The 144,179-nt window shown below is 37.2% G+C and overlaps 1 long non-coding RNA gene across 1 annotated transcript; it reads left to right on the plus strand.

Moving 5' to 3' along the window:
- Nucleotides 1-14,921: 14,921 nt before the first annotated feature.
- Nucleotides 14,922-91,471, plus strand: LOC136294612 (uncharacterized). Its single transcript, XR_010722461.1, has 5 exons — nucleotides 14,922-15,028; nucleotides 81,141-81,218; nucleotides 85,834-85,883; nucleotides 90,835-90,870; nucleotides 91,332-91,471. It is a non-coding gene; the product is annotated as an uncharacterized lncRNA (long non-coding RNA).
- Nucleotides 91,472-144,179: the final 52,708 nt, after the last annotated feature.

Consider the following 144,179-nt stretch of genomic DNA (forward strand, 5'->3'; position numbering starts at 1 on the left):
AGCTACTTTTGACTTTATGGTAGCAGTAATAGACTAAAATAACTGTCTTTTTGTGGAGTCTTTATTACGGAATAATTTTTTCCCTGCTGACCATATTATTGCATGTTTTTAGTTCCCTCTAGGGAAGAATGTTTCTGAGAGACTTTGGTTGATCCCAATTGTTTGCCCTTCTGCATCTCCCAAGGAGGTTGAAAACCAACTATAAGTGACAGTCTGAGATCTTTTTTATGCTTCCAGAATAACTGCTTAACTGTAAAAGTCAGAAGTTAAATAGGCAGTATAACTCTCAAGCCAGTATTCCTAGGCACCTGTGAGATCAGACCAGCTGAGAGTCACTTTTTCAGAAAGGTTTTAGAAGCTCAGCTCACATAAGCATCAAATTACCAAGATATTTCTCTCAATTTCATTGATTTTGTGAAACTGTAAATTGAAAACTCAGTCACATCAGTAGGCTTGAGAATCTATCCTTTTTGTCTTTAGAATTATTTTTTTCACCAGAATAAGGCAGGGTAAGAAACTGTAAAATTCTTCTGTAAAATAGTTGAAATATTAATTAAATGCACAAATCTTCTATTGATCTCATTAAAGGGGTTAGTATTTTGTTTTATCATACTTTTGTTTATCTTTAATATTTTAAAATATGTCATATAGTTTAGGAGCACAATGGCAGGATTTTTATTTTCTTTTTGGAGACATTAATAAAGGTTCTTAATTTTAAAATAACAACAGTTTAGAAAATGCTTTTCTAATTCAAGATCCAGTTAGATGTCTTTAAACTTTCAGTGAGATTTCTTTACCGTCATTGATGGGGTATGGAGAAAATATTTTCCTAGTTTTAGGTTGCTTTAAGAGACAGAAGACATCTGTGGTGAGTCATGGAGGAGTTTAGCTGTGATATGTTACTAAAATGCATTTTGGCAGCAAATGGAGAAGTAACTACTCAATCTGTTGTGAAACGAGAGTCTTTCAACCCATTTTTCAAAGTGCTCACAGTTCCCATTTGAAGGCAAGTCAAACAATAAAAGTAGTGAGCAAAGAAAATTAATGTGTATCTGGAATGCTTTAATTAAAAGTAATAATTATAATGGACCCATGGTGCTCACGAGCTCCTATTCTCTTCTTATTGTTGATTGATTCTGCTAAATTTACCCTCAGCAAATTATGTTGCTGTTCTGTTACATTTCATATTTGATTACTGAGAGATAGTGAAGCAATTTAAATGGGACTTTTAGGAAAAAATTAGACTCTGGTTTTGAATTGAAACAGTATCCGTTAAAATAAAGTTGTTTTAGTACAGTGATTATTTATAATAAAAGATTTTGCAATAAAGATCCCAAGTAAGAATTAAGTACAAGAATTAAATAGTCGGAAGACTCTCTTGAAAGCATGAAGCATATGGTAACGTCCAGGAAATTAAAATGCAGCCTTGGTAACGACAGATTTTAAATAGGGTGATTATGGGAAACAATGAAATTATTTCTCATACAGGCTTTGCTTCTAACTGTAAGTTCTTTATTTTATTCTTTATCCTGGAATGCTGAGTTTCTTCTGAGTGTGCTGTCAGCTCTACCGCAAGAATCCTCTTTCTGTTAGTAGCATAAGCTGGTTGTGCACAAGGTGTCTCAGTCTGGGAGCCCGTTCTTCATGTTCTGCCCATGAAGTTAAATTGCACATAGTTTTGTTACTTGATGCACATCCTTTAGGACAGAGCAGATCTTTCTTCTCTGAATCTGTAACTTTAGAACAAACTGTAATTTTACCTTAATTTGCAGTGATTCATATATTTCACACTATAGTCTAGAATGATTTAGGTATTGTGGCAGGAAGAGGGGAATGACTGTCAAACCGTCTTTACCATGAAACCTTAAAGGTAAAGTATGACACTGCAGATATTGAGGTGTATGGGAGTGACAGAGTTTGCCATCAGAACAGCAGTCTTTAAAAGAATTCTGTGGTTTGATTGTCACAGCTTACTGAAAACAAAAGTAAAACACTAGTTTATTTAAGAACACTGTGTTTTGTTATGTGCTCAGTAAGACAGAGAAAGTGACTCAAAGCAAATCTGGTCTAATTCTGAATCTTTTCCTCCAAACTTGAAGGGAATCCCATAAAGTGATGGGCTTCAAGTAATATGATCCTGTTTACTTTTTTGTGGGGTTTTTTTTTCTAACTTCCCTGTACAAGAAATGGTGGAAAGTTGTTAATGAGAGTGAATATTGTCAGAAACTTAAAAAGTCCATACTGAAAAAATGCATTGACATATCTCAACTTAGTAGTTGATTCATGATATTCAGCTGGTTTAGTTATGGCGTAGAGTAAGAGTGGAAAATGATCTGGTTTTGCATACTTGAGAAAAACGGAAAGAATCACAGGCTTCTGTGGGGAATAGGCGTAGCTGTGGTGTTCCACTGATACATCTGTGAGCAAAATGCATCCACTTCCACCAGAGGCTGGCAAAATGGGAAGAACAAAAGCAACACTACATTAGAACATAAGGTGAAACATTCAGAACATTCAGAAGTGGATTCAGCTTCTGAAGAAGAGAGAAACAGAAAATAAGTCTTAAACCACAGGAAATATACTGAATGGAAAGTTTTCATGATTACACATGGTTTATCCAATATATTATTTTGTAGCTTTCAAATGTATGTTACCTTATGAGAAACTCAATCTGTTCTCAGTGCATTTTCCGACTTCCTTGTTTTCTGACCAAAACAGACTTCATGGAGTCTGACTGTAATATTTTGAATACGAGATCTAACTACAATTTGGTTGAAAGAACATGTACATAATAGTCACAGAATCAAACACGCAATATTCAAGAAATAGCTGTATCTATCTTGCAGTTTCTCCTTTTGTTTTGCCTGAAACAAAGGCAGTATGCACATATTTAATTGTGTTCAAATGCTGTAATAATTCAGACCACATAAGAAAAATGGCCCATCAGATATGGAGAAAGAACATAGGAAAAGTGGTTTTTTTACTCTGATTATGTTTTTTTAAAATAAACTGTTAGAAGAAAAAAGTTATTAAGAAACTTTTATAGTTATTTAGAACTCCAAATAGACTTTAATTCATTTGATTTTTATAGACTAGTAGTCTTTAATCTCCATGCAGAATCTGAAGTGTACCTGTTACATACTGGTAAATTAGTTGTCAATCCCTTGGGCAGTATATTTTAATATCAGTATTATATGGTAGATGATATAAATCTTGTATATGGTATTATTAGCTTAGGCAGCTGCTGACTTAAAAAGGCCAGTTTAACAAGTCACCACTGTATTATGTTTAATTAGGTACAGTTTATATAATGAGGTGTTCAGTTCTAATGGAAAGACATGCTGTGAGCAGCACATCTGCAGGAATAACTATTACAATCAGCATTGCAGAGACCCATGGAACTGCAAATTAGACTTACTTATCTAGAAATAAATTACATCCCAATGCCTTCATAAAGCTCATTAATTAATTCCACTGGCATAAAGGTCTTTTTCTTAATTTCATGTTCCATTAGCATAATAAACACAATTTGAGTTACAACAGTATGATCAGTTTAATGGATGCTATTTATTTTAGTTTTTTATTTAAAGTCCCGGTAACATAGAATTAACATCAATATGCTGTTTGGTCCTTTATTAAAAATTCCCATAGGATAACCAGCACAGATGTTCAATACAGCATCATATATTTGCTGCATTTTATGACTTTACTAATTGGCCATATGGAAAGGTGTTGCTTGGATTTCTTTTTTTAATTTATTTTATTATTTTTTTTAATCTGATAAATTATATGGATTGTAATAGTCACAATTGGTTACTATGTGAAATTGGACAAGTTAATATACACTGCATGCTGGGAGCAAAACAAGAGTAAGCAAAGTTTTTATGTGTTGGGATTCATAGTAAATAGTAACAATGTACTTCCTGGTGTATTACAATCAGCTTCATTTATATGTAGTTCCTGACATAATTGTAATTTTTAATTTATGCAGACCCTGTCTAATCAGAATGAAATGCTGCCAGCTATTTGTTTAGTCACAGTTACCTTATAGACAACTTAGTTGTTCCATTCAGCCTTTCTTGAGTCCCACTTTCCACGATAAACTGTGCTGTTAGCAACATTTATGATAAGATGTCGGATGTTATTGGAACAATGGGTTTCATTATTCATCTATCTAATACTGGTTATTTTGGATGAAATTCATATCTATGATTTTGTTAATTTGTTGTAGACTAGAAAAATGTCTTAAAAAATTTAGTTTTACCTTATATTGCCCATTTTATGCTAAAGCCTAACTGTAATATAACCAAGCTAACTTTGTCATCAGCTTGGTGGAAATGTTTTCTAAGGGTTGTTTCTTATATTGTTTTTGCATTTCCTGATTTTATTTCTCCTCTCTGCATTTAGTGTCAGTGACTATCTCTGCAAATATCTTCTCCTTCAGCCTTTAATGCAGCCCCCTTCAAAAGTTACAGAGCGACTGGGTAGTACTCATGCATCATGTAAACCCATCATCTGATTTTTCACATAAAAACTGATTTCTGTCTTTACACTGTAATTCACCTTTCTATTTCTCCCATGCTTTCCAAAATCATCTGAACCTGAGTGATTTATTTTTGCTAGTGTGATTTCCTTCTATTACATGACCTCAATTATGTTATCAGAAAGAGTTGCACCAGAGTAGATGAGGGCAGGTTGCCCTAATAGCAGTTTATATGTCTGTATGGGCATACACATACACAGATATATAGTTCTCAAGGATCAATGGAAGAATTTTGCTTTAAAAAATGCTCTGTAGCTCACTGTTTTTTTTAATACCCCCAACCCGGCACATGCCCATACCCTTGGGATTTCTGGTTTGAGCTTGCTTTTTTTTAACAATTCCTTCTCATATATTTAATGACTGGATTTTTTTAGGCATTTAAACATGGATACAATCTTAAGAATAAAATTTTACCTTGAAATGTAGGTTTTTATTGTAACTGGAATTTGTCTAGCAACATGCAGAAAAAGAACTAGCCTTTAGTATCATCCCTTGTGGGTGACTGAGCTGTAGGAAACATAAAGCAATGAAGCTGTATGATCAGGATAATGTGTCTTTCTTTGTAAATTCTGTTTAGTGCAGATGTTCAAATGAAATTTTTAAAATGAATCACAGTTTTCAGATGTTTAAGTGTTATGGGTCCTAAGACACACGTCAGCAAAAAATGATTTTGCACTGAAGGACAAAGCTAACATTATTACACAGCTGCATTGTCTGTGAATAAAATAAAGTCTTTTCATGCACTATGTAGTTGCACTCTGTGAAGATAAAAGAGAGATGACCATAGGGGATTGATTCTGTCCCGCATTTAAGAAACAGTGACTTAAAAAGCTTGTACATTTTCAAGTTCTTACATAGATATTTATTATATGGTTCAACCTAGAAATACATGTTACAGGTTTTTGACAACAACGAAAACAAGCTGGACAAATAGTGCCAAGTTGTGGCCTTTTCCAGGTGACTGGGCTGGTTGTAGTTAGACAATCATGTACAGTCTTTAGCTGTGTAAAATGAACACTGTTCCAATTACATAGGTAAGTATAAGCTAAGCCTTGCTCAGGTGGCAGCAAACTGCTGGAGGGGATGGCCTGAATGCATTGGAACAGAGGGAGAGGCAGATAGTACTTTTGGAAAACAGGGTATCAGAATGATTCAGGTGATGGTAGCTCTTAATACATTGCTATAAAGTGGGAGTGGAATAGGAAGCTAAGCAGTAAGAATTCGTGGGGACTCTGCAGCCACCTATAGAGCTTTATGTTGGTTCCTTTTTGCTTTCTATGCCTTGCTGTGAGGGCTTAAACTTATCTCTTGCTGTTAGGCTGTGTTATTAGCTTGTGTTACAAGGGCAAACATATTCTGGAAAATTTTATCCTCAGGAAGAAGGTAAAACCGCATTGCTTCACATCTCGTTGTAGAGGGCTGTTTCTATATTTTATTTGGATATCTGAATCTGTAATTCCAATTCACCTACAAAATTATATTCATAATGACAAGTAACTGGCATAGAAGATTTTGGAGAATCTTCTACCTGCCATTTCCCTGATCTCAGAGGACCTGAGGTATCAGCCTATATGAGGTTGAGCATTTTAATTTGTCTGGCAGTGCATTGGGCAACTTGGGTTTTTTTTCCTCAGCTGTCTTTTTGTCACCGATACCACTATCCTATCTCCACTTCTACCACCAGCTTTGTACTTTGTGGCTGGACAGACAGTAGTTGGCTTTGTAGGGTTGAATGCCTGAAATGCACACAGCAATTTTCTTTGATCTGTTGGATTCAGATTTACAGACAAGTCTTTGCGATCAGAGAGAACAGGTTTCTCATGTTGATATGTACTCATCTGATCTCATACTCAATTGCGTCCCAGTGATGACTGGGTAGATGGGTAGTGAAATCTGAGTAGATGGAGAAAGAAAGGATAATACTCAGGGAATAAGTTTTAAACACACATTAGAAGGAGATGATTCTTTATTGAAGGGCAAAGCTATCTTTATACTGCTGCTTTGCATATAACCCTCTGCAAGGAGGAGTTCTGATGAAGGGCTCAGAAAGAATAAGGAGAAAGTCTAGCGCAACACAGAAGTTTCTACATATAGGTTTAGTCTTCTGAAATAAGGCATCTTTTGAATATTGCTTGCTGTCTGATAAAGAGAGAGAAGTAGCAGAGAATCAAAATTAAATTGGCTTCTCACAGTGCCTGAGGCTTAGGATAGAACTTTGTGTCACTGAGGAATATAGAAAAGCATAGCTGCAAGTATCATTTTACAGACATAGCTGATCCTGGGAAAATTTGGCTAGGGAAGAGGCAAATTACCGTTAACTTTCACCAGACCGAATACAGTTGAGTCAGAATAAAATACCTTTGCCACATAGACGTAAATGTCATGTGAATACAAATGGAACTGTCTTGTACTGTGTTGTCTGTTAAGCGAAGCTCTGACAAGAATATTTTTACGGAAGTTGAGAGCTTCTTCAATCTCTCAGCAATACCTAGAGACTTCTTATCTCATTAGTGTCCCAATAACAAGTGATGGGAGATTTCTTATTTATTTAAAACAGTATGGTGAATAAAAATGCAATTGAAATGCTTTGTAATGTAGCCTTAATACATACATTGACCAGATGCCATGTTGGTACAACAAAGTAAACTGTTAATACAGTCAGACTTGTTTCTTAAAGCCATTCAATGCATGTTATTTCCACAGGATGTTACAGGTGATTTATTTGCATCTTGGTGATAAATATTTAAGGAGCAGAAACATTATTTAAAAAGCTTGTGGGACTACAGGTGTCACTTTTCAGAATAGAATCTATTCCCCTGTAGTAGTTTATGTCAGTGATCCTGTAAGTACCTGTGGAAATGTATGTATTCCTTTCTGCTTAGGAGTGCTCTCTGTAGTCTGTCCTTTGCGTGGTCTCCAGGAGGCAATATCAAGTACCATGCTCAGGCCTTAGACTTCAGACCACAAGCTGTAGGCTTCTGGTTGTTGATTTTTTTCCACAGTTCTTGCCTAAAAAAAGGTAGAGAACTTTTAGGGAAAAAATCAGGAATACGTAGAGAAACTGAACAGTAACACTAATGTTGAATCCACAAGCCTTCTAACCTGTTTCATTTGTTTAAGCAGCCGCTTTTAATTCTAATAGGTACTGCTGCACCCAGGTAAACATTATACTTGATGGTATACTTGAAAAGTGCACCTAATAAGTGAAGGATTTGTAGAAATTCAGTACATATAGCTGAACTCCTTTGAGAAGCTGCTTTGTTCTTGTCATAGTGCTTGAAGTTAATGGACAACTGAAATAGAATGGCTGTATGTGTCATACATTGAGTGAAGAGGATTGACTTAAAGCCATTAGCGTCCAGAAAAGAAAGACAAAGGCAGAAATTATATTGCTTCCAGATGAATCCTAACTGTTCCCCAAATTCTACGTTAGCATGACAGGCTATAGGAAGGCCATTAATTGAAGGTCAGATAGCGCAATTTTAGTCAGATTTTCTTGATTGAAAAAGCACCAGGAAACTCTCTAGAATGTTACAGAATCTACAAAATACGTTTTAAAAACTGGTTTAATGGCTTGATGGCCTAAGTGACAATTCTACCTGTCATACTAAAAGGGAAAGTTAGCTTTCAACACTGTCTATGGTAGAAGTGCTAGAAGAGCTGAGTTATGCTGCAGTTTGAAAAAAGCCAGTTAATTATTTTTTTGTTTCTTCAGAATTCTTTAATGCAATTAAGGCATAAACCTTAAAACTCTCTTCCATTGCTGCTGTTCTTGAATTGATTTAATGTCAGCTCTCAGTAGCTTCTTTGCTTCTGAAGAAGTATTTTGGTAATAGATCTTTATCAGCATTTTCTCTTTAACAGTTTTAAAAAAATAATAATTTGATAGTTAACTCCCCTACATTCTAATATAGATTTTTTAATAAGCCTCATCAGTCATACTTACTGTAATATAATTAAGGTGCATTTCAAAACAGTCCACTCTTGACATCAAATACTAAATACAAAACAAGTACTTGAATATATGCAACATAGAAAACTCCAGTGTAGGTCATTTGTGTGTTCCTGTGAAAAACATGTCTCAAACCCTTCTCTTTGATTAGCAGATGTGTCAGCTAGAGCTTTTAGTGCTGAAATCTGTACACAACCTCTTGTTTTTTGACTGTTGATTCCTCCCACTTCTCAAGTCATTTTAACAGTCTGTGTGTTTTTTGGGCATCTTTATAAAGTTGGTTAGGTAGGAGGCATGGCTGTCTACTTCAGTTTGCCAGTCTTGAAATTCTGAAGTTAGACTACTGCTGAAATAAGGATGGAGAGAGAAGGAAAATCTTAAAATCCTCTTTTTGTTAACCAATAAAAGTTGCTCAGCCAAAAAACTGATATTTGTGGCCTCATGATTAACATAAAGTATCATTTGCTCTTAGGCCTTTTGTCAGCTTTGTTGTCCTGTCACTACTTTTCATTCTTTACTTTCCATCTGTCAGTAAATCCACATGAACAATAATGGAAAGATCATTCTGTTAGTATAATTAATACTGTAATGCATCATTGCTTGAGCTGACTTATCTGCTGCTTGAAGCTTAAAAGAATGTCCACAAGTTGCAGTAAATCTGTTTCTCTGCCATGGAACAAACCCCAAATACTGCATAGCAAGAATCATTGAGTTAGAGTCACGACAGCTCTAATTCTTGTATCCTTGGGCTCTCAGTACATGTTGGATACCACTTGCAGTTTTGGATGAGAAATTGGACAGGCTACAATAATAAGTGGTCTAGTTAGCGCTGGCTGCAGAATAACTACTTGTACCAAACAAATGGTGTTTTGCTGTAAGAGGGGGAAATGCTACTGTTTTAGATTATAACCTTTCATTTTCCCTTTTTGGTTGCAGACATTTTTCTGTACACTATGGAAGTACAGTTCTGAGGAAGGTGGAGCAGATGTTCATTCAGGAAGTGGTATTTTGTCATTTGACTTAGTACAAGGAGAACTAGGTGACATTTCAAAGTTTGTATTATGTAAGAGGTCAAAGTCATCTAATGATGCCTATTAGCCTTGAAAATTAATTGACCTGTAGTATGGGGTTTTTAATGGATAAGCTTTCTGAAACTTCCTTTCCATTTCATTGTATTTGAATGTAAACAGTCTTCATTAGTAATAGTTAATTAGTCTGGTTTGTAGAGATTCCAATGTGTTCAGGCCCAAAATAAAATGCTGATGTAATTTTTACAGAAGTACTCCTGCTAAATTTTCTTACATATAGTGATGTCATGCATTTGCATGAATTGTGTTCAAGGGAAACTACCCTATATGCCACTCCTAAATAACCTAGCTATTTTTCTAACTTTGTCTTAAATACTTGTGACTTCACTGTTCATATAGGTTATCATGAAAAATATCAGTGTCAACTGTGCCCTTTATGCCTAGATATTATACAATTGTCAAAGAAAAAAATTGCATTCTTCCTTTCCCTTAATATTTACCAACTTAAGAGATTTTGTTGTCTGTTGAGCCATCTCAGAAGGAAATAAATGACTACATAGGGTGGAACTTCCAACTAGAAGACTCATTGTCTTCCTTTTTATTTTGTAGGCTGTTTTCCATCAGTGCAGTGAAATGAAGTGCTAGTGCCTGATGTGTTGGAAACTACACTGCTTTTCACTTCAGTTTTGCTTTTTACCTTTTGCTCTTAATTTATCCTAAATAAAATTATGACTTGTCCTGAAGCATTTATCGGTTAAATGTGGCATTGTAATCAATTTTATGAGTTTTTAAGCCAACATGAATATCGAATTGCAGCTAAGGGCTCTCAGCACCATACAGGGTGGGGCCCATAGCGAAAGCTGGTGTTTGAGGAATATTGCATAATAGTTTTAAAGAATTGTTTTGATATTTCATTGTGAAGTTTTGTTTAAACTGGTGGAAAATTGTCATGGATGGAATCATGCACTTCGCTCTCAAGAAAGAAGAAACAATGCATTTTGTTTTTATCGGGCAGTGTGTTAACAAAGTTCTATGGTAAATGTGACTGCTTTAACAAAAATCCATGGCAAGGTACGTTTGAGTATTTACTGCCTGTGAACAGGGTCAGAAAGAACTGACTGAGACCCTCCTGTTTAGTCATGAGGTTCAGAAGGGACCCCCCTTTCATTCTAAACTCCTCAGAGGGGAGTTTAGATGCAGCTGGATCCAGATTTAGTCCCAGACTTGGTGAATGATTTTTGTCTAAACGATTATAAATGCACATCCTTTTCTCTATATCCCTTAGATAAGATTTCAACGTTTTAGTGTGCTTATTCCCAATTCACTTACCAAGTATTTGATACAATAAGGATTATTTTAGCATTCCTACTCAGGGACTTATCCTAATGTGCAGCATTGCCGTTCAGGAGAGCTCTATGGGCCTTGGGCTGTACATAAGTATATGGAGTAAGATGATTGAGTTGTAATCATATTTGTACACTGGCTACCAATGTTGGCTTCATCCAGATTTGGCTTGAGCAGGGCATTGACCAGCACTGTGGTTTGCAGTGTGCCTGCTCAAATTAGCCTTTGACTATTGTGTTACTATGTCTCCCCTGAATCCACTTCAAGCCGGATGCAACCATCATTACCAAACCATCCATTAGGACCACCGCTGATGGGTATCACTTGGTTTTACAGGAAATAGAGGCCAGGTTGAGACAGAGAAGGAGAAACACACTGTCACAAAAAGCGTGGCAACTTGGTTTTACAGGAAATAGAGGCCAGGTTGAGACAGAGAAGGAGAAACACACTGTCACAAAAAGCGTGGCAACTTGGTTTTACAGGAAATAGAGGCCAGGTTGAGACAGAGAAGGAGAAACACACTGTCACAAAAAGCGTGGCAACAGGACAAGATGTACATAAGGATGTATCCTATTTTCATACGATAACTGCCCTGGGCAAATGTTATACTGCCAGATGTATGTCCTGATTTTAGATAATGCTTTAATGAGAGTTTATACTTTGGAAAGCACTCCAAGCCCATATATATTGCATCCAGAAAACAAGCCTGCAGGTTTTCTTGTGTTTTTCATTTTTACTCTCACGTGACTGCTTAACTTGTTACTACTTGATTATAATTAGGTACTTGATTTTCATCAACAATAATTTCTAAGTGGAGTACTTTATGTCTTTTTAAAGCAGGCTTTGCTTAATATTATGTGATTTCAGTCAAGAACATGAATTCCTCTTCCTCGGTTTATGTTTTCATACTATGAGTAATTTACCTAACTCAAATGTAATATTCAGCATAAAAAATTTCTATGTAACATTTTAAGCTTCTGCTGATGTTAGGAGTAAATTGAACTTATGCCCTATTCTATGTTACTAGCATAGCATGCATCTGTTTTAATTTCGTTGAACAGTTCTAATTTCAAAGTCACATGTTTGTTGAGTTTTTAACCCTGAAGAGCTACCCAGGATTAAACGAACCATAGTCTGCGTAGAGAGTCTTTTGATTCCCTTTCTTTTCCTGTCTTTAACAGGACATTGCCTGTGTAAGCAAAATCGGTGTTAAATGCTTAGAAATGTTGGGAAGTTAACATAAAAGGTTCTGGCACCCAAATGAGGGTCCTGCAGAAACTGGAAAACTGCTTACATTTATTTCAAGTTTTTCTTAGCATGCTGCAGTCTGACAACGAAGTTCTGGCAGCACCCAGATGTGTGCACATAGGACTGAGTTTCATTAAACCATTTTCCATGCAAATTAAGGGTGGTCAAAAGAAACTCATCAGTAAAGTCTTACTGGAAAATTATTATTGAAAAATTGCTTGAATACTTTGTGTGTGTAAAATATATGAATCCTGATTGGTTTCAATTTATGTGTTAGAGACTGTTTGAGGTTCTTGTAAGGACACCAGTGGGAAAATGGCTCAGAGTTACAAAGAAAAAAAATTATAGAAACCATTTTTTAAAGGATGTTTTAGTGAGGGAAAGGTATGAGGAGGGAAATCATTGTGGAGCCGGCCATAGGCAGGCAATGATTTGGAGAGGAAAAGGAAAAAAAAAGCATTTCAAAAAATGAATGTGGACTCTTAGTGAAAAAATGATGGCTACTCAAAAGTGTGTATCTGAAAGAGAACTGACCCATGAGGCCTCAACTCAGAAAGAGGTTCAGGAAAGAGAAATGGCTGTGGACTATTCTGCTAACCCAGAAGCTGTATGTGGAAATCCTTTAAAAACCTCTGTTTGCTGGCTTTGCTATTACGTGTATATGACTAACTTACAAACTGGGGAAGGCATGGATGTATGGCAAGTCAGTACATATCCTGGCGGCAAATCTGGTAGTCTAACATGGGTCTTGATAATGAGAGCAGAATCACACAGAATGTGCTGAGTTGGAAGGGACCCATGAAGATCACCAAGTCCAGCTCCTGGCCCTGCACAGCACCATCCCCACACATGTGCCCAAGAGCATTGTCCAGGCACTTGAACTCTGTCAGGCTGGTACTGTGACCACTGCCCTAGGGAGCTGTTCATTGCCCAGCCACTGTCGGGATGAAGAACATTTTCCTGATATACAACCTAAACCACCCCTAACACAACTTCAGGCCATTCCCTTGGGTGTCTTGGCCACCAGAGAGAAATCAGTGCCTATCGCTCCTCTTCTCCTCAAGAGGAAGTTGTGATTGCTGTGAGGTCTCTCCTCAGTCTCCTCCAGGCCCTCAGCCACTCCCTACACAGTTTCCCCTCAAGGCCCTTCACCATCTCTGTTGCCCTCCTTTGGACACTCTCTAATAGTTTAATGTCTTTCTTATATTGTCCTGCCCCCAGCACTCGAGGTGAGGCTGCCCCAGTGCAGGGCAGAGGGGGCAATCCCCTCCCCTGCCCGGCTGGTGACGCTGGGCCTGATGTCCCCAGGACACGGTTGGGCCTTCCTGGCTCTCAGGGCACTGCTGACTCATATTCAACTTTCTGTTGACCAGGTCACTTTCCCCTATTCAGCAGTGCTCTCCAGCATCTTGTTTTCCAGTCTTTATGTACAGCTAGGATTGCCCCATTGCTATTCTCAGAAGCTTGTTTGGAAAAGGACAGAGAGATGGAGACTGCCTGAGAAGTGCGACACAGTACAGAAGAGGGACAGAGAGTCGCCCTTTTACCAGAAATTAGTATCCTGAAATGCAAACCATAGCAAAACAATCAAGGGATTGTTTGGCAAGTAGAGCTCTACATACTTCTAGGTATTATGAGTTTTGAAAGAGTTGAAAGGTTGAAAGATTTCCCTTAAGTGGTCATTAGATACTGGTTGCCTGGCATATGGGGTGTTTTTAAGCCGCATTTTCCGTGAGGTATTCTAATTGGGCAATGGGTTCATTCTCTAACAATAACATCTTGTCTATTTGGCTTTTTTGTATTTTTCACAGAAGTGCCTTCCTGTTGTACAGCATTTTCCTTTTCCCAGAAACCCTTGTGATATACTTATGTAGAATTTTGTCGTTTCTGTTTCAGACAGCTGAGCCTGAATCCCAGCATGGAGAACAGCTTTTTTTATTCCATAAGACAAGTCAGTGGGCAATCATCATAGGAACTTTATTCTAAACATTCTGTCCTACCCCAGCAGCAGTGCTGGAACCCATGAAGTAATTTCTTAGCTTAATCAGCACTGTATCTGTTTTATAAACAGACATATTCTTTTGGGTTAATGAAAGGTTACATTGCAAGTTGTGGAAATGTGAACAATGTTACAGAACAGATATGTATGTAAGTTTCAAATATGTACTTTCTGAAATGTACGGTTACAAAGTTTGCTGGATTATGCAAAAAAGTTACAGAAATAAATTTGTGTGCTGTTCTTCATGGATTTTTTTTTTCTTTCCCGAATGAGACAAATTCATATGGTAGAAATCACATGAGTAGTTAAAGTCTTCATTTCATTTGTTGTGTCTGTCCATGCATTCATATATGTGTTTTGGGAGAAAGACCAAAAAGGCAAGAAACATTTGTACATGTGTACTTGATTATAGTACGAATTGAGCAGTGACCAAGGTGGCAAAGTTTTAAGCTCAGATTTCTAAAATTGTTTGAGGTTTATCTGCCTCTGATGCTGAAACCTGTTATCAGATCACATTGCCTTCAGGAAGAATAGAATTAAATTAATACCGAAAGTTTTTGAAAATTAGAAAAAAGTCATTGCTGAACTTGAATTGAATATCCTAAGCTGGTTCTAATATGCTATTCTTGAAAATTTAAGGTAAGCACAAGCTTGTTAATATTCAAAACTCGTCTAACACTTGACTATTCTTTTGTCTTCTTTTGAAAATCCTGCTGCCTGCCAGTGAGAATCTGAACCTGCTTGTGCTCCTTAGGATGAGATGATTCCAGTAGTGTGCTTGTCTTATTGGAATGACTCTGGGAAAGAGCCAAACTGCCACAGAAGATGCTCAACTGCCATGCTACTGAATTGCTCTCTTGGATATATTTCTTAAAAATCTCTGCCAGCATCTCAGAAGTGAAGAATTTTAAGAGGTATAAATTACAGTTACTATGTAATAAATTATTCTGTTATATCAATAGCTTGCTCTGCAAAGTAAGCTACTTTAGAGAAATGAACTAGAGTAGTGTTTTGCTCAAGCTACGTATTCAAAGGAGAGTTATTCATACTGCCCTTGTTTTGCCAGATTCAAACAGCTACTCAAGAATCATAGATGTTTAAACAGCCTGAATAATTTTTTTTTTCAAACCTATACAATGACATTTGCCCTTTTCCTCCGTGGCTTTCTTGAGACTCTTCTTATTTAGAAATATCGAAGACTTCTAATTATAATATAATAATCTAGATTATTTATTAGTTTGAATGTAAAGCAGAGAAAGGTGACTGGGTAACAAAAACATCCACTTCTTGGGCTGACCAGTTGATTTCAGCAGTGCTGGTTTCAGAAGTTATCAGTAAATTCTGCCAGAATTAAAATGCTATATTTTCTTCAGCTAAGACATGTCTCTGGTGAATTGCTCAGACTGAAGTTTCAGGGCCTTTTATACTAAATTTAGGGTTCATCTTGTTTGGCTGCTTTTAGAACAGGTTAAAAATACTGTAATAAAAGTGAAAAGCATGAACTCATAGATCTTGGTTTAGGAAAAAGCTCTCCCTTAATCCAGAAAAGTACATGAGGATTGATAACATCAGTGCATCTTATCTTATCCGAGACCTGAATCTTGCCCACTCTTATGTACCCTCATAAAATGATCATATTCCTATTGACATTGGAAAGTAGGTGTCTCTTTGTAGGATCTAGACCTTATTGTAGCTGTGGAAGTTGCCCTTCTCTGGATTAAATATTCCATTTGGTTTTTTATGGCTGGCAGACTTTCAACCTAGCTGTTTACAGGCAGAAGTTACATGAAGTGTTTATTTACCTTTAAAATACTGTTTTGTGGGTTTAAAACTTTATCTTTGTAATTTTTCCTTGGTATAGTTAAGGATGTTTGTTATGTGGAAGAGTACCTAGTAGTACTTAGTATAAAAACATGTGAATTCATAGAGGAAGTGACATCCACTCTTATTTACTGCAGCTTTAATTTGGAAAGACCTAATATTTACAGACACATTTGTCAGAAATTGCTTCACAAGTATATTTTTTTCCTCTGCTGTGCTAGAGTCCTTTTTTTTTTAGATGTAAATGAAATAGGATTTTCACTCACAATTAAAGGTTCAAATCTGTGATCAGTGTTATGTTCTGCAGTAAAGTTCTCTAGCTGTGTTATTGAAGTTTTTGAGGTAATCATGAGTGCTCTGCCTGAGCTGACCTGAAACTGGATAAACTATGGCTGAGTTTACACGGTTCTGTGTTGTGTGTTTTTGCTGGATTGTTTGGGCTGGATTTGGGATTCCTGTATTGCAATGTTGCAAACTTTTCTCCTCCTCATCAAAACTTCATTTTCTGTTTCATAGTGTCTGTCGTTTTGCTTAATCAGGGTTACTTGTTTCCTTGGATAATAAAGGGATGAGCTGGATAATAAGCTAGTATTTTCAGTATTGTCCCCGGTTCCTTTCTCAGCATAGCAGGATACCTTACTTGCTTTTGTGGTCACTGACAAACAGATTGCTGAGCAACCCACAGTGCTGCAGCTGTGTTCCATCTCTACTCCTGGGGCTTTTAGACCCTGCAGTGTGCAGGCTGAATTGGTTCTTCCAGTTCATGATCCTTCACTCATTCCTGTAGTATTTTAAGTGATTCAGTACTGTATTGGAGGTTCAATAAGTATACTTAAATCCTTCCATCAGTTACTCAGAAGCATCTTATAATGTGACAGGTACAGGTGCAAATGTCTTCACTCATATATAATTCCACTTACAGATCAATAACTATCTTACGTATTAGAGCTATGATAGACCTCCTTGGAAAATTGCATTCACCGGTGAGGTGCAGTGGGGAGTGTAGAAGGATATGAAGTGGGTGGATTTTAATACAGAATTTTCTTTTAATAGAGAAATGATCTGTTGTTTAATTCTGTAATGAGATGGGTAGGCAAACAATTTACTGCATCCATAAAGCAAAAATATGAACTAGCAGCACCACGCTGCAAACTGCAGGCTTGATTGCTCTTAACTTTAGGTAAATATAAGATAACATATTCCTCAGTAATGTGGTAACAATGGAGGAATTAGCACAAAGAAGCTGTAGTGTGTAATAAGATTCTCCAACTTACTGAATCCATGTGTTTACTTGTCCATATTGTAATTGTTCTCTCTACCTGAATTTTTTTCCTTTAGTTTGTGATTAGGTAATTTCTCTAATGGCTCCTTGTTATTGTGGAAGAGCTGTGCAACAGCCTTTGTATTTCACTCTGCTTCTGAAGAAGTGTGTTCACATCACATTCTTTTTCTAGGCAAATAAATAATGTTTATTAACAGTGTAATCACAGTGACTGCTGTGGTGAGCTTATTGTGGGCAAGGCTTTAGGTAGAGGTTTAAGGGAACCCAGAGGGTGGTTAGGCACTGCAACAGGCTCCCGAGGGCAGTGGTCACAGCACCAGCCTGACAGAGTTCAAGAAGTGTTTGGGCAGTTCTCTCAGGCACAGGGTCTGACTCTTGGGGGTGGTGCTGTGCAGGGCCAGGAGTTGGTTTGATGATTCTCATGGGTCCCTTACAACTCAGCATATTCCACGATTGTGTGATGCTGTGACTATTCTGCTCTGCACGTGTGTTGGAACATGTGTGATCACACATAGGACAGGGAGTCTCTTTTTCTTCCCCCATCCAGATTGTATCTAGATGGGGCCAGATTTCTGTTTCAACTTCTTTCATGGAAGATGTGTATTCTTATTCACAGTGCCTTTATGCCCACAAGGGAGATGGTTTTCCCTTGGTTTTTGAACTAGACTTTGAATTTGGGATAGAAGCATGAGGAAGCTTAGATGTTGTTTTTAAGTTAAAGATCACTAGTCTAATGTGGGTTAAGTCCTGTAATTATGTATTGACGTAGAGAGGGAGGGACAGATTCCGTTCTGCTTCTGAACTTTGCATGTATTTTTGTCTGGGCTTTCTATTCTATACTCTAAAAATATACAGACTTCCCCACTTTGGATTCTAGCCCCAAATTATTCTGGGCATTTTTCAAGTCCAGAGTTATGGGCATACACATGCAACATGTGAGATTTTGTTAAAAGTTGTTCATAAAACTTAGGCAGTATTGCATATGTATATGTAAATTGTATAGATTTTGAATCCAAGTGATACACAAATTGTCAGTGAATGGGTTGCAGAACCTCCTGTCATTTATTTTTATAGCTAATGGCTTTTTTTATATTCCATTTTCTACAAGTTTTCATTAAGCAGTGCATGTAAAGTGCTTCAACTTGACTTTGATGCGCATTCAGTATCAGAAGGAAAGATCAGGCCTTTTATCTCTAAACTACAGATCAATTACCTTTCTAAACACTTACCTCATAATTTTCCTTTAAATAAAAAAGGAAAAAAAAGGTACTACAATCAACTGTATTAAAGAGAAGAAAAATGAAAGTGGTTGGAAAAATGGCAGTATCACCAAAGATAAGATATAAGTGACTATGGACCTGCCATTATAGTATTAGATACTGGTGCACAATGTTCCCATAGAGCGTAAAAGAAAAAATAGTACCTTAACATTTGGAAGTAAAAAATTCCATAATTTCTTGAAGCAAGAAGTTAGCTGGCTTGCTAATGAATTAAGTATATGACAGCTTTTAAGTGAAGCACAGCTGCTGAGTTGTCAGAGCAGGTGACTTTATCATCAGCAGATTTTGATGGTATTATGCTTAGGATGAAATAACCACTTGTTTCAAAAAACAGTCTCTAATATCCTATCTGAAGGTCAGTCTCATAGATTTCATTCCTTAATATTCTAGCTGACATTCCCATTTTCTGAAGTATGAGTCTTTAGGTACATAAGTCTTGGATATTGTAGTATCAAAAAGGCTACTATGTGCAGCATTGCAATTAGGTAGAGAAAATCCTCTTACTGTTACATCTGTGACCTGTAAACCAAGAGTTCCAATTTTTGTTGTTTATACATTTTTACTGGGGCTCTCATAATAGTACAGTCAGGTTCTAAGTAGGGGTGCTTTTTGATTCAGCACTATAAGACTTTAAAAAAATAATTCAATAGAAATAGTGTTGGAGTTTAGTGTAGGTAAAATACTAACATCCTCTTACATAGCCCTTGGCCGTGTAGGTTTCAGCTTAGGAGGTGTTTTTGTTTTGAAGTGACATGACATTGAGTTATTATTTCAGAAAGGCAGAAAAGAGACTGTTATTTTATTCATTTATATTCCAACTATATTAAACATGCTAGTTTAAAACACAAGACTCCCTTTCTTTGAAACTAACAAAATAGTCAAATGCAGGAGAAGCTATTCAAAATTGTCTTTTAATAAAAGTTTAAAGTCTTCAAAATATATTTGCCCCTGGAGCAAACTTTTTTCATTTAATATTGTGTCTGTTAATTAGTGCTTCAAATTTGCAAATTCTTTATTGGTTTATATCAATGTAATACCCAAAGCTCATCTCATTGCCAGCTTTGAATGAAATATGATCCTGTTTATTCTATTAAAACGAAGCCTTGAAATTGTTACCCAAATGCCACAGGAATTCTTGCCATTTTCTCATCAAATTCCTCATCAGATTTTTTGTTAAAGTCACATTGTTTTAGATTTTGAGCCTTGGCATTTAAATGAAATTCAATGTTCCCCACTGGAGAAAACATCTGCAGGGACATATTATGTACAATATCCATTCCAATCAAGCAGGAGTGCACTGTGTGACTGAATGAGAAGCTTATTCTTACTCCACTTAGGTTTACCCTGATGTGGCTATTGAGTCGGTCTGTGACAAGAAATGTTTAGAAAATTAAACTAGCAGAACAGCAATGTTTTCTTTTTGATACTCAGAGCAAATACTTCCAGTTGCACAATATTAATTTAATACTGACATATTTAAAAAGAACCTGAAGGAGTTTGGTGCCAAATTCCCTCAGAAATTCAATGGAACTTGGGAATTGGAGCCTTCAGGTTGCCTTGGTGTATCAATCTGAGTGATTATTATTAAGGGTTTTCTTTGAATATAAAATCGTGATCTACTGAAACTGAAGGGAACAGAGCAGTGTTGGGGGGAAATGAAAAGGAAAAAGAAATCTGTTCTGTAATGCAATAAAATATATTAAAAAAGTTGCAGGAATTCTTTTAGCATGAGGTTAACAATCAGTACAGAAGGCCTGGAGCAGGCCCATTTTTTGGAGCAGCTGGTTTACACACTAAGAGTGTCCCCTTCAGTTGGTGGGCAGAAAAAGGCAATGTGGAGGAGCAAGACCTTCTACAGAAGATGTGGGTGTTTGTGGAACTTGCTCCTTTTTCCAGTGTAGAATTCTGACCAAAAAATAACTAAGTCTCTATAAAATGTATTCATGGTGACAAACACCTCTGCCATCCTTTGAAAGACTTGTTTAACAGCCAGGGCACCTGCCTGTAACATCTCTTCTGCTGCAGACCTGTGAATTATGGGCTTTTCAGCTGCTTTTTAAAAACTAAAAGAGATGTGGCAGTGGAGGCAAGGGGATCACTCCAGAGAATTACTAGAATTTATTTGTCTTTAGCACGACAGGCCATGAGGACCACATTAGGAATACCAGGTCCAATTTTTGTGCCCTCCAATACAGGAAGGACATTGATAAACAGGGACAAGTACAGCAGAGTTCTAGCAGGATGGAGCCAGGCTGTTGACAGGAGGGCGTGGTGAGAGAGGGAGAAACAATGGGCTTAAATTGGAGAAAAAAAAATTAGAATTTCTAGCTGGATGTAAGGGAATACTGTTTCCTCTTGAGGACAGACAGGCATTGGAATAGATGATGCGGAAAGGCTGGGCAGCCTTCATCTATGGAAGTTTTTAATGTCGAGTTAGATGAAGCCCTGTTTAACTTGATCTGACTTCAAAGCTGTCTCTGTTGGGAGCTTAAGTCTGGGCTAGAGACATTCTGAGGTCTCTTTCAACCTGAATTTTCCTATGATACAATTGGATTTGGAGAGGAGGTTTCATGTTTCTATTTAAAACCTTCCTCACTCCTTTCTTGTCCTTATTCTACCTCAGTTTATTTCAGTTTATTATTTAGAGTTATGTCAATGGATCTTTCAGTGGTGTATAGTTCCTTTCAAGAGCCCTTCTGGAAGAACTGATTAGTAATGAAACAAAAAAACCAAACCGAAACAAACCAAAAACTAGCAAACCCAAAACAAACAAAAAACCAAACAAAAACTCCAAAAAACAACCCACCAACAAAAATCACAACGAATCAGAAAATAGAGTCAGCAAAAGTTATCCAATATGGTTATCATATAGAGGGAATTCAATCAGTAAGGTACAGAGAAAAAAGAAAAAGAAGTATAATGGTAACGAAACATTAAATTTATGGTAGAGTTCCAATTCTGTGTGTGACTTTGTTTACAAAATGTGCCTATTTGATAAAAGCAGGCACATTAAAGCTTATAAACATATGATTAACCCAAGGAGTGCAGTTCTAAACTTGTCATGTTCACGACTGCTTCCTTCAAGTTTGATGAGACAAGAGAGTTGCAGACTGAACTGGAAATCAGGAAAGCTGTATACCAAACAGAAAAGGTGTTACTGAAAATATTCTCCTTGAAATCTCTTGCATTTGATACTCAGAAAATATTAATGTAATGTTACAGCTGATCCTAGCTGTCAGAGGAGCCGTGCAGTAAACAAACACTTCCTTAGAAATTAGGTAGATCAGATAGGAATTGGGTAGATCAAAGCCCATTACAATGAGTAGTCTGTTCTAGTAAAAAATAACTGTGGGGCATCTTATGGCTAACTGCATGAAAAGGATAATTTTAAGCATGAATTGCAACATATGGTCTTAAGAAGTATTCTTCAAATTCTTTTTTTTTCTGATTTGAAAGGATTTGCACTCTTAACTGCTTTCACCCTATTGTGCAGGTGAGGTGTTTTTACTAACTACAGCTCTCTTGCTTTCATGATTTGCATACAGTTACATTGAGTAGAAATGGATGATGAAAAGGACGTGTGAGTTATTCTAGCACCTGACAAGTAAAACAAGTTGTTTGGGGCTTTTTGGTACTCAGGAAAGCATTGAAAAAGCTGATCAGAAGTGATGTTCCATACTTGTTCTCCATGACCATTAAGGGAAAGTTGTGCTCCTCGGAGGGTGCACTGTTAGTAGTTTTTAAAGAGAAATGTGAAGTATAGTCAAGTAGCTCTGTAAATATTTTGTTCGTAGTGGGACAAAAAGGAGAAGAAGCATGAATTAAAACATCACCATGCTGGTTCAACAATTCAGTTCACATCTGCTGGCAAGAAAGGATGTTGGCTGATGATATGGTAAGTAAGTACATGCAGCAAGGCCAGATTATTTCTTTTTTCATAATTTTTCAGCCTTTGCTGTATTCTTCAATTGTACTGGAAAAAATGTAATGCTAAAATAGGAGCAGATTCTTTGTTTTTTTCTTTCTGTGATTCCCCATTACATTTGCAGAGATGACATGTCAAAGACAAATTTCTGAACTGCTTCTTCAGCAATCTCAAATGGTCTCTGAATTTCGGGCTCAGATGCTTTCTAGCTCAAGCATAATTATCAGGAATAACACTTTCAGTAGGGCTAACTCTGCTTTCACTTACAGTCAGGTAATCTCCTTATCTTTTGTAGGCAGAATACAGGAAATTCTTTTCCTCATGGAGCGATTCAATTTGGGGTTTAAGTTTGTGTTATAAAACTAATTCTTCATAATGCATGTATTGAATTTGTCCTGATTTTCTTTAGCTACTGTCTCTGCAAGGCTGACATGAGTAAAAATAGTATTTTAATAGTTACTTATTTTTATTTGTTCATGGGTTAATAGAAATGATTCTGAAGATGTGAACTCTTATGTGAGGAGCAGACTTATTAAATAAGCAATCACTATTTTTGCAGGCAGAGTACATGTTTAAAACAGAAAGCTGCTAATACCACAGAGATAAAAGGATCATTTGCACTAATTTATGAAGCTAATTAATCAAATGAACTGAGTATATTAAGCAGTTGGTGATATTCTGCTGAGCAGGAACTGAAACAGTTAGAAACTTTGTCAGTCTTTTTTTTTGTTATTGCCATCACATGACTTATATTGTGAGTTTCCTACAATAATAATAGCCTTTTCATAAACACTGACAGCTTAAACAGTTCAATAAACAAGAAATGGGAATGCTCATAATAGCCAGGCAGATTCCTCTTTATATCATAATGTTTTCTTAATAAATTACTGAGAATGAAAGACTAAGTATGTGAAGACCCTTCTGGCTGTAAATATTAGAGGTATAAAAATATTGTTAGTAGTTAGTACATGTTAATTCTGAAGAACAGTAGGGATTTATCTGAATTTATAGCAAATTTTAAAAAATACTGAAGTTCTGTGCAACTTCAGAAGATTCTGCAGTGGAAAAATGTGTTTTTACTAAAATAGTGTAAATAAAAATACCAACAAATAGTTATTTTATATTGCCCAGAGTTTGTATGAGATGCAGAGGCAATGCATTTCAATGTTAGATTTGTTGGTAAAACCATCAGCAAAGATGAAGCAAAATGTTTCAAGACAGATGCAAAAATTTTTCAGGGGCAAGCCAAATAATGCCACCTAAATCCTTCAAAGCACGATTTAGGGTTACTTTCTGACGTGACAGAGATGTGTGAATTAAACCTATTTTGTCTCCAGAAGCCAGTAGGAATGAGACATGCAAAATGAGAATTTGTCTGTGAGTGTCCCAGGCAGATCTATGGAAATTCATCCCCGCACTGAAGAGTGTGTAGTACAGGTGATGTGGGAACTGCCTCCCAGGCATGGAGCTGTACTCTGTGCCTATGGGCTTCTATTTGCTGTGTGTTCTGGTGCACTGACAACACCTGCAGGAACCTCACAAGAAATAAAACCTAGAGATCTGGAATGAAGTTGTATGGGCAAGACCAGTATGGAAAGATTAGGTAGGGGTGGATAACCTGTGCAGTTAGCTAAGGGCATGTTTTGGCATTCAGTGCCAGAGGGAGTGAGGTTATACAGCAGAAAGTTTTGAGGTAAGATGAGAGAGGAAGTGATAGTAGTTTATCTGATTTAGTGCTGCTCATGACAGTAGCTGACTGAAATAAATTTAGGAATCCCTGCTATCAAACATAAAACTCAATGAGATGAAATCCTGTTTGTCTGGATTCAGAAGTATCTTCAATAAGCTTTGTAGATTTGTTTTCCATTCACTTTTCATTCCTTCTTTTCTTGAACTTTAATTTCCTGCACCTTCTTACTAAAAACTGCCAACTCTGTCAGTGACGAGTCATGGTGGTAAAGAGAGAGCACAAGAGCAGAATCTAAATAGAAAAGTCAGTTCTTTTTCCAGCCCAGTCCATTTCCCACCCTGCAAGATTGAAAGGAATAGCCTCTTTGATACCCTTTGAACATCTTGTCAGCTGACATGGTTTGAAGCAGCCCTAAAACTACTCAGCTTTGTTTTGTGGTCAAGGCTGAACGAAGTCAAGAAAGAAAAGTGTTCAAAAATGGACATCTGGATTTTATGACACCATGCAACACTCACTACATAACAAATACAGCCCACCAAAACCACTATTTCCAAGAGTATCTTTACTAGAAATGGAAAAGAAAATATTTTCAAATATATTAAAAAAAAGTTTTGGTGATGATTTCCCACTAGCTTTCAGAAAGAGAGGTATCCCTAAGTTTTCATTATGTCTTTGAAGGTCTCTCCTTAACATTTAATGCTGACTGGTGCAGCAGTCATTCCCTTTCTATGTTAAATCATTAACTGATGATATCCAATTCATAGTTTCAAGGACATTTAATATTTTTTACCTTTTTTCAATTTATAGAATCGTTCCTCCCCCTGACAATTCCCACACATTTTTATTGCATACTGAGCGGCCTCAATTGAAATGTCTTCTGTGAACTTGACCATCTTTATGGATCAAACCATGACTTCCAGAAATAGTTACAATTTTAGGGATTAGTGCTTTTCAGTACATAGAATACGTTTTCTAAGTTATGTATTGTGAGAGTTGCTGGTATCTACTTAGGAACAGTTGCTTCAGATCAAAACCATTTTCCACTCTGTTGTCCTTTGCCATATCAAATAACAATTGAAACAGCAGCAGCAGCCAGTGAATGTGGATCAATGATATCTTCAGCCACTGCATTTGTGTAAGTTTAATCCATTTATGTGAAAATCAAGTTACTACTGGCCTGCTTTTTTCTTACATGGGAACAATTGATAACGTTACTTCAGAAGAAATTAATCCAGAGAATTAATTAGCAGAATCTAGTATCCAATAAATGTAGTCTTGAGAAAGATTTCATGGGTGGTCAGTTCTAACATTAAATGGAAGGTAAAAAAGCAGGTACTGCTAGCTGTTTTCCATAATCAAACAGAAGTGACAGAAAAGGAACAAATAGGATGATGTTGACTTTGGAGAGAAGTAAATAGGTCAGTTCTTGTACCGGTCACAGAAAAGCTTTGAGAAAAAAAGTTTCAAGTTTCTGCCTTAGGCCCATATTTAAAGGGTTAAGTTTTTGGAAGAAATACTTTGAAAAGCAAAAAGAAAACAAGATTGTTTCCGGACCATTGAGACCAATGAGATTGATACCTCAGAAGCTGCACTGGTGCTTTAGGATCAAATTCAACCCAAGTCAGTGGGAGAAAAACAAGTTAATGGCTGCATCATTCCTGTGTCTTTTAGCAGGTTAAAATTTTGCAGTTCACAGACGTGGACCTTACATCTGATTAGTTAATGCAATTTGGCTGATGAGTGGTGACCTCCATAGCTGCTGTATTTGAATTTTTGATTTTGAGTCTAGCCCCCATTTTTTAATATAATTTTGTTGTTATTATTGAGTGGTTGCAGTTGAAAATACAAATGGAGATCAGTATGCTATTTCATGAGGGCTGTGTGTGTGTATAGCCAAGCACTTTGAGCCAGATTTTCAAAGGCGTTTAAGAGTCTGAACTTTCAGAGAGATGTCTAAGAGGATCTTTGAGAGACTGTCTGCATGTTTAAGCAGCTAAATGACTTTAAATATCTCGGATTATTTTTGAAAGGTTTAAGCAAGTGTTTGAGCAACTTCTTGAAACAGGGTTTTAGTAAGAGTGAAGATCTCTTAAAATCCTGAATAAGTCATATTTTTCTGTGGATGGGAGTTTTTCATGCAATTCCCAAACACAGAAGATTTCTAAAAATAGCTTGTGTTTCATTCAAAAACTCTTTAGAAACAGGCATTTACTGCTTACTTCAGTAGATGTAACTCAAAGGAAAGAGAAACCACGTTCTAGTTAGAAATCCTATTTTAAGCTATTTCTCTCTTGACCCATAGGCCTACGTATCTCTGACTTAACTCTGTGGGCTGTAGCTTGTCACTGAGAATGATTCTGCTTTTGGCAGATGTGCTCATTCAGCATGTTTGCTAACTTAGCAGGAAAGTGCTTCTGTATTTGCTTTGTCTTGGTTTCTGAGCAGTGACTTATTTACTGAAACATTTCTTTCTCTCTCTCTTTTTTTACTTATTGGAATTGATTGTGTGAGTGAAATTCAGGATGTTGTGACTGTAGGATTGTATGCTGTCAGTTTTTCTAGAAGGTTTTATGTGCTTGTAGGACCTTGTGTTTCATTCATTACTCTGACGAAAGTGAAGAATAACTGTTACAGGGAAACAGGATTTATCAATAATCACGTTAGAAATCTTTTCAGTGCAGTCTTACTGGTAAAATCAGGGATTTTTCAAAGATGTGTGTTTTTTAGATGTGTTTAAATTAGTTGTTGCTTTTTTCAGAAAAAACCCTGAGGCATGTGTAAAACTAGTGGCTACATAAAGCTGAAGAATCAGATGTCTGCTGGGCAAATTGACAGAACTCATTAATCTTAGATGCAGTGTACTATAGAGTCTGTCCTTTCATGCACCTGCCCATGCCTAAAGTAATTACATGATGGCACTATTAATACTGAAGAGCTTGAGTGGGAATAGGGTTATCTTCTCTTCCTAGTAATTGATTGCTAGCTGATTAGTGGACAACATTTCTCCTACAGTATAATTGCCTTTCTGCTATTGTAGCCTCTCTAACCTGGGGTTAGGCCATCTTACTGGTTTTGAGACCCTAACAATAGCACCACAGCCCTCAAAGTAATGAACTGGAACTCAGTCACTGTGAATTCCCCAAACAGAAGAGGACTAGTTAAATGTATTTCCATGATAGCATATTTTACAGCAATCAGACAATAGAAGATTTGTTGCCTTCCCTCCCGCCTTCTCTTTCAATGGAGATATTTTCAAACCCTCTGATTCCTGTGTGGAAAAGCAGGCAGTTGACTTCTATTAAAACACATCTGTTGCTCATATAAAGTTATTATGTAAAATGTATCAGAACTGTTTGTAAAATGTATCAGAATGTTAGTATTTTTTTTTTTTGTGATGCTATAGAAATAGAGATCGATGTATTTGTTTCTTTAGAAGCAAACTGGTAATAAAGGAGCATATGAATTCTGCAGTGTGGTCTCAGAGATCTGCTGGTGTCTGAACATGATTATGTTCTCATATTTTGAAAGGTTACTCTGTGTTATTTATGTTGAAGGCCAGTAGATATCAGGCTGCTGCTCGGTTAGGTCTGGCATAGGAAGCACCTTTTGCTATGAAGCTGACTGGAGAGAGCAGATGATTTCCAGGGCTGCATAGAGCTGCATCGATTCTCCTGCCCTGTGATGCTTGGTGCCAGCTGCACTGGCCTGGGGACACAGGGACCTGCTGGGCAGCTCCTTGGTGTGCAGCTTCATGAAGGTGGAGATGAAAGATTACACTGCAGGAGACCTGACAGATATGAATCTTAGGAGGAAGACATGAAATATATGATAATTTCCACCTCCCAGCTTTCTGATGACCTGAAAAATAGCTCCTACTTTGCATCACCCTTGCTTCTTGTTATGTTTTTTGTTTACTATAACTCTGCACTAATCCAGAGTCATATACATCTTTGAGCTTTCTTACACAGATGGGATGGAACCCAGTGATACAGCAAAGAAGTATCTAAACTCTACCTTAATGCTGTGCCATATACTTCCTCACTTGATTATCAGTTCGTTCTATGGTACACCCAAAAGGCTAATTTTATTAACATTTTCTAAAGACTTCTGATTGGTCCTGTTCAGTACAAGTGCTTAGCTTAATCACTGAAGTGAGTGTCAAAGTTTAAATTATGTAACCAGTTCCCTAGATCCCCATTTCCAAAGTCATTTAGGAGCAGTCAATAATATTACTCAATATTACTTCCAATATTCTGTCTATGAATCCAGCCAGAGGTATGTTCCTAAGAGGAAAGTGCAAGAACACACAGTTGTACTCCGTGACATAACCTACCTGGAAGGACATTTCATTTTCTAACTTTTGTAAATTACCAGATACCCAGAAGAATGATGACTTGCCATAGGAATGATACCAAACTGGTCAGAAATCTCAATGATTCTGTCTTTCTTCTTGTGGCATGCCCTGTAAATAATACAAATATAGCCGAAATGATCAAGTACTTTGATGATTTTGTAGTAGCCTGTGGGCTGGGGAAGTGTTCATATGGAAATAAAATCTCTTGCCAACTGACTTTCATGAGTGCTAGTTTTGGTCTCAGACAAGCTTTTTGTCTGCTAATGGATTTTTGCACCTGACTAGTGATTCTCAAAAATAACTTCTGTCAGATATTTAGCAGCTGTAGAGGAACTATACAGGAAGAACAAACTGAGATTTGCGTGCACTTAACTGGTGACATGACTTACTAAAAATTCACTTTTCAGATCTAGAAAATGAGCCTCATGCAAACTGGAGCTGAGAGAAAAGCTCTCCTGTGCATGGTGTATTTTTGCTTTATGGCGTGGCCAGCCTTCAAAAAACTGAAGTCCGTGCATGTTTATAAAGTCATCCCACAAGCTTCTTTGCACTGCATTGCTTAACAGCTGCATGCACTGGTTTTACTCGGGGACACCACATTTTATATTCTATGCCCTTATGCAGTATTCAGTTGTGTTGTCCTTTACACATTCGTCTGGGATTACAAACTGAACCTCTGTCATTCTTAGTGAGTTAGCATTGACATAAAAATGTCTAGCATACAAACTCATGCAAATTACAGCATTTTTTAGCATTTGTACGAGCATGACAGGGTGTTAGGGATGGATATTAGAGAGTCTTGGGGTCATAATGGAAGTGTGTTGTCAGGAAAGCAGAAAAACCTCCTCATTTTTTCTTCTGGTTTCCTTTGTTTTCTGCAAACAAAAACCAGTCTGTTCTTCTCACCATAAAATTTAAACCAAGAATCTTGAACTGCACAATTCCTTAAAGCAGTTCTTATAGCTGTATAACTGTTAAAACATTGTTTGTTGGATAGAAGGAGAAAAAACAGTCTTTCCCAGGAAATGCTAGAGAATTTTTAGAAAATATTAATCTAATATATGCATACACATATTCCAAGTGGGCCTATGTTATGTGTAAGAAATACTGAAAATGTTAAGTTTGCAAAGCAAAATCTTCAAGTCAGAAAATGCCAGCCTTAAAGTTGCTCCTTGAAAAGCATTTCCCTGCTTGGTGGCAATGTTTCATGAACAGTCTTTAATTATTGGATCACATGCTGTTTTTTTCCCTACAGGACCACGGCCTCATTCACTGCACAGATGGATTATGTTCTCTGGGTTCAGCATTTTTGCGTCATTGTTTCATGTGTGGCCCCAACTTATCTGGGAAATACTCACATCCTGCCCTAATTAGAGAAAATTTCACTTTCACGTAGGCTTATCTGGGCTGCTCACCACTGTCATGCAAAATGCTTCTCAAATGTTATACAATAATTTTCATTTCACCTGTAGAAGGGGAAAGCTGTATGTCCATTTTGCAAAGAGAAGGTTGAACCACAGAATGATGGTTACAGACTTACCCAGGAATTGTGTTGCTCAGGACCTGTTTTTTTTCAGGATGCTTATTGGGGTATGTGATAATGTTTATGTTTACTGCTAGACTTCCTCTTGATTTTTCTCAGGTGTAGAAGCTTTTGACACTTCCAGAAGTTACAAATGAGACATTCGGGACACAAAGGGTATGTTCTTCTTTTCAGCCACTTGGGCTCTTAATGCAGTCACAGATTACTATAGCTAGAAGATCCAGAACAGGTTAAGAGGACATTCCTGTGTAGTGAGGACTCTTTACTGCAAGTCTCTAAAGCTACCCGTCACCTTCAATTGAACTTTAGCCCTTTTAAACAAAAATGAATTCCCAGGGAAAAAACCAGAAGAGATGAAAGGCGTTTTTACTACCCTTAGTGACTAAAATTGTTTACAATGGCAAAATTAAAAAATAAAAATCACAGTGTCTCATAAGAAGCACCACTTCTTAACCCATCTTTTTGCCAAGGTGACCTGAGAAAAATGTCTTTCCGAACCTCTGATCTGATTGGCTTAACTTTATGATGTAAGCTCATGAAAATCCCAGACTTGTAATTTCAAGTCTGTGTGTTTGATTTCTTACCAATGCTACTTTTTACATTAAATAATCTATCTTCTTTTATAATATTTGCTTCCTAAATTCACGCATTTACTCGTTGAATCTACATCTAAGCTCCTCAAAGGAACTTTCAAGATCCTTTGGTAAAGGAGGAGTCAAATGAAGTTCTCAGTCATTCATCTGTCTTGAGTATGAGATAGTATTTCATTTTTGCTATGGATCATAAGAATTCATTTTGCTGAAGGAAAAGAAATGAGAAGATGCACATCAGGAACGTACTTAGTACTCTCCAGTGCTACTAGGCATTTGGTTTGCAACCTGAAGTAGATGAGGACATTAGAACAAGGGGGGGTTTGTATTGTTCCCTTCCCGTTGATCTCAATAGAGATCAAATTGGCAAATCAATTTATGCTCTCAGATTTCAGCATCAGGAACATTTCTTTAAATCAACTGCATAAACTCTTGTGGTCAAGGATGGTAACTGTTAAGTGTAGTAGGTTGCCAACACAGAATCAGGCATATGCTTTGTTAATGAAGAAAGATGTTTCTGTAGCCCTTTTGTATAGAACTGCTCAAGCAGTTAAAGCTGGATGTAGTTCCAAGGGAAGTGTCATGGGAAGTGCAGGGGAACTTTAGCTACAGGAGGTATTACTGGCTCCACCTGTAGTAAATATTCTCTACAAGTATTTAAGCAAAATAGTCCTTCACTATCATGCTTCTTATGTTGAATTTTTTGAATAGTGAGCCTGAAAATAACAAGTTGAGCTCATTAGTAGATTAGGTTTTGTAGTGAATCCATGTGTTTGGTGCTAGTTCTTGTTCTCCAGTTTGATAGGGTTTCTTTTAGAGAGCAATTACATCTGTTTGACATGTTTTCATGTGCCTCTAGCCTTGACTCCTTCTTACTAAACAGTTCTATATCAAGGACAGTGACTCTTCTACTGCCATTAACTGAAATCAGGATCCAGGAGAAAAAGTTAAATACCTTTTAAGATGCAAATTGAAACAAATTATAAAATATGTATAAAGAGGAATATATTTTGGTTTCATATACTGTAGTCATTGAAAGTCAAGTAAAAAACAAAGTTTAAGGCATGGAGATGAATTAAAATTAGGCAAAAAATTCCCTATTTCTACTTCAGATAAGAAAAATGAAGTAGAAGGACAAATCCTTTCACTAAATGTGTGTATAGTTTTCCATGTATTTTTCACTTTATCATTAACTTAGAATGATGTAATTTAGTGAAGTTTCATACTAATAATGTTGCTGTATATCCAGAAGTAAATAAAAGTTACTTTTTGTAAAGTAACTTTTTAAAAGTGTTTTACCACTAAAAAAATACATACTTGAAGATACCAAGTATTCTTGTCCACTGCATTTTGATTCTTACTGAAAAAACCTTAATTTGAAAAGGATTAAAGGCTTAAAAATTAAACAAACAAAAATCATTCCTCCCTTACTAAATCCACTGTAGCTGAATGTTTGCTTTAGTTTTAATTTGTTTTGGTTTTTTTTTAATCTGTATTTCTATTGGTTTTTGAGGCTTTTTTTCCAAATTTAAAATTTCATTTATAGGTAAGAATGAAACAGAAGTCAGTTTCCCTGTTTGTTTTGCACATCAGGGTCAAGGGATGGATTTTTACATCCTTTGCATGCACTTATGATTTGTTAGCAAAAATTAATTTGCTGAGCTTGTGTTTTCATGAAGTTGAAAGGATCAAGACTGTCCAATAAAGAGTTTTTGCCTGAACACAGCAAGCAGATACAAGAAAAACTACAATTGCTCTCCTTTCATAAATCAGTGGCTTTTTCTTTTTCTTCTGATGCCTGTCTTGGGAAGCTGCTTAACAATTTGTTTGACTTAGATGAGCTATTGTAAGTAAGTTGTCATGCTGTTGCTTTTGAAGATATTCTGCCTGGCCAGGAGCTAGATTTTTTTCATTTGAGGGCATATTTGTGCAGCAGAGAACACTTTGCTATGTTTTGGATCCCATTTTCACCTATCCACTATAAATTTGCAAAGCTCCCCCTTTATTTTGTGAATCGGTTTCACTGGCTAGCACATCCAAGACTTTTTCTCAGACCTTTTTGACTACTGGGTTATCCTGTTTGGCTGTAACAGCTAGTCAGCAGTGGCTTACAGATTTTATTTATAGTGATTGGTGTGCAAAGTTTTGTTTCCTGCCTTGCACTAATTCACTGCTGGATGCCAATTCTTAGCACTGGTGTTGTGGTAGGAGGTTTGGGATTATGATCAGCTTCTTCTCCAGGGGAACTGCAGCTCCACCAGGGAAGTGCAGATGAAAAATGGGGTAAATAGCATGGAAAAATAACCAGAAGCACTCCTTGTTCTTGCTGTTGGTCCATATTCTAATGTAAGCGAAGCTCTGGTCTGTAACTCTGTCTGGCATGTGTGAATGCAGATCCTTGCATTGTTTCATGCCCATGTCCAATGAAGTGTTTTAGAATTGGCTTCAGAACTGGAGGCATGTAAGGCACTTGAACTGTGGATGGTATAGATATTAAAGGTCGCATGGCTGAAGTGGATATTGACTAAATCATTGTACTTGATGTCTGTCTTGTCCTGAGGATTTAGGTTCTTAAAAAGTATTATTTATCCCTTTGATGTTTATATATGTACTTACGAATATGCTACATAGAAGTAATGTATTTGGTTTGTCAGAACTAGAAATTTCAGATAGTATCATGCAAAGCAATAATGGCCCCGTTAGTCATTTGATATTTCTCATGGAATTATCCTGCATTATGAATTGTAGAAGTCGAATGTGGTTACACATATAGTTACCTTGCATTTTTATTTAATCTAGGGCATTCCCACTTATTTCAGAAGCCTCTTACTTTCCTCTCCCTGCTATTGCTCACACTCTGCCACTCAGTTAAGTGCTATGCTATTGTGGTGTTAGCTACAATATGCCAGGTGTGCTTTTCTTTTTGACAACGGAAGTCCAGATGACACAACCTTTCTGTTTCTATGCATTTTTCCCTGAAAACTTACTGGGATAAAATTAGTTCTCTCTTGCCAAATTAACAGTTTACTACAGTAATTAGCAAGTTTTGCCAAAATATCTGTTCCAGCAAGGAATTGCATTTGGGAGATCTTCTATTTTTTCCCTTTAGCACTGACCACAGAACTTAATTAACTTTCCTTTCCATCATAAATTCCAGTGCAAGCAATGACCACTGTGTCTTCCCCCACTCCTACGTGTTCATTTATGATAAATTGTCCCGTTCACAGCCAATCTGGAGGCAGGTGCCTGTGTGAATCTCAGGGGTTATACATACTGTACTATCCACAGGGCTGATTAATAATGAGGTTTTCACTGAACCCCCTTCTTTATTCTGTGTTCATGCTTCAGTGAAATAGGGAGAAATTTATGGTAGAATGAGAGGTTTCCTCCCTCCCAGTCATACTTCTCATTTAAACTAATGTCATTTGGAACTGATTTGCATGTGCATGCTGCAAGGTACCTGCACTTAACCCCTTGACCCACACGTCCATTCTTGTGATGTTTTGTAAATACAAACTTTGCCCCCTTCCTTTTTCTCAGTAACTCCTATGTTTGTATACCTTTTCCTCAGTGTGTTTCCTCTACTTGCATTCCCCTTCCATTCTTTTCAACTCCACATTTCTAGTCAGCTCCACATGAAATGCTATTGCCCAACAGTTTGTAAAGGGTCTCTATCTTGTTTGTAACTTTGCCTTTGAGGATTTTACCCATAAAAATCGCTAAAAGTTGTGACCAATTTTTTTAAACTTCATGAGACACTTTCTAGGAGTCTGCCTATATTTTAACACACACATTTGTAAACGTTGTCAGCAGCCAAAATTTAATCCCAGAGCAATGAAACACAAGCTAATCTGTGTCTGGGAATAGATGCTGCAGTGCACATTGTGCTGAATTTGCTAGGCTGCAATGTTGCTGCAAAGCATTGTGCTGTGGAGATGCAGTAGCCTGTGTTTGAACAGTAAAGTGGAAGGACGCAGTAACTCAGGCCAGTGCTGTCATGCAGTATTTGCTTCTGGGCCGTGGTCTAGCTCAATTCAAAGTCTCTGCACCACACTCCTTGGAGGTGAGAGTCTATCCAGGGGACAGATGATTTTGCATCTGAAGTGTAGACAAGGCCCAAGTTACTTTGGAAATGAAGTTGCTTTCTCCCCAAATGTGGTCATTAGGCCTTTCTGAAAGCATCAGTTTTTCTTTATAAGGAAATCTTTCCAGGCCTCTGATAAATTATTTTTAAATTATTTTTTAATTTCTTTTTTTTTTTTCCATTTTTTTGCTTTTGCTCTACTGTTTTGGAGCTCTGATTACTAGACTAGAACCACAAATTAAGGATTGGAAGGGTGCCTTAAACTAGGTACTTAATTCTTTCCCTGTCTTAATATGGCTTTGGTGTGTTCTTGTTTGTTTGTTTGTTTGCTTTCTTGCTTGCTTTGTTTTGTTTTGTTTTGCTTTGCTTTTGGTTTTGTTTAAAAATGTTATGGATTCTGAACAGACAATTTCATCACACTGCTAGAAAAAATGCTTTGTGTTTCTTTTATGATGGCAACCTTTTCGTCCTCAAGTTGTGTGTGAATACAGGAAACAGACTATTTTCATTTGATGGAATTCCCCAGTGGCTTGTTGGATTTTTAGTAGCTGATGGCCGGGGAAAAGATTTTGGCCATGATTGACTCCTGTTCCCTGGTTATTTGCAGCACTAGAGAATTTAGTCTTTTCATTCAGCGTCAAACATGCTGCAGGCCTGACTGGTTTCGATATACTTCTCCATCACCCTTTATCTTTTCCCCTAATGTTTGGTCTCCAGGACCTTTACATATTTTAGTTCTGTCCACAAACTATTGATTTTTAAAGTAATTTTCTTATTTTCTGTTCAAGGCAGTTCTTTTTCTGTCAGTTTTTTTCCTTACCTTTTTTCTATTTCTGTCCCCACCACTCACATGGGCAGGAGAATACTCAGGAAGGATAACAGAAAAGGCAGTGTGAACGTCCGTGTAGTCATTGTTGTTCTTGGTTCAAAACCAAAGCAATCCATAACTAAATCAAGCTCAAATGTCTTGTCACCAGATTGAAGATTAATGTTTTAATTACTAAGAGGTTCCAGAAGAGGAGGGAAAAAAAGCCTACTTGAAACAATAAACTTTGTTATCTCCTACTGCTCTATGTGTCTTCATCATATAAAGCTGTCAATTTGACTTTCCCTCTTGAAAATATCCTCATGAAATTACTTGATAACTAGTGGAGGGTTAAGCTGAAGTAGTATTTAACTACAGCTCATGATTCCTTTCATTTTGCTAGGCAGAGTGTCACTAATGAGAAGTGTGATGTTTCAACTCCCTGCATTTTTCACTTATTATCCAGGTCTAACTGCAGTTTTGTTGTTATCTTGCATTCAAAATAAAAGCAGGACATAAGAAAAAGTAGCTGTCATGCTGAGCCCAAACATCACCAAACAAAAGGCTTCTTCATACTTAAAGGTTTCTCTCTGATCTTCAGATCAGCCCTTAAAAAAGCATAACAACAATTAATGCCAGGGGGTTTTCTGCATTACTTTTGATGAGGACACTCTAAAGCAAGACGAGTTATGGCAGGTGGTGTTGATGTTGTTTCCTTGTTGAAAACAGTCATATTCACATGCCTTCAAAATGAGAATAAGTGAATGAAGTAACCATAGCTTGTTAAAAAGATACTGGATATTTCTAACACGTTCCATGATACTAAATCATAGTGGCATAGCAAGAGCATCCACTGCCTTGGAGAGTTGTATTTTGCCTGTTGAGGAACTTTTTCAAAGGATGAGGGAATCTTACTATATTCTCAGATATTATTTATAAAATATTTGAGTGCAGTATCAAGCACCAATATTCTGTTAGGAACTGGTGCTTACAGCCTGAAATTTTAACAGCTGTCGATGTATGGTATAATATTAATTGCATGTAAAGTAACCTATTTGGTTTTACACTTGAAAAGCCAAGGACTAATTATTTCCATTTGGATATTATACCCATTTTGGTATTATAGTAGCAAGGTTTGGCTTTTGCCTCTGGTAAAAAAAGGGTTTATTTATGTTTTTAGTGCCTGGTACTTTTACTGACAGTAGTACTTGATGTGCAGGATGGAGGTTCCTGTGATTTCCACTGCAGCAATCTGTGGCAGGACTAAGTGTGAACCCATTTCTAGGAGAAATGCCCATGGTGTGTTATCAGCTACACTGTGTGCGCTACAGGCAGCACTAGTGCAGACTCAGCCATGCCGCTGTAAGTGTTACCAATGTCATATGGATCAAAATACATTCCAGGCTGGTTTTATGCTTTGCATTTACATAATCCTTATAGGGAAAGCTTGGCAGTGAGCTGCACCTTCCCATGATACACTTGAATCTCCTGGTTGACATTATTTTCTTCTTATCGATTTCTTTTCCTGATGTAGAATATCTTTAAATGAGGATACAAAGTTAATGTTAAGAACTGAAGTAGCAAGAAACTTGGTTGTTGCAATTCAGAGTAAAATTTGTTCTCACAAGTCCCAAATTGTATAAAATGCTAGTACATGAAGTCTTAATGAGATGCATTTTGTTAAAATATACCTTGAAATGTGAATGCATTTGTGAAATCTTTAGTGTATTGAGTTCGAAGCTGTTTGGATGTTGGCAGGATCTTTAGAAAGTACACAACCTATAGTTTTCATGAAGGTTACCTGTTCAGGATATTACATGAGGAGTTGGTTGAACCTGCTGTATCTCAGAGCTGCCATACAATTAGGATAAACATTAGAAGCCATAGACCCCTGAAAATATAAGCTGAGGCTAGACTAGACAGGAGCTGACCTATGTGAAGAAAAGACTTTCATTGTGGAACAGATGCAAACCCAGAAACTGGGAGATTCATCCTTGTGGAGGAGGACGAGGATATTTGAGTGCCATAGATGAAAGAATGAGCAGACAGAGCCAGTGTGGCAGAGGGAGGATGGGCAGGAAATGAAAACAATATGACCCTGAAAGAAAGGTAGGAGGGAGCCCTTCAGCACAGGGCAACACATTGCACTGAGCATCTGCTGTTTTCCCACTGTGTTCAGGGGAACAGGACATAAATATTTTTGAAAATAAATACCTTTGCATCAAAGAAATACCTGGCTCTGTCATCAACTTCTCCATGTAAAAGGGAAAAGAATATATAAGACGCTGAATGTTTGCTACTGCTCTGATCAAAACACACCGTTATTTATCTCTCTTTGCCTGTACCAAGGAACATATGAGGCTGTTGAGGCTACCTGCTGAGGACCTTATGGAAAATTTTACCAGGTATTTAAGCTCCTGAAGATGTAGAGGCACCTAGCAGAGTTTTAAAAAACACCCAGGATCCTAATGCACTTCATAGACAATGGCAGTTAGTTTCCCAGGTTTTTAGAGAGATGCTATTAAAGGATCTCTAGTCTTTCAGTACTGTGGAAATCTTGTGGCTGGTCTCTAGTGCTGACAAATATTATCTGTGTGTTCTCTCTATTGCTTATTCATTCCGGGTGAGAAGAGAAACAGGTGATGCATTTGTGAAAACAACAGACAGGAGTTTAAGTGGAACCTTAACTACTGAATGGCTTTCTTAGTTTTTGCAGTTCTCTGGGGTCTTAATAGTAAAAACCAAACATCCCATCCACTCAGCTTCAAGAGTGTTGTGATACAGGCTACTTGGGAATGACATAATAATATACCTGTAACAATTTCTCAGTGTTCTGAAGCCCTACCATCATTAACATAATCAATGTGGCAGAGTTCTGTTTGAAACGTTCTTTAGACTTCCTTCTTCTTACTTTCCAAAACTCTGTTTTGTGCAGAAGCCTCTTTAAGTTACAAGAGTTGTATTTGGCTGTTTTATTTTGTGCATGCAGCCACATCTTGACTATGAATTAAGACAACTTAGAAATAGCAAATATTTATTCATGGGATAAGTGCACCTTATTATCCCAAGCAGAATCTATGGAATGCAGTTCTTAAAATGATTCGTATGATTTACCCCAGATATCCTGTAGAAGTAAGTAATACTTAGTATTCAAGACAGAGAAGAATACTGCAGTCTGGCCATTGAATGAAGGCTCATCATCTTCTCAGGAATTCTTGAGTGTTGGTTTGCTCACATAAAGATGTAAGGCTGATCGTGCTTACTCTTAACTGGAAGAATGCAGAGTATTTTGTTTCTTCCTAAAATATATTAATTAGGTCTGCTTTCTGCATAGCTGTGATGTCTCAGTAGTTCTGAACAGGAAAAAATGCTGAAGTTATTTTCTGTGTTAATTTCAGTGGCTGCTCTTCGCCATTTTGATTATATTGCCAAATTTTGAAGGTCACCCTGTCCCTAGCAGTCCCATCAGAACAAAGTGCTAATGCTGACTTTTTTCCCAGATAATGTAGAGCTTTAACTATCACACGAGAGGAGTCCATCAAAACTTTATCCTCCACTGAGTATTATTGCACTTGTAAAGATAATATTAATACACATTTCTAATGCTCTATGGATCATTATCTGGCAGTGGACCAATAATTGGGTATAAAACATTAACAACTAAAAAGGAATACTGATTCCTTTGGGCTTACAAATGTTGTTCATTACAAATTGTTACCAAAACAGGCCTGAGCTGATTCATAGAGAATTAAGTAGATTTGGTTTAGTAATGTTTTCAGGTTTCTGAATAAATTATGGATGCATCTTGACTGTTAGAAGGAGCCACTGACATTATGAAACGGTAATGAACAGATCTGCAAGAGAAAAACGGCCTCAGCTGATCATCCTGTTCAAAACCTATTAAGGTCTGATAAAATGAGAAGATTTTTTTCCTTCCATGTATAGATGTGCAACAAGTCATAAGTTGTGGACTTCAATAATATATTTTCTTCACAAGCAATAACACAGCAATTAGGAAGTGCTCAGTGAGGTAGAAATAATGATAACTGCTGCACAGATTAGCGTTGCTAAAGGGAGCTCAGACATACAGTAAAACAACATATTCCAGGTTCCTGTTGGTGTGTAATTTCTACTTTATTTACTTATCATCTCAGTTAAAGAGGACTCTTGGCAGTAATGAAGCTACATAAATGAACATATAATACTGTAAGATGTTACAAATGATACAAAAGATAAATCTAATGATTACCTATTATAATGACAATGCAATCACTGGGTAGATTGTACAGGTCTGAGAAGTCCGTGACTGCCAAAAATGCCACTATGCCGTGTATTATTTCTGAGCTTTTACTTCTCCATGACTGTTTTGTAAGAGATACATAACTTACTTGGAAGGGAGCTGCTCAACACAATGGCTCACAAATCTTCATCCAGGGCAGCAGTACTTACAAGTACTGTGATAAGTATGAACATAGGAATCCTGAAAACTTGGAGGGATTTTCTTGCTGGAAATCCACAGTATTTGTTACCACTGTGGTAAAAAAGAAGATAACATGATTATTCATGCCAAAATGGATCTCTTATACTGTAACTGCCTTAAAAAAAAAACATGCAAAAATTGCCTCATACTGCAAGTCCCATCAAAAGAAGATATGTTAAAGTCCATCAGTGCTAACTCAGGGAAATGGATATTCATATCTCTGAACCCCAGCAGACTTTTAATCTTTAAAATCTGCAAGGCCTCTGATGCCTCAGATGTAGAACATTAAAAAAAATTTTCAGAGTTTAGTCATAGATTAAGCATAAAAACATTGAGAATATGTGCTTACAGTAAAACATTTGTAAAATAGCAAATGTTAATTGAAATAAATTATGATTAAAAAGCACTTCAGAAGTGTCAATTCTTTTTTCTTTTTATGCTGGATGATAGTGCCTGAATCCTACCCTCTCCTCCTGTGAAGGCATTTATAGGATTATATATGTAATTTTGGATGCAAAGGCAACATAGGAAGTCTGTTACTGAGTGGTATGGAGATATTAGAGGCATTCTGTGCTGAGTAAGTTATGGTATTTGTGTAAGTGAAATATGTGAAAGAGAGCCAAAACTAAGATTTTAATAAACAAGTGACTAAAGCTGTTAAATGTTCTCTGTAACAGCTGAGCACTTCATATTTAAAATCTAAGTGCTTACTAATTTAGGAAACTAAACATGAATTTACTAACTGTAACCATGTTGTGTTTTGAAATTTTGGCCTTAAAGAAGGCATAGTGATTTGTGGTGGTATTTGTGTTATTGTTTCTATTGTTCTTATTTAGGAGTGAACAAAGAGGAAAGTAATTGGAAGGTGGTAGTAAGGTGTGAACATGAAATGAGTGTAGATTCCATGGAATTTTTTGAGTAAACCCTTGATATGAGTGGCAGAGAGAATGGATATGATGTATTCATGCTTTCTGCTTTATGTAATAACAGTGCCGTGGTTGAAACTGGAGCTGGAATGGAAGGGTGCCAGCAGGGTAGCAGTAGTCTACTCTGTGAGAGGATATGAATGGGGAAGATCAGACCTTTGATTTTTATGATTGGTGGTTTGCACACTTGCTGGGAAAGGAAGGGAATGAAAGCTACAAGGAATGATAGGAACTACTCTCTTGGAACTAGAGGAGATAAGTGTGCTCTTTTTATTAAGGGAAAGTGTTCACATCTTCTTATTTGTCTGACAATGAGTTCTTTTCTACTCTCCTTATCCAGTTCTGGAAGGTCTAGATTGGGACTAGCTTTTTTCCTTCTCTGTGAATACTTTTACAATGAAGGACACAAAAATAACATCTTTCTTGGAGATCTCTTGGAAAAATTCTAGTCTCTTAAAAGAGAAATTTCTGGAAAATGAAGGCAGCAGGGTTCACAAGAAGAATTGTTAAGATAATAAGCAATTGAGTAAAATGCCTTAATTTTGTCTGATAAAGGTGTCTATATTCAATTACTGAATTTAGAAATCAGTATATGTATTGTTAAGAGGTACAACCCAAAGTGAGTCAACTGATGGTTTAGATACTGTATTTGCGTGCTTGACTGAAATGGCACACTCCTGCTTTCATTTACCAATCCCAGTACTTTGAGATTTTCTTCAAACTGGTCCAAAGTCATCAAGGGAAACACAGACGGGTTATACAGCTGTATCAGCCTGTTTTCCTTGGGAGCCTTCACTTCTGTTTGCATGACACAGGCATGCATACATTTTTTACTGAAATGCCCATTTCAAAAGTTCTTTCCATTGCCCAGGATTTAATTACTGCTGTAAAAAATGCAGGAACCCCATCTTCCTTAACCAGTTACTTTTGTAGTATCTTTAGTGTCTCTGTAAGATTATATCAATGTCAAGAACAGTGAACCAATTTTTATATGACAGACAGAAACTCTCCCAGTAACTCTTGGTGATTGAAAATGTCTTAAACTAATAGGCATAGAAGACTCCCTTGTTGCTTCCCTGTAGTGACAGTCATGTGATTGCTAGTTTCTGGCTGAAGCGAAGGAGTGCTGCCCTCACTTCTACACCAAGTTCTGGCTGGTTTGTGGGGTATAAACTGATTCCCCTTCATGTGTATGTATCTAGTGGTGTGGAACTATACTATCAAGAAATGTATGTTTTCAATAAGGCATGACAACTTATCAGTATTTTAAGCTATAGATTACAGCACTGTACTGTGCCTGACTCAATCTTCCTGTGCTAAATCATGTCAGGATCTGAAATTCACTCCTTCATAAAATAGAATAGAGGAAGCCAAAATATCTGGGCACACAGGTATATGCATATATATAGCAAAAAAATTTTGAGTCATTTGGAGACCCTTAACAATCTCATCCAAATCCCCTGGGAATAAGTTTTCTTGCCCAGTTAGAATTCCAAGGGAAATGGCAGAAGCCCAGTCACTTGTGTCGTTTACAGCCAGACCAGACAAAGCACCTCTGCATTTTAGAGCAGGAGTGCCTCCTGCTCCAGCAGAGCAATGTTATTAATGACCATTAAGTCTTGTGCATCTGTGAGATAAATTTTGCTCAACACAGACATGCCTCAGTTTGTAAAATCACTGTTCACTTTCTAGAGTGTCCCTTATTCTTGCAAAGCCATAAGATGCAAGAGGCAATAAATGCATTACTATAAGTAGTCCTTTTTTAAAAGTTCAGGAATTAGAAATAACTCCCATTGTATAAATCACATGGCATAATTATTGCATTTATATGTTACATTACACTTATGTTTACATTAATTCTTAATAGGTCTTATTTTTTTCCTTCTGAAAACATAATTGGAAACTGTATTTTCCCTCTTATTCTAATTAAAATATTTTAATAAATGTTTATTTAGATACTATGTCATGGAAGGTTGCAGCCTTGGCTGCCTAATGTAATGTAAAAATCAATTAGATGCAGAAAAATATCTGAGTTTAATTTACAAAGACTAGATATCTGCCTGATCACTGCTGTGTAGCAATATCCATAACATTTTATATATTAAAATAGTAATGATTAGTATTAATCTTGGACATGCTGAAGTATTTACCTATTCATATATTCAAAGGTAATCTGTTTCCTTGACTGCAGCTTTTGAGTTGCCATATTGTATAATTTCTTTACCAAAATGTCTTCTACAGTGGTTTGAAAGCAATTTCTAACATGCATCATATACTCGAGGTTTATTTGTCTCATGCAGAGATCAGCATGCAAACATTGCTGCATATGTAATTCTTGGAACTAATTGCATGCATGCAAAACAATGCAAAGATTTTAACATTGCGCAGCAATTAATATCTCCGCTGGTGTAAGTATGTTTCCTTCTCCCCATACTCTCCTCCTCCATGCCCCCCCAACCATAAATCATTTCCAACCTGTCAGAATGGATCTGTGCTGGCAAAGAAACAAGGGTAATGTTTCAATTTTCTCCATCTGGTAAGATATTTTCCGTTAGTTTTTCTCCCTCTCTGCACTCATAGAATTTGCATGAAGAACTATGTATTGTAGACTAATAAGATTTCCTGAAATAGAGTGGAGGAAGCATGACCCGTCTCCCACTGAATCTGAGGTTGTGTGAGATAGAGTAAATTCTGTCGTGTTAATGTTATTGAGAAGCTGAGGGCCAGACTGGCTTCCTGCACCTCTGGTGCAAAGGGAGGGATGCCAGCATACTGGGAGAGGGACTGAGATTGTGACTGCAGGCCTGTGAGTCACTGTATTCTAAGCACATCATTCCATCTCAGTTTACAAAATCAATTCAAAATTCCTTCTAAGAAAATGCTTCTTTGTTTTCCTAAATATCAGTCATTCCTGTCTTTAGCATCTATACCCTTTTTGGGGCTTAAATTGCAAGCTTGGTGGGTTACATAAACTTAATTTATTTTAGGTATATTATTAATTACTTAAAAAAATTTCATATGGAAAAATCAATATCCTCTCAGAGTAGCAGATCCTGTGTTGATGATACATTTTGTGAGCAGTTTTCTGTATTGCTGGGGGATTCTCCATTACATACTGACTCACAGGTCAGGTACAGTTTTGCCACAGCCATTAAAAATAAAAACGAAATTTTACTTGTACAGAGAGAAAATTCTGGGTCCTTTTGAAGGGCCACATCCTGTACTTATCGGATCCACACACAAAAATAAATATCTGACGGCACAAAATTGTAAATGGTTTTTGAATAGCTCGAGGTCCAGACGTTGAACCATAGCAATCCTTGGGAGAGTGGTACAGCAAGGCATGGGTAGCAAAGGTGGACTTGGCAATGAAGCTCCGATTAGTGCTACTACACCATCTCCAGGCCAAAACCACTTTCCTGGGAATCTGATTTAGGTCCAAAGTGGAAGAATTCCTCCCTCTTCTTGCCCTTGGTCTGTACTGTGTAGAACCCAGGATTTGTCTGAGAAATTTGGCCAATTTGCTACACTTGTCAATCCAAGTATTCAATGTTGAGTTGCAATTCAGAAATTATATTCAAATTATGATATAATTAAACACCCCACTTATTTTTCATTTATTTTTAGTTTACCTTTGGTTGTTTTATCTGTCTTGGGTACATTCAGTTAATATTTTCAGGTTTTACTTCATGTTTGATAAATCTAGACACTTGTTTTAATGGAAGCTCAGATTCACATTTATTCATATGATTTCAACAGTTAGGACATTAAGAAAAATAGCAAATATCACAAGATTCATAAGAAAATAATGAGAGTTGGCAACACTATCAATTTCCTCTGAGCTGACTTCCATTATAGTTAGGTTATTGGACATATTTGTTATTGCAAGGCTTCCTCTGTGTGTAAAGAGCAGAGAGCCTTGATCTGGAAGAGAATAAAACCCAAGCAGAAGCAGATGTAAATTCTCTGTGAAAGAGCAGAGAGACAGTGTGCATGTGCACGCATGCCTCTGTCTCCGCGAATACTCAGCACTGAGCACTGAAAACAAAATGTTCTTTGACTTAACAAGTAGGGAGAGTTCTCAAATGTAGAGGCACAAAAACGTCCATGCAATTTCACAGCTAAATACACTACAATTATAATCTAATGCAATAACAATTTTCAGGGTCATTTCATAGTAAGAGATATACCACATCTTTTGAGTGGTAGAAAGCTCCCACCCAGCCATCACCTAAACAATAGTTATGGTTCCCTGGGAGGGGGAACATTTGGACCAAATTGCTGATGCAGATACAAAATACCTTTTCAAGTGTTTTCTTGATGTACCTGAAGTTCTCAGAAGATAAGACAGACTTAAAAATCACACATCCCCATACATACCTGGGGACTCAAATTCAACACCCTATCAAAAGAAAGTTAACCCTTTGTCTGTGGGTTGGATGTCTAAATATTTTCCTTTTTAAAGGTTAGTTATTGCTGTTGGGTTTTGTTTAGTCTTCAGCAGCTCCACGTGTCTGGAAGAAAACTGTATGTGTCCAAGGACTCAGAGTTGTAGAGCTATTGAGAAATAAAGGGTAAATTTATTTTTTAATTAAGTCTAGGTATATGGCAAATTGTGTACGATGCTCGAAACATAAAGACTTTGGGTGAGATCCTAACTAAAGACAAAAGTAACAGGAACGTTCCTTTTATCCTGTAACTTCAGTCTCAGCTTTTTCCTTTTTATGTGTTTGCAAAGTCTGTCTAAGTCTTATTTGTGATGATGTTCATTTCAGCCCCTTGTTTTTCTCTGTGGTCCAGCAGTGACTGGGAGCACTTCAGAGACAGCACACTTTCGGGTGTCACATTACAGCATCTCCTCTGGCTGATAAAAGAGGAGTAATAATAAGCTCCGAAAAAGCCTCATATCCAGTACTTTCAGCACTGCAATGCTGCTCATTAACATGTTAGTAAGCATCAATAGATGCCTCCAAAAGAGACCAAAAGCAGCCAAAATAGAGTTGCTTCTTCCAAGCACAAGCAGTGGTATAGAAATACTAGATTTGAAAGGAGAGCTCCATTCTGTTTCATGGGTCTTTCAAAACAACGATATAAGTCATCGTTATTAAATCAAAAAGACACCCTCTGTGCCTGCCAGCCTTTATGTCTGCCAATCAGATTTCTGGAATGCTGTATTTTCTCTTATAAAGCTAAAATGTGTTACGATGGGTTGAGGAAGGCAGAAAAAATAAGAAAAAATTATTGAACTGATAAAAATATAAACCAGAAATTTAAAAAAAATGTTTGTGAAGCATTTAACCAAATTTTCAAAATTGTGTGTTCTGAGTTCTGCTGGGCTCTAGTGCTCATTTTCGGTTTATCCAAAGTATATATATATATATATTTTTATTCAATATATTATCTTCCACAGAGAATTTTCACTGGCTTCTCAAAAGGAAAAATAAAATAGAAAGAAATTGGTTGCAAGAAACGTTATGTAAAACAATGTGTGTGCATGTGAGTAAAAGGGAAAAATGTGATGAAAATCACGTCTGTTTAAAACATCAAGGAATGACAAGCAAGTCATTGCATTAATTTAAAAAGATGTCTTTCAGAGTAATAGAATGCGTGAGTTTGTTTATCAGGAGTGTAACTACTTGCCTTCCTAAATGCATGATGCCAGTGGAAGTAGGTGAGATTTACAAGGCAGCTGTATATGTGTAATACAATAGATACTGCTGTTTGCTCAGGTAAAGCAGTGAAATAGCCAGCCACCTGAGTTGCTGGTTCATCTGTGGTGCTTGAAATGTAGGTAGGTCCTAACACTGTTCATTTCAAATGGGCCTTTGTTGAATGTTTCACATCATAGAGGCCAATAAGACTGAAACACGTTATTTTGATCGTGTCATAGAATACTCTGAGCTGGAAGGGACCCTGAAGGATCACTGAGTCTAACTCTGTGTGAATGGCCCATACAGGGATCAAACTTTGACATCATTAGCACCATAGTCCAACCAGCTGAGCTGTCCTCAGTTGTATACTGGGTTTGGACTTAGTAGTGTTTGACTGAAGCGTTTATGAAGGCAAGATACCAAATTCCTGCTTTTCAAAGAAAGTTATTCAGAGTTCGAGATTGCAATTGAGGTAAATACTAAGTGTTATCATTCCTAGCCAGTTTTATTCTTCATCTACTGTGCAATGAGATTAAATTCCCAGGAAGATATACAAACCCAAACCTGAAACACTGGCATGCCTGGGAGGGCACAATGACTGAATGTTACGATCAGGACTATTCAAAGTAGACTGGTTTCTGAATGCTGCACAAATGCAGAAGCACAGCTGACAAGTTCAGGGTCAAACTATGGTCCCAGCTGTGCTAAAGGGGTAGTTGCTTTTACCTTCCCAGGCTTCCTCCAAATGATGAAGTCCTGTCCGCTCCTGCCATGGGTAAAACTCCTTGCTCAGTGTGTTTCTGTGGGTTTTCCTCTCCACTTTGTTTGCTGGGTCAGTTTTCCCCTGTTTTGCCTAGCTGATAGAGCCCAGGTCTAGGGGGAACTAGAGACAGGAGGTGTGGTGAGGAGCACACAGTTGTGAGCAGATGGCAGAGTTGAGCTTTTCCTTTTCCAACAGCAGTAACCAGTGGGATCAGCTCATTGGCTTGTAGGTAGCTTCACCCAAAACAACAGATTCACCTTTGACAATGTTCAGTTGTGGTGGCTTTGTTTTAACATACTCATAACTGATGCAGATATAATTACTTTTCCCAACAGGGATTATCACATTGGGGATTGATGTATGATCTAATGAAGGGGGATAGTAAAGTAACTTTGTGTTATCTGTGATCAAGAATGAGAATGCTCTTTTTTTTTTTTTTCCACAGGCACTTTTTTGCACAAGCTGATTTGTGAAAGCTTTTAATTGTTTTTCACTTTTATGGGTGATAATGATCAACCAAATAACAACCTGCTCAAAAGGGAATGCTTTATTAAAAAACACCTGAAAGCTAGTGCCTAAAGTAAATGGTAAATTTAATTTTGAGAAAATGCCAGATCTGGGAAACTAGAGCCTGGTCTCATGCACTGTTACCTTGATAATTCACTGGACAAAATCCTCATTTAACATATTTCATCTTGAAGTACAGTTCAGTAGTCAAACTGTGGACATCTCTAAATTGGTTTACAATTCAAAAGCCAATGGAAGGAACTCTAGTAAAGAAACAGTTACAAGAAAATACCAGGAAACCACACTAAATCTAATCATACTCTGAAAAAGAACTTATATTTATAGTTTTGTTTTGTTCCTTAAACTTTGTTATCACATCTTGGAATTATATTCAGAATACTTTAAATTTAATTTCTTCAGTCAAAAACCAAGATTGTGTTGTTCATTGTGTGGATTATATTTACTGAAGAGTTCACTAGCACTGAGGTCTAATTATTGTTTTTTATCTGTGCAGTGAGAGGTTTCCTTCATTGCCTTCTGACCACTGCCCAGCAAGAAATCATTTCCACTTTTGTAGGATTTTGGTAGCAAAACCAGAATTCTGTAAGGTGCCTGCAAGTCTAGTATATTTTCTTATCTTTTATCATTATGTTATAATATTTTCTGGAAATATATTGTACATTTCTTATTTTCGGAGAAAGGCAGTGGTTCGTGGGATTTTGTCCTGTAGTGGTTGCACTCTGGCACAATGGTGACCTTCAACATCATACATGCAAACAAGATCTACAGCACAGAAACTCAGTTAGGAGGGATAAAGGAGAATTTAGAATTCTCCCCAATAGAATTACAGTTCTGGGGTGTAGGACAGCTCATGGAACTAAACACCCAACTTGCATTGGCTGCACTTCTGACTAGTCCTGGAGAGAAGAACAGGAGCAGGTTTCTCCAGTGCTTGCTCCAGCTTTAATCAGAGGTTTGTTGACTGTGCTGCTGGGCTTGGGGAGAAAGGTCAGGCACATGCTTCATTCTGCTACACCAGCATGGGTCTTTTCTCTGTTGTAGCCATATAAAAAAAGATGTTTTAGTACTTCCAAAATTATGGACTTTTTTATTGCAGAATATAGTCATATGAGATAATAAATTTAGCTGCTGGCTCTTAGTTGATATAATGTTTGAAATAGTCTTGTCCATAATAAGGACATTTGTTTTGTCTTCATTAAGCTGACAGCCATTTTTTCATCCCAGCATAATGTAAAGTCTGCTATGTATGGGATTTCTGTAAACAAAACAGTGCTTACTTTTAAGAACTCTCAATAAACAACTATCAGACTCTTTAACAAGATGTTTTAAACTTCAGAAAAGTTTTTTTTTTTTTTTGATATTTCCCAGATGCTTTCATTGTTGCTCTTGGAGTTCAGCTTTAATATCTCTGTTGTGGTTTTGATCATTTTGATAATTCATGTATTTAGCATTGAAGGTGACATTTGGATAGTAGTAGTTTATTATTTTTTATAAATGTTTATTGCATGCATGTAGAGATGATTTAGTTATGTTATATATAGGGCTGGCTCTATTCCCTTTTTTTTTGCTGTGCAAATTCAGGTTCCTGCCTGAATTCCCTTCCTAGTGTTCCATTTCTTTTTCACAGACAAAGCTCTCATAATCAGTGAGAAAAGATTGACCCAAGGGCCTAAAACCTCTTTTTTTTTTTCCTATAAAAAGGTACCAGAAGAATGCAGTACAGTAATTGTGGCGATTTGTCTTTGCAATTCATTTCAGTACCTTGTGTGTGGGAGAACTGTAGTGCGTGTGTTAATGTAGTACGTTTAAACATCAGCAGATGGGGCCCTTGTTTCCTTTGAAGAATGGTTTGTCTTTGAATTTTATTTTTTAATGTCTGTGGCAAGAATGAATTTTTCTTATTATAACACATTAAATTAATGTAGTCTTTGTAGCAGATAGGGATCTAAACGCAGATCAGAATGCCTTAACTTTAGTAGGAAGCGAGTGTTTCCAAATCTAACTGGAGATCTAATTTTCATGGTTGGCCCTTATTTCTGTAGCTGACTGAACAAAAACCTCTGCTTTGAATACCTCAGAAATTTCTAGGGTTTGGAAACCAGCTGTTTTGCCTTGTGGTTGGATCTGTCTTTTAACTGTATTTCATGAATCTTTTCTAAAGGTAAAAGAAAAAAGGAAATTCTGTGTCTTCAGATCAGGCAGCACTTTTCAAAGTTATTTACAAAATACGGTTTCCCTTCGCCAAAGGTGAAATAACATAAAGGTTGTATAAAAGTGAAGAAAAAGGCATTGTAGAAGCAAAGCAGAAATCACTGTAGAGAGTAATGCTTTCTTTTAACTAAGGGAAAAGCACAGGCACATGCAGCTAAGGGGAACATATGTCTTAACTCAATTTCCTTGCTTTTGAAAGACTAGAGTTATAAGTGGAATGGGTTCAATATTTGACTATGGTCATTTTGTTTCTAAGCTTGGTTATCCCCTTAATGATTCTGTTAGACTTAAAATATATGCATTTTATTTATAAGCAAAAAAATGGTATGGAAGGCAAAGCAATGTACTCTGATGCCTTAACCAATCTTATGAATGTGTTACAAATTTATACTTGTATTTTGCAAATGGGTGTCTCATAGTTTGGAATGACTTTTTCAGAGTTGTTAATCTTTTCGATCTAAATAAGAATCTTATTTGAATATGGCTGCATACTGGGTTTTTAACATATTGTATCATAGAGGGCAAATCTTTCATATTATTAACTTGAAACACCAAAATTGCTCCTTGTGTGTCATTGTAATCTGTCATTTAAAGTGACTGCTACTTGCTTGTGCCAGCTTCTTCATGTGGTTCACGTGTGGGCTAATTACAGACTACAGATTTGGGGTTTTTTTGGGGAAAAAAGGTGTATAACTAATACATTTTTTAAAAATCCTCAAGTCAAGAAAAGAAGCAATGTCTGAAAGAGCACACGGTTTGCATTTATTGGATATTGTACCACTACCCAGGGATTGATACTAAGGGTTAAAATACTGTAATTTTAAAATTGAAAATTGCATAACATGCAAGCAGTTATTAGGTTAAAAACATCAATTTGGTATATAATTTATTGTTCCTTATACATGAAAAATTACATTTGTGCAGCCATGATTTACACTTTTTCTTTACTTTTACATATGAGCCCTGTTATTAACATTAATCACATTTTTCATGTCTAATGGTGCAGACCATGCAAGGCCTGTCAAAAATTATTAATATTTTGAGTCTATTTTTTGACTCAGTTTTTGATGGAAGTATGATTTGTTTTCCAGAATTTAATAGGGAGAAACTTCAGAAACATTTTACTGGTTGCTCATTTAGCTGATTTGGGTGCATATCTTATAAACAGTATGCCCCATTCAAAGATCACCTAAGCATACCATTCTGCTTCAATTAAAATTATTTTATCTGCATGATATGGTATAATCTGAGCATCTCAATGCTTCCCTGTATTTTGTTACTGATTTACTCTTATATGCCCCTATATATTTGACTGGTCTGGACCAAATTGTTGTTTTCTTTATACAGATTAAATATAGGGAGGAATAATCTGATCAAATCATTGGAGTTGTACTGGATTTTTACTGGTGAAATTCCCATAAATTTTTTCCCCCCTGGAGATAATGTGTATGGCAGTGCTTTAATTCGAGGGAAAAATTGACTTGCACCCGACATTGACGCTATTGGAATTTTTTTCCAAAATGGCAGTGCATTATTTTCCAGGGAAGTAAGAAATGACAATTTTATTTTGGCCACAAAACTCTCAGGAATATAATATTCTATACAGTACATTTTTCTCTCTGTACAAATGAAAATGTATGATTTTAAGGTGTGCATATAGTGTATAAGGACAGACAAAATATTCAGATTAACTGTGAACTATTTCTTATATAGTAGATTGGATAAATAGAGACTTAGATCCAAGGATACAGTATGGTTTTCTAATTTAAATTATTACTATATTGGCTTATTGGTCATTTTATTTAACACACACTAATTTTTGCATCTCTTTTTACCCATGTATTCATCATGCAGATGATCAAATGGAATTTCACTTCCTCTTGCTTAGGGGGGAAAGTAAAGTGGTTTAAACCTTTGAGCTGGAGGAAGGGAGGGAAAGCAAGTTAACTGAAAGGGAGGTTACTTTCTTTAGAAGTAGGGAGCTCTGCTGTAATTGGGAACTGAGATAGTACAGCTGTTGAAAGCAACTCACATCTTTGGGCATGACTTGAGTGTCATTTGAAACTGTTCTGAGCATTGTTAAATATAAAAAAGTAAGGAAGAGGCTTTGAAGAACCAGCTACTTCTGGAAACAAATGTATTTATGGTAGCTTTATCTAGAAATTTCTACACATATGAGTAATCATTACTAAGCATCTGTGAGGCTATTTAGCTAATAGTACCTAGTGGATTTTCCAAATCCAGTGTTTATCTTGCAGTTGGGTGGTCTTTCTCTCTCTTTTTTTTTTTTTTTTTTCCTGTTAGAATTGTATTAAAAATGTGAATTAAAATATGAATTGTAGAGATTAATCCTAAGGCTTTGTCTGTAACTCTTTTCAGGAAAATTTCTTGGATGAATTTTTCTAATGAATGGTGATGTTGGATGTTGGGTTCTGTCTTCTTGTAAGGACTGCACAGAATACACTGTATAAAACCAATACATAAAGGGTTTTGGTTTTTCTAGTTTGATTGTTTTTTTTTTTTTTTCCAGGGGGTGTTTGGTTGGTTTAGGGTTTTTTTGGTCTTTCTATTTGATGAGCGAGTGTGGGTGTGGTGGAGGTGTTCCCATGTGCTGCTTCTCTTGCTGAGGCATTGTGAAAACCCAGATAATGGCTGTTTGACAGTGTGAGGTAAATTTTGGAGCAAATGGGGATGTTCCATTCATGGCGTTCCTGAGGCTGGAGCTCTGTGAGCAGGGTGGAAGCTTTAGGTGAGACAGGCTTTTGTGGGGTTTCCTAAAGGAGAGCACTATACGGTGGTGGTGTCACAAACTCTCAAACTCTGTTTGTCAAGAAGGGAGCCTCCTCAAGATAGGAGTTCACTTTTCTCTTTCCATTTCTGCACCATTAATGGGGGATTTTCAGGCATATTCAGTGTATTATTTTTAATCCCTGCAAAACTGGTTTATCTTAAAGTTGTATAAAAGGGATGAAAATAAGAAAATACATGGTTTTCTGTACCTTTTTGAGTATATCAGTGGAGCTGGTTTTGCTTAGCGCTCCACCTTACTGAGTTTGGAATCTTCCTCAGATCAGGAGTTCTAGCAAAGCTGGTGCCAGAGATGACATTTTTGTTGCGTGTCAGTGGATCTACAAAATGTGGCAGTCTTGAATTCCAGCAGCTCCACACCTTGGTCTTACAGCTGGAGTTTAGGGAGTACTTAGTAGTGTTCCTGAGGAGCTTGTCTGATTCCCAGGACAGGCTATTGAAGACTGCAGAAGCTTTGACATTAATTCTAACTTTGGATTGTCTGAGTTGTAACTTCATGTTTTAAAACTTTATTTGCAGCACAGTTTCTAGCTTGGTTTTCAACACAATGTTCTAAATGACTAATGTTTGATATTTTGCAATACTTTAAATTAATAGATAACCATTTACAAAATTAACACTATCTTAATGAAGATTTTTGCTTGGGATTACAAACAGCTGCTGGAAGTGCACTTCATCTATAATTTATAATCTTTTATTAAATTTGCACCTGGCGATGCAGCTATAGTTGAAAGTCTGTTAATTATGAGACCTGCATTTGGGAGGCCTATAGGCCTTTCATTTCCAATCTCATCAAGCTGGAACTTTGTATATAATCTTTTCACTAGGATGACGTTTTTCTTTGCGGGTAGGTCAACATTTAACTTCTTCCCTTCTCAATAAATAGCTAAATACTCAAGAATTACTAGGAGATGCCAATTTAAAAAAGCATAGGTGGGGTTTTTTTCTTTGCCTTTTTATGTCCATTTCTGAAGCTGTCCTTGCCTTGACTGGAAAAACAAATAACAGAACAGAGATAAAAAATACTTTATAATAAATGATTTAACATGTATAACTTTTTTTCATTTTTGAATTGTCTATGAGCTGCTTTGATTTTCTCAAACGAATTTGCTATTCAAAATTATTCACCAAATACTTTATCTGAATAATTTTTGGTCTGGAGATGTTGGCAAGCAGATTGTTGCATTTATTTGAATTTCTAATTTCAGATATCACACTGTATATGTTGATTAGATATAGTAACATTTATGTTCTCTATTTGAAAGAGAAGGTACTAGAACTCTTAAAATGAGATTTCCAACTGGTGTTTGCAAGTTCAGAATTATTAGTGAGCACATAGTCACTGAATGGGCTGTTGATTGCTCCTTTTTAGTGTAAACTTGCTTGACAAAGTCTGTCTGATGCCTCTCTCAGAAGTATTTCTCACAGAAAACCACAACAAATTCACCAAAATATATTTGAAAAAACTGGCATATTTTTAAAAAGGCAGTAACTTGACCTTTTTTAATTAATGTTTTTTGTTTTCAAGATCTGATAGTTGATATAGGTTCCCTTTCTGAGGGAGCTGCCATAGTCAGGAAAGATCAGGCTGGAGGCTGGTAAGAGCATTGGAAGAGCATTGGAAGAGTGTACAGGAGCTGGGTGAATAGAACTTGAAAGGAAAATCAAAATATTTCATAGTCACAGAATAAATAAACAAATCGGTCAATTTAGGGGCCACATTAAGCTGTCCAGTATTGCGTTATTTTAGACTGACAAATCTAATAAAAAGTATAGGAAGGATGGATGGGCAGTGAGAAAGGATTCTATGTATTGCTTTTATGTAGCAGTGTCATACAACTCTCTCTTACCAGCTTACCAATAATGAGATATTGCTATATGGAACTCAATACAGTAGTTTTTATGTTTGATACACTGGAAGACAAGGCAATATAAGAAGAAAGAGATGGACAAAATTATAAGGAGTATTAGAAGTACGACTAGCATGACTAGTATGACTTTTTTTGGGAGAAAACCAGAAAAGCTTAGGAGAATGTCTGAGGGTGAGTGGGATAATGTGGATGGTGGAACTAGAGCTGATCTGCTGAATCTTCTAGTCTGACATCTGAAATACATCACAGGAGGGCTTGCTATATTGAAGATGTTAGCTGTCTTGCAATAGGAATTAGTCACACAGCTTTTGCCTAATTTTGTGACTTTGAAAGTTGTTTTGTTGTTTTGGGATAACATTTCATTGGGGTTTTTGCTATCACAAATGCTTTATCTGTCTTTGTTGACAGTGTATGACATATCCAAAGACTGAATTAAATACAGGCAAATTCTAAAGAGGAAGTTCAGGCATGGTTTAAAAAGGAATAGTGATTTCTTAAGGAGGACCCCTGTTTTTAACTAAGTGGGTTAATACATTCCTGTGAAAGAAGAACTTCTAACTGTTACATGTCGTACGGATCTAGCAGAAGACAGATGCTGGGGCCTTTAGATGTAATGGCCAAGTGGATTCCCAAAGGAAGTCCAGACGAAAAATTATCACTGAATGCATGTTTTGTTTTACTTTAATACGTAAATTGACAGTGATTGTGGGTGTTGTTACACTTCTGGATTAGAAAAAATTCTCCTTTACAGGGAATTTTGCGTAGGAAAGGAATGTTTTGGGCTTAGGGCTGATTTAAAGAGTTTTAGTCTTTTCAGTAAGGGAAAGATTAATTGTGGCCTGGGTTTACATGCCCATGCAATTCCACAGAAGACAAAAGGATTTGTGCCGACACAAATCAGCAGAATTTAGCTCCTTCTTACAGTAACAGGTGGCCAGCATAGCAGAGGGTCCTGCCAAAATCCAGTGCAATACTGAAGCTTGCGCTTTTTCAGTCTTTTCTGAGCTGGACACTGTTCCATTAAAGATTTGGTTCCTCTTTTAAAATGCACTTTCCTTATAATCCTTTTTTAAGTTTCATGTATTCATGATGCTTTTGAGATGTTCCTAAGCAGTTTTGTGAGTCTTTTTATGGACCTCCAGTTACAATCTGAAATGTCTTGGGTGAATATTTGCAGTTTGGATGAATAGCTGAAAGTACACCAAATGGCAGCATTCAGAGGTATTTGACCAAGAATGATTGACAGTGTCTGTAACTACTTATTATGTCAAAGCTTCAGCACACCGATTGATGGGAAATGATGTATAATAAATTAGAATGATCACACATCATTTCCCATCGATTGAAATGCCAAATCCTTTGATGGAGTAATGAGTTATGGCCAATACTACTCACTGTCTTAGTAGAAGATTGATTGCATATCCCTTCATCAATGTGATCAAACAACTAAGGAATCCAAAGTACACATGTAGCAGACAAGTTCTACTGCAGTTTCAGTGTAATGTGAGGGCAATAAAGTCGGTGTTGCTTCTGTGGCATTATCAATGTAACCTGGGCTGTATGTGAAACATGAGCAAACATGTAAATGTGGCTAAATTCATTCAATACAGAAACTTTAAAGAAATGTAAGCTGATTTCCTCTCCGTTTTTCATACCAACACAAGACTAGGGATGAGGTTAAGTTTACTAAAATCAGTTATGCAATAAATTCAAATTAAAAAGAAAATCCTAACTAATGAAAACCCAGTTCTTACTTTAATTTTTTCCTCAACTGAATGTCCTTGCAGAAATCAAACTTCATTTTCTCTGATCCAGGAAAGAGTAGGTAGAGGTGTATCTCCAGAAAAGTACATGGCCCCCACATTAGAAAAATGGAAAGGAAAGTTTCTAGCAGTCTACTAAGAATTGCTTTAGGATTTTGTATTTTTCTTCCTTTCAGTAACATTCTTCATCTCCACCTGTATGTTATAAAATTAGTAATTTGTACTGGCTAATCCTTCTTTCTCGGAATAGGTACTTCAAAGCAAATGCATGTATACACACACATATTGAACTGTACTTACAAGGCTGAACTGTGGTATCTTGTGTCTATTCCAGTGCCTTATGGCTTATATAGTCAGTGTTTCAGACATCCAGTTGTACTTCAGGTATAGCTGTACTCTTTACTAGCCAAAAAACACACCATACCTTGGCTAGCACAGTGGCAAAGACAATGCAGCAGAAGCAATAATGGGCTAGAACAAGAGAAGATGATGGCTTTTTCTGGAGCTCATACATTGAACACAGAAGCCATTTATTTATTATTTATCGGTGAGAGAATTTTATGATGAGGAAATGAGGCTCTGTTGTGTACTTTAATGAGTTTAAATTTTTTTTTGTAAATTAATTGTCATTTGAAAGAATAATATTAAAATGAGTATTCCTAGGTTACATTTATATAATAAGGATTGGTCAACAGAGCAATGACAGCACTATGAGATCAATGCATGGAAGCCAACTTTAAAATAGGTTCTGTTGCCGTCTTTTCATAGCAGCAAGAGCCTTAATGTGTGCCAGCTAACCCCACCTGCCAGGAAGACTTTGCAGCAGGCAGTCACTTTCAAAGTGCTGCAGCAAGATATCTATCAAGATTGCAGTTAGTAAATTTAAGCTCTTCTGAGCATCTCCAGTGCACTGCATTCACTGCTCTTACAGACTGTGTAACCTTTGCACTGTGAAAGCAGTGTAGTCATGCTGCAGTACTGAGTCTGCAGGCAAGCATTTGTAAATTAGGAAACGTCGGACTGTAGGTTGCCTCTGATACTTATTGCTTGCCTCTGTTTGCATATTCACTATGGCAGAGCCTTTAATTACATGATCACCTGCTAATTTCTTTGCCTGGTTTCTGTCTCACTCAATGCATTCCATGGGTAGCAATCATAGACAGAAGCTTTTTAATATCTTCTTGGTGGAAAAAGAGAAGCACATTTCTATGGTTATGTGGATCTCCAACAATTACCCTGGGCCCTGACAAGAATTTGAAACCTGAACTTTTGTTCTTGAAATGTGATGAATGTTAGGTCTCAATGACTACTTGGTAGGAAAAGCCTGCTTTCCTGGCACAATTTACTTGAACTGTGAGCTGGGTCAGACGGGTAACACAAAGTGATGCAAGGCATCTTTCTCTTTTCTCCATCCAGGCTGCCTGGCACTGGGGCTCCAATACATCAAGGACAGTTTTTCAGTTTCTTTGACTGGGCACAGACTCAGCTATAGATTACAAACAGTGCTGGTCTGCACATCATGTTTTGACATTCTGTAATTGCTGACTGCTCAGCAGAGACAGGACACTTTCTTTTTCCAGAAGTTTATAATTATGCAAAACCTCGGCAAAATATACAGTGAAATGGAAAAGTTCTGTGGATTAAGAACTTCCTCTTTCTCCCAGTTGTAAAGTTTGCTATAGCAGTGACATTGTTGAAGTTTCTTATGGACACCTCCAAAAAATCTTAATGAAAATAATTCCAGTAGCTGTTATTGGTGGCAGCAGGATGAACTAAAAGTGTATCAAGTTTATAAAAATTAAAGAATTATCATTGAGAACTGATTTTTTTAGTCACATAATATATGTTCAGATGCACGAATCACAACTTTTAAAATTCAGCTCTCTAAGGTGCAAACCCAGTGTTTCCCTTTTTGCCACTCAGCTTTCAGCCATTTGCTTTGTTAGAAGCCATTCTCCTGCATTGTTCGTTAGCACAGCAGCTGCACGGTGTGCACATAACCTGTGCTTGAAAGATACGTGCCAACTTCCAGATTACTTTTTTATATTTTTGTCTGTGAGGAAAGACCAAAGTATATGGAAATTGGTAGAATGACTATGCTTTGGGGTTTTTATACCAATGTAAGTCACAGCAAAATTTGACCTCAGATGTTTAACTTGCCTCCCATGAAAATCAATGTGTTTGGTGCATCCAAGTTCTCATTTAAATGTATGTTGAGACACTGAAGTACTTTTTATAAAGTGAATTTTTGACCAAGCACAGTAAATTGTAACAGCTTCTGACCCTGTTACAATAAATACATAATTTATCACAAGTACTCTACTAAACACAATTTTCCTGAAGGACCTGGGAGAGGTAGTTACTTGCTATGCATATGCAGTTGCCACTTTTTATTATTTAAATATCCTAAAGTTTTACTTTTTTTCTTCAAAATGGGAAAGGCACATCAGCTTTCATAGCTGAATCAAAATCAGTTTTAAATAATTAGAAATGAAAAAAAAATCGTCTGAAGCAATCCAACATGTAGTTTTATACATTATCTCAGAAGGTCAAAAGTAAGATTGAGAAAACATGCACGAATACAAATTGCTTTGCCATATTCAGGTTCCTATGAGGTTTCTTTAGTTTTTATGGATGATTAAAAAACTCTTCAAATGATAGGGCTGCAGAAGGACAGCAAATTCCACAGCATCACACAGCAATGTATGGTTCTGGAGAGCTACCCTGTTACCAGGCTCCCCTTTGTACAAATGCCATGAAATTCCTGCCAACTCACGGTATTGGCATTTAATTATCACTGAGAGATACATTACAGGGCTTTAAGCTTGGGATAAAGAAAAATTATAAAAATTTCATAAGCAGCTGAACTTAAGGAAAAAGTTGGGATAAATTTAATTGCCGTGCTATTATTTAGGCTTTCAGAGAAGCCAGAGGCCTGATGAGGAAAACACATGGTGATAGTTTAATCTGGGTAGAGAACTGTGTTAGTGAGGCCACACTTCTTTGTCCACGTACACTCACAGCCACTATAATGTCATTGCCCACTGGTGTTCCCCATGTGAGCATTAGGAAAACTTTTAGGCAGGAGATACTTTATTTTTGCAGGCATTTAAAGTAGGACCAGCTCAGAGAGAGAAAATGCTGAAGTGCTGTTTTAAAATTCATAAAACCATGATGGAACTGGTTTCCTCTTTCATCTGATTCTCTGATTCTTTTCCTGAGAATAAGTCTTGGGTCCTGCCAGCTCTCTATATTGAATTGTGGAGTCTGTAGTGTTTTCTAGGCTGTTGCTTGGGAAAGTGTAGCTCATTTACAGATGAAACCTCTCAGTTTTCAGTATGCAATAAAGTGCACACAGACAAGTTATGCAAGTAATAGTACCTTTAAAAGCATTTTTTCAGTGCTGCAACGATGCTCAAATTAATTCCAGTGATTTTATTAGAGATAAAAATTATTGGAAAATCTGATTTCTTCCATGATGCCTCTAAGACTATACCTAAGTGAAACATTTTTACTTTAGATCCAGAAATAAAAACTTCTGGCATTGCTCATCATTAGAATTTTTCCCCTCAGGCTTTGTCTTTATTAGCAGCTTAAGAGTATATTTAGCACTGTCATATGTGAAATCTCTTCTGTTTGCTAAACTAATATGGGAAAAAATGTCTTTTTTTACAGTGCTACTCATTCATTATATAAAAATGAAAGAAACTACTTTAGTGTGGATATGGAACTACTCTCTATTTTTATGACAAAAGGGAGGTGACAATACACATCCCTTAGGCACCCAGGGGTATTATGTAAGAATCATTAGTGTAATTGATATCCATATAAAGAGTGTGGTATCAAACATGATTAAAATGTGCAATATATCACAGGGGTTCAAGTGTTCCAGCTGCTTTGTTATAATCCTTCTTCTGATAGATATGTTTCTGTTTTCTTGTGAAAAATAAAATTATTTCAGAAGAAATAATCTTTTCCTTCTTTACTAATTTTAGAAATGATTTCTAAAAGGCATATCTTAGTCCATATGTATGATGTTCTCAACTACAATGAGCTGAATGTTTACTGTATGTCTACTCATGCAATAACAATTTAATTGAGAGAATTCCTTGTTTTAGGAAGATTTTTTTTTTTAGGGATCATTTCCACAGAGTTCTAGTAGGCCTTACCAATTCTCAGAATAAGAGTCTCATGATGACATGCTACACTTTGTCAAGAAAACGAAACTCAGAAGAATAGATTTTATGTCTGCTTACACCTCTTTTACACTGGTAGTTCTACATTTATTCTCCTGAGAGATGAGGAGGTGTGAATTTCTGGGCAGGGATTTTAACTTTCAATTCTTATATTTTTGTTTGTTTGGGGTTTTTTAAAAGGAATTTTTACAGTATTTTTAATATCTAGTTTTAATTATGTTACCCTTTACTCTGAATATTAAAGGAACATCTTCCTTCAATTATCTTCTTGAAAATATTCTTTCAATGCAATTTTTCAGTGAATATCTGATAATAGAAAGCAATTCCTGAAGTAAAAATCTTCCCATTTTCAAATGTTAGCCAGGCAGAAGTTGGTTGTCAGATAAAGAGTCCGCCTGCCTAGACCTCAAACTGCAGGGGCCCACAGTCAGAGGACCAGGTTTCCCTTGGTAATATCCATTTCTAATGGATGACCAAGCATGAGTTTTCCACATTCATGTCTGGCCAAAACTTTCACACTCTGTAGCCAGCCCTGCATGGTTCTGTAGCTCACACTGTCTCAGTACATGCATTTTGAGATTCAGGGCTCCCTATCCAGTGCCACACAAAACATATTCTTCATTGTCTGACCACTTTAGATTGCAAGGTCTTCGTTCTTTTCTAGTTACAGGTGCTGAGTCCCTGCCGCCAGCTGAAAGCGCCAATTGAGATTCACACCCTTATGTGTGACTCTCATCATGTTTCTTGTCACAACCAGCAGAGTTTAGAAATATTCCACTGTTAATGGTCATTTCTTGCTATTGCTGAATTAATAGTTTCTAACTCTACCAAACTTCCCTATCTTAGCTGGTGTTTTCCATGTCAGGCATCTGTCCCAAGCACAGTATGTTTGATGACTAGGCTCTAACACTTAGGTAATTTTCAAGGTTATGAGGAAACCATTTCTCTGTCTGCTTGACAAATATTCTTACTTCTTGAAAAGTTGTTTTTGTGTCATGGATGTAGGATTTTTTCAGGGTTATGCTGGTGTGGAAATTTGTCCTAAATATGTTTCTATTTTTGCTATTTACATTTCTTGAAGAATTCATTTGCACTGAGTATGCCATGGTACAGGCCTTTAGGGATGCTGAATAGGATTGTCCCCACATCACAGCTGTGATGCTGAGCACAGGAAATTTCTGCTGGGACAATCTAACAGAACATGGAGAAAAGCAGAAAAATATGCTGAACTCATTACTGGAAAGCATGAGAAACAGGTGAGGAGGAAAAAAAGAAACCTATTGCAGTGGAAATGAGATTTGAACTGAAGAGGATGGATGTTATGAAAGAGAGTGCAGGAGTAGCATGGACATGTCAGAGCAACAAGGAATAGAATGTGTTTTGAGGCCAAAGAACAACAGGTAGTCTTACTGTGAGAAGCTAGAACTTCCTCCACAAACCTGGGTTTGAACGTGAGAGTCTTGGATTTCTTCCTCATTCTGCCATCTGCAAGTATTTTGCAGAACGTGTATCTCCCTTCCTGTGTCATCTGGATGCAAGTTAGGCCAGAGGACTGTGCCCAAATTCTGGATTTTAGTGAGGGAAAAAGTGTTCTCTGGCTAATGGAATAAGGTATCCTTGCTGCCTCAGCCATTCCCCTTCTCACTTCATGTACAGAGATAGGATTGACAGTATTTGTAGCTTGCCAGTCTTAGTTAGGTTTGGTCTGCTTAGGCTGAATTTATACACACTTCACTGGTTCTTTTTCCAGGATGCACATTCTGACTATTCAAAATTTTGTAAAGTGTGTATTTTCCAAAGAAGCTTTCTGCATATCTGTCAGGCATCTGTCTCACAGTAACAGATATTTCCTGTGTGCGAACATACTCAAAATCTGGGATGCCTGTGCTCCAGAACTAAGAGGCTACCATGAGAGACATGATGAAAATATGACCTGTAGGAAGGAAAGCCTTCACAGGGTAAAAATCAGCATCTGCCTGGGATGACTGTCAGCAAGAACTTTTGGCACTGCTATGTTTTCTAGCTTGTTATATTATCTCAGATTTGTTTAATGGAATAGTTGCTATAACATTTGCACAAGCTGATTATAACCTATACAGTAAATATATATGTATATATTTGGAGTATTATGTAAATAGCGAGTTCACTGTACTAGAGGACAGTGGTATAACAGCAACACTTGAAATATGATCCTTCTTTTACATGAGTGAAGTTATTGATTATAGAGAACCTGTTTTGCAGCCAACACAGTGACTTTGTTGTGCAGTAATTGTTTATATGCTGCAGTTTGCCAAGGACATACGTGATTGCCTGAGAGCCGTATTGCCCTCTGCTGTGGTAACCTAATTTCAAATCTGGTGCTTCTGATTTGCATTATGAATAAAGTGATACAGAACAAGAGTGTTTATGGGAAAAGTGGCAGCTTTTCTTCTCATGTATTCTGTGTTGAAGATACTTTATGCATCATGTTTCTTTTAATCTCAGCCCTAGTCAGATTTATTACAACAGTTGTAGGGGTGAAACAAGCAATCTGCAGGTCAGATTCGATGGAGACAGAACTGGGTGAGTGCATTTGCTCTCTTGTAAGCCTTTATTATTAGTGTTTGATTTCGAGAAGCCCAAGCTGGTCAGCTTCATTGAAAATTCTGGACATAAAGTTTTTAGCAGATGATGGAACCAGTAATTTCTGTTGGTCAGTAGAATGAATGGTTTATCTTTTAGCAGTGACTTTCTTGCAAACAATATTTCTTTTTGTTTTGGCCACTTGGTTAGTATGTAACTGTACATTTTCCAAGGAAGGTCTGGGGTCTGGTTTTGTTGTGTTTTTAAGCAGGAAACAACCACCAAATTTTGTCTTCCCCTTGCCAGTGTATGCCCCTCTCAGGGTTCCAATTATTTTGGACACACAATAGGAAGTGCATGTCCAGATGTGTGCTTTGCCAATCAGCCTGTCCCTATGTTAGGTGACATACCTTTGGCATTTGAAGAAAGCCCGAGCTTCACATGCATGAAAGTATACACCTCTCTGGATTTAGAAATCAGGTTTTGAGAATAAAATAAACTTGAGTTAAATTGCTTTCATTTTGAAAAGTCAAACCCCATAAGACTTTAATACTTGGGTGTATGCTGATGAAATACCATGACTCTAAAGGCTGTTAATATTCATGGAAGTCTGAAATAATTCATGACTTTCTGAAGTAATGTTAGATGATGTACGATGGTAAACAGTATCATTTACACTGAACCTTAAAACTTATTGACAAAGACAAGTTCCTAAACACTGGCTAAACCTTGTATTTGTTGTTATGATTTCTTGGTTTTATACTTCAAGCAGATTTTCAATTAACTCCACTTCATTCGGAGTAATTATTCATTTATTATAGTCAGTTTAGATATGGTAAAGATTAAAGGAGTAAAACAAATCATTTCAGTGACACAGACTAGTGATACATTGTTATTATTCTGATTTCTTTGCCTCTTGCATAAGGAAGATTTATACCATCCATTTTTGAGTGATTCCTTGTTAGCATATATTTTTTATAGACACTTATTTGCTAAAATAAAGTGTTTTGATAAAGTAAGAAGCTCTCTTGCTGTCTTCCTCTCTCCCCATTACTTGAGAAAATATACAAATGTTCCCAGAATAAAAGGAAAAGGATTGTAGATGTGCACAGCACACTTATTATACATGCTGTAAAATGTACTTGTCTATTAATAAAAAAAGTGCAGAATATGAGGCACCGCTGTTCTAAGATAACTACATGTGTTGGATGTTGAGAAATTAATGGCATGGAGCAGATGCCTTCAGTCATCTAGGAACTGTGGTTTCCCAGTGTACTGCAACTGCATGCCCTGCAGTGTGTCATCTCACTTATGAAGGGGTTTTACATGTTTATAAAAGTGTGTTAAACATTGGTAAAGTTTATTTTATGCATTATGCATAAAAGTTGTCATTAGGATTTAACAAAGCAGCTTGCAGAGAAAGATTACAAGTAAAATCTCTGTATACAAAAACGATTTGGATGGTTTAGCTAGATGGTTCTGACTTTAAAAAATTAACATTTCACTTACTGTTCTCAAACATTCAGAGAAAGGAGAAAAACAGCACAAACTGAAAAGAATGAAATATATGTTGTTATAGAAGTGCCTGGCAGGATCACTATTACAGAGGTTCTTTTAGTATTTCCATTATAAATCCTCTTTATTCAGTGTAATATCGTGGTAATTTCAAATCACATTTGGCTTTAACTTGGCAAATAATCTGTCAACACAAAAATTCAGTTCATTTATATGTATGCATGCATTTATTCTTACATGTGCACGGACTATATCATGTTCACATGTGGCTGATGTATAGATTTAAAAATAAGTAATGATTGTAAAGCTACTCTTTTTTTGGTCCAGTTTGCCTAGCCATCAATTTAAAGAAGATTACAGACTGGATTTTCAGAAGCACTTAGCATTGCCTTAAATGGTCACATTTAAGTTAATGGTAAAATTCCTATGACTTAAATTGCAGTAAGGTTAGGTCAATGCTGGTGAAAATCTCACTCCATCGTTTCAAACTCTGTTTAGGGATCTAGGTCTAGGTGTGTGGTGTGACAGACTTATGGGCATAGCAACATTTTAGTGGAATTTCAAGGGGGTTACTCAGAGCTCTTTAGTGCCTCTGTATGTTCTGTATGTGTGACTAGATAAAAAGCCTAAAGCACTAATCTAGACACCTACATTAGTTGTTTAATTGATTCAGTTTGGGGAAATTGTTTTCCTCTTTAAAAACAAACTTGAAATGATTGTTTTATGTTGGATCTAAATAAAGAGAAGAGACCCATTAGGAAGAGAAGGATGCCACGAGTAAACAACATGGATGAATGTCATGGCTAGCATTATATGGCAGCAGTATGAGAGGTGGAGGTATCAATAAGCATGTAGAAGAGACTCACTGACAGTAATAAAAAGACACACTTTCAGCAGCCATACTTTTATGTTTATGATGCTGTGTATTCTGATTTTTTTTCCAGTTGGATATGTTCCTTTTTGCTGTATTTTCCACTGCCAGATGTGCCTGTGCCTAGTTAAGACATTATCTGTCAGGTACTTTTATTTATATACTTTTTGCAAATTGGTACAGAACTTCTCCAAAATCAAGAAGGTGCCTGGAGCACCTTCTGTATGAGATAGGCTGAGGGAGTTGGGTTTTTTTAGCCTGGAGAAGGCTCTTGGGGCAGCTCACAGCCCCTTCCAGTACCCAAAGAGGGCCTACAAGAGAGCTGGAGAGGGGCTTTTTACAAGGGCTTGTAGTGATAGGACAAGGGGGAATGGCTTCAAACTCAGTTTGTAATCATGTCTAATGTAGAACACACTAAAAGCTCTGGGTTTAACTTGGTACTTCATGAATGGAAGATTCTCTTCTGCCCCTTGTGTCTCTCTCCTTGGGAGGCTGCAGTGAAATAATGAGTCCAGGTCAGTCTTTCCTCCACAAACTGCAAGTTTAAAACATTCTGTGAATGCAACTTTATTTTTTCCTTTGCATCCCAAAGTATATTGTGTTGTAACTCAAAATTTCACCTTGGATTCTATTGCAAAGATTCGAAACATTATATTGGGAAACTTCAAAGCAAGAAATCCAGAGAAAACATTTGCTACTCAGGAGACCATTGTAACTGAGTTATCATAGGTCCAGATGGCATAGTACTGAGTGGGGTTTATGAGCTTTTTTACCTTTAGAACACCATTCAGATCTAATCTGGAGTGACTACCAGCTGAACTTCAGCCTAACTTAGGCTCCCCTAAACTGCTCTGTGGCCCGTGGGAAGCATTCAAATCCAACATCCAAGTAAATTTCTGCCACTGTTCAAGCCCAACTTTTTCTCTAACTTACTGCTGTCCACTTCTTGCACTTTCCCAGCTCCAGGATTTTTTGAGATCCCAAATATAATTAGTAGCAAGGACTGTGTGAGTTATGATGTGTGTGGGATGCCACATTGCTATGAATTTCCATGGAGCGGATTGCCTGTCATTCTGCAGGAAACTGTCGATCTTCAGAAAGGACCATTCTGACTACTTGATTTACTCTTTACAACAAAATGTGCTTGATGGAACTAGAGCTTTAGGAACCTAGGAAAATCTAGAGCTTTAGGTACCTTTCAGGAAAAGCTGACCTACAGGACTAGGGAATAGTGGTGTCTGTGTCACAGAACCTTTCATTATCCTGGCCAGTAATTATGCAAAAGGGGGCATCTTTGCCATCCGTGCAATCATTTATTCCTTTTGTGCTGTTATCAAGGGACCAAGTAGGGGAGGAAATTTACTATGTGTGTTTCTATTTTCACATTTTCTGAGCAAGAAATTACAATGCCTAGTAAATAGAGCAGGTTCTTTATACTCATTATGGGCTATTGTGTGAAAATGCTTTGCTGACTTGGGAGGAAAACCCATAAATTTGTTAGATGTGTTTTGCTAAGTGTACATTTGACCCAGAGTGAAAATTATTACTACAAGAGATTTCTGAAAAATAAATGGGAGTTATATGTTATTTCAGCTCTGGAAATTGCAATTTGGGTGGCTGTTTGATCTGGCCCGTGACATAATAAATGAGCATGTACATGTTAAAATGACATAGACTCATTGGGCCAGGATGAACAACACAGGCTGTGCTGGTTCTTGTTACCTGTAGGAAGTTTAATTTTCTTGTTTCTCCACCCCTACAGAATATTGTACACTGCTCTGTTTGGTCCTCAGTGTATATGGAATAATGATGGGTTAGTAAATAATTTATGGGGGTTTTTTATGATTTAGGATGGAATTTTATGTGCTTACCAGATCAACTCTTCAAACAATGACAAAACAATGGGTGATCCTTCTGTGCTTTTCTGATGTCTTGACCCTAGAGATTGCTGAAGGAAAAAGCAGTTTCTAGTATAAATAGAGATAACAGCACTAAATTGAGTAACAGCTGCTGAAGAACTGCTCCACTAACCATGCCGAAGAGATATTTCATATTCTTGCTCTGTTTCTTCTTTGGCCTGTTCTGCATAGTACTCACACACTGAGATCAGGGGATCTAGGTATTGTAGGGATCTGAGGAGCGGCTGGTGACAAGGGCATTTTCAGCCATGGATTAAGATAGTCTTTACATTGCTGGCATGACACAAAAAGAATTAAAAATATCTGGAAGTGATGTTATTTTGGTCTGGTTTTCATAAAACCAGAATTGCTTTCTCTGCTTGAACCATTTTATTGTTATTTTATCATTTCTTAGTTCTTCGGCTAATCAGAGATTTTTGTGTTTTGTGAAAGAGAGGAACTTCCAGCCATCATTACTGTGTCTTGCGACAACTTTTCTTTGTGAAGTGGAATTATTGCCTAACAAAAAGCAGAGATTGCCCTCAACTGCTATAGACTAGGACATCAGTGGTCAAATGAGATCTTGGCATCTTGCTGTAGAACAGGCTGCATAAAAGTCTGGATAATCTTCCCCATCATCACACATCTTGTAAAAGGTCTGGTGAATCTTATAGAGCCCCAAAAGCACAAAGAAATAGTTTGGTAAAAAATCCAAACATGAGTACATTATGCAATTGTTGGGCATTAATTTAGATAATATTATAATCAACTTTCTGATTGCACAATAAATAGAGACTCTGAGTCAAAAATAGCAAAGTCTATTTTTCCTCTTTGCAGGCATAGATGTGTAAGAATGATTTCATTATTGAAACCACTACTAAGGGGAGGAATTGAGTAGGTTCAAATGGGCAGATTCTGCACCAGAAGGTATGGTTTTTAGCATTGAAATGCTGCCTTTCATTTGGTGCTCAAGAATAACATTTTTTGGAGAGAAATTGACACTGTTTAACTCAAATTAATACATCTAAGCATGTCTTAAATTGCACTCCAGCAAAATAATAATTCTCTTTAATTATCCAGCTAGTGATATGAGTAACCAGGTGAAAACAAAATACAGCTTTTCTGATCAGAGAACAAGCAATATTCACTAACACCAGAAGGAACAGAAAGATAATTGTCGGTTCATGATTCTGTCATAACTGGTGTATTGTGCCCCTGTAACAGGAGTTTTGGTCCCCCAGACCACTTCCATCAGCATATCTAATTGCCTAATTCCCCATCCTTCCTTTTGTGGACATGAAATAAAAAGAAATCCAATACATGGACAAAAGAAGCTGCAGCTTAAATGTGGTTCTCTTGATTTTTCCAGCAGAATTTGTGAGCTAAACACTGCTAGATCAGTCTAGAGTAACCCATGGCCAGAGTTTCAGATTAATATGTACTTGCTAATCTGTGGGACTTTAGGGAGAGAGCTATTGTATCTCTTTCTGCAGACTGAATATGATTTGTCCAAACCATAGGGGCACAATTAACTTGTGTATTACAATGAACTGCATACTGGGGATGTTACAGGTTCTTGCCTTGTTCATACTTTTCCCATGCATCTAGTAGGCGACATAAACACTAAGCTACCTGTTGAATTAAATGGCGTTAGGGTTGCCTCATGGTTTGTATTAAAGACCACCTGCCTGATGTGAAAACACAGAAATCAGTAGCAGCATGAATGACTCGCTGAGCAGAGTTGCTATTAAAGCATTATGGTTTCTATCTGTAATCCGTATTACATGATGATGAGAAAAGTGAGATTAATGAAAACAATCAATAGTAATTTCTGTGGTTTTACTAAATAAGAGTCTATTTATAGCTTCGGTGTTGAAATCAAAGTAATGTTAAATCTTAAATTAGAACTAAGTTTTCTGTATTGGAATTACTTTCTCTGCATTTTGGTCTCTTAATCCACTTCGAGTGAGTTCCAGGGATGGAAAATTTTTCATATTAGTCAAGTTCTCTATGGCATGTTGCTTTTTTATTTTTTTAATGAAAGGAAACGTCTAGTTCTTGTACCAGTAACAGCACCTGTCTTGGAAGTAGCTGATACTAATTTTCTGTCTGTAACCTGCAGTAAGATGATTCTAGATTTCAGGAAAAATGCTGCAGAAATCTATTTCTTATTTAATTTCTACTGTTCTTTTGAACGGCAGTTTGCAGAATGCATCTGGGTGTACAGCTAATGACCCATGAGCAATAAGCAACTGTTTAAGTAAAATGCACTAGGAGAAAGCTTTTACCAAACAGCATTTTAATATTTTAAATAGATTTTCCATTGCAGGCTCTTTGTAACTGGATTAGTTCTCTGATGTGTTCTGACAGAGCTGTTGTTAGGGATACTCCATTAACTTTGTCTGTCATCTTATTTTCCCCAGTATCCGGCATAACACCCTTATATTTCATAATTTGTATTGCTATCAGTGCTGATTTGTAAATGTGCAAATTATAATTAACAACGGCCACTACTTTTAATAAATATTAAATCATTCTTGCAGCCTGTATTTTCCACAGCAGATGGAGCCCTGTGGTATGCAAATAGACTTTCCTTAAGTAGTCAGCAGTTTTAACCAAAAATTTGGCTTTAAAAATGCTTTCTTTTTTTGTTTGCTTTATGTTTTCTCTTGCATTTAGGTTAATATTTATTCACTGCAGATTCTCTTTCTCTCCATAAGAATTTCATGGACTATTACATTCTAGCACTGAGGTTTTGTTTCACTTCATTAATAGCTCCTTAATCATATAGCTTGCTTGTAAAGTACAAATGCTTGTTATTTGTACTTATGCTGCAGTATTGCATAAGAGGCATTTAGTTATATTTTAATATGTATAACAGAAGCAAAAATGCTGGGTACACCACCATAGTTTTTAATATGAAAACCAATTTACGTGCACAGTTTTTTTCCCCAGAATAAGCAAAAGCATTTATGGTTTTATGTTGTGTCTTAAGCATTCCATTAAATGTCATCAGCTGATTCAGGAAAATGTATTGCAAAATTACTAGAGAACTGTAAAATGTGTAAATGTAATGAATGCTCAGGGCATAGAAAGAATTGAAAGTCCAACATATATCAGGTAACAATAAAACAGCAAGAAACATCGATAGAACATTACATTTTTCTAATGTGTAGTACCTTAAGCATGAAACACTTATTTTTGGTGTTTACTGCTGTGCTGTTTTATTAAAGAACACTGATCCAGAGTCAACATAGCCCCTCTAATACTGAGAGGAATCTGAAAGGCAAGCAGCATCATCCAGGAAATGGTTTCACTCTCCACTTGAGCAATTGCAAATGAAGATTTTTCAAATGATTGACTATGAGATTGTATCCTAAATAAGGGCAACCCATTTCCCCCCACATTTTTAAATGGACACAGGAACATGGAGCTCAAGGACATTAACTGCCACATTAACCAAAGAGTAATGAAAACTTCTCTGAATGAACATCTCAGTGAGCTGAAATGGCCTCAGCAATACAGAAATGAATTGTAACAAGTTAGGGTCTTGTCTTCCTGCTGGTTTAGTAGGAGTTGGAATTAGCATGCTAAGTGGGATCGGCAGCAGTAAGCAACTGGACTGGAGTATCCTGGAATCCCTGCTGTGAATGCACATTGCTGGTGTGATACCTCTCATACCTCTCACTGAGGTACCCTTTAGTCACAGATATTGATATATATTAAACTGAAGTTGTAAGTGATGTGGAATAGAATTCAGGGATGTTATGCCAGCTCATCTGAGCAGGAGCAGCTCTGGCCACTCAGATTGTTTACATCTATCAAGAAGGTACTTTTTAGGTGTATTCCATAGCAGGAGAAATTCAGATAACAGGGCAGGACCCGATGCCAACCATTTGGGAACAGTTTTATGTCAGTGTTGATATTAATGGTAAGTAGAAATGTGATTTGAAGGATGCTGCTGGGATAAAAAGGGAAGGTAAGTTTTAAAAAGTGAGCAGCAACTCACTGAGCAAGCAGAGCAGGTTTGCCATAGGCGAGCTTTTGTTCAGCAGCCACACAGTGACATGCAGGGGAGCATAGACAGACTTTAAACCAATGGAAGTACTAGGAACAGTCTGCCTGTGGTAGCCTGGAACTGTGGGTTGACTTACATGTCAACCAGTGGCAATTTCACCAGTAGCCTTCAGCCTGTGCTTTCCCAGAAATCTGCTTTTACATACAGAGGATAGTCTTGATGAGTTTGTTGGTTTTAAGTGAATTCTACTGCAGAGAGAGGTTCAAGGAGGCAGAAATTGAACCACTTTATTGAAATGAAGAGGATCCATGTATATCTAAATATTACAGAAAGTTGAATTTCAGCAAAATTTCAGCCAGAGTCAGGGTAATATTAGATGTGACTAGTGTATTCAACGAAATATCTAAAGCGTTTTCTTGTGAAAGGAACTTCATAGGAACTTACATGAGCTTTCAAAGAATGTTTACTCCAGAAAATGTTGTGCTCTGCCTAGGAAATATTTGTATCCTTGTCTTTATCTCCTTAGTACACCAATTCTGCTGTTCCTCACATGCACAGCATCGAGCTAATCCCTCCCCTTGCTTTGAATTCCAGAACTACTGCTTGGTAGTTCTGCACTCTCTGCACAGCTTTTCTCCTTAGCTTTTGGCATCAACCCTGCTCTTTGAGTCCACCTCTTTAGAGCAAAGAAATTTACTTGACCAGGTAACTGGGCACAGCTGCACTTCAGCATATCAACTTTTGTAAAATAGGCCTGATGATTTTCATATAAGTGTGCAGGACACTTGATACTGATGATTTGGTGCCTTTCGGTGTAATCTATAATTGATGAAGATGTTGGGCTGTACATAGATGCAGTCGTCCTGCATGCTCTCTTCCCTCTGAAGCCAGAGTTCAGGTATGCAGTACCTCTGAAAATCTGACCTGTAGTGGCTAATGAAAGAATTTATAGGCTATTGAACATCTCTTAATATCGGATGAAAAGAAGATGTCGGAGAAGAGACCCCACTTTCTTGAGGTTCAGGAATGCAGTTGAGTCAAACCATTAGACTACTATTTAGAGTCAGAGGAAATGCTCTCTGGAGAAGCTAAGGAAACATGAGCATATTTCAGTCATTGATATCCCACTTAAGCCTTATTTAAAGTCTGTCTAAGGAGGAACTAATATTTTGTCTGTGAAACTGTACTATTTTTCATCCAGGAGTAGCTAGTTAGGAGTAATTTAATTATGTTGAACAATTTAAATGGCTATATTTCTTCATTCCTTTCATGAAACCTTATTGTTCTCAATGTGGGAGATTTGGATGTTATAAATTCTCCAGGAAGTACTCTTTAAATATCAATTTGTGTATCTTTGAGGCTTAAAATAAAAGCACTGGTAAGCGTTGTGCATCAATACCCTTGAAATCATTCAGTGCTTTTGAGGGATTAATCGGTTATGTTGGATAGGCAATCTACAGGAGTTTACAGTGAAGAGAAGGAGAAGCAGGACTCCTTAGCACCCATTTCCCCTGCCCTCAGCCTGAAGCTTTGCTCATTCTTGGCTGCACAGTGATTGGAAGAGCTTAGAAAATACTTAGAAAAATTAGGAAAGATCTTAGTAGTTTTGGATAGTAGTGGTGAATATGAGAGAAGATGGTTATTCTGCATGGCCAGTTCCACACCTGAGATTCATGCTCTCAATTTGAAGCCTCAAGAACTCAACATTAAATCTCCTGTTTGCAACTGGACCCTAAAGGATCATGTCTGAAGTCTGTCATACTGTGCCTCCACCTCTTCATCTATTCTTACTCTGATAGAAGAATTTTGCTTCTCCACAGGGACTAAAATGGTGGCAGTGTTTTGGTTTTCTTCCACTCTGCAGGGCAAATTCATTTGTTAATCTTCTGTCTCTAAACTGATATGTACCGAAAAGGAGGGCAGGCTGTAAATTTCCAGCTGTTAGTTGAGTGTATATGGGGGCAGTCTTGCTGTATCTTTGCATGTCTTACAAAATGGGATATCTGGGGGAAAAATGTTAGTGGCACAATATTTAGAATTTTGTGACTCATAGAGTAGACCAGAACAGATCTATAGATAAATGTCTTAATTTTTTTAACTTTACATCTACATCTAATACAATTGAAATGAAGACTTACCGAAAGAGGGTATAGAACAAAAGAATTTCACTGGACCACATCTAACATGGTCTGGGAATCTGATTGCCAAGGCTGAAATTTTTTTTTTTTTTGTGATTTCTTTAGTAATTAGTAATTTACTAATACTTTAGCAGTATTAAAAGCCTAGAACATGACATAGAGATACTATTTAAAAAGGGGTCATTTTATAGTGGCGAGGAATTTTACACCTAATAGTAGTCCAGTGAATATGAACTTTAAATTGTCACATTTCCCTGAGAAGTAAAAAGTGAGAGTTATGAGAGTTAAATGCCTAAGCAACGCGCATACATATTATCAGCCATGTAAAATGTCCTGAATAGGAGAAAAACTCTTCATTGCTTTCATGTTGATTAAAACTATGGATTTCTTCTGAGTGAAAATGGTAATGAAGTGTCTTAAGGTCCAGAAGACTTTACAAGGACAGAACCTCATTATTTCTTGCTTTGGATATACTGTTTGTAGGTTTCTAAAGCGGCCTAGATTTTGATCAGGAATTTTCAAATTTGAGAATCTCAGCTCTACTTAAAGAGCATGGTTGATGCATCTGTGGTAAATTTTATCATACAGTGCTTTTGTTTAATTAGATTGTGAACTCTCAATGACTTCCTGAGAGTAAATTTTCTTGAGAGGGGAATTAGAAAACATTAGATGAGGTAGAGGACTTGAGAATACTTGTCCAGAAGAGATTGATAAGAACATAACTAGGACAGCTGTGAGCTGTGCTTTAAAATTGTAAATGATGCTAGTAAGTGATTTTCAATTTTGATTTTAAATAGTCTCCGAAATTGTCTTCCACCAAAGCTTCTTTGAATTAAATTTTGTTTAGTAATCAGGACCAGTACATATGAAGCCTTCTGGTTCTCATTACATTCAAGGAGAGGGTGAGTGTTGGATTTGCTCATCTCTAAGAGGAGAAGGGTATGGAGGTATCTTATTGCATTCTACAGCTAACTCATGGGAGGATCTAAAAAAGACAGAGATTCTTCTCGGGGAGATGCAGTGGCAGGATGGGAGGCAGCAGATAAAAGTTAGGATATAAAACCTTTTCATTAAATATGAGGATTTTAAAATTTTTGTCCCCATGACAGTGATCACACTCTGGAACAAATTACCCTGGTTCTTTGTGGATATTTAGATCTTGACTGAGCCTTGTCTTTTTGACTCTTGCTTTGAGCAGGAGTTGTATGAGGTGACCTTCTGTGATTTCCAACACAAATTATTCCGTGGTTCTACCTTTTGCTGTATTTGTAGTTTCAAGAGGGCACATTAGTACACTCAAACACTTTCAAGACCAAGTTTTGCAAATCCTCTTTCCATTCTTTTAGACTTGGGCCAGCATTTAGGGATCAGCTGAGGTGTGCGGCTTGTGCAGGCATTGGTTCTGTCAACACCCTAGAAGACAGACTGACATACTAAAGCCAAGTCTTAAGACTACATGATAAGCTGGAGAATAGTAGAAGATGAGGGATGGAAAATAGGAGTAGGGTCTCAAAGCAGCACAGATATCACTGATGCCGCTGGGTCTAGCAACCCCTTCAGAAGCCAGAGGAGCCTCAGTGACAGTTCTGTCCCTTCTGGCGACATTCTGGCTACATGAAGCAGGAAGCAGGTGCCGTAGTCACAGGGATACTGTAAGCCGGTTGGAATGTTAAGAACTCTCCTGGAAGTTGTGTAGAGGGAAAGGCCTTTCTTAAAGGCCTCTGGGAAGAGCATTCCATTTCTTCTTATGAGAGTAAGGTTTCATTTCTGGTTACCAACATATTTTGTGAGAGCCAAAATTGTCTTCAGTGAGTGTTCATCTCACATGCTCAGCTGAGATAACTGTCAAACAGCTCAGCTACATGAGGTATCACTGAAATGGGGTTGATTTATGTTTCAATGCTATTGGTGATGTCCAGGTCACATCTAGAATCTTCATTTTCTGCTGAGGAGAAAAGACTTGGGTTGTTCAGGTGGTAACACCAACTGACAGACCCAGCTATTCCCAGAGCAGCAAAGGTGAGAAGAAAGGAGACCTGGAAACCTGGACATATTAGTAACAGTAGCTTAGAAGTACTAGACAGTACTTACTCAACTTCAAGAAATCAGAACTTCAGCTGTGATGATAACTCAGCAAACTCTTCTCCAAATCTTCTCCAGCTTTATTCCAAAACATTGTGCTAGTTTTTCAGGTCTTCTGTAGATAAAAGAATGGCGATATTTACCCCTAAGCTCTTTGCTAGTACTTCCTGTGTTTTCAGTTGTTCTTTGAATGAGGTACTGGCATGATTTATTCTGCTGTGCAATTGTGCTGAAGCTTTTTAATGATCTTTCATTATACCATAGCATAAGTTATTGCCTGTTGTCCAGTGGGATGAAGATGAGCACTTCAGGTCCTCAAGCCACCATAAAATGCCATTATAAATATATGTAAAAGATCCACTTCAGAGTTCTAAAACTGTATAACTGAAATACCCGTAATTTTGTATAATTTTGGAAGGCATTTTAATTAAGACAACATCAGTTTACACTTCCTTTACCCTTCGAAGAACTGACATCTGATGAAAAGGCAGATGTTGGGAGACAAAAAGATTTCTAGAGGGTGGCAGGGTTAACTTCTTGATTCGGATAATGGAAGGGCCAGCTGTGGTGATTCACAGCTGGATCTGCTGCTGCCCACTAACAGTAAAGATCTGGTTGATGATGTGGTAATCAATGATAGCCATGGCTGTAGTGACCATGATATAGTGGAGTTCAATAGACTGAGAGAAATGAGGAAGGAGAGTGTCAAAGTGAAGAGTCTCTGGACCTCAGGACAGTCAACTTTGATTAAGAAAACTAGTGGTCAGATCCCATATGATGGAACTCTGAAGTGGAAACATGCCCAGGAAAGGTGACATATTTTAAGGACTGTATCATACAAGCACAAGGGTACCCATCCCGAAACTCAGAGCAAGCGGATGTGTTGGCTAAGCAGAAAGTAATGGCAGAGGTCCCAAGTCCAGATGTTCCTCTGGTAAACCCCTGGAGATGTCTGGAAGGGTGTTTTTTTCTTAAAGAAGACCCCTTAGATTATTCTGACATAGTGGAAAATAAGAGTCTAACTCTACGGAAGGATCTCTGGTGGTCAATTTCTGCAGATCCTGTAGAGAAATTTGGCGCTGTCCTTTTGCTTTAGTTTCTCTGACAATGTCTCTGCAACATACCAATCGATGTTGCTCCTCAATTTGATTTGTTTACTAAGAGCTATATATCTTTACCATGAAAGACTAGGTAATGTGAAAATGACTGAGAAGACAGATGCTGTGTTTCTTCCACATTGGAAGGAGAACTACAACAATATGGTGCTGCTAGAAAGTCCTGCTGCTATGCAGAGTTCTTACACATGTACTACTGCACTGCCATTGTTTTAAAACCTCTATAGTTTAAACCTTTGTAAAGTACTTTCCTAACTGTTGGAAGTCAATTGCACTTGTTTTTGCTTTGACTGCTTGCTGCTGCTGGTATTATGAGCTAAGCAACTTGCACTATTACCTTCCTAGCATTAGGGAGACATAAAGAATAGGGTGCAAATCCTGTAGGCCAAGTACCTTCTGATGGCACTGCTCAAGCTGAATCCTCAGTGCTTTGCTATAACAATCAGGATTTGGCCCTACTTGCCCTTGGTATTAATCTTGTCCTCTACCCACTAGGCATTATATGGGATGCAAATGATTTGTTTCCGTTCATCAAATTCACAAGGTATGCCTGTATCTGTGAAACAGATTTTTTAAAAAATATAGCAGAGTTCATAATCTGAATTAAAAAAGGAAAAGCATCCATGTATTAGGCCATCAAGAGTCAAAAGCATAATTTGAAATGATAAACGTATCCATTTTAAGTTACACATTACTTTGCATAGTTAATATCACTATAATTAGTCATAGTTCCTGTAATTTATTGAAAAAGATGCTCAGCCCCTCTAGTGTACTACAGTGATGAATGTTGGAAGTGCAACTTTGGAAGCAGGAATCAAGAAAATTAGTAACAGTTGGAGAATTAGCATGTAAATCAATAATATCCTTTCTCTTGCATCTTGGAAACTGAGGGCATACATCACACGCTACATAACAAAAGGGAGGGCAGAAGTTAGAATTGTAACTTCTTTTACATTACTAGGTCTGCTTTTACTGCAAGAGCTGTTTAAAATAATTTCAAACGTTAGAGTAAATCTCTAGTAAATATTTAAACTATGTATAACTAGTCACAAATAAATTAAGCTGATTTTATGCATTCTCTCTAATTAGAAGGGCACAGCATTTGTTGAAACGTGATTAGTATTATTCATTAAGCAAAAAATTCTCATTTGTATCTTATTATCACTATTCTGCATAAACCAACACAATTTGTCATGAACTCCCTCATTTGCTGTATCCTCAAATAGCAGATTATGCTTATTTTTCATTTGGACAGTGGAAAATAAAGCCAGGTGTTTGGCAGCACCAGAGTGTTCAGGTGTAACTGTGCCAGTGATGGTACATTACTAGCAGCGTGGATGAAGAATGAGGCATGGAGAATCTTGGGACTGAGGTGCCTTGAGGCCCATCCCTTTAGAGTGGTCCTGCTGATGAGACAGGTGGTGTTGCATAGGACTGAAAAAAGAGAAACTTTTTTGTAAAGTCAGCCTTTCACCTTCAAGTGGAAATGAGAGGTGCTACACTGTAATACTTGGCTGTGTTCGTGACTAAAGTCTCTATGGTAGGCACTTCTGTATTAAAGTTTTCTAAAGCTGAAAAAATGTCCATTGCTGCGCAGAAGTCTCTGTCACTGTCTGAGAAGAATTGGCACAATATTGCATGGGCAGTATTATGTATTTATATACATAAATATTTACATGTGACCTTGATTATAGTATATTATGCAGGATAGCTAATTCACTGTCTGCATATTCTTCCCCTTCCTTCCTCTCATCTCTTTTTAAGCTTTGAAGAACATCTCTTTACATATGTCATATTTAATTCTGCCCTTGTTCACATGCATGTAAGCCATCAGTAACACTGCTGGACTCAGTGGTGTTGAGTTGGTGTAGGGTGGGTTGGAACAGGGTAGGTGGCTTTCTACATCAGCTCACTGGGCTTGTGGATTAAAAACTGTGAACCCTGAACAGCCCTCACAAGGTTTGGTTTCTTCTGACTTTGTCACTATGATGTGGTTTCTTTGTGTCCTTAAACTGGGATTCTAGGGGTAGTGGTAGCCAAAGGGATGTATTCACCAACAATGGTAAGGGCAAAAAGTAATGAAAAATTGGAGGCATTGTTACTGCATTGCATAGATGAGAATATTAAAGGAATTGTCTGGGTGTTAGAACTGTGTTTCCTACAGCATGTTTTTCACATCTGTTGGAATTTGGTTGTCAGGCAGCGAGTTAAATTGTTTTAGGGCCTTTGATAAACATGCGTAGGGATCAAGAACAGTTTTGGCTATATAGGCAGCTCTATCCAGCCTCTCTGGATGGCAGGTTGTTTTGAATTTTTCACTGTTTTCTTGAGATTAGATGGTCTTGAGTGGCCCAGGAAGTTCTGGACAGCATAGGAAGTGGTATCCCTCCCAGTAAATGGTAGCATGGGAACCATACTAAGACCTGTGTACTGATTCTTTACAGTTCCCTTTTTTGCCTTTGGCAGTAAAGTTGCTTTTTTCTCAAAACGGACTTTCACAAAAACTTTACATTGAATCTGATGTCTGGTCTTATTTTTGAAGCAAGGAAACAATGAGACAGCCTCATCTATGTTATGATACATAAATCTACTGACAGTCTTGCAAGAAGTATGACATGAAATTTTCCTTCCAGGATAAAAGCAGAGGAAAAGTTATTTCCAATATAACCCAATAGCAATGAAAAGTCCTGTGCAGAGCAAGAGTGAAAAGGAGGGAGTTTGTACATGGTCATGCTAAAATTATGAAAGTATAGTTCCAGACATAAACCCCACATCTTCACATTTGAAAATTCATTAATATTATATTTGTTTGCCATTGCTCATGTGTATCTTGTCTATGAGTTTCTATGACTAGTTTATTCCATTTTACTGAATATGTACTTGTGAATTACAAATCCGAACTATGAATAGCTTAAATAGCTAGTAAGAGAAACAATTACATTTTCTTTCTCTCTAACATGCAATTTTAATTTTCATAATTCTATAAAAACATATCCCCCACAATGCAGGTCTGCCAGGAGGCCTGAAATCTGCAGGCTATGGCCTCTCAGGCTGTTTTCCACTGACTCATTTTTAATTTTATAGAATCATTATCTCTAGCTAGTAAATTAACAACAGCCTATAGTGCACACACACTGTCATCCAGCTGCTTAAGGCTCTTGTTATTTGACACCAGTCTTGTATATATAGACTTCATCTGGTATTCAAAAGCTATCAACCCTGCCTCCAAGATAGCCCACCTTCTGGCTCCAGGCTAGAAGAGTGACTCTCCATTTCCAAGTCTAATGAACACATAGCTAGCAGCAGCTTTTCCATTAAGGACCTAGTCTTAGAAAACAGACAGTGTTGGAATTACTTGGATCCAGAACTGCATGGAAGAGTGTTCCTTAGGCTGCCTGACTTCTGTCAAGCAGAATATTCTGTGTTACCTCCCACTTGCAGTATGTTGGACAGTAGTGTTTATGCCGCTGCATTTTGAGGAGTGGAGTGTATTAACAGATGAAATTCTTTATATTATCTTTCAAATTATGAACCCCATTTCTAGGGAGTCTTGAAAAATGCATGTAATATCAATAATCTTATGACTGGTATGAATCCCCCAAATGAGAGAAAACCGTGTACATTAATATATCCAACCATTATATGGTTGGAGAGGAGCAACTATTTCACAGTTGCTATATTTTGTTTTATTCCTAATTTGGCTGCAAATGAAGTAATTCGTATTTTTGCAAATAATTTCTATGTAAACTGATGTCTTCTGTGAAGGAGTGGTAAGGACTTAACAGGGAATTGTTTCTCCTGGACAAAGTTCGGTCATCACAGGGTAGAAGAAGTTGACAACACCTACTGCTCAGTCAAGGTCAGGGAACTTATTCCAAGAGTAGTTGAAGAAAAGGGGCTTGTGTTCTAGACTCAAAGGACATATTTTTTTTTTAGATTTTATTTTCCAGATTATGATACATGTAGTTGTCATGGACAAGTGAGAAGAATTGACACGAGTCATAAGAAGCTATAGTTAGGAATGAAATGCAGGAGATACCGGCATTAAAAAAAATCCAGGAAGGCAGGGAAGGTAGCTTATCATGTTATTTTCCCTCTGCCCAAAAGCTTGGAAAGTTCTATCTGGGCCATTTGTTTGTGATATTTTGGTCTGATAATCTATGCAGTGAAAAATTTATCTGCCTTGGTGGGGTTTGTTTTCACTGTGTACCTCACAAAAAGCCTTTTTTATTCATGTGTTCTGTGTCCTTCCACAGGGATGTGGTGTCATGGTACTTGCAGGAACTAGAGCTCTGAAAGACACACGATCAACAGTTTTGCTTTTGCTGACTGTGGTAAGTGCCCATACTACTTCAACACTCAGGTAATTATCCTTTAACTTCTGAAGACCCAGAATGATATTCACATACGTTCAGCTGAGGAGTGAGGCTGAGAGAGAACCAAAGGCTTAAGAAAATCAGTCTACTCTGAACCTTGATGTGAAAACTTGGATTTCTGTGGACTTCTGCTGATGACCTGTGTCATGTTTCACAAATACAAGGTCTTAACACTCAACTATCAGTCATTATTTTTCACTGAGTCATCTTTGAGAGAATCAGTCTTTAATTTATATTTATATTTTTTTAAATTTCCATTTGAATAGAAAGGATCAGGTTGTTTTGAGGAATATGGTGACTGTTTCACAAAAGTAATGTTAACTATATATATTATTTAATATTATTGTCAGTTACATAAGTCATTTTTTAATAATTTTTTATGGAGAATACTAGCAGTATCTTCAAAATACTTTTAAAAAGGTTCTTTAAAATTCTTGCATGTGTATCAAATATGAAACTGCCCTAGATTAATAAAAAATATGAGATTATATTTGATTGTTATTTAATTGTTTATATTTCTGTTGGGTAGTGTTTTATCAAATGTTTAACTTCATTATATAGGGAAATAATTTAAAATAAGAAGCCCCTTATGCTTAGTCTTTGTGACAGCAGCATCAAATTAGAAGAGAAATGGCCGTTGATTTCTACTCTTAAAGAAAATAAGATTTGTATGTAAACAATTTAAAATAAATAGCTAATTTGCTTCCAATTATATAGTATATAAAGCATTAGTAATGGAAGCAAATTAGGCATGATTTTTATTTATACATTATCAATTGGGAAAATTGGCCCTTCACCAAATGAAGCCTTCATTCTATAAGCATTTGGTTAATTCCTTACCTTTAGGCATCTAATTAATCCTCCCAAAGTCAGGGAGACAAATTCTGTGATTGTTGTTTAACAGCCATAACTATCTGCAGGTTTGGAGGTCAAACAGATACTCAAACTCAGCCTGGAAAGCAGACAGGGAGAATGCCATAGGGTATGAAAGCAACACTGGGATTGCAGTGCACTGTGCAATATTTCCTTGCCAAATTCACTGTCAATTTGTCAGACTTGGCTTTTGGTTTTGAAGGCCAAATAGTTTTCCAGTATCCTTCTCTAGGTAAGCAAGCAGGTTTTTATATCTTCATTTTACAAATGCAGGAAGTGGTTTGCTGAAGGCTGCAAACTCAAGAACCTGTTACTGGAATGAAGTTTAGAACAGAGAAGCCCTTGGCTCCTGGTTCTGCAGTCAGTTCACAGCAAAATGCCATTCTGCAACAAAATATGTACATAAATTATAAACATGTAGCTTTTAATAAATGTGTAGCAGTATATATGCACTGGTAGACAATGAGAATTAGTGGAATAATCACTAATCATATCTGATGGTATGCAAGACTCCTTATGGTGCTTTAGAAATAAAATAATCCATTCTGTAAAAGATTCTTGTATTGTATAGCTCTTGCTACGTAGGATTGCATCCCTGTACAGAATTAAGCATGCAGTTGCCCATCTTCCACAGGATCTTTCTTGTATTGTTTGTGTTACTTGTTGTCAGTTGTTTCAGCCAGATGAGTTTATCCGGATGGATAATGGACAGACACTGTGTTCTGTTTTCCAATTTATAAATGAACAAATGATATTTCTGTTTGTTAAAAGTGAACTATGGATGAAAGATAAATTCTAAATTTTTATTTTTGTGGGTCACCATTGCTTATGTAGGTAATAACACATTCTTGCTGTTCTTGTTGTTATTATTATTACTTCCATGGTATGAAATGCGGTTGGATTTGGTTCTTTTTTAAATATTCTAAATCCATTTCCAGAATGGTACCCTTGCATATATGGATTTTTCTTTATTGAAAACATTTTATGGCCATTCAAGTACCTTACAGTAGAAGAGAATTTTAAAAAAATAGGATATCTTCAGCCCCACCTTTTATAATCAAATCTGCTTCAGTCTAGCTGAAAATTGTATCTGCAAATTGTTCTATGTTGATTTTTTCCCAGCTGTCTATATGGATAAGTGCAGCAATAGTCATGAGGTATATTCTCAAAAGTTTGTGAAATCTTTACAGAGATTACGAAGTACAGCATTGGATTTTAAGGACTCAATGTAAGAAGTATCTTTGCTAGTCCATTATTTTGTTAATTGTTGGCCAAATTGTTTTGTAGGAAAATAATATTTTAGGAATGAATCTGTGGAATAGGCAGCTATAACTTCGTAACTAGCAAAGTATGTATTCAGTATTTGTGCAGTAAGATATTCAGTAAGTAATGATATTCAGTTAATAAAACTGAATATTAGGAGTACCAAATTTTAAAATAAGCCCAAAAGAACTTGAAGAAGTGTTGTTAATGAAAAGAACAGTGTAGGAGAAATACTTTTTATGAAAAGAATGAACAACAGACAATTTCAAGGTAATGCAAGAACTTCCATCTCAACCTCTGTCCCTTCATTCTTTCCCCATAACTCATGGTCTGTGCACTTTGAAACCTTGTGCTCTTCATCCTCTCACAAGCTGATGGTAAAAATCTCCACATGTAAGCTCCTTTCTTATCCTTCAAATACATTTCAGAAACATAGGCAAAGAAACACTCATTCCTCTACAAACTGGAAGTTTCTGCCTGCCTCAACCACCTTCCAAAGCTGCTGTGACTACCAATTTTGGTCTATTTGTAGGATTAGAAGCTTAGTGATGCATCCATTGCATCCCTTCTGAAAAATATTTCAAAATTATCTTCTTGCATTGAGATACAATCCCTGAGTAAAGGATATGTTTAGAGACATAGGTCAGAGATGAAATTATACTTTGGGTCTTAACTGTTCCCCTTCAGTAAGAGCTCGTGTGAGATTGACACAGACTTGGACGATAAGTGACTTAAGATCTGTAGATTGTTGACTTATTCTCTAAGAAATAACTTTGTTTTCAGCATAGACGTGCTTGTTTTTGGCGCTTTTTTAGGTGTTTGGACTCAAATAAAAATTTAAAATTACAGTGTCTATCTGTAGCTTATCAAGGTGTTTTCAGGTTTTCCTTATCAAAAATTCAAATTAGTTTCTTTTGATTATGTTTGAAATGCTACAGTGGTAGGGTGGAGGACACTTAAGTAGGCCTTCTCTAGCGGAAGCTTTATCCTTGTTGAGGCAGAAAATTCTTTAATAATTTTTGTAATCTGCAATATGTAGCTGAGTAGTGAAACAAGAGTGAGAAAACACTACTTGGAAACAATGGCTGGGTGCCCACAATTTCTGTGATGTTCAGGACAATATATCTATATTTTAATCAGCTGGCTCTAAATGAAGAAGCATGCCATTGTATGATTAGTGAAAAGTGCTGGGTTTAGTTATGGTAATATATGTATGTTAGAGATTTAAATTGTTGTGTGTAGCTATTCAAGTTTGCTATTAACATCAGCAGCATGGCACTGAGATTGGACCGGCTGTACAACCCTCAGCAAAAGGAAATGTACTTTTATTCAGTGGGGCTACAATGGGACTCCGAAGTGAAGTGAGCATGATTTAACTTTAAACATCATGCTATGTTTCCATTTAACCCGTTGAGTTGTCATTTCCATAAACCCAAATGTTTTGATAGGAAAAACAATTGCTGTGGACAGAAAAGGAGTCAGACTGTACGCAGATCAGTTCAATAAGCAGGAGTTCTTGATGTGTTGTAAGGCAGTGGCTTCCCAACTCCTGGGACAAATTGCAGTTTGATCGACTGCCAATAAGTGAGATCATACTCGTATCTTTTTTATTTGTTTATTTTTAATTTGTGAGCAAAGACTGTGCTTATTAAAGTGAGGAACTCCACACTTCTTTTAGCCAAGTGTTACCATATTCTGTATAATGAATTGTGTACACTTCTTTTCAGTCGTTCATCTAATTTTCCTTGGAATTGCATGAAATACTTCATTTTTCAAGTATTTTTCCGATCTGTACTATTTATATTTCTGGTACAAACCTGCATTTGATTACACTCATATAGTAGATGCTTTGTCCTTTTATGTGGACATGAACTTGTTGCCCTTTTGTTTTGTTTAGTTTTGCTTTGTTTTGACACGTAAGTGAAAAGATTGACCAAGTAAATGAATTAAAGTTATTCTCTGTATTTTGGGATTTATAATGACTTCAGTGATTTGAATTACTGTAGAACTTTACAGCTTGATGTTGTTTTCTGGTCTTACCACAGAGTAGAAAATATTTTCATTATCTGTTTTTAGCAAAACAAGTAAATTTTTTCTTTGTTTCTTACTTGTTAATAGTGACATGGCCCTTGTTTTTCTTTTTCAAATTTTGGTGGACTAATTATTGAATTTATTAGGGAAGTACTGAGAAGATCTATTCTTCTCTGTGGCAGATAGATACCGGTGGCTTAATGCCTTGGCCACAAGGCTAAGCAATATCAGATTGCTGTGGCCTGTGACAGTTAAAATATCCAGATTATGTCTGTGAATGTTTTCACTTTTAAAAATGTAAACCTTTAGCATTAATGCTGCCATTACCAGAATGTTGCTGGCATTGCTCCTGTGTTGGAAGATAATTACTGGACTCATTCCTGACATGTAACCTTCTTTTTTCCAGGGGTGTGGGAGGACGGTCACACAGAGTCATTGCTGAACTGCTGAAGTTGGGTAAGTTCTGTTGCCTTCATTGATCCTGTGTGGCTTTCAGAATATGGATGGAGTTGATGGAGAAAGCATCTGTGTAGTTCACATTACTAGAGAAATTTGTTTATTATACTTTGCACTGAGGTTGTTCCTATTCTTGTGTGCCTGGTAAACAGTTTGATTTTTGATTGCTTTTTAGGATTTTCAGATGGCCTACATGAAACTTCTTATTTTGGTTTCTACTGACTAAGGTGTTTTAAAGTTATTTCCTGCTTTGCCACTCTGTAAAAACATAGAAAATTCACCTGAGCTTGGAGGACTATCACAGGTGCTATGAACCATCTAACACTTCATAATAAATGCATTTCCCAGATATAGACGAAAGAATCTGTTGGGAGTCCTGGTGTACCTTACTTCTACCTAGATGGAGAGCTAATGCTGTAGACCTGGCCCATAACAAACGGAAAGAAAAAAGCATTCCAGTTTGATCCAGGGATCATTTCTTCACCTAGTCAAACACATTTCCCTTCTTTCTGTCCTCCGTCCTTCACGGTTCTGCCTCTGTGTTGAAGATGATCCTATGCAGTGCCCCAAAAGCACTATTTTGCCCTAATCAAGTGCCACACTTTCTTCTGCCAGACAGTGCAGGAGCGTTATGTTTGGAGCTTTGGTGGACTGCCAGCTCCATTTGCTGTGTGGAGGGGAGGAAAAGGATGGAAAGTACCATCTTTTTCAGGGCTTTCATTCCCTACAGAATGTATTAACAAGTCTGAAAGCAGCTGTGCTTGCTCCTGCTCTAAGAATGGTAGATCCAAAAAAGTGTAACCATCTCTTCCCATGCCATGAGTTTCAGTCTAACTACATAATTACAGTTCCTTCTTTAGACTCCGTCAAGAAGGAAAGTTAAAGAACGAATCAGAAAATTTTAGAAAGTTATGAAATTAGAGAAAACCAAGTGACTGTCAACCGGACTTTCATTACTCCTTATTTATTAGAACAAGGACATTGCAAAGAATTAGGTAGAATACTTTAACTCCCATGAAAGATGTCATGCACTGCATATATTGTTGAGTTAATGTGAAATACCTGTTTAAATCAGTATTTTCTGTAGTTTCCTTGTCATACATCTTAATGTCAGCAACATCTGCAATGAAATTGCAATGCGGATCAGTGCAGATGATCACCAGTTAATAAAGAGTCAAAAGCATAATTTAGGTAGCATGATTTCTTGAGTTTATTTCTATGGTTAATCTACTCGTATGTTTTCAATAAAACCTTACATTAAATACAAAAGGTATGTACAGCATGATATATGAACGATTTTGGTTTTGGCATAGTATTTGGTTGTCCAAGATCAAATCCTAAGGTTTGGTCTCCTCTTCTCATCTGAGCTCCAAATATTCCTTGCTTATTTAGGAGTGCTCTAAAGAAGGATTTGAGCTCTCATTTTGACACAGATATTGCAAGAGAAGTATTCTTAACTTTATGTGCATTGCTATAATCAACAAGGAAGATAGGAAATTATTCAGTTCAGAGGATCATTCCTTAAACATGATTCTCAGACTGAGTAGACATCATGGGGGAATCTTTCTCCTTAAAAGTGTCATTTTATGTCATTAAAAAAAGAAAAAATGAAAATTTCAATAATTTCAATTGGAAGTTTTTGGATGTGCTACTGCCTCACTAAGCATGAAATGTAGTTTTCAGAACAATCTCAGAGATGTCCAGAAGTCAAAAAAGTAGAAAAGGAGACCATATTCCCCAGCCCCAGAGGCAATTTTGAAAATATAATTGTAGTTATTATTGCATCTTATTATCTATACAAGGCTTCTGCCTTACCTTTGTTACCACAAGAAATACTACTTCTGAGAGTACTGTTTCTGAAGATAATGTTTGCCCCTGATTGATTGCTTTTGAGATGGTGACACTTCTCATTTTATGGAAATATTATAGCCCTTTGAACACTGAATAGCTTCAGAAAAGCTCTAGGGGTGAACAGAGAGCTGTCTAGGACCCCAAGGGCAATGCTACAAGTTAGGCAGCGTTTGAACGGGGGAAAGATGGCCTGTCTCACAAGTGTTCCCCACAAGGCTATTAGCTTTGTTTGGCTCTGAGTAACAGATCAGCATTTGCTAGCAGTCCTGCAGCCATGCTAGAAACAGGCCTAGCACTTTAACTTTTAGTCAGCACCAGCTTTGTTTCTCTTTGAGCCCGTGCAAACACTTTGGTTGAATATTGTAGAGACAAACAACCTGCTAGTTTCAGGGAAGTGCTTTTAGGATCAGAATTCTTTGTAGTAATTTGTTGGCCCAAACGACCTGATAGTCAAGGTTTTAAATCAGTGTAATTTTCCCCTGGTACCCACTTATAATTAGTTTTTTAGTAATACAAGAATTTCTAGTAAATTCAGTATTCATTGCATCTTCAGTGGTATATATTTGTAGTTTCTGGTATCTTCTGTTATTTGTGTGTGAACAAATCGTGTATTTGGCCTTAGAGTACCACAGTGCCCCTGTGAGTGCAGCTGCCTAAATGCACACTGCGAGCTCGTGTGTGTAGGGCACCCAGCTCTCCCAGGAGTCACAGGTGACACACATGTATGTGTTCCTCAGGGATATACCAGCATCACTGTACAACATCCTCCTGATTTAATGGGCATTTTGCTACATCCCACATGGCCAAAATGGGAAAGGAAAAGAACAACCAGACTCTGTGTTATTTTCTTTCCAAGTCTTTATCTCTGCCAGGACATAGAAATAGTCAGAGCTTGGTGGACTCTTTGTGAGCGCTGAGCAGTCTGAATGCTCAGTAACTCAGTGTGAAACCAGAAGCATCATTGCATAAGCATTGACAATATGGAGCAAAATGCTCTTAGATGAAAAAATAAACAGGGTTGGGGTGTTTCTTGCATACAGTAGGCCTAGCCATTTCAGCGACGACCATAAGCAGATTTCTGAGGTTCTCAATGCAAATTTAGGTGGAACCATTTGAATTTAAATAAATAAATAAATAAAATATCCCCACACGAAGCCTAGCTTGAAGGACTAAACATGCCAGTAGCAAGTTCTCCTTCAGACTTCAAGAGATAAAGTATGTTAGTGTGCATCCGTTAGTTTAATTTATTCAGTGTCATTGCTATATCACAACCTTCTGTTTGATTTTCTTATAAACTAATAATTTCCTGAATGAACTAATACTGCCATAGCCACTAGTACCTCTGCCTTGTAGAAGTTTTTTATTGTTGTGTATGCAACTAAATTGAAATATCTTTCACTTGAAATATTGACTTTAATATCTCATTTGAAAAATTCATGAAGCCTTTGATGTTAAATCCATACTCAATTTAGCCAAATGCCATTAGAATATGCAATATGCCTGAATACAGAGAGCATTATTGTCTGTGTTTCTGCAGAAGAATTACATTTTATGACTGTAACGTCAGGATCTTTTTTGGATTTGTTCATGAAGAAAAGAAAGAGAAAGGCAGCACATTAGAAGCAAAATGAAAAGTGGTATTGATTAGGCTCTCATTTACCCTCTCTTTGCTTGAATCCCTAAATGCATGGAAATAAGGGTTGTGCCACAGCAAGTAACAATGCTCTGTAATGAATGGAACAATCTTTAGAAAATTAGTATAAACACGTACGATAGTGCACAGATGTTGCTCCTAGTAACTGTCATACATTTATTTTACATCTCCATTTACATACATCTCTTTATTTCCTAATAGTATCATAATAGAAACATGACAATAGTTAATGATTTCATAAAACATGAAATGTAAAGCTGACAGAGAGGTAGAACATTAATTGAAACCTATAGCTATAGTACATTAGAATTACATCTCCTAAATGACTCCTGATAAAAATATCCCTCTTCTACAGAGAAAGACAAAGACAGGTAAAAAACTAGGCTTTCAACAAATTAATTTTTTTTTTTTCCAGTAAAACAGACTGGCAAATGTTGCAAAATCTCCTGAGTGCTAATAGAATCGTATTTGCCTTTAGTAATTTATGGGCACTTTTCCTCCAGCTATCGATCACAGCTGAAAAAAGTAAACTGCATTAACATTTTAGGCAATAATGGCTCCAGAAAATGTTTGATTTTTATCACTACCAAAACTGATGTCATGAAACTTGGTTCTTGAGCAGAAGAGAGAGAACTGAGTGCATCCAGCCTGTGGTGTGTTTATGCAAGTGCTCAGATCTGACAGAACAAACTGGATGTTAACTAAGGTTTTGATCTTGTTACGTTATCCTAAAACATAAAAAGTAAGTTGATGGCAGAAGTCAGGAGATGGCTGTGCGGCGGTAATGAGGTGTCCAAAGTACGCTGGGGTCTCTGGGGATTCCAAGGGAGGATTCCAAGGAGCGCTGAAGGGACTGAAGGAGAGCTGCTCTCTGCCACCATCTCCTGGCCAGTGCCTGGGACACAAGCTGCCTCCACTTCCTCTGCTGCCAGCTTTGCCAAGCCTATTACCTCGGCCGAGGGCACAATCACAGCCATTTGAATCGAGCTCAAAATGTAAAAACAGCACACTTTAAAATTTCCAAAGGGAAACTGGGCTTCTACAAGCTTATGTAGATGTACGTTAAAGTGGATGGTGCAAAATGCCAGACTAAGGGAGCTGAAAGCTCTGTGAATAAATCCAGAGCATTAGTGACTGGGATTTTGTGCTTGGAATTAGAGGAAACTGTTTTGGTCAGTGATGATGGCTCATGTCAGATAGTCCTGAATGCTCTAGAAATGTGTGTTATACATTGGAAGGTGACTGGACTTGAATTTCTGCAGAGTATTTATGTGTTATGAGAGGAAACAGCTTCATTTCAGTAGTTAATACTTTCAAAATGCCAATTTTTAGTGTTAATAGCTGAACTTACCTCTTTATTATTGGGAAGCAATGCTGTAAGATAGATTGACTTTGAATGTGGAATTAGATTTCTGGTTTTATGTTAGATTTCTGGTTTTACCATAGGCCTTTGCCATTTGCAGAAATCTGTGATCTACAAAAGTGAGTTTAGTGAAACTTCTTCTTACATTAGTGTTATTGTAGATGACAACATAGCACAATAGATTGATACTTGGTTTCTGTATAATTAATTTTGACAACAAAGAACACATGGAATTAGTGTACAAACTGAAACTGCAATCCTTCTGATTCCTTTCATTGCCCAGGTTTTTCCATACTTCTGTGTCTTTGGAGCAATGAAATCATATTGCTGCTTGGTCATATGTAAAATTAATTGTGACAAGTTAAAATAGATGTTAAAGCAAGCATCATACAAATTAATTAAAAATTGATTAGTACAGTTTATAATTTTTCATAAGAAGAAGAATCTTGTATATTCTGAGTACAAATGAAAGTTAAATATTTCCACATCCTGGAAGAAATTTGTGAGTTGAAGATCATGTAAATTATATGATCTGTATTATGTAGAACCAAATTAATATCCTTGCTTGTCTTTTAAACAGATGTGCAAACATTTCTTGGTGATCTCACACCCTAGTGCTTTTTCTTCAACTGCAAAAAAGGACCTCAGAACCTCTGTGCCTCAGAAGATTATTTCTTTACATTATGCCAAAAAAAAAATGAAGTAGTTTGAAGTATATGTTAGGATGTAGCATAGAGTTTATGTGTACCACTGAATCTGATACAAGTGAATAAAAACTTATTAGAGAAATTCATTTGCCATGCCTGCAGCCTTCACAGTGAACAGTTTTACAGATCTCATTTTTCAGATCTGAATTTTATTTCAGAAGCTTTGCAGTATGCTGACTAATGAAGAATTGTGAGAAAGAACACAAAAGTTGTATCAAAAAGAATGTAACTTTCAACTGCAATTTAGAAATACCACACAAATCAGCATGTGGCTATATACCTGTGCGTATCAAACATGAAAACAAATTGCATCCTTTTTTTGGATCACCTAGTCAATGGTGTTGAATTTCTGACTTTTTAGTTCCAACCAGGTAAGATAAGGTGGCCTGTTCAGCCCATGGTTTTAAAGAAATTGGTTCACCTATTTGATTTCATGTCGTTGTAGTTTCAACCATTAATTTATTCAATAAACAGTTTGGTATGTTCTGAGAAATAATGAATATTGATTAAAAAATCAATCACTTATTAAGAAACAGGGAAATTGTTTATCCAATCAATTTTAATTTTTGATTTGTTATTTATATTTTCCAATTTAATCCACCCCTCCCTTAGGCTCTCAAACTACCCAGGAAATCAGAAGGAAGGGCAGAGTGATGCTGGCAGCCATTGTGCAAGGAACACAAAACCTAATGCATTCATTTCAGATTAGACTGGTGGAAATAGGCCATAATAAAGGAGACTGTGATTGAGAACTGGGGATACATTACCTCATGCACCTTTGGCTATTGCACTGAAACTTTAACTTTTAACATGATTTATGAGGCTCTCTGCTTCCTACCTATTACATCACTTAACTCTGACACTGTCAAAACACAATAGTTACAAAAATATTATGGGTTTCATCTAAGTTGGCAGAGATTCTGAGCATGGAGGCTGAATGCACAAGGCAGTGAGAGAGACCTCTACAAGTGCTCTGGAGCATTTATCCATTCTCTTGATGAGACCTAAACTGGAAGAGAGGTGCTGAATATCCCTTTTTGCAAGGGAACAGACAAACCAACTGATCTGTTTCATCTGAATGTGTGCACTGATTCTAGTTGCATTGTTCGTTACACTAATGAAGAAAACTGCCTTGATACATACAGGCAATGAACAAATATTCCTCCGTCCCTGATGAGTAGTTTAGTGTCTTTGGGGTTTTCGTGTAGAAGTTGGAAAAAATATGTCTTAGTTCTGCCTTTGAAGTTGCCTGAGTGAGGAATCCTCCCTCCCCACCATCATGTGTGACCAAATGGGGTTCTCCTTTTTAATAAAGCAGAGGTCTGCTAGTCTCTTCATATTTAAAGTTCATATTAACTGTGTTTTGCTTACCTGATGTTCTCTCATACCTAACTTCATGTCAGAACACTATTTTTTTGAGAAATATGGAAATACACTTGTAAAGTGTCAACCGGACACTTGTAAAGAATGGGGTAGAAATTTTACAGATTAAAACTTTCCTTAAAGGACTTTCTTTCATGGGGAAGGATGTGGAAACACTACTTGCAATCTGTCACACTGCTTTTGTGAGCCTTGAGTTGGTAAATAAAGACTCACCTTCTTGTGAATAGATGTTAAGGGAGAATGCCTGAGAAAAAACTAAGTGGGCAGAGCCAAAGTCCAGGGCTGTGTGGTCTGAGATCTACAAGGGAAGGAGGGTGTCTTTTGTGAAGGGTGTCCTACAAAGGAAGGAGATTCAGTCCTTGCATGTATTTCAGCCTCTGTGGAAACCCAAGGCTCTGAGGTATGATTAGCAGTGTTAAGTAATCAAACCTTATTCATTATAATTTTGTTGTTAGTCTTTCAAGTATGGAAGAGTAAGGGAAGAACTAATTTTTTTTTTCTCCAGTAAATAAACATATTAAATGGGACTTGAGAGTACAGATTGTACGTAAAAGCAAAACTACTACTGTTACCTGGCTTGTGTAGTCCTCCTGCCTTTGAAAATTCTGTGGGAAATTTACCTGGCTGTGTTTATGATCATGTGTTTATGTTTATGGACAGCTTTTAAAGTTGGCCTTATCCATTGTATTTCCTGGCATTCTGCTTGTTGATGACATCACTTTCCTCTTTGTTTGTATCTTCTTTTATCTGTTTTTAAGGCAGATGAGGTATCCCTTGCCTTTCATTTCACATAAATTCATTCACAAAAAACTGTGATCTGCTCTGTCATTGAAATAAAACCCCCCATGTTTTAAAATGTCATTTTAATGTTTAAAACATAGAGATTGTAGTGTAAGAAACCATGACCCAGATGAAGCTAAGTACAACATTTACATAAACGTTTAAAAGTACTCAAAGATAGCAATACTTTGTTTTACGACTCGGGGATGTACACAGCAAACTTCCCCAAGGTGTCTCATGGATTCAGTTCTACTCTCTGATAATATAACAGCAGATAGCAATAAAAATTTTTTTGGCTGACGCCAGTTGAGAAGAGTTTGCAAGCATTCAGAAGATTAACTTTAGAATTCTAAAGATCTTATTAAGTATTGGGGGGAAAAAACCCCAGGGTTTAATTACGTGATGCATGGTCAGGACTTTTGGATTTAAAATCTGGGAGAAAATTACTCCTTGAAGTGTTAGACCTGAGATTCAATACTCTGCCTGAGTTTTGGTCAAGATAAAGACTTGTGAAACAGAACAAACAAGCCCCCTTGCAACTCCTGGATTTACCTAGCTAAGAAAAGACTGAGGGGTGAATAATGTAAGTTCTAAATGATTGCTACGAATAGGATAGCAGGGCAAGATGTTCTTCCTCTGTGTAAGAAAAGAAATTTGTGTTACAGATCAGGAAAGAGACAATCTTTCATTCTATGATGCCAACTGGGGGATGGGAGCAGCTATTTTAGGGGGCTGTGTAATTGTAATATTTTTTAAGAAACAGGTTATACAGAAATCTGTAGGTTATTCCTTATTTATATTACACCCTTCTTCAAAGTTCAAAGCTGCACTGATTGGCCTACTGAGCTTCTTTCCCTCCTTTCCCTGATAGCATTCCTTGATTAATTTAACTGTTGATTACTTCTCCCAGATTCAGTCTCTGAATAAGAAATGGTTAAATAATTTGGAGACTAGAAATTACTACCCATCATTTTTTGTTTCATTAATTTCATTGCATTCCTATATTTGGGGGCAGATGTATACATATCATTAATGAACAGATCTGAGTATCTGATGAGGAAAGATAAGGTGTAATGACAGTTTGGTACAGAGCGAGTTAGACTCAGGTGTTTCTGTGTGTTTATCATCAGAGTAATGGTGTGAAAAGTTGGATGCAAACACCCAGCCATTATTCCCTGGAACCTTTATCTCCTGTAGATGCGATCATGGCAAAAAAAAGTAATCAATATTGGTTCTACCAAAAGCTTCATCTGATGTCATCTCTGAGTAATCACTAAATATTCAGGAAGAGTAAGACAGTACTGAATTGCTTCACACATCTGAAAATGACAGAGACCACAGGAGTGTTGCACAGCACATTGACTTTCCAAGGAATAGATATTTCTATAGGCAACCATGAAAATAGATATAGAGATGAAATTTCTTCAAGTTTTCTTCCAAGTTCACAGAGGATTTTGATTAACTTGGATCAGCAGTAAGCCTTCTTTAAAGGTAAAGTCCAAACACTGTATATACTTCCCAGTTCATGACTGGTTAAATGTAATTGCATTTCATTGCCACAAAACAAATGTAACAGCCTGGAGTGCTGTGTCCACTGTGTTTATATTAAAGGAAGCCATGAGTTTGAACTGAAAGTCTTGTAGAAAAGGAATGATGATTAATTTTTTGGGGTAATTGTTCTTTTGAAGAACTTACATATACATTCGTGCCTCCCCGTCATGACTCTGCTAATAGTTCTGGGAGGGTTTTTCCTGCAAGGACTCCCATGTGCGATGCAGAATAGTCCTGTTGCAGCCACTCCTGTGTGTAAGCAGAGGCCTGTTCTGTTTACAGCATCAGGTTTAGGTGTAGTGTAGTTAACTGATGTTGCAATGATTTTGAGTAAATTTAAGAATTTATTTGTGTTAAATTCTTCATGAAAATGTGAAGAGCTGGTAAGAAAGTACATTTGTTGTTAGTGAACAACCTTGATTCTTTAGGGTCTTGTGTGTCAGTCTCTATGTACTAAAGGAGTCTAGAGCCCTCTACGTGTGATCTGACTGGTTGTGAATTGTTCTGGTTTGTCATATTTTCTGCATTATTCTGATCTTCTTGCTATGAATGGAATTGCATCCCCTTTTACTTGACAGCAAAGACAAACATCAAGCTGTCCAGAAGACAGAGTGCCATTTTATTCCTCTTTTGAAATTCTTGATGGGATGGGCACAACATCAGCAAACACTCAAGAAAAAACCTCCTGACCCTCCAATTATTCTTGCTGACATTTTTTTAATAATTTCATTTTCAAGAAATACGGAGTCCTTTGTGTCAGAACAAAAACAAAACAAGACAAAAAAACCCAAAAAAACAACCTCAAACTTTATTTAATTGTTATTTGGTCAGAACTTGAATTCTACAGTAGTCCTAATTTAAATTAAATTAGTGCACAGAAGGTTATCTTTCCCCCCTACAATTCTTAAAATTTTAGCAAAGCATATTATACTAGAATCATTATGTTAAAATGGCTGTTTATGATTGTTTTAAACCAAATGGTTTGAACCAGCTTTATTCCCAGTCTGGCATTAAATGGCACGCATAGTGTTGCTGTGTAATTGTGGCTACACATTTTAGAATGTTCCTTATGTGTACAGAATGGAGAAAAACCATATTACCATGTTATTCAACATGAAAAGCTATTAAAGCCTGCAATTCAAATATGCCTTTTTGAGACTATTGAATTAACAGACTTAGATTAAAATATAAATGAACTTGTTAAGTAATATTTTATTTTCAAAACCCATTTCCCCTTTATATTATTTATACAGTTGGCGTGTTTGACCAAGAAAATTGATATATTGTCCTCAATAGGGTAAATATCCTCTGTGATTACTCCTTTAATTGCCAGAGCCATCTTTCTCCTTTCAAATAAAGCAGTATTTAAGAAAATAAGTCCATTATTTTTTCTCCAAGTACTGTGCTGTATCCATAAGATGAGCCTGTCCTTCCTGTTTCTGTGTGAAATCATAAAGCTTATACTCTGTGCCTACAGTAACTTTTTGCAAGCACCGTGTATTACGCCACCCTCTCCCTCCATGCCTGCGCCCTGTTAGGCAGGAGGTTGCCAGGCTTTACTGACACCTGCTAACACCAGGCTGTGCACAATGGATTCTTTGGAGTTCATGGCTGAGTATTCTGATAACAAGATAAAAATAATGCATGGTGTTAAAAACATCAGAGACCCAATTTAAACAGATGGAAAGGATAGTGTTTATTCACATTCCGAGGCACAAAACTGCGTTATGTTCACTACACACTTTGGGTGCTTAATAAGCTCAAGTCCCAATGAATTGGTTCTTGACAGTTATGAATGGTAGACTGGCTGCATTAAAGCAATGAGGGATCTAACAGCAGGTTTGCAACTGGGTTTGAATAAATCATCAACCAAACATATAATGGCATTGTAACAGTAGGCCAAAACCTCTCCAGCCATGTGATTGCTAGTTGCCAGGAGACCATGAATCTTGGGCATTCTGAAAATATTGAAACAATTTTAGCTGTCTCAAATTTATAGAATCTCTGGAAAAATATAATACATTTAAATATATTAAAATATAACTACTTTGTCAGGGCACATGTAAAGCTTTTAGACAAAATATAGCTTTTTAACTAAAACAGGTTTTTTGCATATTGATTTGCTTTCTTTTGTATGATTTATAATGTATTTAGAAAGAATATTTGCAAAATGTGGTGTAGTATTTAAAATCTTGACTGTAGTAACTCCATACCTCTAACGAACACATGCAAAATTATTGTTGGCCTCTTAGGTGTCCATCCAGCCATCCCTTTTTCTTACATGGGTGACTTTACATTTCAAAGGGGTCCAGTGGAGGTCAAATGCACTGCTTTTTGTGTTCAAATTTAACTGCATTAACAAGCCTTTAAAAGCCGAGATTTTATACTCTTGTTTGCAGAGTTTTATGTTTCCTGCAAAAAATTATATCAGCGGTAGAAGCATTGCATCAAATCCAGTCTTTTTTGTCCCCTTCTTCAGAAGGAATTTTGCCAGATGTGTATTTGTGCTATCCACAGATGCAGTGTATATATGGATTAGGCCTCCTTTACAGTGGAATTTTTAGGCTATCTTCTAGTTTTGTGGATTGAATGTTGAATTTGATTGAATTGGATTACATAGATATTTAGTCTGATGTGGCAGAGGTGAGAGTCAGAATGACTCTTCATAGGCTGCTCATCTGGTTCACAAGGCATCTCCTGCAAAAGCAGCAATTAGTGCTCACCACCAGAACTTACTGCACAGCTTGGGATAAGTGTGGGAGACCTCAGAGACTGTACAGAGCAGCTGAAAGGTGGAGTTTTCTCTTCTAGTTCTGCCACAAATTTTCTTTGAATGACTTTAGGCGGTTGCCTAATTTTCCTAGTAATAGGGAAGACTTCCTTTTCTCACAAGAGTCAGAAGAAAGAGTTATTTGCTGATTTCAAGGCTGTTGTATTTTGTGATTATAAGGCCACAATTAGTTGTTGACTTACACTGAAAGAAATAACAGAAAAAAATATCTGATGGTGTATGAAGTATAAATTCATGGTGTATTTAAATTCTGCCTTAAATAGATGTAATGAATATACCAGTGATATTCCTTTTCTAAACCAAAATATAGAAACATAAGAATTTCTTTCAGCACAATACGTTTTTGCAAGAGTTCAGTCAACTGAGGTTTTTTGGTTTTTAAAAAGAATTCCCTTTCTGTAAGACAGCAACATCATGAAATAGGCACTAGCCAAAGTTTGGGAGAGAGAAATGGAGTGAGTGAAAACTAAGGGCATGTGAAGAGCAGTCACTATCCAGCAACAGCAGCAAAACAGTTTCAATTTTCTGGATTATTAATTCAAATTCACACGCACATGCCAGTTAAAATTAAAGGCCTTTTTTTACGGCTCTAGTTTAAATTAAAGATTATATTCTGCTCCACAAGTCTGAATTAAATAGCTTATTTTGCACACCAAGCTCTCATTTTAAAGCTAATAAAGAAAAGACATAGCATGTACGTGCAAGCTTAAGACAGGAAGGGTCTAAATTACTACACCTGTTTCACTTGGGAGCTACTTTATTAGTGTTACAAAACTTGGCTTTCAATTTGGCAGTCAGAAGCACATTTAGAACAAGCATTTCTTTGTTTTGACAGAAAGGCTATGGTAAATGAATGACGTTTGAGCGAGGTGTGAAATGTGAAGGTACAAAATTAACTGGTAAGATAATTACTGTTCTAATTCTGCATAAACAAGCATTTTGAAAATCATTAATAGTTCAGGGAAATAATGTTAGTGATTAAATAAGGTGGTTTGCATCACTGAGCACAACTAAGCTGCTTTAATTACATTTGAAAGCAAGGGAAAGTAGCTAATTAAAATTAGCACAGGGTTCCTGAATGACCAGCATTGCATTGTTGCCCTAACCTGTTTAATTGCTTGTTTATTAATAATATGTCTTTATTTTCCCCTCTTCTGCATTTAGCAAAATTATTAAAGAAGCTAAGATGTGTAAAGAGGATCTATATATACTTATCAGAATATGCAATGCAAATGTAACCCAGGGAATTACTTTCAAGGCAAGCCAACATAATTCAAAAGTTGTAACTTTTCTTCATGTTAATAATGTTTTCTTCCTGAGTCACATTCCTATGTCAATCACGTCCATGGACAAGAAAAATGGTCTTTGGCACAATTGCTGAATTGCAGCATTTTGTAGCTTTATTTGCTTTACTTTTAAAATCGCTTGAATCACTAGCCAAAATATAAGTAATAAATCTAAGAGTAATCAATAATAATTTATGGAAAACATGAGCAAAAATGTAATCTAAATTAAAAGAAAGCTTTGTATTGTCTCAGCCTTTTTTAACACAACTTGTGCTACATTTACCAGCTGCAGTAGGTAGGTCTGTTCTGAGAAAAGACCAAACTCAGTTCTCAAGATTTCCAGCAGATTTGTCCTTCAGTCAAGGAACATATGTATTAGACATCTGACTTTCTCTTCCTAGTCTCTCGTGTTGTTTTAAGTTACACTTTATTAGCATAAACCTATGGGAAATAATTGGGAGAAATGTTAGTCTACACACTTGAAGCAAATATACAGTATAATACAATGAAGACAACTAAAAATAGAGTAAAATGCTAATTTATTTTTTCATATTTAGCCATAATCAAGTCAAGTTAAAGCAGACATGATGTTTTCCACGTTGATTTAGTATTTATAGTGTACCTCTGATGTGAAAGGCTCAGATGCATAATAATTTACATACATATACATTTTAAACAGTAAAAATTCATAAAAATGTGAAGTTCTATATGGAAAGGTAGCAGATCCCCATGAAAGCAGGTTAAATCATGGGAATTATGCTTATGGAACTGATAAGCAATTAAAATAAGGAGTTAATTTTAACTTCATGAATAGTAGAGAATATTCAGCAGACAGTACATACATTATTTTATAGGTGCATATTTTTATGAACAAAGAGGAGGGTTCTGCTCTGTATTATAGGACAGTAAAGAAAGATCCAAGTCACAGATTTCAATGAGATTTTTCTGCTTCAAGTCTACACAAAATATGTGATCAGCATTTTGAGCCGTAGCATATGGCACCAATAACTGAAGGTTGTAGAGGGATGGTATTGGTGGATAGTGGTATAGTATCACCATTCAAGTGATTGTTGAGTCACAGGGATTCATGACAACTTTTTTAGTAATCAGTGTGGTGTATAATTAATGGTGGCATTTCTTTGTGTTCTGGCAATGGATAAATAGAATTTTGGTATTCTTTTTTAATTGCAAGATTTCCTGGCTTTCTGTTAGGTCCATGGTCATTGCAATTATGATTAAAACCTTTCATTAACCTTTCCATAACCTATTTCCTCAAATTAATAGCTGTAAAACTGTAAAAGCCACAAGCCCCCCACTATATAAAGAAGAGACTAACAACATTTATCAGACATTATTCTCATAAGTGATGCAAATTATTCCTCTTCCTATTTATCATAATACTATAACCACTTTTATTCACATAGGGTTCTGGTAAAAGTGTTCTGATAGATTTAAGTTGCAGCTGCTGAAGATTTTGCAGTCCCCAGAAGATCTGCTCTACCCCTCTTTTGTCACTCAACACATGACTTACCCACTTGCTGCTAACGGGGACACATTTTCTCCTCCTTGACACAAGGTGCTTTTTTCTTAGTTTTCAGAATATTGGTATGATGTGTAAATAATATTGCTATTATAAAAATTTTAAGAAAAGTGGTGAATGTAATTGTGGAAGATGCTTCCTATTTCCTACATCTTTTTGCTAGTTTTAATATAACCTGAAGAAGTTCTCTGCTTTGGGGAGTTTGTGTTAATAAAGTATCCAAATAGGCCAAAATCCTTTGATTGTTTAACTCTGAAATATCCTGGAGTTGTAGTTGTAAGTGCTCTTAATCCTGTTTATAGAAATAATCCCACTCACTGGCTCAAGGCACCGAGGAAATGGTGACTTGAACTAGGGTCTAGTACATCCACATCTAATGCTGTCACTGCTGGCTAATACTGTCTTTCGTCCTCTGCAAGCCTGGGCTTCTTGATTTCCTTTTGTCCTCAGTGAGGACATGAGAGCATACTACAGCAAAAAGTGAGCCCTTTATAGAATAATTTATTCCTATGACATGTGCTAGTACTAGAAATACATTGTGATTGAATTTTATTGATATGGAGAAAGGGCCAGTCCTAAAATGTGATGAGACCCTGCAGGAGGTTTCAACCAGTCAGATGTTTACTTACAACCCAATAGAGGCAGAGAAATAAATATTTGAAGCAACAAGATGTTACTGACTGGTCTAGTGACAGACTTGCTTCTGGTAGTTAGTGAGGTGAGCAAAATACTTCCAGCCTATACTGGAAGCCTTGTATGGTACAACATGACTGCCAGGTGCTTGTAGCTTGCTATTTTGTGGAAACTGAGATTTACAGGGGAACAGAGATTTGACTGTACTTTATGTATTTATAATGCCAATCCAAAATTAGAATGAAAAACAAATAACTCCTATAGTTATAACCATAAACAATTAAGGATACTAATTTGTATGGCATCTACCTTTACTTAGCATTAATGAAGAACATGATCATCTTGTAGAACATCCCAACTGGGGAGTCACAAGAACTTACTTGAGAGCATTGGCAGTAACTGTGATCTGATTAACTGTGGCATTTCACTGTGTTATGGCAGTAATGTTTAAGCAATGTGTTGAGGGGGTTTAATTGTTAAAGCTGCCATTCTCTTGCCCCTTTCCTTCATCATGGTCACTGTAATCATGACTGAAACCTGTCATTAACCTTCCTCAATTTAATCCAATGCTTTGGGCTAATAGCATTAAAACATGAGACGTACAAAATGTGTGTGCCATTTTACAAGTGAAGTGCCTCACCTCCCTGCTCTCTGTAGTTGGGGAAAAAGGTACAATACTTACTGGCTTCTTGAAAGCGTGTTTTAAAGGCATGATTTTGAGCACTCTGAAGAGGCAGACTTGCAATGTGGGTCATGGGGTTTTACCCCTTTTACTACACAGATAAGCACTGACAAACTGAGTTTTGTGCTGATGAAGGGTGTAAAACTGGTGAAACATTGTGCCACGTATTCTAAAGCTAGGTGAGAGATGAAATAAAAATTAATTGGAGCACACGACATCATAAAGAGGTGGAAAACCCAGTTCTGATGGGATAAGCAAGTAACTGTATCATTCTAACACCAAAAAATGACACAATACACCTTGCAAAGGTAGGCTCTCTGCAGCCAGGGACCTGCAGAGAAGCAGAAATTTGGAGAGAGATTAGCAAAATCCTGAATAGCAGATTTTATAGTAAACAGAGGTCAAACATACAAACATGCTTCTTGTATCAACTAGTTTAGAAAGGTCAAATGTCAGCAGAGTTAGTGGCATCTCATGTGGTCTTCATTGCTCCTTGTGGTAAAACGTTTTCTAAGTCATATAGCTCACAATCTGAGTGCACCTGTCAGCAAAGTGTGAGCATAAATAATCTACTACTGGACAACTTTGGCCAGTATTCTTAACACCTTTAATCCAGACTTCAGGTCTTGCAAAGAAGCAATGATGATTATGTAGCAGATGATTCATCACCTTCTGGGCAAAGGAGATGATTGTACTCCTCTGCTCTGCACTGCTGCATCCTCACGGTGAGTTCTGGGGGCAATTTTGGGCACCATGATATAGGAAGACAATAAAGCTATTAGAGAGGGTCCAAAGGAGGGCAAAAAAGGTGGTGAAGGGCCTTGAGGGGAAGCTGTGTAAGGAGCAGCTGAGGGCACTGGGTCTGCTCAGCCTGGAGGAGACTGAGGGCAGACCTCACTGCAGTCACAACTTCCTCCTGAGGGAAGAGGAAGGGCAGGCACTGACCAGTGACAGGATCAAGGAAGCAACATGAAGATGTGTTAGGAGAGGTTTAGGTTGGATATCAGGAAAAGGTTCTTCACCCAGAGGGTGGTTGGGCACTGAAACAAGCTTCCCAGGGCAGTGGTCATAGCACCAGCCTGGCAGAGCTCAAGAAGCCTTTGGACAATGCTCTCAGGTGCATGGTGGAATTCTTGGGGTTGCCCTGTGCAGAGTCACTTGGACTTTGATGATCTTTGTGGGTTCCTTCCAGCTCAGGATAATCTATGATTCTGTGATTCTATTTGTTTCCAGAAAATGGGAAGCAAAAATCCAGAGTTTTATATTTTTTAGTCTTTAGTAGTTTTGTAATATATTGCAGGCTCAAAATGCAGTAATATATGATGTATTCTGAAACAATGCTGCAACTGTATTTCAAATAAATATAATCTACTTCTGATCTAGAGGAAAAAAAAGCACATAAATAAAATAGCTCCATACAATCCCATTTAAGTATGGCAAAGATGACAGTGAAAAGTGAAGAATCTGTAAGTCTTTTGGACATGGTGACTAATTATTATAAAGCATATGGTTATATACAAAGTCAGGAGTGGATTGTGTATGAATGCCCAGGTTAAAACAACCCTTTTTAACAGCCAGCTGTTAAACAGCCAACAACCTATCGCTACATCTCCATCTCACAGATACAATTGGGGCCATATCAACCTGTGATTTCAGAACTGCAGAAATAAGAGGTAATATTGAGCACCCAGTACTAGAAAGAATGGCATGTATTCTAGGTAAGGTAGATGAATACGAATCATTTGTGGAATTCTGTTCCTTAGTTTGGCAACCAAGTCAATACTCAGGTCTTCCCAAACTGAGACCTAATGACATCATAAAAAAAATCTCATCCTCTGACTTATGATCCTAATTAATTCCATATGTAACCTGAGCAAAATAAGCTGAGGGTGTAAAAAAGTTGTATCCTCATTTCAAGGAGGACCTGCTAAACTATTTGCAATATGTAGGCATAACAAGTTTCATGCATTGCTATTTTCACAACGTAGGATTGTGAAATTCAAATCAGACTGCATCATCTAACAAGTTTCCTTTCAGTGAAATGGAGAGACTATAATGAAACAAACATGAATGGATTTTGAGACTTTGATACAAATAACTTCCTCTCATGTGAATGTGATGGGGAAAATGGAAAAACTATGACTTTATTTGGTCTGGATTTTATTCATAGAGAAAAGAATTAAAACCCCCAAACATTATGGAAACTGACACACTCATAACAACTGTGCCCTGTTTCTACCATAACTGTATTTTACAAGAATAATCTGTGTAAGGTAAGAAATCAGTGCTTACATGTGATAGTTTCACTTGACTCCCACTGGATTTGGAAAGCCAAATCAAAAAATGTCCAGTCTAAACAAACAATTTGAGGATGGTGCTGGAACTCCTGTCAAAAGAAAAGAACAAGTCATCATGAATTATAAATCAATCAAAAATTAAAAAGTTCATCTAGAAGGCACAACAATTGCCAGTGCAATCTGCATAAATGACTGGAGATAAGTTAGGGCTTTAATAAGTAACATCAGTACAACTGCTTTGATGGGGAATCAAAGAATGAGAGAAGTACCATCTGAGCAGAGTAACTGGTAGGCTCAAATGAGAAAAAAACACATGAAACGCTGCCATTTTTGGTGACTTCCCACGCAATGGATTGAGTACACAGTAAGCACAGAAACAGCAAGCGCATGTTGACTGATTTGCATATCAGAGCCTAGCAGATAATTTCTATATTAAAATTTGAGTTACTTTTTGTGTTCTAGATGTTAACAGTTTGTGTCTGGAAGGTGCTTTTAATCACTGTTTTCTCTCTAGTCTGTTGCCTATCCCTTACGCCTAATCTTACACTTTTGGAGATTGGTGGTTGAGCTCCTATAGTATTAAGCAATTACTAACAATTTCTCAGAGCTGTACTAAGTTATTTTAATTAATATTGTATATGTCATTTGTGACATATCCATTTGTGACAGTCAATATTTGTTGCCATCTGCCTACAGTAAATATTTTTGTATGCAGCCTACCAGTCCATCTTAAAATCTAACGAAAAAGAAATTATTATTTAGAATTCAAGCCTATGAGCCCTTTTAGATTTTCTACTTGTTTTTGTAACAGTAGCAGGAACAGAAAACTTGGGGGTGTTTTCCATAGAACTATTGTGGCGTGAGTTGGACATGTCTGTTCTGAAATCACCTGGCTTTGGGGCGTTAAGTAGGACCTTTAACATTGTTGTTTGTGTTTAATTTTACATAGCATTGAAATGTTACCTTGCCCTAAGCTGTGGAAGTCACTGCTATCCTATCCAGTGGCCCTTTTTAGCACCCTGTCCTTGACTTCATAATCCTCAAATGCCAAGCTTGGAAATCTGCTTCTGGCAGAACAAGATCTCTTCATCTTTGGGGTCACGTTCCAGGCTTTTGTTCAGTCACAAGTTTGGTTTGGATTTATCTTCAGTATGTCTACTTGAATATTCAAAAAATCATCAGCTAGTCTAATTTGTTTTTTTTAAAGTCATGTAAAAGACTGATTTGCTTTGACAGGTGGATCAGAAACAGAATTGTAGCTATTTTATCTGGACCTAATTAAACAACGTTCATTACTGGCAGGTATGTGTTCATGATGACGAGAAATTAGCTTGATTGGAATTAAAACTCAGAATATAAGGCATTGAATTGACTTGTTTTTAAAAAATACACGGTTTAAAAATATATCTGTGAAGTACATTTTTAAATGTGGCATGTGCGTGTCTAAATTTTAAATCATGCCCAATTCCACTTTGTATTTTATGTTAATGACACTTGTCACAGGTATTCATGAGGATATTGCCAAAACATATAAAATGGCACCACACTAGTATAGCATTACGAGACTTTAATAAAACATTAGGAGCAGTCCTTTTTTCTCTATGCAGGCACAGAAATTCTGCAGTATTTTGTATGGTATATTTGGGATGAATTTCAGTCATGCAAATAAGGCCAGCATGAGGCAGGTGCAGTGCTTTTGCCCTCAGAAATGGGTTTAGTGGATCTTAAAGTAGTGCATGTATGTTGGTCCTGTTTGCCTTCAAAGAACCCAGTTACTTCCGACTGGTAAAATAAACTCTATGTCTGTTGAATTAAGGGGACATTTCTCCCACTGCCCATTGCTTCTCCAGCCTGTGGAATAGATGCCACACCTCTTCAGTGTCACTGGAATGGCATGCTAATGTCATTAAATCCTATGTTAAGTTCTCTTTGTCCAATTTTTCTTCTCCTGTGATGAATCCAGGCATAACTTTTAGTAAAGTCTTCCAGTAGCCCTGACTGTTTTCCCAGTCCAATATGCTGCCTGAGGGTTTCAACACCTACCTTAAAATAACCCAAGAGTACACATGCAGATGAAATATTGGATGACATATTGCACTGTTAAGGACTTCTATATCACAATTTTCTATGGCTGCTCTGATTACGGAGAGTTTAGGACAAGGCATCTTGAAAGATTTTTCTGAGTAATTGAAGGAGCTACTCTGAGGAACTACTAAGCTGCTGGCTCAACAGCCTTTGGTGTTGATATTACACAGCTGTAAAGAAGTGAGTATCACAGAGAAAAAGCCAACTAAATAAACACAGCTGTCTTTCAAATAAAAATTATAGAGGAATAATATGATGTATTCCAAATGGAAAAATATATGTTTATCTCAGTTCCTGAACCTAAAATGGTGCAAGGTATTTTAAAAAGTCCAAATGATATTTCTGTGAGTCATTTTCTATTCTTCCTATAGATAACAGGTGTAAAAAATCCTATATTAGAGAGGCAGCTTCTTGGGACAGGATATCTGGTAAAGTTCCAGCTATTCTGGTTATTGTCAACACTGATATAAGAATAGAATATTCTGCCTTTCAGTGTCAGATGGTGGCATCTGTAAGACAAGTAAGGTCTGCATTTTGCTAATTATACCCTTTAAACTGTGTCATGTAGGGGATGCAGCCCTCGTGGTAGTTACATGAACAGGAAATATAATTTGTCCTTCTAAAGGACAAAAATACATAGACGCAAATCCTTAGGTTCTCTTTAGTTAAGGAGAGGCATAAAACATGACTGTAGACTTAAACACTAGCTCTGTGAATCAGTAGTGCAGTTCTGCTGGATAAAATCACGTCTATATTACCAGTTTAGGAGGTAACCATTACCAATTTAACAATTGGTGATGTGTTTGGACTTTGGAATTTCCACAATATATCTAATTTAATGTCCCAGGATGGGAGTACATAATAATGGAACAGATTACATTTTAAATCAAAGATGGTAACAACTAAAACCTAGGAACTGCTTTCTCAGTCAACTGCTACACTGTCAGAATAGCCCTCAATGAGCTGAAATTTCTGCTGTCTTTTCTTCCTCTTTCCCAAGAAGTGCTTTTTACTTGTGTGAGTGCACATATTAGTCAGTCCAAAACTGTCAAGTAGGTCCTGTTAACACAGTAATTTTTCTGTGTAGCTTCTTGTGCTTGAAACTAGGACAAAACATCTTTATGGGGCTATCTGTAGAGCAGTGTATAAACTGCAAACTATTTTTCCTCAGAGGACTTTTGGACTGGGAAAGTCCAGCAACTGCCATCAGTAAAAAATTGTCTGTGGATAAAATATCACTTTAGAACATGTTTCCATAAGGCACTATCGACAAATGCAAAATGAAAGTGGGCAATAATGTGCTGATCTAAGCCAGAGCCCTGGGTTTTGTTTTTGTCTCTGTTGCTGGATGAGTCAGGGAGTTTGTGCAGTCTGTGTGGTTCTGTCTGCTATCGATACAAATGGGAGTGCTACCTGCTTGCTTTTGTAATGGGCTTTCAGATCTGTATGTGTGCTCTAAGGGTCGTTTTCACACAGTGACAGGAAGAAGCAACAACACCTACTCTGAAATACACATTTCCATAGTTTATTGGAAATGTAATGTGCCCGCACATCCTTGCTGGGCTATGAATAGCATTTTACTAGGTTAACTTACAAGCCTGGTCTTTGTGCAATCACAGATACCTGTTTGCACAACTCTTGTGTGTTAATTGTATTCTTTATCACACTGGTCAGTGCCTGTGAACCTTATTCAGTAATGGCTTGTGCACTAGTTAACAGAGAACTCATTTAGGAAGGGAAGTGAAACAGACCAACAAAGAGTGTTCATATCATTAATTTCATCTCTCAGATGTTTCTTTTCCCATATGCATTTGGCTAACTGTACCAGGCTATGATCAATGTGCGGACCGTGAAAACAGACAAAACTAGCTGAAAAAGCATGTTTCCTCTTTAAGAAAAAGGAAAAACTTTCCAATTGATTTAGTGCTTCATAAATTAGCCTAGGGACACCTTTAAATTGTGTTCTTATTATGCATACAGGATTCTACTCACCTAATAATTTTGCTATTCAATTAAAAAAAAATGTTTTGAATAGCAACCAAACATGCCATAAAAATATACTATCCACATTCTGCAAAGAGTGAAAATGTAAATGAATGGATAGAAAATGTCCCCAGTATGATTTCTTTCTTGTTGACTTTCCAATTTAATTTTTCAAGGGAAAGAAAAAAAAGATGTACTGGGAAATAGAATGCATGATCTACAAGTAGGAGTTTAGGAAGTCATTATATACCCATTAGTTATGTGCATTTATTAAATCTGTCTGGTAAAATTAAGGGAGCTAAAATTTTATGTATTTATTTCTATCTGGTGTGCCTTGTATATCTTGTAGGCCAGTTAGCATTTAAGATACGCAAATTAACTGATCGTATCAAAGAGTAGAAGCCTTGAATGGGTAAGGATATACCCACTGAAAAAACTCTCCTGAGATTCTATAGCTGTGGTCCCTGGGTGATTTTGGGATATTATCCATTTTCATTTAATGATCAAAGTCTTTTATGAATATCTTTGAAAAACTATAGGAAGTCTAAACAACTTTCTCACTGTTTTTTGTTGAAGGAAATCCTTCAGACTGCCCTGGAAAGAAGCACTGAATCTGACTGTAGTTTCGGTGTTTGGCCACTGCACAGTCCTAAGGGCCTTTACTATGGCTATTAGACCAGATATTCATCCCCAAGGCACACGATGGTGAGAATATTTATTTACTTAGATACTATCTTAATCAAAGCAAAGCCACAAGAGCTCCTTAGACTGCATATCTTGGCCTGAGTCTGTCCAGTAAGAGCCCAAGGGGTTTTAGTAAGTATCTAAAACCCTCTTACATTAACCAGTTCCCCCAGTTTAGACTTACAAATATTCATGACAGATGTCAGGATTTGCATCCTAAATTTTTACTGGTCAAAAAAGTAATACAAATACATGGAAGGAATAATTGATTTTTATTTTATTCCTTTCCCATAGGAAAGGGAATTGGAGACTTCTGCCTCTAATGCTCTTTGCTTTCAGTGTGTCTGCTTTCAATTATTGTACAATCCAAATGAGCACAAGGAAATGGAAAGCAATGGACAAGTAAGCATTTGTTTGTCACACCCCACTTTGTTCACTCTGACGTGGTGAAATATACACTCAGGAAGGCTAGAACTAAATTTCTTTTAGAAGAATGTGCCAAAGATCCTGTGTAAGGATGCCTCAGTCTTGCCTTGGTCATCTGTCTAAAGATTTGGTAAAAAAGAGTTTTCTGAGCATAGATGGGCAAGTCTTGGTTTGGAAAGAAAGAATCAGTGAGGTTCCAGAGAATGCAGCACAGATTCTGTCACACACTGCCACTTCCAGGCCCCTGTCCCTGCAGGCTAGAAAGAATCAAATGAAAGTGGCCATGATAATGAGGCTGATGTCATAACAACATGGAACTATTGCCAAAGCTGGAAACAGTCTCCAAATGTTTCACATATTCCAGTGGGAATAAAATGATTGTATGCTTTCTCTGTGTGTTATCAGCAGCAATAAGGATCTGGTTCAAAACCCAAAAGATTCCTCTGTAAATCAGCAAATCCATCAATTTGAGCCACCTCTAAGGAAAGATGGGAAGGAACACAGCATTATTTAAAATAACCTTTGAAAGAAAGAAGTTTTACTTCTGGCAGATACTGACTTAGTTTATGTGAATAATAGATTGAAGAACTACCCCGTACTCCTAAAAGTGCATTCTTTGGACTTTTGCACTTTTTTAAAGCTGCCTCTGTAGAAGGGAAAGATGGCAAATGATCAACCAGTTATTGTGGATACCCTATTTCCTGCATACCCATTCCTTCCTTTTATGTATTTCTTGTGCAGTTCATCTATGATTGATTAAGGCAGGAAGTTTACAAGTGAAGTTTCAACCCTGGTTTGTAGGTTTTATGGCATCTAAAAGAAAGCGTTCCCTGTCCTCTTCATTCCTTAAGTTTCCATGCATCTCTGGGGTGCCACTGCCTTTGGTTGGGATGGCCAGTGTAGGAATGCAGCTGACAGCTTTGCTCTTGTTATGCAGAGTGTGTCTTGCTGTTGTTGCTGCTTCTTCTGTGCCTCCCTCCTGATGCTTCTTCTGCTTTGCTCTTATGCCTTGTGGCCCCAGTAAACGGCTGCTGTGTGGCATGATCAGAATGATACCGGGGAAACTTGACATGCAATAATGAATAGTTAAGTTTCTTAGGGGTTGTTCTGCCTGCCAGCCTGAACTCATCCCTCCTCTTTCTTTGTCCCAAAGAATGTTTAGACAATTTAAAGAGAATAGAGTGGCCTCAATGTGCACTGCTGAGAAAGACTTGCCTGTGAGGATGTTATCTTATGAGGGTCCTGGGAGGAAGGAGACCTGAGTTCAGTCATTGCTGCAAATCACACAGGGGCACTGACAGCATGTCCTAAGTATTACAGCAATGTCTAGATTTCCTGGCCAAGTGGCAGTAACACAGAACCTCCAGCTTGCTGTGCGGGCTGGGCAGTGCTGTAGAGACAGCTGTCTGATGAACTCTTCTGAGGTGATGGACAGGTGTCTAATTTTTGAAGGCTTTCGTGTCCGGGTGTGGATCTCTCACCAAACTGCTTCACATGGTCATGTTTAAACAGTTTCCAGCCTTTCCACCAGGAGAAGTCTGGGGGCTTTTGTGAAGGTATTGTAACAGAACAGTGATTTTCAAGAATCCCAGTGGTACTTAGAGAATGTATTTAAGCATCTAAATCACTTTTATGCTTAGACTGTGATTCCAATAAGGAAGTAAGAGCTTCCTGGTTTTACCTGATGTTTACCTGGCAGCCTGAAAACACTAACGCTCCTCAAGAGGTCTCATCACTAAGAGATGCAGAAGTGAAAGGAATATAATTTTTGTGCTTTTACCCCTTCTTGTAAGGTCTAAGCTGGCCATGAGATGCAGACCAAATGATTTCTCTGAATTATCTCCTCCTTCAAGTCCTATAGCTGGGATTTTAGGATGGCATGCAAACCATTCTCCTTTGCTCTGAATCATCAGCACTGTGATGCTCAGTTACCAGAGGGACAGAAGACAGGATTCCAATGATGTAAATTCTCTCTGAAAATTAAGAACTCTGATGAAGGTACATCACCTGTGTGCATTAGGTTTGCAATGATATTTTTAGGATGTGGAAAAAAAATTAAAACAACATTTGGCAGTGTTTTCCAAAGATAATTGTCTGTTTAGCAAACAAGGAATAAGAAGGTCTTCTGCCATTGTACAGGCACGTGACGTATTGCTGGCACCCATTTTCCCTGAGGTAACAGGAATCAGGGAATTCAGACTGTTGGTTGGAGTCCTACATAAAATACTTCATATCTAACGACATGACCTCCTGAAGCAGCAGTCTGCGCTGCAAAGTGCCTTGTTGATCTTATTTTTCTCTGCCAGGGCATCAGAATTAACTCTTCAAAAATTCAGTAGAAGGCAGGTAATGAAAAAAAAAAAACAAAAAAGAAAAAAAGGGAAAGGTATGAATTTCTGCAGTTGTAAGAATAAATAATGAATTCCATCAGGCAGCAGTGAATTTTACCTTTTTTGCATGTGTAGAAAGCAATTAGATCTTTTGTACAAACACGAGGGAGATTCTCTAGAAAGAGATCATATGAGGTAAGTACATGTGGTGTGAACCCTGTAGTTTGAGCCTAAGGGGCACCAGAGTAGCATTCAGACTCTTGGAAGAGGCCAAACTTTTCCAAGTAGAATATTTGATGTTTTTCAGTCACTGACTAACACATAATGAGTCCCAAGACACAAAGAATATTAGCTGTTTGTTTCAGTTCATTGGACAAGTTCTGAGAGAACTTTTCATGTGATGGTTTGAAAGTAGAAACGACTAAACTAAAAAATAACCTCTTTCCTTCCATTTGGTGCAACTATAGCCCTAAATTCCTTCTCCTATAATACAGCCAATCAAAATAATGGTGCTGGATATTGAACAAGTCTACTTCCAGAGCCACTTGTAACTAATTTGCATCCCAAATACCTGACTAAGTCTTTGCAGGTAATTGGTAGTTGGGTAATCTGTGTATTCATTTCTTCATTTCTAGCTATCTCTAGTTAATAATCAATAGTATTTTTTTTAATGAAGAAATGGCATTGACATCCTGGCCTTTGTGCAGTGTTAAAATAACATTGATCGTTATCATTATCATATGTCCTTGATACGCTGTATAAGGGCAAGAATATCAGCCTTATAGTACAGGGACACTTAATAAACTGGGATAAATAATTGTGATTGGTCAAAGAGGTATTCACGGTTTTCTGGGCAAAGATGTGTGGGAGGGAATTAATAAAATGTTGTATATTAGTTCTGTCTCCAAATCTAAATGGAAGGCAGTCTCTCTAAAGATATATGAAAGATGCATGAAGACACACGAAAGCTCTCTATATCATAGAGTTGAGCTGGAGGTGGGATTATGTTTCTCCTCATTGTATTGAACATCTCCAAAGTAAAAATCTTTCTTGCTCTGTAGTTGGATACTCCCACTGGTCATTTCTCCTTTCTGTGAGGAAGGTGAACCCTAACCAGTTTTAGTGAGGGAGAAAGTCTGTGGCTAACACATCAAATATAGTAACTCAGTTTTCTTCTTCTTTTTTTTTTTTTTTTTTTCAATTTTACTCTTTTTTGTTATATTCCTCCCACTATCAGTAGAGCTTCAAAATTTGCGGGTATTACAGGAGCCCCCTTTTTCCTGAGAGAAGTCAAAATATTAATTGTGTTCTCTTGGACTCTTTAAGTAGAATTTGAGAACCATTTTTCATCAATGGCATACTACAGGCCAGAGCACAGTCTATATTTGGATCTCTTGACTAAGGTACAATGTCTAATTTAAAAAAATAATGGTACTGTAGATCTTATTTTACTATTCTTCCATAATAATATGATCTTTTTTTTGCTTCCAGAATTTATATTCTGCTATTAAATAAGGAAAATCTTTTGTACAGTACGTGTAAAATTACATCCCTGTCAAACCATTATTTAAAAAGAAAAAAATCAGGGGTCCCATGCTAAGATTAAAAATCAGAAAGGAATTACACTTAAAATGTCTACTGCAAGACGATGGTACCTGCTGGCAAGTCTTCCACACCAACCTACAGAAACTCTGAGTTTGTTTGGTGTTGCAGGCTTGGTTATGGTTGACATTTCTGTGTTTTGACTGTCACTTTCAAAAGCAAGGTTTGTGGAAATGGCATTAAAACGAGGGCTTCTGAATTTTGCTGGAACAGGTTATGGGAATTCATGCCTTTTCTCTGGAACACAACCACAATCTCCAGGTACCATTTCTTTTGTATCTATACACTCATGTTCATGGAGGCAGAGGGATTTAGACAGCATTTTTTCTTGTGGATACAGAGACACGTTTATAGTTATACCCAGCTGCATTACATCAGCACAGGTTGTGTGGCCCAGGGTAAGCAGAGTCTGGGTCCAACATGCCCCGTGGCCTGCACGAGGCACTTGGGTGAGGGGCAGACCATGGCAGCCTGGCCCAGGACGTGCTGCTTTTTGAGATCCCTAAACCGAGGTGTAACATTTTAAATTTATGTTCAGTCATTTCCATGTGTACATAAAATACAGCTTGCTCTTTAAAAATATTAAAGTGCTTTTCATTAAGCATGTACCAGATCATTTTTTGAGTGAGCTGAGTTAGTCTTACAATAGCCCGCGTAAGTGCCTGCATATATGTGTCTCCACGTGCATGTGGCGCTCCCCTGAAGAAAAGAGTTACAGTAGCTCTTTGATATGGTCCTTTGTTGTTTGTCCTAAGAGGGACAGGTTCCTAAATAATTGCCACTAGAGTTTTTTAAGACTCTCAAATATTCCATTTGTAGCTTAAATATTTTATAAAAGTTTGTACACGTGGAAAGTGTTTAAAGTGTAAGACACTGGAGCCTTTGCTTGAGAAAACATTTTGGTTTTTCAGAAGTGAAATAACAAGACTCTTAGCACTTTGTTCTGAGTCTTCTCGGTGCTATTTGTAAGTGGAGTGAGAGCAGCTATTATTATCCTTATAAATATTTGGCACTGCGTGGCCTTGATACGCAATCGTGTCTGTTCAAAGAATGTCTAGCGAACAAAGAAACTGGTCTCAGGGCATGAATGTTATCCTGAAGCAACTAAAGGATACAAGCCTTGTCACTTCTTGTCTCATTTTCATTAAGAAAATAATGTGGTTTAGCTTTAGGGGGGTGGTGATGAATCAACCATGTGACTAAAGGCAGGTGGCCATCTTAAAGCTCTTATCCTTCATAAAAATGAGAATTAAAAGGAGGGGACGACAGAGTGAGGGAGTGGGGGAGGAGTTCAGCTCCATAAAATGTTCAGTCACTGGGCTGCCATGAAGTAAATATTTTTACAAATGTATTATTTACTACACGGGAAGGTTTTCCCAGAGAGGCAGATAAATGTGCATGCTATGGGAGCTTTATGGCCACTACAGGCCCAACTGTCATTCCTTCGGTACTTCCTGTCAGTCCGACTAAACTCTGTCATCCTTCAACCCAGTTTAAATTAACAGGTAATTTGTAAATGTCACTTCAGGTTAGGCCGCTCATTTTGTTTCTACTCTACCAATGCAAAGTCTAGGACTAATTTTTCTTGTCTTCTTTTAATAGGATTTTCATTTATAAATAGAATTATGTTCTGAAAATAAATTACAGTAAGTGATGCACAGAACTGGTAGCAGCAGCACTTTCATAGAATTTCAAGCACCTACATCAGAAGAGATTAATAAAAACACTTCAAAGGCTAAATTCTATTTAAGCAGAAGACAGCTTTTGGTTAATATTTAATCTGAGTAACTGAGATCTTCGTTGAAAATATGATTTTTTAATATCTAAATTAATTTGCAAAACAAAACCATTAATTTTGCCTGAGAGCTTTCATAATGCAAAAGTTTCAGTAATTTATTTGAAAAAAAAAGTAATTCTTTAGTAAAAGTCCCTATTTTAATATGGAATTTATTTCTAATGCAATATATTATATTTGATCAGCAATACTGCTTTAAGTCTATACTTTCTTAATGATTGCTAATGTGCTGTATTGAATGAGAAAAAGAATCAAGACTTTTCATGAGAGTTTTTAGTTTGTGAAGGAGACTGCTTTTAGGTTCAGTATAAACAAATAGACACCGCCCCTTTCTTAAAGGTAGTACACAACTGAAAGAAGTATGATTTCACTATAATATAGGCATGCATGATAGGAGCCGGTGTCATATTTTTCATTGAATGGCTTTTGAAGTGTTGCAGTTACAGCACATGCTTTTCTTGTTCACCTCCTGTCAATGTCATACCCAAGTGAGCTGGAGAAGCTGTTTACAGAGTGAGGATCCTGTGCCTTTCTTCTGCTTTCTGGTTGTAGAAGGCATTTCCTTTTACTCCCACTCCTCAAGGAAACCTTGCATCTTTCCAGCAGAAAGAGAGACTCAGTTCATGTGTCTAAGGGAATCTCAACACCTTCTGTTCCCTGTAAAAGTCTAGGCTTGGCAGAGTCTTGACTGCCCCTCATAGCAAAAGGCATTGTCTAATCCCCCCTGTTGGCTTCAGTGGTAGCCAAGCTCAACTGTGGGGAGTGCAGCCCAAATCTGGTTCCTTTCTTTCACTAACGTCTCCCCATGTTCATTTTATGCTCTCCTGCTGTCATCCCATTCATGTCTATTCTGCACTCTCAGCCCTGTTACTGTGTTCTTCTTCTCAGCATTTACATTAAAATGTTTGTCTGGACTTTTGTGACCCTTTTCTTTCTTGTTGATGATGTTTGTGATTTCTTCTAGCAAGTCGCTCTTGATAATGTCAGCACCCGAAGTGTTCCACAGTAGTTGCACAGGTGTTTTGTAGGAGTTACAAAATAGCCGAGGTATCTGGACCACAAAGGTATTCACTGTGCACAGTGAAGCAGTAGCAAGGATTCTTTTCAGTACCATAGTAAGCAGAAATTCAAGAACCATACCTAAAACTTCTGGCACTGAGCCACCACTGATGAGTGATTACGTTGGCTGCCGCTCTGGTAATTAACATATAAGGGATATCAACATGGGAGATTGCAATATAATGTGACACAAGTAAACTAAAGCTCCCTTAAAGTGTTGGATCCTTTAAGTTGGCTGCATTGTAACTGTGCCTTAAGCCTCCACCCAGACTACATCTGTATTATTTAAAATCTCATGTCTGGATCGTAGGTACACCTGTAAGTCCATCGTAAATCTATTTAGACTGTTATTGTAAAGGTTACTTCAGGTGTTTTTAAAATTACATTTTTAGTGACATTAGCAGTATTACAGTCCAGTACCAAATACTGAAAAAGCAATTTTCATTGTGTATTACTACTGACCTATTATAAGAAACAGAACTTTTCTATGTAAATATTAATTGTTTTGTTAAAACCTAAAGATCTTACTTTATTCTGAATGATAATTAGCATCCATGCAAGAAGATCTGGGACTTGGAAAGAGAGCCATGATGTATTAAATACTAACTGAAGTTCTTCCACCCTGATTCATGATAATTAGTAGGAATGCATGTCTTGTTGGAATGTCACTCTTTTTTTCTTGTGCTTTAGTGGATTTTAGCTGTAAAAGCAGCATCAGTCCAATTTTCCACATAAGTTACCTTAACATGTTTTCATATACTGATCAGTTCAGACTTGTTCCTTTTCCCCACTGTGTAACATCCAAAAATTTTTGTGGTGAAGCAGAAGTAAGCTTGGATCTTCTCAGTATGGCTAAAGTGAATCAATACAAAGGAGAATGATGAAACTTAGGAAACTGACCTTTACGTGAACCAACTGCTGGTGTTCATGAAATTTGAACTAAGACTCAGTTTTAGGAAGACTGTGAAAGAGCTAATATTCTGAAATGCTGACAAAAAGGAATCCACTGTGAAATGAATGCCTGTCTGCCTGCCTGACTATCAAAATTAAAGCAGAGAAGTAGAAATTTATTGCCACCTGTCCCAGAGACAAATATGTGAGATAGATGTGCACTGCTTTCTCCAGGATGACATCTGGAGGAGTGTGGTGGGTTGACCTTGGCTAGGTGCCAGGTGCCCTCCAAGCCACTCTATCACTCCCCTCCTCAGTAGGATAGGGTGGAGGAAAATAAGAAAGGAGAAAATAAGATGGAAAAAACCCCTCTCATGTCAAGATAAAGGCAGTTTAATAAAGCAAAAGAAAGGCCGTGTGCAGAAGCAGAGGAAAACAAAAGATTCATTCTCTACTTTCAATCAGCAGGTGATATACAGACACTTCCCAGGAAGCAGGGCTTCAGTACACAGTGTTTGCTCCGGAAGAGAAATATCATAATAATGGGTGCCCTCCACTTTTTCTCTCTTAGCTTTCATTGCTTTTATTGCTGACCAGACTTCATATGGTATGGAATATCCCTTTGGTCGGTTTGGGTCTGCTGTCCTGCCTGTATTTGCTCCCAAGATCTTGCCCACCTCCTGCCTGCTGGTGAGGTGGGAGTGTTGGAGAGACAGCTCTGATGCTGTGCCAGCCCTGCTCAGCAGTAGGCAGAACACTGGTGTGTTATCAACACCTTTCTAGCTACCTGTGCTGAGCTCAGCACCGGGAGGGCTGCTATGGAGAAAATTGTCTCTTTCTCAGCCAGACCCAATATAAGGAGCACTGACTGACAATCGAAGTTATTGCAAAAAGAGTTGCCCTGTCAGTTGCCCTAATTCCACTTAAATACATGGAGATTCTCACAGTAATTAACTGTGCAGAACTTTGGATGATTCTTTGTGGTGTTTGTGCTCAGTCTTCTTCAAAAATTCACAGAAGTAAAGTAAGACGAACATTTCTCTTTCAATCAGAATATTTTTTTCCATTTTTGTCTCACTTTTACTTAACTTGAGAAGGTCAAATATGTATGTACTTAACATTCATTGCAGGGAGAAAGCTTTATGGGGGTCTGTCTGTGAGGACATTCCAACAGCCCTTGGATGTAGTTGGCAGTGTTTCTAATTGTACACAAATAGTGAATCTTTGTTAGCTGCAATCCTCCAATTTAAAGAGAGATTAAGCAAAAAATTTCAAACATTGTCCTTGTAATTTAATTCATTTAATATATTACATTTTTTGTGTCTGAATTTTTCTTTCTGTGAAAAATTTTATAGATTGATATATCTTTTAATGAAGATCTGACTATTCCCAACAATCACATCATGCAACCTTAGCACTTGCTTTACACAGGTGGTTCCCTTTTGCAAAATCAGATCTCAGTTTAGGAGTTGCAATTTCTTGACTGGCCCCTAACTAAGAGCTAGTGTGGAAGGTGGTGTCTTTATGTAGAAAGTAATAAGACATCCACTATTGCAGCATCTATCTAGCTGTATCTTGGGGCAAATAGAGGGGCACATCACATACTAATCTCTATGCAAATCAAAGGTTGTGATATCTGAATTTGGGATTTTTTAAGCACAGCATAGAACAATGTGTTGTAGTGACTGTTATTTATATAAATAAAATATCTATTTGATACATCAGTCTTTTAAATATAAATTACTTTTCATTTCATCTCATGCTTCAGAGTATGTACCCCGTTTTCCAACACTGATTTTTGGCACATTAGTTCCTGGGATCTAAAGAGAATCCTTCTGGGCTGTTTTAAATCATGCTTGAAGGAAGCAGTTATTCCGCGCTAAGTAAAACATAGGCTGAGATTCTCTCAAGTTTGCTCTCTAGTCTCAGAGAGATTTGAGGCGTTATGTTTAGCAAATAGCAAACAGTTGAGACAGACGAGGGCAATCTTCCTCAAAGCTGTTGCGTTAGACTGAGACAAGACTGCATCCATGTACAAATGAAAAGTTTATCTTTGCAAGCAGCAATGCTATAGTTTGACTATTTTTCAATTAAAACTTGGATTCCATAGTGCACTGAATCTGTCACAGTGAAAAATGTAGGCTGATTGTTAATGATACTGCTCTATAATTATTGCTATTATACAGTCCAGATACTTCATGAGGGCATGATCCCCTGATTCTATTTGGTTTTGTACAGACCGCATAAGAAGCAATTCCTGAGCTGTAAGGTTGGTAAGCTAAGTATAAGACTCATGCAAGTAGATGCAAGAAGCTTTTCTGTTGTGGCTCTTGGTGTTGCTGAAACTAATCTGTCACAGTGAGAGCTGCCCCCTTTTAGCCTTAGCATTGCACGCTCATTCTCATGTTTTGACATGTCAGGTGTTGAATAACTAAGAGTGAGCTTTTTTGTTAAAGAAGGTGGTTTTCAATATTAAAGAAACCCTTTTAAAATATTTTCTTAAATTTATAGGGGGTTTAATAGAAAATTTCAACACATGATTATTAAAATGTGTTGCCTTCTTTAAAACAGAAAAATTTTAAAAATATCCACAAAATATTTTAATGTAATTTTAGAGTGAAATAATTACTTGGAGGTGCCTGTGGTATGAAATTCAGAACCTTTTTCCCAGGGATATATAATTATGGATTGAAGAGAACAAGAAATTGGTGTAGACAGACAGGTGTTCTCCCACAGCATCATCCCCCTTAGTGGACTGATGATAAGTGGATACTTGTAGTTGGAGACAAAATTCAAGTTTCAATGTTTCTTCTCTGGCCAGATGGCTCATAAGGGTGTAAAGCATGTATCTTTGTCTAGCCATCCATCTATTTGCCAGAAACACACATTTGGCACTCCTATTGTCTTAGCCACCACCTAGACAGCAAAGACCCATTAGAAGACCCCTTTTTGATGCTAGTTGAAATATTTAGATTGAAAAATTCCGTTTCATTTTAGAATTTTGCTGAATTTTTTTCTGCTGTTCAAGAGAATAAAATGAGGGAAACACAGTGCTTTGTCTGTATTCATTACTCTAAGTTATTGTGTTACTGAGAATCACTGGAGCTCCCATGCAAGAGCAAGGACTTGCCATTTGGCAGCAGTGATAAGCATGTCAGGGCACGGCTTTCACTATTGTCAGGAAGGAAGTGTGAAAGTTTGGCTAACTAATCAGCTACTATTAAAAATTCAGTCAGTTTTTTGCTTGTTTGCTCGAGGGAGAGTTGTTAGAGTTCAGCAGCTAAATTTGTCAATTTTGTGGATTTTTAAATGTCTTTTTTCTCTGGCAAGATTTAATCCCTCGCTTCTGGATTGCATCACTGAGTTTGGGGGCTGCACCCCCAGAGTGCACCAATATTCCTTTCTTCTGTCCTTCCCCAGAGCTGCTGAAGCAGAGCAGACTTTTTCTCTAGTGATGCTGCCAGCACCAACATGTGCTGGTACACTGAGGCACTTAAACACCAAAACTTAGAGTGATAATCAACCTTTCGGTTATCTCAGTGTCCTTCTTCTGTATCCTGAGACCTCACTTCATTTCAATATGAAGAGGGTAGGAAATGTAGTTTGGTAATTTGTGTATGGGAACTAGTAGGAAAAGGCTGGAATGATGAAGCTGAGGTGAAGAACGGTAAATACAAGGAAAGTTCCCATGAAACAAGGACAGAAAATGCAAATCAGTAAAAAGGGTTGGCAATTGATAGTTGTCCTGCAGAACTGGATCTTAATCTTATGTCTGTTCAGACGGAGAAATCTTTTGTGAAAAATCAGATTAACTGAGGTCTACATTAAAAGTGAACCCCCCATATTTCTCTTTGGCTAAAGAAGCCTGGAGGCAGGGAAGGCCAGGAGGAAGAGCAAAGGTGAGATAGCTCTGCTGTGGGCTGTTTGCGGGCTGTTTCCAGCCTGAGACGTACTGGGTTTTGCACGTGGTAGTTTTTGTGTTTGAATGTTATTTCTGCTGGCAGGGACTTTGTCCTCCAAGGACAACAGATCCTAGTAAGTGGAGGACCATTCCTGAGCCTGTGTAGAGGAGCCCAGGCCTACTCCTTGTCTGTGTGAGCAGGAAGGGAAGGGGAGAAAATGGTCACCGTCTTCTACAGCAAGAGCTCCCAGCCCTGGAGTGCTCATGTGAAAGAAAGGATCTCCAGGAAAGTGTGTTAGTTGTGAATACCATGCCGTGTCCCTGGAGATGGAGTGCTGGAGCCAGATGTGCAGTCAGTGAGGGGAGGCTCGGCACGGGCCGTGGCCGGGGCGCTGCGGTGTGGGCTGGGTGCTCCTGGCCCCTCCAGCCTGAGCTGAGCCTGACCCAGCAGGAACAGCTCATTTCAAAGCAGGAGCTGGAGGGAAAGCAGCCTGCCGGCCCCAGCACAGCTCCTGGAGGAAAAGAGGGTAAAGCTATAGTTTTGTAAATTAGTCATTCCCTGCTTGTCTACATGGGCATAGTTTGCTGATCTATCTTTAATGAAAATATGGGTTGTTAAACTGCTGCTTTGCAAGCGGGAGAATTAGGTTTCTTGTTTTAGCCCCAGAAAACTTAGTGTAATTACCTCTTGGTTCATTTTGATGGCTTGAGTTTTTGCTGTAATTCCCATGAATTTAAACCCAACCCTCGCTGCTGCCAATGGCAACAGGATTACACTTGTGTCAGCTGACCCAGAAGAAGTGTGTTTTCATTACCCCACAGAGGTATGCTCTGATTTAGTGAAGTACTTCATATCCACAATAGGTCAGTAGGAAGTACACTTGAACAAATACAGTGTTGCATGATGCTGAATAGTAAGGAGAAACAGTGTTAGGTATCTCAGAAGAACCCGGAATGAACAGATATTTTTAACCTTATTAGCTCTGTGCCTCAGCTTCCCACTTGTAAAATGGTTTACAATTAAATGAACCAAAGGGTTGTTCTGAAAATAAATTCATTAATGTTTGAGAATTATTCAGATACTATGCCATGGAGTGCAATAGACTATCCCACAAGTAAAAGAAAATTCTCTGTTCTGTAAAATATATTTTGAAGTGAATATGAACTGAGGAAGATGGAGGACCACTCTCTGAACAGTGAGAATAACGAAAATACTGAAGAACTGCCCTGTTCCTTTGTTGAGCACCATCTACCTCGGTTATGGACTGAAGCGATTATTTCCTGGGGGAAAAATTAGTAAAGTAATCACATAATTTAAATCCATGTTGCAAATCCTGAATTTAAGGGAATGAATTAAGATTATATGAGTCCTGCCTCAGTTGCTGCCACGAGCCAGCTTTTATCCCCACATCCTTTAACTTTGCTTGAGCGGTGCTGCTCCTTTAAGCTAGTGGGGCTTTTTATATAACAATATAAGTTTATCCGTCTATCTATCTATCTATCTATCTATCTGTATATTCTTCAAAGTCAAGTTACCAACTGAATTAATTCCATGAGGAGTCCTTACAGCACATCTGGGTATTGAAATAGCTTTGAAAAATCTGAAGCAGCCTATGAAAAAATCAAGATAAAAAAATTAAAAGTAAAATCAGTTAAATTTGATTGTTGGAGGTAATTTTCTGTATCACACCTGGGAATTCAGAGGTGGAACAGCCCTTACTGCTAGTGGTAGCTGTCTGGCCTCAACCTCTACAATGCACTTTATATCTTTACAAATCTAAATATATAAAGTGCGGTAAAGTACTTCTCAAAATCTTCTGGTACAAAAATTACTTTTTGGACTATGTCGTTCTGGAAAGTTTAGGCTCTATTGTCTGTGCACCCAGCATCCCTCAAGAAGGAATAAACAAGATTAAATGGTTGTAATTTTTTTCCTAACTACTCTTAGTCTGCAGCAGGACCTTACATGTTCTCTTTGCACCCAGAAATGCTTCTACAGACACAAGCTTTGAGGCCACATGGTTGAATCCAAGTGTCGTCCTCCATCCCTGGACCAGAGACTTCCCTATGAACCTCCATCCTTTGCCTGGTAGCAGCTGTGGGGTGGAATGGGTAAGGGTACTTTTGAGGTAGCTGCACAGATGGTGTTTCCTAACCAAACCTTGCATTCTCTCCAGGATAAATGGGGGGGAAGGTGACCACCACGTCATGGCCACTTTTATGCCAACAAAGAGTATTCTGTTTGAGTGTCTTCCCTTGGGGTCTCGACCTGAAAAACCTACTCTTAAAGAGAAACAGATTAATAAAGCAAGGGCATGAGCCCATACTAGGCAAATTATCTATCTGTCTGACCCAGGTAGTTTCACATCAAGAGAGATGAGAGGCACCATTAGACAAGACAGCCAATATTTCATTTCTATCCTGGTATTCCTGAGTGGGTTTTAAAGGAAATTAGAGACAAAACTATTGGACTATATTTCTCGGGTTTAGTTATGTTAAGGCACTGCAATGCAGTTATATTTTGGATTTGTATGAGACTTTACTGATTTGTGCTGTTTTATTGTTATTAAAAGTATTTTAGTTATATTGATAATTAAGTCAGATTGGGCTGTGAAGACTTCCTGACACATAATAAACCCTTTTACTATTTTTGATACTAGAACAGAAAATTAAAGAGATTCTATTTCTGAAATAGTAAAAGACAGTCTTATCTTTCCGAAGTCTAGGTTGATTCAAAACAGCTCATGGAAGTCATGCGAGTAGAGCACAGCACAACTGAGGAAATGCTGGAAATGGAACATGATATTCATTGGCTTATGTTCCCCAGGAGAAGCCTGTGGAGTGGCCATAAATGTGCTTGGGAGGAAGGCAAGGCTTGAACTCCCTCAACTGCCCCTGTGTCTTTCTCTAGTAGGATTTAGCTAATCAATACATATGCAGATGTAAGAATTTTGGCAACTTCACCAAAACCATGGTCTGCTTGATTTCACTGATCATTTCAAGTAAGCAGACTTCAACATTCATTTATGTTGAGAGCTGTTTGTGCAGCAGCTACTTGTGAAAAATGTGCCATTTGCTTAGAAAACCACCACAGTTCAAGACTAAAAATACCATTCAGTGTAAGTTGATTTGTTCAGGGAGCTTTTCTTTCAAAATTGTTCCTAGTTCATGCTCAGAAGAAATATGCTAACTGGTCTGGTCTCCTGAAACACAAATATCTAGCTGGGAAGAAAAAACTTGTATCAGCTGGGCAGATATAATTAAAGTTTCAGGCTTACTTCATACCCAGGTGGAGACTTTGAGGGACTTAAGGGAATTTAGTGCTAATCCAAACCTAGTATCTCCCAACTGACGACATGATGGGCAGCATGGAACTGTAATTGGAAGGGCATTGGAGGGGGACCTGGAGAGATTATAGAGGAGCGAGAAGAGAGGATTAGACAAGCACAGGAATAAGTACAGCAACTTCAGAAAATTACCTAATGCAATGCAGTCCTTGTGTCTTTGTGATATTCAGAATCCTAGGCTTGTCAGAGAATACAATAGCACACACCTTTCAGTTCTGTTCTAGAAATCTGCATCTGAGAATGCCAACTGTCAAAGCCTTTACAGGCTAAAGGAAGCCGCTTAAGAATGTGTAGGCAGTTCAGCTGACAATGCCTCCTGTTAATCCTACCATGTATTAGAATCATTTATCCTTATCTCAAGATCTGTCGGAACAGGCCAAGTGGTCCAACTTCAGGATGCTCTGTGCATCATGGGGCACATGGCCTCTAAGACATGGGGCTCCGTGATCTACCAGCACCCACAGATCTTGCTTAATGTTCGCACGGACTCTTTGAAAGGATTTTTGGGGAAGGTTCCCTTTAATTGAAATGGCATCTTCCCCTGTCTTAGAATGCCTCTCTACCACATCATATAATCATATATTCCAACAAGTGCTCAGGAGCTACTGCTAGGGATTAAGTCAAAGCTTTCAAGCATGTGAATCCTCCTTTTATGACTTTGCCTCCATCTCATTTTCCTTATGTTGCTTTCATATTATCTTCATCTCTTCCAATACTGCTTTACTTTTCTTTACTTTTATTGGTGCTTTTCTCCTTGATCCTGTCCCGTCAAATCATTTCCTGTCTTTGATTTGGAATGGATCTGTATGCTTTTCTCTTACTGCCAGTCTTCTTGCCTGCACCCGATGATTAGCAATCTTTTCTAGGCACACTGTGAGTACAGTTTGGCATGCAGCAGAGCACTAGCCTCAAGGAGCAGACACCGCCCAGAGGAACAGCTTGGGACATGCGATGAAACCAGATGAAATCCAATATGACCGCCTGAGATCCAAGTCAGAAAAGGCAGATTTTTAAATTAAATATTGCACTGCAAGGTGAGGGAAGGAAGCTAATGAAGTCTGTTCCCTTAGAATAAAGGGTGTGACATATTTTTTCTTGTTTTACTATTACTATAATTTTTTAAGCAGTTGCAGATGAAAAATGGTGTCACTCTAGTTGATCCAAGAAGACAGATAGAAACTTAGGATCATCTGATAGCTCCAATTAGGGAAGAAATTGAGATGGGTAATTCTGTGAAGTAATCTTTTTTGTTGTTAAAATCCTGTTCTGCTTGAACATTGGAAACATCAGCCAGCCAGAAACCGTTCCTATGTTCTTATCACCAAACTCCATGTAGCAGTATTGCCAGGACAGTCTAGACTTCTTTGACCTTACACAAATTTGTAAGGCTTGCTTTCTGTTCATTGCTTACATGCCTCCATCATGCTTTCAAGCAAAATTCACCAAAAGCATTCTTTTAGATCAATTTATTTTCTGAAATTTTCTTTTTTTTTTTTTTTTTTTTTTTTTTTTTTTTTTTTTGTTTCCTTTGGTTTGGTTTGGATTGGATTTTTTTGTTTGCTTTTTTTTTTTCTTTCTTTTTTTACAGCTATGTTATGAATTTTTCAGATGACTTAAGTAAGCATAAGGCTAAAAATGTCTTACTTTTTTGCCTTTAAGCGCTGCCTACATTTTATGGATGTCTCTCTGTCTCAGCTAGACCTTCAATACCCTGATTTTTTAAACATCTTTTCCAGTAAATTTATCAGGAAAGGTGCAGTTTCCACCCCAATCCTGTTGAGTAGTCCTATATTTAGGAAAGATTTCTAGGCCTGGAGTGATGGGGTTTTTTCATCAATGTTGTCACATTGTACTATCGGGAATGACGTAATAGCTTGGCTAATTAAATTCTAGTAATATGCACTTACGTGGCTGATCAGTACTAAAGCTATTCATTTTATAACATTTTAATCTTTAAAATGTTAGAAAAGCTATTTGAAATGAGTGGCTTACTGTAAATGAATGGACATAGACCACAGTCAATAAGTAAAGTGCTCATTCACCAAAGTGCTCTAGCAAGGTTATATTTTGTTAAGGATTTTGAAGCTGGACATAGTGTTGAATTGAAGCCCATCAGCCATTTCTTTCATTTACTTAGATTTGCTAAATGACCTGAAAAGAGATTCAAATGCCAGCAAAAGGGGTTGGGCAGAAGGACTACCAGGCTAGTCCTCAGCTCTCCTACTGGTGTGTTTTGGAAGCCACTGAAGGCAAAATGCATCACGTTATTGGACCCGCAACTTACATCAAAACCTTGCCTTTGTTTCCTGGTGCTTCGAATGTGACTTGATACAGAGTATGACATGGGACTTGTGTTACCCTACAAGAAGATGAAATGTAACCCAGGTACACACTTAGATTATGCTGGTACTGCTTGGAACTGTTTGGCTTGGACTCTGTCCACAAGTTTCCTGCAAAGGTAACAAGCACTTGTTAGTGACACTTGGGAGAGGAATACACAAGATAAAACATGAGTCAGCCCACAGCATGTAACTTTCCAGGTAATGTTTATTAAATATTATCCTTGTTTCAAAGCAGTGCACTGAAAGAACACAGAAATTACTTCAGAGCTTCAGTGATAATTTTTGTGTTATATTTTAACAATGTGTTTTATCACTATAACTCGCTATAGATTTGCTTCAAATATTAAACAGATTCTGGCTATAGTAGTTAGCTGAATTGTTTGTGGGATCAAAATCAAACTAAACGTTCAGAAAATTTTCAGCAAGAGATTCCAGTTAATGAAAGCACCATTTGTGATGTGCTAAAACATGTATACACATAGGTATTGCCCCATTTATCAGACATGAGAGCTAATTACCTCATCCACTGCTATATTTCTTCCATCCTCTGCATTTCAATTCCCAATATTAACACATAGGTGGTCAAGCTGACCATTGAATAGCCTACATGAGCATGAATGCATTAAATAATTTAATGTTAGAAGAGTTTATTAAACTGCCACATTCTAATCAGCATGCGTACCTGCCTTCATTAATCTTGCACTGGTCCATGGTGTGTCTCCGCAGCCGACATAGAGTGTGCTAATGTTAATAGGAGCTCTTAACAAACAGGATCAGTTAATCAAGGAAAATTTACTATTAGCCACATGACCATGCATACTGAAATCTAATTACAATCAGATTTAACCTCTTCATTACTGTATTCATCCAAATATTTTTTTGTTATCACTTGTGATACAAAAGTATTCCAAACTGAGGCATGATTATACTCATTTGAACAGGAAATGCTTACATCAACTCACATTCATTAAGAAGGGAGATTTTCTTTTTGCCATGTTTTCTGTGTATAATGTTATATGGATTGTATTTATTGACAAAATTAAGAAACATATTACCTCATTTTCTCACCCAAAACCTGGCTACAGAAATAATTGCTAGAACAGAATGTTGAAAAATAATCTTCACTATTCTGGATTAATTCAGATAGAATTTAGCACTCAGTAAATTGTCAGTTAGCTCTGGATGTGGTGGATATAATTGACACTATACAGGGGATTTAGCAGCCAAAGTGTTTTAAGTTCTTAAGCACTGCTCTTCTTTCTGGTATCAATTGAACCATCTTATTTTGTACTTGGCTATTTCCATTAGATCTTAGGCTGTGATAAGCAATTAAGCTCCATCAGAGGCCGTGGTTCTTTGAGTTAGAATACGAAAGGTTAGAAGGGACCTCTAGAGATTTAGTTCTTGATAAAGACAGGGTAAATGGAGATAATTCTGGTTTAGAGCTATTGATTTATATTTATTTTGTTTTATTTTATTTTATTATTTTAATGTTCTTTTTCTGTATACAGAGTAGACAGTATTAGTTCAGGACAGAGAAGGTCAAGAGTATTTCTTTAGTTAGGAATTTGCACAACATTTTGGGTGGAAAAGTAACATTTTAAACCACAGTAGAAGTTAGAATTCTGAACTGTATTATACTGGTGAGAGGGTTGTTTGCACGGCGAGTTCATTGGCTGAGAAACACCATATCACTGCACCTCTGGTGCATGGTAGGAAGTGGGAATTGGATCTTAGCCTTGCTTGGGTACAGGCGACCACCAGCCTTGGGGAGGCTACTGAGCCCTGCATTAGTCTCCATCACCATATGGTCTTTGCCATCACGCCTCTGTCTTCTGTTCTTCCTCACCCCTTCTCCATTTTTCCTCCTTCTCCTCCACTCTGCTGTTTAACTGAGTAATTTCTTCAAAGGAGATGAAGTCCTGGAATGGTTTTGTCTGTGGGAAATCAGTTTGTTAAAAATCTGATTTTTGGTGTGTACTGCTCCATACCAGTGGTAAATATAGGGGGTTTTGTGAGCTGGGGTAACTCAGCCCAAGACAGGATGGTAGAGCTAAGTCTAGGAAGGGAGAAGAACATGCTAAGGCAGGCTTTTTCTCCCCCTCCTACTGTTTTAACACTCTCTCTTTTCTCTACTTGTCTTTGTTACAAATGTATTTTCTTCCTTTCAGTCCTATTGTTCCATCTTCTGTCCTCTTGCTTTCAGTTTCTTTTTGTATTTCTCTTTCGATGTTACCTCACTCTAGGACTACTCTTCTTACCTTACTATCACCCTTAATCCAAGGTATGCCAAAGCACTCCTTTGAGGGTGCATGAGTGTTTGGGGTGTTTTGCACCTTTTCTCTGAAAGGCTTCTGTATTGCAAATAGGCTTTTTTATTTTTGCAACTGTAAGCTAACATCGCTTAATGTTCTTGATAGATGGCCATCACTATCATGCCATTCATAAAGCTAGGACAATCAATTAGCAGTTAAGAACAATGACTGTTCTTCCCTTTCCTGGCCTGTCCTGTCCTATCATCTTGTAGTATCATTCTCCGTACTGATGTTTCAGCTTCATTCTTGATACAAACCGAGGAACTCAATGAATGTAACTTTTTATGGGTGCCAAAGACCAGATGAGTCTCCATGTTTGCTCTGGCACAAAAACGCCTCTCTGCTAAACTATGCACTTTTTAAAGTGCATTTGAAATGTGGTGGCGTTTGGAATGGAGGTGTGGCTGTCACCCGGTTGGCTGCCATTTGCTGCAACACATGTACATCATTCAGAGTAGTTGCTGAATTTTGGGGAAAGTGCTGCGATTTTAGGTCACTTGCAGAGAAACTGTAGGATGAAGTGAATTTGACTATTGTGAATGGCATGTAGTGATGCAAGACAGAAGGCATGCTTTGCAACTTAGCTGGTAGGTAGTTACACCACTGTTTTCTTCAGCATATCCAGTATTCTAAAACATAACATTTAGGAACTGTATTAGCATCTGGTGTACTGAACAATACAATAGCACTATCAGAACTAAACAGCAGAATAAATAACACAACTTAATGAGAACAAGATCTGATTCTTCATTAGTAGACTATCCATCCTCTGCACTGCTTTCCCTTTGTACTTCTTCTGCTTTCGATTGCAATTGCTGTAAAAATCTGTCCACAAAGGGGAATGCTGATAACTTGCTAAATGTACAAATCCAGCATGATAGAAGAATTTAATGCAATAGTATATGACTCAAATATAATGTAGTTTGGAAATGTCATATGATAATCCTACATAAAACCCTATTCATCAAAAGGCTTCTGCTGTCAGGTCATGATGATGCTTTGATTATTTTAAACATTATTTACACTAGATAGAGTTAGAAGGCATATTCTATGCATGATTCAAGATGAAAAGTAATCCTCTAAAAGAGAGGGTGTATTCTTTGTACAGATGTTAATTTTGATCATAGGAAAGGGGGGAGAAGTACTAATAAAATTGGTCAGAACATAACGGTATTTTGAAATTACTCTTAAAAAGCAAATGGATGTATAACGTGAAAGTATTTTTAAAAATTTAACATTACATTAAAGTATCTGCCTGAGTTCTGTGACTGGGAAATTGTAAGCTAAAGGAGATATGACATTTGCTGTAATGAAATCAGGATGGCTAGAAAAAACGTCTGAAAAGGCCCTAGACTGAGGAAAAGAAGGACAATTCAACAAGATTTGTGGCATCATGTATCATGTGACGGTACTGAGCTTATAGCAGCTGTTTAACATTGGAAATGTGAATTTATCAGTACAACTGAATAAACAAAACCAAAAGAGGTAGAAATGACCCTGAGTCCTGATACTGTGTGTGTGACCATTGCTGGAAGGGACAGGTGGCAAGCAGTGTAGGGAGAGATGTCAGGTATTCATTAAGTGATCAGTGACTGGACCCAGGGGTCTGAGAATTACAGGCAAAACCTATGAATATGACAGAGATGACACCCCTTCCCTTCCCTTCCCTTCCCTTCCCTTCCCTTCCCTTCCCTTCCCTTCCCTTCCCTTCCCTTCCCTTCCCTTCCCTTCCCTTCCCTTCCCTTCCCTTCCCTTCCCTTCCCTTCCCTTCCCTTCCCTTCCCTTCCCTTCCCTTCCCTTCCCTTCCCTTCCCTTCCCTTCCCTTCCCTTCCCTTCCCTTCCCTTCCCTTCCCTTCCCTTCCCTTCCCTTCCCTTCCCTTCCCTTCCCCTCCCTCACTGCCTTGCTGTGCTCTGCATTGCATTTTGAATAACATGTTTTTCTTCTAACAGCTCCCTATAAGGAACAGGTGATATGTGTTGTCCTGTAGATTCACTACTCATTTGTTTGGATTCTCCCAGGCTCTGTGGATTGTTGGTTTCCACAGGAAAACTAAAATAGCTGATGCAATTTCCCCTTACTTTTAAAGCGTCTCTTGAGATTTTGTGTTTCCCTCTATCCCTGACTTAACAAGCAGAATTCTACCTACCTATGCTGATAAATATTGATGTTGTATTGATGATGCTGGAATTGTATTTTGCCATAAGGATTTTAAGTAAATGTTCTTAATGTAAAACTTCAATTTATAATCTGTATATCAGGAGAAAGTGATTAATTAGAATCATAAGCTTTTTCTTAATTATTTATAGGAGTTCCAAGAGTCTACTGCCATATTTTACTGAAGTAAAACACTGAAAAGCATTTTCCACTTAATATTGATGTGTTTTTATTATCATGTTTGCTGAATTCCCTCCACACATCAAATAGCAGAGAAAATAAAATGGGGTATAAACAGTTTTAGAAAATTAATGCTATAGGGAATTTGCTGAAGGAGCTGGAAGGCCAGATTAAAACATTTTCCAGACCTGCTGAGAGCTTATCTTAAAACATGACCAAGATAATAGTTTTATTTTCCTCTCCTGAAACATCTGGAATAAGTTCCTAAAGAGATAAGAAGTGTATGCACAAAGTGTAACTGTAGCATAGTGTTACACTCCCACATAGCTTTTCATTTAATGTGTTTCAACTACCACCTGGCCAAACAGAGATGAAAATATAGTGAAACATGTTCAAGCTCGAAGAACTGTTCAATCTTTTGCTATTCCCTACCACTCCTCACAGGATTTGTCTCCTGCTTCTTTTTCTCAAGGGCTAAATGTTACAGGGAATCACAGTTTCTAGTCAGTAGAGTAACCACAACAAAGCTTTTCTGGAAATGAAAGCTACATGCAGCCTCTTCTGCTTTTATCTGTAAATGAAACACTCTAAGCCTGGATCTGTTGTTGTAGGCTGTAATGTCTAGGGGAGTTAGGCACCCTTTTATAAATCTCATCTTGGAAATCCCATCTGAGGAGAATTATTTCCTTATTCTTTATGATTATAAGGCATTAGCAGATAAAAGTGTTTTCACTGGGATAACTTATTTGTAGCCAAGGTTTCTCTTAATGAGAATATGCTCAGTTTTCTACACTGCCTGTGATTTACACACTGAAGATATAAGTGCATACAGCTTGAATATACAGAAATACTTGTATTCAAAATAGATTATAATAATTTTTAGTTTAGACAATGGTAAACTGTGGCATGCTAAGGAAGTGCTTTTCAAATGGAAAGCTGTATTGTGCCTTTTTGCAACAGCACAATGATACAGTGCTGTCCATGCTACATACATCTGGAAGCAGCAGTGGGATACTGTGCTGGGTAGCTCATGAACATCTCCAGGCATTCCTTCCAGGAAAATTATATGAATGAGAATGATGCAAGACTTGCATAACCACACTTGTTAATTCCTAAAAAAAAAAAAAAAGGGAATAATTATCCGATTGTAGTGAATATGTGTGTGACCCGGAGAGCTAACTCACAGCTTCTGGATGCTCCAACCCTACCTGCATCAATTCTGGTAGCAATTAATGTAAAAGGGTTGTGGATACCAATGCCACTTTCTGAGCAATTCTGTTAGAATTGCCGTTAGTCTGCTAAAATTTAAAATTAAAGCTGAACTATTCCTGATTGGATGATCTAATTGCTTTCTATGTCAGGAGTCTGACTTCTGCTCCTTCAAAGAGTAAGACATGCCAGCAACTGTAAAATGTCTTGCGTCCAGTTGGAAATTACCCATCAGAATTATTGTTCCAAAGATTTTTCTTGGAATAAATGCAGTTTCTGTGACTGCCTCCTCAGCTTCTAAAACACTATGAAGAATTGAGTGAATGAGCCCAGGAGGTATACTTCAGCATCTTCTCCTTTAACCTTTTTATTCACAATTGAAAATTTAATGATAACAACAAATTCTACAGGCTTACTTTTTCTTTTTTAAGACAGTTTGTCAAGAACTGCACAAGCTTTTAAGTCAGATCTCACTGCTGTTTGAAATAAGTTTGTATTTGAGGAAAATCAGTTGCCTGAGACAAGGCAAAGTATGCCTTTAGGGCTGAAATGTTAATCTAAAATTATCTAAAAAATGTCTGCATGTGGCCAGACATTTGACTTCTTGGTTTGCTGAACTTTTTGCTTTTTACTTGTATTCAAATAATTCCAAAATTAATCTCCTCTCATCTCTCCTTTCCCAAGAATTGTGAGTAAAATACTCTAATATTTTAAACTATTAGTTAAATAGTTGCATTTCATTTAATTGTTATAATATTAAACTAACCTATTCCTTTTAGGTGACCAATTTGTCTACTAGAAAGAAACAAAGAGATGGAAAATAGGGAGATAAGCCACACAGGAGTTGCCAATGTGTTTCAGAGAGCCAAAGACAGATATTTAAATCCTGTTTCAGATCATGTGTTCTATAGATCACAAAGGCAGGAAAGCTCTACCTTGACTCGGGGTTTTCCTGAAAGCTAATTCCTGGATCCAAGTAGAGTTTTGACATGATTATAATTCAATCAGATGATAATGGTCCCATCTGGCAATAGAATAGCAAGTCAGCTGAGACTGATGATGACATTTTACCTTCTCCAAATTCCTCACTCATGAGCTCAAAGGACCTATAAATTTGATATCCAGCTCTTCCTCCTCACTTCCTTGCAGCACAGCAAATTTTCAGTCCTTTTCCCCATTTTTGCTGAGACTATTCCTACATTTAATCTCCTGATGTATATTGTAAAATCTTACTAATTTCTTCACTCTTCATAATCCAGTAACTTTCCCACCTTAATTTGGCAACGTAATGGCTTCTTATATGTGTTTTGACTTTTAAAGTGTTGTCTTTGCTTAATTCTTAGGAGCCTTAAGTAGAGAAGGAGTTAAGTATGAGCTTGCCTATGTCTATCCCATTCCTGCAGCCCTTTCCACAGGAAAGAGGAAAGCAAGACAGAGGTAGCTATGCTTTTTAGATACTGATGCAGACTTTCTCAAAGGTAGCCTGAATGCCATTACTTGTGTTGTTTAGACTGGCATTTACTATCTGAATACATTAGTGCCATGCGCTTAATTAAAGTAAACAGTGATTAAAAGTCTGATGATGCTTCCTAATTCAATACCAAGGTCTGTACTCACAAGATGAGACTGAGACTGCAGTTTTCTGAGGAGTGAGGTTTGGATGTGGAGTTCCTTGTCTGTGCCATTTGCTTCTTTTTGCCCATTTGGTTATTCCCACACCTTTGCTGTAAGGGAGCTGTAAGCCTTGGGAGGAGAAGATAGTAAGGGAGAGAGGGTTTAATCCAAGCCACTTTGCTGTCTCCTTTCCTTCTAAACAACTACCAGTCTAAACACGAGTGTGTGACTATAGAAATGGGGGAAGGCAGAAGGAGCATGTTAGGGAAGGGTCAGGAACCGCCTAAACTGACTTCATTCCTGACAAAACTGATACCATGAAAAGATAGTATGAGGTAGAGAAGAATGCAGCATTTGTGATTTTGCATTGCTGGAGAAACAAGCAGCTTATCTCACTATGGGAATGTTCAGTGTAGGATTCTTGTGTTGTTGCTTGTTGTCCACCCAAATGATAACTTCTGAAGATAAAAACTGTATCAATCTATAGTACACTGCAAATTTTCCTAACAATTTTTCAACAAGCTCTCCTAGGCTTTTTTTTTTTTTTTTTTTTTTTTTTTTTTTTTTTTTTTTTGGTGTGCTGGCAGCAACAAACATTGCAGCAGGTTTTTCTGTCTGACACCTCTCGCTCGTCCTGATCACTATATTTATCGACACACAGATTTGTTTTTTCAAATCTCAACTTCAATCGTACTCATTCTCTCCTCCCTGAAGATTGCTTGGCACTAATCTGGGTTTGGTTTGGGATTTTGTTTTAATGACGCTTCAACAGAGATCGTTGAGTTTTGGAAACATAAACATCCCTTCCAGCCTATCCAGAAAAGTGCATTGGAGCCTAACAGAATAATGCTCCATCTTGTAGGGTCATTTGATAGATAAACAAAACATGTACTCAGTTGATACTTTGCTGGAACTTATCTTTACTTCTAACATCCTTTCTTTGACAGATTTTGTCATCCTCACTTTACTGAATGGTATTTTATTCCTCCAGTGATTCTGTACATCATAACAGAATTGTGAGAGGAGTGTGTGCATATGTATGAAAGAATCTGATCCACAGTGCTGTTGGTTTGTTGCTGACGGTATTGTTGGGCTTTTTTCTCTGTTTATTGACTATTTAGTCAATATAAACTCATAGAGTTTTAATTTTTTAAAGATATTATATACTTCGACTTAGTTTATATGAACCTTGTATTATGAAACTTGATTTTTTTCTAAGGAAAATATTATAATTTTATAAAGACATTTTTCATGTTGAACCAGCAGCTCTGAATTACTGAAAAAAAAAAATTAGGGGCATTTCTTCATTCAGCCTGTAGTCCTATATCACTGTATCTGAGAGTCTAGATACGGGGAGAGGCATTTGAAATTGATTGGGAGATTCTCTTTCTTCTGTTCTTTCTAAAGAGTTTTTGGGAAGGGGAAGGAGAAGTGCTTAGGCTGTGGGGTTGCAGGTTCCATATTCTTACTCCTTCAGGATTAGGAGATTGCTATAAAGATTGCCTTCCCTGTGCTTGGTCTTGTTCCCACACTCCTGCTGTTGACACCATCACCTGCCTACTCCCAGACTCCCCCTTATCTGCAGCAAAATGCAAATCTTGTTCAAATTATGATAGCGATCTCACACCAAGTAATAGCTATTTTGTTGCAAACCATCAGTCATGTATCCCTTGTGCCCAGTGTTGTCACCAGATACAAAGAATAGGCAGGTCAAATCAGCTCTCTTAAAACTAAGCCGTTGGGTCAAGCCTAACACTGAAAGCCTGGGTTCAGTAAATGTTAAAGTTAAGTTGAAGTTTTCCCACTTTGAAATCCTCACTTGTGTGTGCAACAGAGAGGATTTGAGGGAAAATAGAGAATTGCAGAAATCCTTCAGTGTATGCTAGATCCATCCATAGAATCTTCTCAATAGTATGAAGAGGCTCATGAGAGAGAACAGGTTTTAGGTTCATGCAACTTGTAGTTGCCAAAGTCTATTTTCAGCCTTTTATTTTTTTTTCTTCCTCTCCTCACAGTTTTGTTTCCCTGTGCAGCCAGTTTTGAGTCTTACAACTGTATGTCTGTTCTCAGCATTGCTCACAGGGAGGTGGACACAAAGGGTGTGCAAAGGAAAGTCTTCCAATAGCATCCTCCCAAAGAGAGCTTCTGCCATTCTGGGTAAATACTTTGTGCAAACAAGGAATATCTGTGTTTGCTTGACACTGTTCAATGTGGAGTGAAGTGAAGGCCTTTAGAGCTTGAAGCCATAAGGCCAGTTCTTTCCATCTACTGATGGTTTTATCCTGCTCTTTATGTTGAGTATAGCCAATGCGGCTTCATTTCAGTACTTTGTAATGACAAAAGCACCGTCTAAATTATTATTTTAAAATAATCACATATAAATTTACACCCATAAATATAAGGGAAAAAGAAACATTGCTTCCTGCAGACCTGAATCTATTTCTCATTTGTTAATGGCTCATTCGGTGTCAGTTGATCCATTTTGCTGCAAGGTGTTGTTAAGTTCATAAGGTTTTTGAAAGAATGCTGTTACCATGCAGTCTTTTAAAATAATGCCAATAATAATACGCCATTAGCTAAAGAAGAATGCCATGATTAGATCTATTCCTACCCAAAGGCAACCAGCCATGTTGATAAATTGGTGTGATCTCCTTACTAAGTAGTTGTTCAGGTTTGCCTTGACTCAGTAGTCTCAGTAGTAAGTGGATCAGTAATTTTGCTTCTCTCCATTTTCTGACTATCTTGACCTCTACACCTTTTTTTTACATTATCAAGTGAGCATGGTATTTTCCACACACTAAGTAAAACAGGTAATAACTGTATGTGTCTGTCTAAAATTGGAAGACGTTAAGGATTTTTAATATATATAATTTTATTACTTTCTTCCACTGTGCGTCAAAGTTCCATGCAGAGTGCCTGTTTTTACTTAGCTTTTTTTTCTATTACCCAGAACTTTTCAACCTTGTGTGATCTCTTTAAAATTCCCTTTAGAATACATAATTGTACTCGATCAATTTGTTAAAGGCTTTTGAAGTGTTAAAAAAGCTACATTAAAATTATTTTCTTTCAGGTTTTATGTTAATGAATATAGGTGCTATTCAAAGCAAAGTCAGTGTGTCAAGGGAACTTTAACTAAAGTTATTCATACATAAACTAAAAAAGGAAACATCTTTAGTGGAGGAAAATACATTTAATGAGTAAGTGCAGCACACAATTCCTCCTTTCAAAACTGTCAGTTCATATTGAACCTCCATTCTAGATATCTTACAATTACTTTGTCAACAGAAGGTAGAGTAGTGATGGATGATACATTGGTTCTTGAAACCAAACTTTCTGTGAGTTACTTAGGCTGAAACTAAGTGCTTTTACATTCCAGTCTTATTGATGATAGTGGTTTTATATTTATCACCCTGTCATTTCAGTTGACTGTATCAGCCTCTTCAGTGCAGGAATATGGACACTAATGGAGGTGTGTCCTTAGTGCTCTAAAGGGTCACAGACTCATTCCACTAACACGTTCACAGCCCTGTTATAAGCTCAGAAATCATTTTGCCATTTTAAACAGTAATCTGTGGCTGTAGGTGTCTGAGGCCTGGGAAATACATTTTTCCTACTGGTCTTTTTAGACCATGCTACCTGTTTGACACTGAATAGGCTTCTTTCAACTTTCACTAATAATAATGTTACTGTTTTGCAACCTGCCCTATAATAATCAGAATTCTATCAGGGCCTTGGGAGTCCAGGATCAGATTGCAGCATTTATTTATAAGAAATTCTGTCAAGAATCAATAATAGTCTTGGGTCTCAAGTTCCTTCTTTAATAATACTTTGATATGATTTGTCACAAGCTAGCCCACAGTATCCACCAGATTTTATTACTTAGCTTGCAGCACAGTCTCTCATCTTTGAGTCATGAGATCAGCCATGGGGAGACCTTTAAAAAGCTATATTCTTTACTGTTTGGTTATTACAGAAAGTCTATATTACTCAATAATATCTTTTATAAGGTGTGCTGTCACATCTTCACATAGATGTTTAACCTCGATGTAGATATACTGAATGCCTGGAGGCCATTTTAGTGACATGGACATTGTTTTTCATGATTGGATGCCAAATGTATCAACAAAAACAACAGAAGTTGGGCCTTATTTTCACAGCTTGGTAGTTCTGACTGAATCTCATACAAACTGTCGATAGCAACTAAGATTTTATTTAGAGTGTAGAGTGTAACATTTTTATTACTTGAAAGTAGCAGGAATTCTGTGAAAGCAATTTAGATTACTTTCCACTGTAATATCAGTTCCTAAGGTTCTACTGTGTATCTCAATAAACAAGATCCTACTGTGTCACTCGCATATTGTGGTTCTAAATATAAGATTTAACTCAGACCAGAAATTCAGACAATTTCAGTAGGCATTTATTTATACAGATGGTTTACAAAATGAATTATATGTATTCTTGACTTAAGGCACAATATGCTAGATTCAATGAAATTTTCAGTTAAGTTTGTTAAAAAGTGCTTTGAGTCAATACTGTCTAACCAATTTGTGAAATTCAGATGCTCATCTTCCATTTTTTGTGAAATTAGGAACTGAAAAATCCAGGGGAAGATGGAGATTTGCTCCATGTATCTTGAGTGTCATTACAGTCATGCACGACTGGTACCAGTAAAACAAATTACAGATAAACATGTTTTCATAAATCATGGGATTTTTTTCCAAATAGGAATTTAGGGGAAAAAAATCCTTTAATTTTAATTGCTTTCATTATTAAAGTTTTCTGTTAATAATAGGAATGAACTCTATCTCTGTGGATGTCTCTGAATTTAAAGGTTCTTTCAATTTGTTATATAACCATGTTGTTTAGAAAACAAGGAAGCCTTTAAATTAGGGCATGAGTGAAAATTGAGTTATGTTTTTTTGGACCAGCCAAAGGACAGAACAAGAATAGAAGCATGCATATTTTTCAGTACTGCTCATAGTGAGGATCTTAGGCATAAGTGGGTGTGATCATTTAATTTTAAAATATTATCTCTCCCTGGTTTATAATTTTTTAAGCCTGTCCCCATGAAACTTGAAAAGCAGGTAGGTCTTTGGGAAAGGCAATCCTCATGTATAATAAAGCTACATGGCCTGTTTTACCTCAGAGCTAAGAATACAAAACTATTAATAGATCCATAGAGGGTTGTAATGCAGATATTAAAAACAAAAATAATTCTAAGTTATTTATTAAGAGAGCATAGTAAATGTTGAATTACAGAAAGGCAATCTTGAATTGATTCTAGAAATTTCCAATGCTTTGTTTTGGAAATGTAACATTTTAATGGACTGAAAATGCACTTTGGTTAAAGACTTTTACCAATGAAAGGCTACTAAGATTCGTCCCTTAATAAGAATTTAATTGATAAGTACAGATATTTCCTTCATTTGCATGTTAACCTAAAACAAAGAGTTTAGTTACAGATGCAATCTGAAATGTAGAAATCCCATAATATCTGAAATACAGTATTAATTCTGCAAAATTTTCGAATTTTTTTTCAGGATCCTTGAAATGCAAGTCCTCAGGGAATATAGCAATGTGTAATATTCATTCGTAATGTTAATTTTTAGGCACTCTAGTCAATTAGCTTTGAAGCATTTAAAAGATTGTTGTCTGATGTCTGTGATGTTTGATTTGTACTGAATGTGTGAACTAGAAATATGAAAAGATGCCTTTTCCAATAGATAGTTTGGAAAAGTTAATGTATATGGTACCACCAGGGAGTTCATGCATTTGTATGCGCACACACACATGCACATGTACACACACACATGTGCACATGAATATACCTAAATAATAACTAGTGAAGCAATTGTATTTACCTTTTATAGTTTTCAGAGTCATATGTACCATAGTCTAACTTTCAAATATCGGAATAATCTACCTGCAGGTAGCATTGAGTTAGAAAAGATATTAAAAAAAAGACATCAAAAAAGAAGCCTGGAGTAGTTTATGGGAAAAAAATGAAATGGTGTAAATTAGATCTGGACTTGAATACTTCCTATGTAAAATAAAGGAGAAAAGGAATTGGGAAATCTGTGACTTGTAGGACAAAAAAAAAAAAAAAACAACTTAGAAGTGGGCATTTAAACATTTAACCTATTAGAAATAGGTACTGGAAATGTGTCTTCCTGCCTGTATTTCATAAGCTAACCTGTAGTCTAACTTTATGAGAAAAAAAGACCATGTTAGCCCTAGACCTGCCTTTTCTAGCTTGATCTTAAGCCCACAAGTTGAATATGTTTCATCAGAACAATTCATTCAGCCTGTACACTGCTCGTTTCCTTAGAGCTCTTATCACCCTTCCTGAGGAACCTAAGGAAATATGTCCATCACATGACCAAAATGCATTTGTGGCCTGTCCTACAACCTGATTTATACCTGCCACATCCCTGCCTAACAGGTATGTTTTCGGTAGCCTCCTCTGTTCGTGTGTCAAGAGAAAGGCCATCTAGCTGGCCCTCGGTACCTGCAGAAAAGGGTGTGTTATTGGATGCATGTACAAAGCTTCCCCTTCCCAACCGTAAAAGACTGTTCTTCTCTAGCATGCTCTACCATACTCGTGGTTTTCATTTCCTCAGGTTTCCAGCAGCGTGCTATCCCTCTAACAAGAGCATGATGTGCTTACTTTTGGCATCATTAGTAAGAAGGAAGGAAAAGAAGAAAGAGTGCACCAGTTATAGCCTTTTAATTCTATAAATGCATACTGGACACATGCATACTTTTTACAACTAGTAGCAGAGGCAGTCTCATCAAGATTCTTCATTGTTACTGGTTCTGGAGGCCCTTACCAAGATACAAAACTAATCAGACTACCTCAGATCCTGTCTGAGTCTTTTTTCCTTGACTTCCTTGCTATTTTTCTTTTTTCCTTGTGATTTCGCAGTCAATCCTGAGAAGCCATTGGCTATTTTCATAGTTAGTTAGCTGTAACATAATAACAGGTTCTGTAAAACCCCTCAAAATTCAAAGCAAAACAACATGCATGGATACTAATTGTATGAGCTTGATGATTCTGTGAAATGTATTGTTTACAGGCATCATTAGTTTTATTGGTAGCAGGCCAACTGTGGCAGAGATCTATTTAGCGTGTGATAGGAAAGCAAAGGAAAGTGTTAACTTGGGTTTTGATCTTATCAGCTTCAATCACTTCCATAAATCTGTGTTCTAGAAATGCATCTAAGTTTGTCCTAACTTTCCTGGGAAGCCCATATTTCCCTCTAGTCCCATCAAAGTTCACTTTATTAACCCAGGAGTTATAGGTTTCAGCAGAAATAAATTCTTTTAGCAGCAACAAAATGTACTTGTCAGGCTTTCCACCAGATTCTCTGAAAATCTCATTCTTTTGTGTAGGAGCCACATTTTGTATGCTTACCTCTGGCAGCTGCTCTTCTGCAGTACATTTGCCATCTCCTGCACCCACCTCCACACCAGTAATACTCAGGTATTCATCAGCTTGTGTTTGTATTCCCATCACCTCACTTAAGCATACAATTCACAGGGGCCAAAAGAAACTATTGCCATTTTTTTTTTTGAACAGCATTAGGACAAAACAAAAACCAACAGAGAAAAATACAAGTTTTATACTCCTGAACATTTGCAAGAGTATTGAATGTTGAGGGAGAAAACAAAATTGGATTTACTATAGAGGGGAAATACCAAATCCTGCATGCTCATCCTTGGCTTTCAGCTGAGCAGAATAAACAGTCTTGGTTTAGGTAATGGCTTGTTTGCAGTTCTGTTCTGGTTATGCCTTGTGGAAGTATTCAAATTCTCTTGCTTAGAAGTATAAAAATGCCTTTGAAAGGGAGATCTTCCTGAGCAATCTTTTGATTTGCTTCTTAAGCAAATTCACCTGATTTGGCCAGATCTGTTAACTGATCTTTTTGATGTTTTCTTAGGAGGGTGTCTATGTTATGTTTATAAATGTTGCATGTATATCTCTGTAATCCCTGTATGGCTTCTAAAAGGCTATTTCAGAGGTAAATCAGCTGTTCTGGCCTTAGATCTGAAGAACAGCATCAGTTCACAGGTTTTGAAAAATCTTGGTAACAGACAATCACTCATAGCTTTTGAATATTTACTTTGTCTAACCTGAACCAGGAGCTTCTTGATGAGAAGATGAGGCTTTGGCCAGGATTGCAAGGAGACACTTTGAAATTAAGAATTTGAAAGGAATTAGAAGATAATCGTCTGCTGAGGATCTGATTCCCAACAGAGCAAAGTGGGGATGCAAAAAAAACATCAAAACAAGGAAACCTAATTTGAGCTGTTCAGTCTCCTTAAACTAAGTGTAACTGTGTCTTGAGTATTCTTATATTTCTAGAACCACTTTTTTTTCTTGCTATGATATTCTCGTAGCAAATTCCATTTCTTCCACTGAACATCATGACATTATCATGGTCACAGAGGGAATGGATGGGCACATCTACACTGCACTGTGCTGTAGAAAGCAATATAGCTACAGCAGCATGGGGCTGTGTACTTTCAGGGCTGAATTCCCTCCAGAATAGAAGAGAACTCATTTAAATTTAGCTCCAGGATCTATATATTGCTTTGCACTGTTCTATGACAGAAGATAAACCTGGTACACCCTGCTGGGATTAACCTGGTTGATAATCAGGCATTTTGGTAACAGTACCAGCTCAATCTCAAAGTTTCATTGTAGGAGCTAGAAGATTTGTGAGTTCAAGTTGGAAAGAAATGAGACTGGAAAGAAGTGAAAAGAAACTTCATCTCTGAGCTACAATTGTGAGTTCTTGGGAAGTGAATTCAATGCACTGACTTTGACCTGAAATGAAGATTATTCTTGTGCTCACTGTAACTCTGCTACATGATGATCTTGCATTTGTTCACCATACAGAGAAACATGGCAATTCCTAATTCCTCCTGAAAGGAAATCACTGCATTAGGATGCTAGAAGTGCAGCACTGGAATGTGCATTTCCAGTAACTCATTCGTTAGCACCGAATATCCAAAGAAGGAACATGCTCACTGCAGGCTGACAAACTCAGACCATTTGGCAGGTCCTGAGGTTTTTCAGAGGTTGGCATTGTGACATGGGCTGAGCTTTTAACCTTGCTCACAACATTAATAAAATTTAAACTGAAAGAATACATGCTCCAAGCAGGACATGTTCCCAAGTTTGTGCCAAGGTCTAAGCCGTGCTGTACCTCAGGACTCTGAGCTCTGAAGTGCTTATTAATTTTTCCCTGTAATTCCTAATAAAATTGTATTGCCGTATGAAAGCAACAAGGGCTCTCTGATAATTTACCCTCTGCAAGTTCAAATCCATGTTAGTGAAACGAACTGTCTGCCTTATATTTCAAAAGTAATGAATTCAAACTCTGTTGGGATTGAAAATTTATCAGGAATTCTGCATATCTTCTCTTCTTATTATTTATGGGTCAAATGGATCATTATATTGATTGATCAACACTTAATTTGTTATTATCCGTAAGTACACAGCAAATAATGAAAATACCCTGTCACTCTGTTAAAGAATTATCAAAAGTGATGGTAATAAGATACTTTTCTTATTAATTTTTTGCATACATGTAGATGAACCTTGTATATCTCTGGAGCTTTAGCTGGCCACTCAAATATCTGGCAGGAAAAGCTGAGTAGTAAAATAAGTCATAAGTCATACAGATATATATATACTAACACCTGCATTTTTAGAAGTGCTCACTGTAAAAATAAACAACATATGGGGCACTAGGGTTTATGATAATGCTCTAAGTTAATAATCTTCAGCACAGCAACAAACTTTTGATGTTGTCATACACCTCTGTTCTAGGAATTAGGTCTACTTCCTAGCT

The sequence above is a fragment of the Chamaea fasciata genome, unplaced genomic scaffold (genome assembly GCF_029207755.1).
Source record: "Chamaea fasciata isolate MVZ Bird 193981 ecotype frontalis unplaced genomic scaffold, bChaFas1.0.hap1 SCAF_10, whole genome shotgun sequence".
NCBI classification, from domain to species: Eukaryota; Metazoa; Chordata; class Aves; order Passeriformes; family Sylviidae; genus Chamaea; species Chamaea fasciata.